The sequence below is a fragment of the Euleptes europaea genome, chromosome 1 (genome assembly GCF_029931775.1).
Source record: "Euleptes europaea isolate rEulEur1 chromosome 1, rEulEur1.hap1, whole genome shotgun sequence".
NCBI classification, from domain to species: Eukaryota; Metazoa; Chordata; class Lepidosauria; order Squamata; family Sphaerodactylidae; genus Euleptes; species Euleptes europaea.
In genome coordinates this window covers 88099177-88235840 of record NC_079312.1, presented here as the reverse complement: position 1 = coordinate 88235840, position 136664 = coordinate 88099177, and the positions used below count along the sequence as shown (strand labels likewise).

General features: G+C 43.8%; 2 protein-coding genes across 3 annotated transcripts; one reads left to right on the top strand and one right to left on the bottom strand.

The window, feature by feature from the left end:
- The first annotated feature begins 1819 nt into the window (after window positions 1-1819).
- On the top strand, window positions 1820-12793 carry LTC4S (leukotriene C4 synthase). The gene is made up of 5 exons (XM_056865488.1): window positions 1820-1877; window positions 5283-5382; window positions 9214-9284; window positions 10623-10704; window positions 12675-12793. The coding sequence occupies exons 1-5, from the start codon at window positions 1820-1822 to the stop codon at window positions 12778-12780; spliced, it is 417 nt and encodes a 138-aa protein (XP_056721466.1). The 3' UTR covers window positions 12781-12793.
- A 2288-nt stretch (window positions 12794-15081) lies between these two features.
- On the bottom strand, window positions 15082-131876 carry MGAT4B (alpha-1,3-mannosyl-glycoprotein 4-beta-N-acetylglucosaminyltransferase B). 2 transcript variants are annotated; one of them, XM_056865402.1, is made up of 15 exons: window positions 131515-131876; window positions 65912-66091; window positions 64603-64743; window positions 63423-63556; window positions 56923-56969; window positions 52948-53061; window positions 51252-51327; window positions 50354-50468; window positions 42050-42180; window positions 35995-36102; window positions 29541-29734; window positions 25758-25836; window positions 24981-25068; window positions 16144-16256; window positions 15082-15194 (listed from the first exon to the last, which is right to left on the bottom strand). In XM_056865402.1, the coding sequence occupies exons 1-15, from the start codon at window positions 131609-131611 to the stop codon at window positions 15171-15173; spliced, it is 1641 nt and encodes a 546-aa protein (XP_056721380.1). In that variant the 5' UTR covers window positions 131612-131876; the 3' UTR covers window positions 15082-15170. The 2 variants fall into 2 exon arrangements, with proteins under 2 accessions (XP_056721380.1, XP_056721388.1); XM_056865410.1 differs by having other exon boundaries at window positions 16165-16256.
- Between the last annotated feature and the right edge of the window lie 4788 nt (window positions 131877-136664).

Sequence of the window (136664 nt, the reverse complement as noted above, 5' to 3'; positions counted from 1 at the left end):
CAATAAGCTATTTCAGATTTTTATCTTTAGCTAAATATAAATCTTCAGTGTCACGTGACATCATGGCTGCAGTTTTAGCACAGATAAATTTCATTTTCCAGAAATGCGTTTTTTTGGTTTCAAAAATCCTGTTCTAGTCTGAATCCTTACAGACTGTGATATCAAATAGACAAAAACCTTGTGAGTTTTGGTTCAGCTTCCTAGAATGCATTTTGTAGTTCCCCTGTGAAGCCTCCTGTAGAGGATTAAAGAGTACAGTACCCCTTATAGTGTGATATATTATTCTCTCTTGCATCAGTCTTTCATTTGGGATCTAGCTATAAATAATTCAGTGAATCTTGCCACAAATTGGCAGAGCCGATAAGTACCTGATTGGACTGCCTGGTCACCATTGGCTTTCATCATGGCAATCATAGAATTATAGAGTTGGAAGGGACCACCAGGGTCATCTAGTCCAACCCCCTGCATAATTGAGGCAACAAGCAGGGAAAGCCCTCTCTGCCACAAATAAAGAGGTCTTGACACACTTACCAAATTCTCCAATGTAGGTTTCTCTAGAACTCATGGCTGTGGAGTTGGCTGAGCAGCCCTAGGATGTTGTGAGGCCCGGCTGCAGCCTAGCCTAGCCGACTGCATAGCAAAACATCTGTACTTAATGTGTAGTATGTATTTGAAGGGTAGTAAAGCAAAGTTCAAAAGATTTTCAAAAGCACTATGGAACCGTGAAAACACTTTCTTACATTATTGGGAGCATTGTATCAACCTGGCATCACGATCCTGGATTGGTCAGGGTTGAGAAGACAAGACAAAATATTTTCTCAACCCTCACTGCTCATTGCACACAACTCTGACTGCAATTCTATCATACTAATTTGGAAGAAAGTCCTATTAAAATCTGGAAGAATCCTGAGTAAATGTGTCTAGGGTAAGTTTGCACAACTGATTTGATTAAAAAATTGTTTTATTTTTTTACGCAATGGTTATGTTCTAATAACTCATCGGGGTGGGTGGGTTCTGGTGATCCTTTGTTAACACTGAGTATTTTCTCACATCCCTCACCTATAAAGTGTTCTTCAGGAACCTTTCAGGACAATGGTAAAACACCCCCCCTAGGATTTTTCCAAAGGTTTTATGGAGATAGGTTTGGTTCAGAAGAATGTACAAATATTTCATGAGGTTTGATTATTACAGCTGGAAATAAAAGGAAATGAGTGGCGGCTGTGGAAGCTTCCACTTTACAGCAATCCCCGCCCCCTGCCCCCCATCTAAGCCTTCTTCCATTGTATTGGGAAAACACCTTTTCCATAACCAAACGTCACTTCCCTATGATGTTTAGTGGTATTGCATGGGTTTTTAAAACACAAATACCATATTCTTACATGGATATGAGTACATTAAAAGCTCTTTAAGCTCTTAAGATACCTTCTGCTATTGGGGAGCCTCTTCTCCATTAGCAGAATTAAATCTTGGGATCCAGTGTCTGACATTATTATTGTAAAAGAATCCGATGGAAAGCTCTAGATTTTTAGACAGCTCTTGGTTTATAGAAAGCTTTTGATTTTTAAAGAGTCTGCAATTTAACAATAGATGCAGGAAGTTCACAACATTGGGTTAGCAGCACTTCGATAGCTATGATTAGTCACAGCCGTCCAGCAAGCAGGGAGTTAACCAGCCAACCTTTTGGAAGAGGAAACAAAGGCTTGTGTGGTCTGATGTACTGTGACAGCAGATTTGGGTATGTATATTAGGGGGAGAAAATTTACAGTCAAAAGTCCACTGAACGCTGCTTCCTTTTGTTCTTCAGCTTCAGAGAACCAACATGTTGCATCAGATAGTCTGGCTGGCCACTGTTACCATTTTGGGAGTGTTGGAACAAGGTAAGGACCATGTTGCCACCTTTATGGAGGGAAAAAATACTGTCTATGATAGCCACAGTAAACGAAGTAGAATCTCTTAGGTCAGTTAAATAGGAAATAAAAAGTTGCCTGAGATGTAGGAAGTAAAAAGACACAGAATGCTTTGTGATGTCCTGGCAATCCATTTACATGGCTAAAGTTTGAAATTGGATCGACTTCTTGTAGCCATAATAGAAGCTGAAAATGTAATTTAATTTTACCACTGGGCTTGCATGGGTACAGATGGTGGTGGTATTAAATGTGCTTGCTTAATGGCAACCGTTGGATAAAGAAATGGCATTAGAATTGGGTCAGGGTAAGGCTACCCCCCAAAAGCATTTCGTCGTATAACTCTAACCTCCAACTGAAAACCATTAGTAATTATGTGTCTCATTGGATTTTTTAAATGGGGGTGTGGAGGAATGAAGGTCTATGTCCATCAGCTGAAGCAAGTTATTTTGCCAACTTTAGTGACACTAAAACAATGTACAATATAACAAATTGCACAGAGCAACCTTATTGCCTCCTGACAGTGCTATATGCAACAGATTTAAGGCATGTGCGCATGCGCACACAACATTCAAGGCACCTTTCCCTCATTATATGATGAGTGGACAGTATTAGCAAAAAATCTGAGACTGCAAATGTGAGACTTTACAGAGGTTTCTGTCCTATTCCGAATCTGTTGTGCTAACAATACACAGGGAACCAAACAGCTGTATTCAGAACATGTCTTGACTGTGAGGAAGAATAAAATATAGAATCCTAGTTGACAACTGTACCGATTAATTAAAACAGCATTTATTTATTCTTTACTAATATCTCATCTCTGAGTGAGTTCTATATGCTGTGTACTGTGGCTTGTGCTTGACATGAGCATGGTAACAGGAGGTCAGCAGACTCCAATGTACTTACAGTTTAGGGTTGCCAACCTCCAGGTACTAGCTGGAGATCTGCTATTACAACTAATCTCCAGCCGATAGAGATCAGTTCATCTGGAGAAAATGGCCACTTTAGCAATTGGCCTCTATGGCATTGACGTCCCTCCCCTCCCCAACCCCCCCTCCTCAGGCTCTGCCCCCAAAACCTCCCGCCAGTGGCAAAGAGGGATCTGGCAACCCTATTACAGTTCCCTGTCATGAAAGGAAGGGGTCTCAAGTTGCGTTTCTTCTTTCCAAGACAATGCAACAGGGCTGCCATCTTGCATGGGTTCATTGCTCCCACCTTACACTGCTTGCATAAAAAGATCACATGTTGTTTTTCCTTGAATGAGGACTCGTATACCTCTGGAACAGTGTTAAAATTAGAGTTCTAGAAAATGTCAACAAAATAAAACTGTCAGAAAAGCTATTTGTGTGTACTTGCTGCACCATTTTATAATCCATGCAACAGTTCTGGGATGTGGTGGAGTGGGAAAAGGCGTTAGCATATGCTCCAAAAGCAAGATTTTAAAAACAGGATGCTCCAATTGTATTGCTTATCTCTACTGTGTAAAACACTGAGTGACAACATTTCTGGTGAATGTGCTTATCACTGCATCATTGTAGGGTTAATGTTAACCCACAACATAGCTGGTCTCTGCGCTCAATGTCAGCTAAGAGTATGGGAGGCCTTGTGGAAAACTTCTAAGTACAAATTGGAGTCTTCATCAAAAGCACTTCAGATTGGTAAAAACATTACATCCAGAAGTATTGTTGCAGAACTTGGTCGATTTTGCAAAAGGACGAGGAGCTGCTGAAGGAGACAGAAGGAGGAGAGAGACCAAGACCAGTGAAGAAAGCAGAGCAAAAAGCAGTGAGACCAGGTGTTGAAGGAAATGGAGAAGTCATGCTGAGGAGGAAACAGAAGCACAAGAAGGGAGGGAAAGGAGCCTGAATAAGATTGCACGGCAGAGAAGAGGGGGAAATAAGCAGAAGTTACCTTGTACCATACATGTCATGAATATAATACATGATATGGCAGGCTTTGCACTGCCAACCCCTTCACTGCATAGGAACTAAGCAGAGGGGGCAGAAGAAAAGACTGCTGCAAGCAGAAGGAAGGCAGGATAAAATGGTTGAGGGGAGTGAAGAGACATTTTTTATTTCATTTCATGTATAGTTCACCTTTTTTGCTGAGGCTCAAGGTTGATTACATAGTTAGAAAGAATGCAACAGATATGGCACCATACAACAAACAATGCAGTGAGGCAGCTGCAATCTCAAGAGATGGGTAGGGCGGAGCTGCCCCATGAGGAGGTGGGTAAAGATTCCCAGATCAAATTCAAGGTCCTTTGTGGTGTTAGACTGTTGAACTTCAGTAGTAAATGCTTAATTCATGTGCGACATGATGTTGCATTCTTTGTAAGGCTGACCAGTAGAAGAGAACCGTGAACAGAGCTGGGAACCACCCTGAGCTCCTTGGAAGAAGGGGAGGATAAAACTTTGTTTGATAGTTTGTTTCCCCAGGCAGGTAATGTCCTGCAATCCTGGCTTTCTCTTGAATGCACCCCACTGCCTGAATTGGATTTTTATATTGTTTATTTCTGCTTCCACCTCCTCCTTAGGTTTGAAATGATGTCTGGTCTCCCTTCTCCTCCAAGTAACCTGTCATTCAAGACAAATTTCAGAAGAGCAACCATGTAAATCTGTTTTAGAAAAAGTCACCACTTTTCAGAACACACACAGTATACCCAGTCTGTAAGATACTTAAATACATTTAAGATGATGCATCTTGAGAACGGTGGTGAGGTAATTTGTGGCATTCAGACCAGCATTTATTTTCAAGGCCAGGACATAATCCTGGAGCGCATTAAGAGCAGAAGAGTGTGTCCTTGAGCAAGTATGGAGTGTATATGTACCTCTGTGTACAGTGTCCCCATTATATCAAGAAAAAGGGATCTCTGGTCAGAATACAATGTTTTTTCCAGACAGACCTGTATTTCTGGCATGCTCTTTTCTGGAATGTGTGGGGTTGTATATGTTAACTTTTAAAGACTTTCCCTCCTGAGTGCATCCAGCCATTTTCCCATCCAGTTTCCCAACCCTCCTGGCAGCTCACTGTAGAGCTGCATTGGCAGCCCTCCATCATACTCAACTGGTAAGTCCTTGCCTATCCTCTTTGGATTTTCTGCTATCGTTCGACAATCAACCCAATGCTTGGAGCAATTGAGTACAGGGACTGAAACTATCTCCAACAAGGTGAGAACAAAGGTCAACCAGTCTGCAAAAGTGTGAAATAAACAGACTTTCCATTGGCTGCTTTTGCATATTAAACCTGAATAGTATTTGCTGATATGGGATGGGGGTGGGTGGGGAATAAGCATGTTGGCTATTTTCCATTGTCTGCATGCTACCAGAATAAAATAGTTGGCTTCTGTTTGCTCTCCCCCCTCTCCTTTCCACGCAGCCTATTTTGCCATGCAGGTGATCTATGTTCGGCGCAAGTGCAAAGTGCCTCCTCCTGGTGTAGCAGGTCCACCAGAATTTGAAAGAATCTTCAGAGCCCAGTAAGTTACATTTCTGTGGGTTTTTTTGATGGTTTACATCCTAAACTACACTGACTTAAAAAAAGTTTATGTTAAGTTCACTAGCCTCAACTCTTAAGAGCATTTATTTAATAGGGTCAGGGTGAACTAGCTATGTTATGGTAAGACATAGGACCTTTTCTCCCATCCTTGATCTCTACTATGGTGTCCACAGACTACAAAATTTATCTGAAATTGTGCATTAGAGAAATTCAAGAAATATGAAGTTCTATTAAAAGTTAGGTTGATGTGGATGAAGGCACAGTTAGGTACACTCTGCCTTGGGCTTGATCATGTGACCCATTCTTGGACAGTGCTTACAATTGTCAATCTTTCTGACTTCCCCCTGACTCTGGGAAAATGGAATAGCAGACGTATGGGATGGGAAGGCTGCAGTGGGGAGGGGGAAGAGGATGAAATTGCTGCCACATCTTCCATGAGCCAAATGCTGCTTTATGGAAGAAGAGGGCAACTTTGCTCCTTGCTTGCAGCCACCTGGCTCCTGTGGCTTATTACTCCATATGGGTGCCACAACCCTGAGAATAAACTTTCCTGGAAATCAGAAAAGCACTGCTGGGGAAGGGGAAAGCCGGGAAGGTCCGTGGTCCTTCCTCTGGATCCCTACCCCCGTGTCTCAACTCTATTGTAGCAAATGTTATATTGTGTTGATTTCCTGTGTGTAAGTGCAAGATTCCAGTGTTTGGGGGGAAATGGTGCGCTAGAGATTGCTACTTTGTCATAGAGCACTCCCATTCTCTAATGTGAATTGTCCTTCCTCGCTGAGTTTTATGAGGAAGAAAGGACCAAGGGTTTGTGCGATGTTGCTAAATTAGAATTCATCAAGGTGCTTGATACCGCTTCCCATGGACTTAACAAGGACCTAGTATTCTTTCAGTTAACTAATTTACCAAAACTAGGGAGATTGTATTATCATGGTTATCATGGCCTCTGTACTTCTCCTCCTCCTCAAAACAATCATTAACATTTATTGGGAGAGAGTCGGAGGATAAATACAACAGGAAAATACAGCAAGACAACCAAAAGTAAAAAAGTACTTTAAAAAATAAACACATTGCTTTTAAAAAGGAGAGCTAAAGCGTTCATGGCAAGTCAAGGCCCTGGAGGGGAATTTTCATAAATTCCCAGATATGCCAAGGAGGCATTCCTGCTCAGGGGCTCTGGCAACTGGCAGAACAACGCTCCCGGAAGCCAAAAGAAACATGTGTTGCAGTCCCCTTGAGCTCTTCCAGCAAAGGTTGTGGAATGCAGAGGAGGTTTTATATGACAACTCCTGTCCTTCAGTTGTATCCAGGATCTCCTCATGGGTCTATATGGTCTCTGTACTTTCATTGATCACACTTGAATTATATATAAAATTATATTTATAATCAAGGGTGAGAAAGGACAATGTTCTGGGATGACAGTCTAGCTATTTTATAGAGGACTAAACCATGTATTTGGTGTGGTAGTATGAATGAAGGTATAAAAATTCGGTTACTTTTTTTTTTTAAGTTTACATATATATATTGTATTTTAAATTATGAAGGTTGCTGTATGGTTTTTTGTTTTATTTTGCTGTTGTCTATTTTATTGAATAAATAATAATATTTAATTGAATTATATATTGTATATTTTATATAATTACTTTCCTGCACTGATCTTTTTTTTTAACCTTCCTGATAATAACTTTTCCCTCTTCCTAACCTTGTACATATATGTCTGCCTCATAAGGAGCCACTTCATGTTTCTGAAGTGGGCTCTAGTCTTTGAGATCTTGTGCTAGAGTAAAGAGTATTTAATGTGCCCCAAGACTTCTGTTTAGTTTTGCTGCAGTGGACGATCATGGTTATCCTTTAGACATGTTACATGTCGTTTCTCTTAGTTTGAGAGGCAGTATGAAGATGTGACCACCTTAATCAAGCATAATGAGAACTCTCCTGGATCAGATCAGTGGTCTATCTTGTCCAGCATCCTATTTCCTACACTTGCCAGCTAGATGTCCTTGGAAAGCTCACAGACTGGGAACAGAGGCCAAAGCTTTCCCCTGTGGCTGCTGCCTCCAAGCCAATTGGCATTCAGATAAATTCTGCCTGTGTTGGGGTCCCATACAGCCATTATGGTCAATGGCCAAGATGTAGTGATCCTCAATAGTTAGTCTAATCCTCTTTTAAAGATATTGAATCTAGTGGCTATTACCACATCTCATGAAAAGAGACTTCTGCAGTCATACATTATGTGAAATACTTTTGTATATCCTGAATCTACTACCCATCAATTTAATTACTATTTCCCATCAGTTTAATCCAAGTTCCTTATACTGGGAGAGAAAGAAAAGTTTTCTCTATGAATAGACCAGTGATCTGACTCAGAAAAGGACAGTTTCATCATGTATTCACTGTCTCCAGAATATGCACAGTTTATATACCTCTATCATGTGTGTGTGTGTCTCTCTCTCTCTTTCTCCCCACCAACCTTTAGCCCTTCTTCATAGGAATGGTGTTCCAACCCCTTATTGGTTTTGGTTGCCCTCTCCTGCATCTTTTCCAGCTCCTAGGATATTCTTTCTGAGATCCAGCAGCCACGACTGTACACAGTATTCTGTATATTACACACCACAGAAATATACAGTCCTTTCCCTAATAATCCTGCAGTTAAGACTTTACTTTTCTCATCAAAGTATCCACTACAGCCCCTAGATGTATTTCCTGGTCAGTCAGCACCAGGTCAGACCCCATCAACATACACTTAGAATTTTTTTTATTCCACTGTGCATTACTTTCCATTTAAATATAACCTCGGATGTCACTACTCATCCAGTCTGAAGAGATCCTTTAGGAGTTCCTCACAAGCCCCTTTGGTTTTCACTATTCTGAGTAATTTGGTGATATTTGCAAATTTGGCACTTCATTGGCCAGTCATCAATTCCAGATAGGGTTATTTAAAAGTCAAAATACAGAGAGTCCTGGAAGACTCCATAGCCTACTTTTCTATATTGTGCTAACTGTCCAAGACACTTGGAGATAGGAAAATGGTGCCTAATCAGGATTGCATCCCATTGCTTCATGTTAAAGCTGGATCTGAAATGAAGTAGTCATGTGGATTTTAAAGAATATTCTCCAGAGCTTAGGTAGATGTTGGTATCACTTTACTCTGCGCTGGTTAGACCTCACCTAGAGTACTATGTTCAGTTTTGGGCACCGCAATTTAAGAAAGATGTAGACAAGCTGGAACATGTCCAGAGGAGGGCAACAAAGATGGTGAAGGGTCTGGAAACCAAGTCCTATGAGGAAACGTTGAAGGAGCTGGGTATGTTTAGTCTGAAGAGAAGACTGAGAGGGGATATGATAACCATCTTCAAGTACTTTAAGAGCTGTCATATAGAGGATGGTGCCGAGTTGTTTTCTGTTGCCCCAGAAGGTTGGACCAGAAACAACGGGTTGAAATTAAATCAAAAGAGTTTCCATCTAGACATTAGGAAGAATTTTCTAACAGTTCGAGCGGTTCCTCAGGCTTCGAACAGGCTTCCTTGGGATGTGGTAAACTCTCCTTCCCTGGAGGTTTTTAAGAAGAGGTTAGATGGCCATTGGTCAGCAATGCTGATTCTATAACCTTAAGCAGATGATGAGAGGGAGGGCATCTTGGCCATTTTCTGGGCATGGAGTAGGGGGCACTGGGGGTGGGTGGGGGAGATAGTTGTGAATATCCTGCATTGTGCAGGGGGTTGGCCTAGATGACCCTGGTGGTCCCTTCCAACTCTATGATTCTATGTTCATGTGATAAGTTTTTGTGTTTACTGTTCCTTATTTTGTTTAGAGTGAATTGCTCAGAATACTTCCCAATATTTCTTTCTCTGTTGTGGGTGGCTGGAGTCTTTTTCCATCAAGGTAAAATCCATACTCTAATTCATAAACTTAATGTGAAAAAGGGTCGACTTTTAGCCCACTTGATGTTAACACTGTACATAACTAAAACCTTTCCACTTAATTCAGGGCATTTATTCTTGGGTACAGTTATGCAAGACATTTCCCCCCCTTTTGACACCATCTTATTGCATCTGTTGAAAACGGTTACTATCATGATGTTTTCCAGCTATTGAAATTCTGGTGTCTGGTGAATCATTAACAATTATTATTGACACTTGTTGTGACAGGCATGATTGCTGCTGCAACAAAGCCCTAGTGTGGATGACATACCCATATCTTTAAATGCCCATGTACAGAAGCTGCAGAGTCCAGCCCTGGGCACAGTTACTGGGCACACAGGCATTTAAGGCTGAGGGTACGTGGTTGACAATCTGTGCTTCAAGGAACACTCGACTCTCTAGCAGTTGCCACTCTAATATTCTGTACCCCCAGTTTTGTGACAGTTAAGAGCGAGAGAGCTATGGTGGTTTAGTGGTTAGATTACTGGAGTAGAAACCAGGGTTCAAATCCTCACTGCTGTGAAGCTCACTGGGTGACCTTGGAGCAGTAACTCTTACAGCTTAGCCTACCTCACACAACTGTTGTGAGGATAAAATGGGGAAGGATATAAAAATATACTAGATGCACCAAAAACATGACCTTGAGAGTTACATTGAAAAAGGTTTCCTGTGATGGCTTTTTTTGCTGGTAGAATCCGGTCATCTGTAGATTGCATTAGTGTGGCTAGTCAGCCATTATTCTGCTGCCACTGCCTCCAAATTCCCTTTGGTTGTGGCAGCAGGGGGCACTGAGACAAAGGACTGGCTCATATTGCCTGAGTTTTGTCACCCAGGATGCTTTCAAGCAAGTGTTTGTGCAAAACCTGGATGTCTGTGTTCATCACAGAAGTGGGGCTACAGAAAGAACTGCTGTCACCCCTCAGGTAAAAAGGTGCTCCTGTGTTGCCTTGGCTGCTACTTCTGCGTAGTTGGTTGGACAGTTGTGCACGGTTTTCTTTCAGTGAGAGAAAGGCACACAGTCTCTGTGTAGTAAGCATTGTTTACTTGCTCAGCAGTCACTTTGCCTCTCTTGTGAGCGCAAGTAATGAAGCTGTTACAAACATGAGCTATTACTTGTGGTCCCTAGCTAAAATGGCAGCAAAACAAATTTACCCATTTACTTTACACAGTCGCTCATTCTCTTCCCCCCCCCCCCGATGCGTACGTGTGAGTGTGTATGTGAGGGTTGCTTATCACTTCAAAGTAGGATATTTCACAAGCCTTCCATGGTAACTCATTTGGCTACTGTCTTCTCTTGTAGTATCAGCTGCGTTATGTGGGTTAATTTACCTGTATGCTCGGTATCAGTACTTTAATGGATATGCTTGCGCTGCACAAGGAAGGTGAGTAGTACGAAGTGTAACATTTTGTTATGTGTACCAATTAGCTTGTCTGCCTGTCTGCTTCTAGCAACTGTTGTTGCTGAAACCCAGGCTTTTGCAGTGTATTAAAAACAAAACTTAACAACCTAGAAATAGAAAACCTTGAAGGATTCCCACTGAAGATTCCGCAACACAGGCCAAGTTATCTCTGCAGTAAATACGCCTGTGGCTGGATTGGACTGTAGGCAACTCTGCTCCTCTATACAAAGACGTTCCTTGACGTTAAACAAAAGTATGTCAGGTGGAATGGTTCTACCCTAGATTTCTCTGTGACATGTTGGTTTTCCATGTGCAGGGATCTTCTTTCTGGCTGGAGTAGTATTCAGTCATGTGAACCTTCTACCTGCTGCCTGAGGTGGTACGATTTGGACACAAATTTACCCCTTTAGTGATAACCAGGCCAAAGAAAAGATAACACCTTGAAATTTTGATCTGAGAACCTCATCTGCACAACATTTCCTGACTACTTGTTCCCAAACACAAAAAGGCATTATCTTGTTATTTCATATGCAGGCCAGGAAGCACAGGTGTGAGTTGTGTGGGGTGGGGTATCCTCAGCCTTACATCAGAGCTGCCGCAAGGGCCTGAAGGGCTTTTACTCAAGCTTGATGCCAACCTGACAGGTTGTTACATTCTGGAAAGGAATAATAATGGAAGGAGGAGTGGGGCTACTACTACTATTTCTGTGGCAGTTCAGTTTGGTCATGATGTTCGAGGTGTGAGGCCTTGCCCCTGCCACCTGTCGCTTATGGCTAAATTTCTTAGCAGCGCTTCACATCCTATCTGATCTAAATTTGTTTTCTAGACCTCAGTGCCAGTAAGGGAACATACTGTCAAACTGAAACTGCTGTATCAAATTTCAAGACACTACCAAGTTGATTTGCAATTGTTACATTTCTGCTCACCTTTGTCATCAAAATGTTCAAAGCTGTTTAAATCTGCTGTATTACTTTCATGGTTTTAGGGTTTTGGTTTAATCCTTTGTAAACTGCCGAAAAAGGGGGGGGGGAGCTGGTTGTATTTCTCTGAGGTTCTTTCAGTTTGAAATAGTTTGCTCTCTTTTTTTTGCCAACAAGTCACAGCTGACTTATGGCAACCCTGTAGGGTTTTCAAGGTAACAGCCGTTCAGAGGTTTGCTTTTGCCTGCCTCTGTGTCACGACCCTGGTATTCCTTGGAGATCTCCCATCCAAATACTAACCATGGCTGACCCAACCCTACTTAGCGTTTGAGATCTGATGAGATTAGGTTAGCCTGGGGGTATTCAGGTCAGGGCAAAAGTTTGCTTGGAAAGGGACAATTAAAAGCAAGCTATTTAGAGAGCTTTCATTTTTAATTCCTTGTAACTCTTGTGTAATAGCAGAAGAAAGAAATGTGGAGTTCAAAAGAAACTAAGCACCCCCCCCCCAAAGATACCATTAGAGAGACTATAATTTATTATGATTCTTATTTGTGGGTGAATGCATGTTCTTGCATGCTCATTACGGTCTATAAATGTGTAAGTGTTCACTAAAGCAAGTTAGTTCTACTGTGTGAAAGACAGAATTGGATCAAGAACAATGAATCAACCAGTCCAATCTGCTCCCTTCCCCAATGTTAAAAAAAAAACCCTCTGTTACAACAAAAGAATCCTTGAGCCCCTGGTTAAAAGACTCCAGAGCAGTTGCTGGCACATCACTAGATTGCCCGGAATTATTTTGTTAATTAGGCTTAGATTGTGATTGCTGGGGACTTTGCTTCTTCCTACATGTTAAACTAATTGCCACATAACAGCAGACATCCTATGATAGCTGATTTGTGATTGAGACTGAGTGAGGGAGCCTGATTTTATCATGCTAGTCAAATAACCATCCATAAAGAGCAGCTTTAAATAAGTACCACAGTGAATCCCCATGAATTGACAACCACTTTCCCCTCTTCTTTTTTTGCACAGGCTGGGTCCCATGTACTTCAGCAGCGGTGTTCTTTGTGTTCTTATTGGATTATCTGTAGTGGGGCTCTTCATCCACTTTATGCCACTCACATTTTTGATTCCTTGAAGACAGTTTGTAAATCAACTGGAAATGCCCTTCTGCCTGCAGACTGCCTTAAATGTTGCACAGCAGTTTTCACTTATGTCTTCTCTGAATTAGTGTTTCTAAAGAGATATTTTTTTAAAGTAATTATGATAGTATTTAACCTATATTAATATTAGTCCTTTACAGCAAAAGCATCAGTAAAGTCGCTCTTGTGGTAAAAACTTCTGAGTTACTATTCTTTTTATGAGTCATTGGCCTAATTAGATATACATGGGGTTACCCTGCTGCAAGGTGAATTGTTGTATTGCTAAAGCTGTTTTACCTTAAAAAAAAAATCATCAGAAGTTGGATTTCTGAAGGTCACCTAAATGAACTAGGGGTTTCCTATCTTTGGCTGCATTCAGATGTCATACATAATCATGGTTAAGGAAAAATGTACATGAGTCTAGCTTGTTGCCAGGTTCATATATATTCTTTTTCTTTTTCATGTTCAGAATTACAATTAAATACGAACTCCAGTTACCCATGATGGATAAATGCAGGGCACATGGGTTAACTGGTGTTAGAGTTCTGGGTTAGTTGGAAGAAAACTAAGCCTGGATGAAACCCATTTTGGATCTCTCTTGGGTGGGTGGAGGGAGAGATTTCAGGTTAATCCACACCTCTGCATTCATATGTCAAAGGGGGTGTTTAACCATGATTCTCAGCATGAGAAGCATCTACTAGTAGACGCAGTCATGAATAATGTTACGGAGATGCAAACTAAGAGGCGATGCTGGCCCCTGTATTCTGACAAACCAAGCCTTGCCAATTTGGTCCTAATGATTTGTTTTTTTATTCCACTGAGGTTAGCATGCAAACCCCAACTGCCTTCTTCAAGACGCTGGGTTCTTGGTCCAGGCTAATGAAAAGTATGTAATGGTAGCATGGTGGTTTCTGTTGTCGTATATAAGAAAATGCAAGCGACGCATGGGGGGGTACGACCAAAGAAAATTGCTCTGACCACATCTGTACAGTTGCCAGACCAAAGCTAGCCTAGAGCTCCACTTTACTTTCACACCTTTACTTTTTTCCAGGTATATCTTTTCAAACTGAATGGGGAATGACTGAAGGTAATTATAAAGCCCATCTACCTTAGGGAACCACGTTTGTTTCAATTCTCAGTTATGGGAAGAGAGAATCACCATCCAGTTTCCCAGTGTAGTGGATAGGCTGTATCATGTAGAGGAAGAGTCTGTGGGTTTGGTTTTAATAGATAACTTCTCCAAGCATTCAAGTGGACAACAGTTCACATTTACAAGCTTTACCAAATATGCCTGTAAAAGGGTGTCTTTTAATTTTCCTGCTTAATAGAACAAGTTTAAAAAGCTAATTTAAATGGAATTAAAATTTTACAGTGCACATTTTAATATATATTTTATATAGATATACTTGAAAAAATCAAATGTATCCAATAATAAAAAATACAGCACATTAAAGTAGTATAATGCATTCCAGTGTATAGCTAGTGACATTGGGTGGGTTTTTTGTTTTTTAAATTACACTCTAATCCCTACCATTTGAGACCTGGCCTACATGTTTTTCCTCAAAATTCACACCAACCAACCAGCAAATAACGGAAATATGGATTGAAAAGGGTGGACTTTTGCACTCATTCTCAAGGCATGAAGACACTGGAGACTTCAACATGTATTGGATGAAGGGGCCATGTACAACCCTGGCAGGCACAGTGTGGTTTCATTATTTCCCTGCCATGCTGTCTGTCACCTCTGCACGTCACCTTCTTTCAGACCTATTACCCTTCATATTTAATCCTCAGGCATGGCCTGGAGCAACGTCTTTTATTGAACAAGGAGGTGGGAATCTGCTCCTCCCCACATATACCTCTCAGCTGCTCTGCAGCTTGTAAGAGCCTGACACAGTCGAGTTGCCTTCTCATTTCGCCTTAACACTCCTTAAACCCGTATTTCTAAATGCACACCTCAGTGATACATTCAGGAATCAACACCCAGGGGCAGGAAGAGTAGTGGGGACAGTGTGGTCCTTGCTCAGGGGAACAAAAAACAAAAATCTTTGACACGGAAATTTCATCTCCCTGTGTCTTTCTGTAGCTGCCGAGGCAGCTAGATACAAGATGTGCCGGCACTGGTGCATCTTCGTGTAATGCAGTCCAGCACCCGTGTGTGAAAAACGCTTCTCTTCTCCTAGTCTGTGGTCATGAAACACAAGGTCCTGCCAAGTTTCACCACATGTTTTCTTCCTGTTCTTGCAGCAGCCGTGGCCTTGAGCACGCACCTTTGCTTTACGGACAGGCTGCCTTTGTTCTGCAGTGTCTGCAGTTTCATAGAAGAGAGGAAGAAGGCGGGAAGAGCTAATGACCACTTAGTGCTCATCTCCTGTCTCTTAAGACTTCAGTCAGCTTTCTTCAGGAATATCTGAAAAGACAATTTTAAAAAGGAAAAAGCTATCAGAGATTAGTAAGTCACTTTGATATTAGTGCTACCAAACATTTTCCTATTGAAGAGGAAACCAAGAACTGATTTCTTGGGAACAAAGTCTCAGGCCAGTCAAATGTTCCCTGTAACCAGCAGGGGCAGAAGCTTTACTGCTGAACAGAAAAATAATGTTGACAATACCCCTCCCCAATTACTGAAAGGCAACTGCTGCCTAGAGAGCCTTGCTACTAAGTCCTGTTTGTGTAACCCCCTACAACAATAAGGAATTACCACTTCCATTCACCTGATAATCCTTACTATGTGTGTTACAGCCTACTGAGGTAAGCGGAGATATTCTGTGCCCACTGTCTCAAGAAGACTCCTTAGAGACAGTTATAAATATATTGCAAAGCACCAGCAGTAAACTTTTGATGTGGTTAGTAAACCATGAGGCACAGCTGTGGCTAAGGATACCTGTACATTCTTGGTAGTAAACCACTTTACCCAACTGTTAACCACTGCAGTTATACCACTATCATTATTAAATAAGCCCACACTGTTCCTGCTAAGGACTGGTTCAGCACTTTTTAAGTTCTCTGGAAGGTATGTCCCAGTTGCCCCTGGGGTTACATTAATATGGACAACATAACGGGTCCCAGGTCATTCCCATGATTAGCTGAGAAACAACAAGCTGAGAATACACGCCTCTGTGAATATGGTTGCTGGGAAGCTGTGACTGTACCCACTGCTGGCCGAGTGAAATGCAGTCCTGGGGACAGTCCAGGCATACTGCCTGCAGTGTGTCTATGGTGGTAACAGTACACCTAAAGTAGAGAAAAAATTCAGCTCAATGTTCCCTTTTGCTGTTGGGCTTTCCCTGCAGGAATCTAGCGTGGACCTGCTGCTGTCAACATTCCTAAAAAATAGTTCCTCCAGAAAAGAGTATTACTTCACTCAAGATGATCCATACAGGAGAGTCCGTCTGGATGGTCAGTCGTATTGCTTCCAGAGGCCCAAAGGAAGGGTCTACTTCTCCTTCAGCAATGCCTTTAGAAAAAGATCCTGAGGAAGGGGGGGAAAAACAGAGAGGACTTCAGGGTTGATTTCTGCTTTTCTCAGCAGCAACAAAACCGCTGTAGTCAAAAAGGTGTTTCTCTGGTGAGACGATCCATTCCTTTAGGCAAGTTCCAGCACCTGCAGTCAGACCAAGAAATGCTGCGCATTCAAACAGTGGCTGGGAGCTGAAGGTGCTGTCTCGTCAGGGCAATGGCAGCTCCTCCAATGGAACAGCTTTTATTTATTATTATTTGATTTTTACCCCACCTTTTCCCAATTGAAGTCAGCAGAGGAGGAAAGGGAGATTTTTTCCCCAGACACTCCCAGTGTTTCTTTATAGCCACTGACTAACATGCAGGGGCTCAATTTGGGGAGGAACACAGAAGGCTGCAATGAGAAGGTAGAGATAAGGAAGTCGCCTTCTAGTGCAACTCCATTTGTGCTGGTTAAGATTCAACCTACTGTTGATGACGCAGGGCTCAACTGATCATTCTCACAACTGATCATCCTCACAAGGCTAGCATTTCCTCCTTATTGTTTGGAGTGGACCATATCTTAGGTAAAGGTCCCCTGTGCAAGCAACGGGTCATTACTGACCCATGGGGTGACGTCACATCCCGACATTTACTAGGCAGACTATGTTTACGGGGTGGTTTGCCAGTGCCTTCTCCAGTCATCTACACTTTACCCCCAACAAGCTGGGTACTCATTTTACCGACCTCGGAAGGATGGGAGGCTGAGTCAACCTTGAGCTGGCTACCTGAAACTGACTCCAGTCGGGATCGAATCAGGTCGTGAGCAGAGCTTTTGACTGCAGTACTGCAGCTTACCACTCTGTGCCACAGGGCTCTTAGTTGGATCATATCTTAGTCCTTCTTTAATTTTTAACTTTTGCTGTTAGGCACATACATTCTTTTTCACTGAGATGCAGCACTCAACATCTTTTCACAAGTTCATAACCTTTTTTAAAAAAGTACACATTAGAGTGAAGCAGACCAAGGGATGAGCTTCCTTTCTGGCTCATCGTTGTCAAACTTGCGACAAATTACAGTGTGTTGCTCATCACAGAAGCTAGGTAATGGTGTCATTAATGCTCAACTGCAATGTGGCAAATCTGACTACAAGAAGCAGTTCCCTGTGGATGACTTGCCAAGTAAGGAACATGACTCAGTGGTTGTGCTGGCTCAGTGTTACTGCTTGTATGGAGACAGCCCAGACTGTTTGGGCTGCCCTCTCTCAGTTGCACACAATCAAACATGCCCGAAATCTGATATCTCCTTTTCAGATAGCTACCGAACACACAGCTGTAGAGTAGCTCAGTGAATGATACTTATGCCCAGTTCTTCACCAAGTCAGCTGAAACGGCCCATGTGGAAGGATGTTGCCTTTATTAACATCTGGGGAACCAGCACAATCCAGATGATCCTGGGAAACCTAAGAGTAACTCCCAACACAGGGAATACTGCCTTTGCTCTCAGTAACATGACACCAAACTGATGGGATTTCTAAAAACAGCCATAACACAAAACAAGTAAAAAACAAAACCCTCTGCTAGCAGTACTGTAGAGCCCCGTGGTGCAGAGTGGTAAGCTGCAGTACTGCAGTACAAGCTCTGCTCACGACCTGAGTTTGATCCCAATGGAAGTCGGTTTCAGGTAGCCGGATCAAGGTTGACTCAGCCTCCCATCCTTCCGAGGTCGGTAAAATTAGTACCCAGCTTGCTGGGGGTAAAGGGAAGATGACTGGGGAAGGCAATGGCAAACCACCCCGTAAACAAAGTCTGCCTAGGAAACGTCGAGATGTGATGTCACCCCATGGGTCAGGAATGACCTGGTGCTTGCACAGGGAACTACCTTTACCTTTAGCACTACTGTACAAAATAAATGACTTTAACAAGCTTTGGTATGATGTTTCATGCAACACTGACGCTGCAAACTTAACCCATGCACCCCAGTAAAGTTTTTTGTTTTTTTAAACTGGAAAGCCTCTGCTGTCCAGTAGGTGGCATCAATTCACAGGTTACTATTTCATATGTGTATCAAGCATCAGCTATGGAATGGGAAACAACTGAAGGAAATTCTTCCCTGAGCATTTTGAACACCAGAGGTGAATGTTATCTGATCACAAAATTGTGTGATCCTGTATTTTTGAACAGTTCAAGCAAGCCAACCCAGGCCAAAGATTTGGGGAGGGGCAATAATATACCATCAAGCATTTAAAATCACAACTAAAGAAACAAATATTTACTCCCTACCCTATAACCTACAGCATTTATAAATAGCCAATATCCCTCACTGATTTTTCTGTTGTCATGATACTTGTCACTTGAAGACTCCCAGCAAGAGATAGATAAATGAAGTATAACATTTGAGAGATTTAGCACAGTCTGTTTAGAGCCCCTTCAGCCTTATGGTTTAATTTTCTAACCAACAGTATCAGGCAAGTCTGCATACACACACATGAACCATGACAGGTCCCAGCTGCCTCTTTTCTCCAAAAAGGTGGCTGCAGGACTATAGACTGGGACTCTTTGGGGAATGTTAAAAGACCCGCTTCTTCTAACAGGGTTTCATCATGCAGTAATAACTGTTATCATTATTAGCATTAATATGGGGTTTCAAAACACTTTGTATGCATTATCTTGATGGAATCCTTACAACAACCCTCACAAATAGCTTTGTATTATCATCTCCTTGTTGCAGAAAGGGAAGAGAGCAAGAAAGAGGTTTCCTAAGGCACAAACAAAATTTTAACCTTATGTGCAGCTCAGTCTCCTAGCCACACCACTGTACCATTATGCCACCGTGTTATACCATAAGGTATCAGTTACTCAGTATTCATAGCATAAGAGAAGTGTTTTACTAAACAGTCTGCATTTTAGGACAGATACCAAAGTACAAAAATGCATATGAACCTAATATCTACTTCTCAAGTGTGGGCGGATCAGCAGATATTTACATCTGTGGATTGGGCTCACACTGAAAAAGAAAGAGAATTTTTCTCCAAACTTGGGGGACTCTGAGGTTTACAGAAAAATCTAAAAACTTACTGAAAACAGATGGGTTTTTAAAAATCCCCTCGACGGATGAAGCTGTCAGTGCCTGCTGCTTTCCCCAGCTGTGCTTCTCCTCACTAGCTTGTGGTAGAGCTGTTGGCAGAAGCACTGCTGTCAGGGGAAGAGGAACTGATGCTGCCGTGAGGCCTCTGCCACAGTTCTCTTTCCTCACCAGCCTCCAAGGGTGGGGGAGGGAGAAAGAGAGAAGCCAGGAGCTTCTGGGTTCAGTGCTGGCCACAGGCAGAGTCCAGGAGTCGCACTGGGCTTGGCCTCACCAGCGGTGGACCCCAGGAGCCATGCTGGGATCGGCAGCTGCAGACTCCATGAGATGCGCATGGCCTGGCCACACCAGCAGATTCAGGGAGCTGTACGAGGCCCACAAGTGGCAGCAGGGAGTCCTGGGAGATACACAGGGCCCAGAGGCGGCTGGGGTGGTGACTGGGAGCCACAACAGGCTCGGCCACGACGGACCCCGGGAGCAGGTGCAGTTCTGCTGCAGCATCTGCAGACTCAGCGAGGTCAGTGGGGCACAGCCACAGTGGCAGACTCTGGGAGCTGCATGGGGCCCAGCCGTGGTGGTGGCAGACTCCGGTGCAGTGTGGGGCCAGGAGGCGGCTGCCGAAGTGATGGGGAACTGTACGGAGCTCAGCAAACAAGTGGGAGGGAGAATGGGATTCCCCCACCGTGAGTCTCATGGGCTCCACCTGTCAATATATCTAATTTTCAGCATAACCAAATCTGTAGATACTTAAATCCAGAGACTGAAGCTATGAACAGAAAAGACAGATCTTTCTACAAACCTGAAAAATGCCCCAGGTTTGCAGAAAAATCCGAAGTCTTAAAAAATACATTGGGAAGGGGTTAAAAACATCAAAGTAATAGAAGCAGCACCTGTAGTTTTAAGAAATGAATGTCCTTAGTGGTTCTATGGCAGAGTGGGGATTCAAACCTGGTGAAACTGTAACCACTGTACCACACATGCTTTTGTGCGGTGGCTGTGGTAGAAGAGTAGTTAAAAGCCAGGCCTGGGTAACACATGGAAAATTTGCATGGTATCATGTTGCTTTAGTGGTTGCTACTGGCACTGACAAGATTACTGCCAGACCTTCAAGTGTCAGGGCTCTTTCTAGGGCTGTTTTGGCCTTTGAGGGGGGAATCATTGCAGCCGGGCCTGGCTGCATAAATGACCACATTTCCCTTGAAAATACCCAGCGGTGCTGTGATGTCTCTAAACAGTCTTATGACAGAGCCACTGCTTCCACACTTTTTAAGGAAAACGTAACTTTATATATGCATGTGGCCTTCCCAACTTACACATGGGTATTCTGTTCTTGTACCTGTGTGTGTGTGTATAAAGTGCCATCAAGTCACAGCCAACTTATGGTGACCCCATAGGGTTTTCAAGGTAAGTGAATAAGCAGAAGTGGTTTGCCATTGTCTTCCTCTGCAGAGTCTCCCTTAGTGGTCTCCCTTTCAAGTACCAACCCTGCTTAGCTTCTGAGATCTGACAAGATCGGACTATACTATACCATTCCATATCCTCTTGTACCTATACCAGAGTATAAGTGATAAGCTATCCTACATCACAGGGACTCAATCACCTCACCTTTTTCTCTCCTCTCACAACCAAGTGATTACTGCATGTTAATGTGTTCCTAGTAAACTGGAAGAATCCTGTCCTCAAAAGTCTAAAGCTTTCAGATTCAGGTGTACTCTTCTCTTGAAGTTAAATGGATTTCAGTCAATAAAAATTAAGTCTGGGTACATTCGTCCAAGAAGCTGACAGTGAACCAAAGAGTTCAGCAGAACCACTGCAGTACATTTTTGGAAGGGTTGCTAACTACAGAAATGACGATAAGGACTTGACAAAAATTCATGTAACTATCAAGGCACTAAGTTCTGAACATAGGATTGTTTTTACTTTTCTAGTGCATAAACATCTAGCTTCCATACACTGGCATATGGGTAGGTGCCCTGTAAGTGGACTTCTTTTGATAAGCCAACAGTGCCTTCCACTGGATCCTGAAACAGAGAGTTCGGTTTTACAGAATATAATTTTGGGATGAAGAAACATGACATTATTTGACATAAAAGAATACAACTTATTCAATTCTCAGATATGTTTAAATGATTTTTACAGCCGAAGAAGTCTGAAATTAAGAGGATGATATTTGGACTGAGACGTTAAAAACATCTAAGTGATTTTTATCAGTATAAAGTAATAATGTATGCAGATATTGTGAAATGATGAATAAAAAAAGCCAGTAAGGTTCTGTGAGCAACCTCGGGGAACTGCTACTTGTAACTGAATTGTACAGAACATGAGAAAAACCCTGTACCTACGGGGTTCAAAAGAAAGGTACCCTAAAGACACTGAAACAGGTATCAGAAATTTCCCAGAATCAACAGAGAGGCCTCAGCATGACAAAAAGGCATGAGAAAGCCTGAAGATCAAGCTGACACAATCAACCCTGAGAAGTGAGAAACTCAGATAGAGCAGAAGCACAACAACCTTGAGGAGCCAAGTCGAGCGATATCAGAAGAGACACAAGGCAATGTTTTGGGTACTACTAGGGATGTTGTGAGAACATGGATTTGTGTCTCCTTGAGAAAGAGATTGGTTGTTACAGTAAACAAAAATTTACTGTTCCTCAGTTCCCACTCTGGTCAAAATGAATTATTACTTGGATTGGGGTATTTGGGTTGGAGACCTTTAGAGGTTATCCTTAGCCTCCAATAGGTAATTATGTTTTAAAATTTAAACTCCCAGGAGGGTGCTTATGGAAGCTAAAACTAGAATACTGTAGGTTCAAATCCAGTGCATTACTCATGTAACCATTTGCTTTTATTCATTTGCTGCTTCTATTTTACTTTCCAGTTGCTTTGATTGCAATGCATTCAGTTCCTCTCTCCACTATGGCGATAATTTCTTTTATCTTTCTGGCTATTTTTACCCTCTATTTTATCATTGTATTTTCAATTAAACTGCCTAATTCATTTCAGTTAAGCCAAAGAGTATGTACGTTCATTAATAGTCCAGAGTTTGCCTCCTGGGACAATGTAGGAGACCTTTCTTCACCCTGCACTGCCTTTTTTCATCTTCAGCGCCTCCAAAAGTCATCCTTTCCTCTCTGCTAAAATTATCATCCAGAAGCAGTTCTTTTTTTCTGATAGATTACTACTGCTTTTTTCTTGGTCAATTCCCCTGCAGTTTTCCCCCACTACGTAGAAAGAACTTTGCTACCCCCACCTCCCAGATCACGGTCCCAGCTTCTCAGATCAACACTGGCAGCCACTTGCTTTCCATGTCAAATTTAAACTTCTAGTCCTTGCATGTAATGCTATTCCCTTCTGACTCTCTCTCTCTCTCTGTTTCTCTTTCTTCTCAAGCACATTCAGTATCACCCCTCCCTCCCTCCCACACACACAGTGGTTTCCTTCCTCTTGGAGCTTTTACAGTGATTCCTAGACCTGCAGTAACTTTTCCTTTTCTATCCAGACACGGCTACCTCCTTCTCCATTTCAAAACCCACTGCAAAGCCTCTTGGAACTAACAGCATCTCTTTTTCATGCTAGCGTTTAAACTGAAGAGAGAGGGCTCGATAGAGTAAGAAGGGTAAGAGAAGGAAGGGCCACTTCAACGGAGACTTGCGAGCAAGGGCCAGTTCCTTTCCTGATTGCTGTTCACTGGTGTTTTAAATGGATGCCTCAGAAATATTTTTTACTAAGTGGGGGTTATAAATATGTTACATAAATAAAATGGCACATTTCTGCAGTTGAATCGAGATTCACAGTGCGCATATTTGGTACTTGAGGATCATCATCACACCCAGGTGGGAAAGTCTCATTTGAGGTGAGCTTTGGTCAGCCCTGCTGGGGCTCTGTCCAGTGTCCAGTTCCAAACTGGTGATAAGTAAGTCTTAAGTTGCTGCTGACCTGAAGGGCTGGTTCATATATCATGGAGAACACAGGTTGGGTTTGGGGTCCTCCTCACCTTGTGTCCTGTGTAACACTCAGATGTGAGTTGTGGGTTCTCCTCCACTGCTGTGCACATGCTACCTGATTCAGATCACAGCTGTGGCTTATGCAGAGATTCAGCTGTCTGCCCTGTGCCATTTTTCTGATACTTGTTGAGTGCTATATGGTCTGCTAGGGAAATCCACAAAGGTGCATAAGGATTTTCCTAGTGGGCCAAAAGGCACACTCCTTGGATTACTGCAGGTTGAGAAATTGGGCAGGGGGAAGGCTTAAGCCCCTTCTCCTAAGTGCCGCTGCCATGATCTGAATCAGGTACCATAGACCCAGGAATCGAAGACAACTCGCAACTTATGGGTGACTGTGACACAAGGTGGGGACCCCAGACCCAATCTGTTTTCTCCACAATGTGTGAATTGTCCTGCAGAAGAAAGTGCAAGAGGATTATAAAGTGTTACTATAAAAACCCAAGAAGTGGTCATATCCGCACAACAGAATTGTCCAGGCTGAAAGGCAGTTATGATGTCACCGTCCCTTCCTTGTGTTCTGAAAAGCCAGGTGGGGAAGCCACCAAGGAATGGCTGCTGGAGGGCACTTGTCTTTGAACAGCTGAAAAGCCGGCATGGTGTAGTGGTTAAGAGAGGTGGTTTGGAGCGGTGCACTCTGATCTGGAGAACCGGGTTGGATTCCCCGCTCCTCCACATGAGCTGCAGAGGCTAATCTGGTGAACTGGATTTGTTTCCTCACTCCACATGAAGCCAGCTGGGTGGCCTTGGGCTAGTCACAGCTCTTCGAGCTCTCTCAGCCCCACCTACCCCACAGGGTGTCTGTTGTGGTGAGGGGAAGGGAAGGTGATTGTAAGCTGGTTTGATTCTTCTTTAAGTGGTAGAGAAAGTCAGCATATAAAAACCAACTCTTTTTCTTCTTCTCCATGCCCTGTACCCAACTATCCCTACTACCAAAAACATGCACCTGCAAGCAATTTACTGGCCAACTCTCAGAAGACATTTTCAGAATGCAATTAGGACACTGGAAGCATGCCAGAATGATCAAGAAGATCAGCAAACAAATCCCTATCATAGACTGGCACTGGTTTAATCCTATACACATCATACAGAAGCAAGCCCCGCTGATTTCAGTACTATGGGCTTTCCTATCAATATACTTAAGGTTGCAACCTAAAAGAAATAGGTTCTGGGTTAAATTTGAGATCTGAGTTAACTATGAGAGATAGCTCATCACTTTAACCACTAACCCAAGCTAAGAACTGGAAGCCAGGTTCAAATTTCCACTCAGTGGAGAGGCTTGCCGGGTGACCTTGGGGCAGTTACTCTCTCTCAGCCTAATCTACCTCACAGGGTTCTTCTGAGGGTAACATGGAGGAGACCAGTGAATCTCACCCTGAACTCCTTGGAGGAAGGGCAGAATAAAAATGTGCTAAATAAACAGCAACTGAGGGGTTGTTGTTTTTTTAGATTCTTTAAGCAGGTTTGTCCAATTCTTTGATCGCTAAACCAGCAACATTTCTGATTGCATGGCATTAATTGAGAAAGTCTACTTGTGTAGAATCTTTAAATGATTAAGACATTGGGGACTTTTATTTGTTATGGGGGGAAAACCCCAATGTGTACTAAAAGCAACATGCACAATGCATTATCCACAACCTGCAGGCTACCGTTTGCCTTGAACCAGCAATTTACCTATCTGTATGTAGCCGTCAGATGTCCTGTGATACTTGAATGCTGTCCCTCTTCCCTCCTGCAGGGCTTCCTTATCTGACTGGAGACTCTGTGCAGGGAAACGGACAATCTCAGGCAGGCTGCTGTGGGTACAGCTTAGACCACAATGACCATAAAGCACCAGGCAATGTTTATGTTTCCAGAGACAGAACATTACTCTTGCTAGAAGACCTTCTCTATGCCTTTCAAGGACCCATAAAAGCCGGTTGAATATCTAGTGGGGAACAGGCCCTGGAGTGCCTTTTCCTGCCACAGACTCTGTACTTTAAATAGGAAAATGACTAAGCGGACTTTCTTTGAGGTTTTGGTATACTGTCTCAAGGCTAAGTAAGCATCTGGTTTCAGCCTGTGTGTGGCAGCTTTCTCATGCGGTCTCACGGCCGATCCCGATCGCCAACAGATAGTCTTATGAAAAGATCCAACTGCAGAGTAATGAGAATTTGGATTACAATCTCCCAAGAACATGTCAGGCCTTCCAGTTTTCTAATGCAAACAAGAGCCATCTATTTTCAGGAGATTATCAGAGCCACAGAGTTACCTTACAGAAGGTTTATGCCAAGGTTATACTAATGGCTGAGGACTGAACTAGACCCGTACAACTAGCACAATCAGGAAAAAAGTTACGTACTGTCACCTGTTCTTAAAAAAGCGATTTCCTCCATATCTTGAAACAGCTCTACTTTCTATCTTCTACCTCCCCCTCCCCCCAAATCCTCTTTCATAAGCCCAACAACTCACATCGAAGGGCAAGACCTCCACCGTTGTGTTGAACAGTTTGTCTTCAGGGTGCTCGATGTTGCCACTGCGGAAGAAAAACCTGCAGGACAAGAACCCAAGATGACTGCACAGATTCACAGGGGACACATATCAGCACATAAGAGCTCCTCTCCCAGGAATGGGCTTCCCAAAACGTCCCACCCCAACAGGTGGTTTCCTTAGCACAGTGAAACCCACTTTTAGAGACAGCTCTAAGTGCAAAAACAACCAATTATGTGTTGATTGTTTGATTGCTCTCGTAAATTAAGCACTCTGCTGCATCTGAATGAATATGTAAGAAGTGCAATTATCCACTCCCATGGTGAGAGCAGTTTGCTGCTCTTCTCTTTTCCAGAGAAATTAGTGGTTGTGTGTACATCTTAAGCACAAAGAGCAGATTCTAGGAAGGATGAGGCCACACAGATGAGATGTTCCCACCTGAAAATTCACCCCTTAACAATAAAAAATGACACTCTATACTCAGTGAAATTTAGTACACAACAGATGGATTTCCAATGGTCACGTGCAAATTTTCCTCTCAGTTTCTAGGGTCTATTTGAATCTCTAGAAACTTCAGTAAGAGAAAGCTGCATTCCTAAGACCAAGAACAATCATAGAATCATCAGAGTCATCTAGTCCAATCCCCTGCACAATGCAGGAATTTCACAACTACCTCCCCCCCCACACCCCTAGTGACCCCTACTCCATGCCCAGAAGATGGCCAAGATGCCCTCCCTCTCATGAGAGAACTATAAATGTAAAATGAAGGGGAAAAACGATAACAGCATGTGCAACATATGTAACATTGCAGTCTGGTCTTTAGTAAAGTCAGTTGAGAAGGAATTAATTTAATCTTCAATAACACAAAGGAGGACCCTCCCTTTTTGGCTTGCTGCTTTCAAGCTACTGAAGTGCAGCGTTAGTAGAAATGTAGAAATACAAAGCGTGACAAGTATTCTTAATCTGTTGTGAGACAGAATTTAATGATGAGTAGAATTTGACTTGGGAAATGTTTTAGGATGGGGCAGAAGCCCAGAGAGAGCTTGTAAAATAATAATAATAATTAAAAAAAAAAAACGAGCAAAGCTTCACTAAGGGTTGTTAATTACACAAAAGGCAAGAAATTAGACACAGGGAAAAAATGCCTCCCTAGATGAGCTTCTTTCTCCAGTTCCTCTGAGAGTCCAAAGCCAACGCAGCACCTGCCCTTGTTTAACTGTGCTCACGGTGCCATGTTATCTGTTAGCATCACTTGTGAAAACAGGATATTGGCAGCCCTTGTTTCCGTAACCGTACTTCCATAACGGCACTACCGTTCTCAAGCAGGCATCAGCACTTTGCAAGGCTGAGTTCAAATCAGAAGGAAGGTAGTGAAGCCAGCAAAGAAGGAGGTCTGTATAAACACCAAAGATGAAACATAAGCGAGATGCACATCTCAAAACACAAGTCTGTGGCTGCAAAAGAATGAAGCTCCTGCCAAAGTATGGAATGGGGGGCAGCATAGGTTGAAGCTACTTCCCAAGAGCTGGGCTCATGCTTCATCCCCTACACCAGCTGCAGCAAAACCTGTTAGCTGGGCCTTCTTTGGGAGAGGAACTTTTGATCCCTTGATTTTTCAATACTGGCTGAGGAACAAGCTCCCTCTGTGAAGTCCTTACTTTCTTGTTGTTGTGGGTCTTATAAACGGGGAGTTAAATATTCTGTTTCAGTTGTTATGTCTGTACAGTTATCTGCATCAGTCTTTGTATGTATTGACTGTCATATTGGTGTGTTTATTGGCCTGATCAGCTTTTAATTAGATGCATTTTTATATGTTGTTAGCTGCCTTGGACTCTTAGGAGGAAAGGTTGGATACAGACATTATAGCATACATATAAAATATATCTCATTCTAAGCCATCCTCTCTCATTCCAAATTGTAGCTCAATTCTTCTCTAACATAGTGCCTTTCAAGTACAGTGGGGACTTTTCAGCAGCAGTGTCTTAGGCAAAATGCACTGGAGCCCATCAAAAAACCACTATGGGAAAGAAACACATGCAGCTGAACATCTGTAAAAACAATCAGGACTTAACCACAAACTATATCCAGATAGCCACAACACTTGCAAAAACAAAACAAAAACCCACCATACAGACAACTATAAGAAACAACAAGTAAAATAGGATCAAGGTAATGGGATACCAATTAGACCCAGATGGAATTCCCTTTGTTTTTAGAAAGCAATTATTATTCAGCTTGCAGTCTGGTACCAAAACTGAAAGACAAAGGCAAATTCTTCTTTTCTTGATGCTTTTCGGTCTGGCTCCTGACCTGATTATGGGACAGGGATAGCTTTGGTGGTGTTGGTGAATGACCCCTACCTGCAGGTGAACAAGGTTCCCAGTTGATACTATCAGATCTATAGGACACACTCGATAGAATGGATCCTACCATCTCACTGAATCACTTGGTTTTGGAATAATAGCATCTCTCTCTCTCCCCCCCGCCTCTACTGGTGGTTTTTCTTTATGTGACTGACGGCAGGAGTTTGTTTTGGGAAGTAGTTTCAGCAACCCAGTAACTGACGTGTGGCATTTCCCAGGATCCAACGCTTTCCCTTATGTTTTTCATTACTTATAGGAAACTTCTGAATGAGATCATCTAAAATGTTGGAGTTCACTGTCATCAATATACTAATGACACCCAGCTTTATATCCTTTTCAGAATCTCCAGATACAGCTGTCTTGCCTTAATGTATACAGGTTATGGTCAGGCAGATAAGAGAAAGCAGACTGAAATTAAATCTAGACAAAAGTGTCATTGAGTGGGAAAGTGGATGATCTACCCAGACTGGATGGGAATATGGCTGGCTTTGTCCAATTCAGTGAAGAGTATGCTTGTGTTTCTTGACCCAGCCTTGCTTTTTGAAAAAGAGATCGGTGCTGTTGCTGGGAGTGCTTTCTGTTGTTTACATCTAGTCCGAAACCTTTCTCCTCTTTCTGACTCTGTCACATTAATCCATACTTGTGTAAACTCGAGACTTGTCTACTGTAAGGTGCTCTACATGGCACAGCCCTTGAAAGTAATTTGAACTGAGGTGATGCAAAACATGGTGTCTCACCTCCTAATGGGTGTGGGATATCAGATGCGTATTACTCCAACTCTGAAGCAGTCATACTGGCTGCCCTACCTATTCCAGGGAACATATCAAAATGCTGTTTTTAACTTTTAAATCCTCTCACAATCTACATATTTGAAGACTGCCTCTCCCTAGAACTGTTGGTCACCTCAGATCTGCCCTACCTGTAGTTCTCTCCTTCTCAAAGTTTTGCCTTCCACAAGATCGACGGACTTTTTGGCTGCTGCACCCACCTTCACAACAGCCTTTCAGGAGAGATATGTGGATGTCCTTCTCTAGTTAGGTTTTGGAAATTATGTATGGCAGCCTTACTTCAACAGGCCTGTGGCAATTAGGACCGTTGTGCTGCTTTAAGTCTCAATGTTGATGTGTTGGCAGCTTTGTTAGATAGTCTGTTATAATGTTTTATGACTGTCTTGTTTTACTCTTTTGTTTTCCTTTTTTTATTGTTAGCTGCTTTGTGCAATGAAGGGGTGGAATGAAAAGGCATATGGACAGAAAGAGAATAAAATGCAACCTACACGCAGTTCATCTCAAATGAACTTTGTTCTAGTGCAGGAGAGAGGGAAGGAAGAAACAAGGAGTGACTTCCAGAAGTCAAGCAGATCGGTCCCATCCTGCACTCCCACAAAACCCCGCATACTCACCGTTCAATGCGTAGTGGCTTGAAGAAGCGAAAACGTATGAAGTCACCCATGGTCGGGGTAAATGCCCAAAAGAAATCTTCTCTCATATATGCTTTCTCCAAGGTGAAATGCTGGTAGGTTTTCAGGCTGGTGCTCACCTCTGCAGGAGGGTTGACGTGTTCTTTTCGAAGAGCTTGCTTTCCAAAATCTTTGTCCTCAATATACACAAAACATAAAAGCAAAACAATTTTTATTTAAAACATGCAACCCAACCTTCATGGAAATGTTCCAATTCTGATGCATTGGGAGAATGTTTACGTAAGAGGCTTATATATCTTTCCTCCCTAGTCCTCCTTTTATCATATACTCTCTCTCCTGTATCTACTGCCAATATCATAATCCACCCTTATTGATTACACACAAACCTTTATCTTTGATTCTTCCTCTCCTTTGCTCCCCATGTGCACTCTGCTGCTCCTCCCCATGCAACAGAAACTACCTGCTTTCCTTTGTACCATCATGATGATTAAAGACCCCTCCTGAAAGTGCCTCCTTGACAGACCTGTCTGTGCGCCAAGTACATACAGCAAGGACACTTAAAGAGGAACTCTTGGTAGCTAGCACACAGCAGAGAACCTTCTTTCTCCTATAAGTCAGTCAAAGCCAGATCTAACTACCGGGGTTAAGCAGGCATGGGTAATTTTAATTTAACAGGGCATTTCAGGGTGGTGGTGGATGTGTTTTATTTTTCACCTATATTTATTGCCTGCCTGGAGTCCTTGGAAACGGGGGGGGGGGTAGAAATCAATCTGAAATCATTATCCCTTGAGATGCTGGGTCTGTTCTGCTCAATTTTAGTTTGTTTAAAGAAGAGATAGCATTTTTCTAAGGTAACCCCCTCCCAGAAAAGCCTTCAAGAATCTTAACACAAGCCCTCTGCAGAACAATATTAGTAGAGCTTCCTCCAGCAGCACAAGGGTTAAATGGATTGCAATGACTCAGACTTCAAGTCAGGGATTCACATGGAGCCCCTGCCCTCCACTCAGTATCATTTTCTGAAGCACACTGTGACTCTCAGGCTTTAAAGGCTGCTGCAACACACAGCCAACGAATGCTTCCTAGCTGCTATTAATCAGAGTCTGTACCTGCCATGCTCCAGTTCCCTTGCCTCCTGACCCAGTGCCTCCCCTTTCCTTCCAAACCGTTTAAAATTTCTTCCAGACTCTGACAGTGAAGCATCCACTCCCTCTGTGCAGAACAGCACAGCTGACCTCCTTTCTCCAGGGAATACACCTGCATCGGAGGAACCTGCTTTCTCAACCTGAACTGCTGCACAAATTTGAAAACCCATTACATTTCCCATACAAATCCATTTGATATCCCAAGATGCAGCTTGTGTGGGCTTACACATAGCATCTGCCTACAGGTTCACTAATCAAGCACAGACTGTATCCGGCACACAATGTGGCATCCGCTGAATCCTGGGCTTAAAACAGAAGACAGCTTCTAGCCCTTATGGGAGGAAAGAGGTCTCTGAAAATATGTTGCCTCTGCCCGAAGAGAACTCAGAAAACAAAATACAGGACTTGAGACAAACAAACAACAACCAGAGAGTGAGCTACAGTACCTTTCATCTCTTACTGGTGCCTGACAAAACTAAATCTTTATTTTATTTATTATAGATCCTGTCTTCCTCCCAAAACTCAGGGTTCCAGGCAATCTCCCATCTAGTTACCAATCAGGGCAAAGTCTGCTTAGCTTTACATCTGGCACCTTCAGACCATGACTGCCCATCCCCTGCATCCAGAAAAAACATGTCCTTAGAAGCAGGGGGGGGTGGGAAATTAAACGAAGCAAATTTACACAGGCTAAAATAATGTTCCATACATTTAAATTTAAGCACACAACAAAAATGTTCCTCCCAAACATCAAGCCTGAGGAAAAATTCTGTGAAGGTTATACGACTGTATACTGTAAGGTGAACAATGGTGCGCCTAATAAATGTATTTGTTTACTAGTCTCTGAACTTCATTACAACTAGCAGGAGTTTGATTTACTTTAGGAGAATACCACATTTACCCAGTTTCTCCCACACCCAATGGGATTCTAAATCATGAGTTTCTCTTGTTCCATTATGGGTTGCTTCTTTGCCACTGCTTGCCCATCCCCCACCTTTGCAACTTCCTTTTGGAAGCTTTTTTTGGTGTTGTATTTTCTTCTGAGGGTCCCTGAAAAGTTGCCTGTATGCATAACTCATCATCTCAAAGTTCTTACCCTCACATAAAATGTGCCTTGTCTCTCACTTTTTGTAGAGGCGTGGAAAGCAGCAAGATGTCTCCTTGCCTTCTGAAAGAATATCTTGGGAATGAGCCTCCCCCCACCTCAAGCTCAGTTGGAGAGGAAGGATGCTGGGCCTTGAATGTACTTGAAGCATCTCCAAAACTCAGTCTGTCGCCAAGGGCAAGACCCTGTTTCTTCTACTCTGGGGTGGGCAGAGTCAGTGGAGAGCACAACGTTTGGCTGCCTACCAAGACTAGTCAAAACGTGTGGATCCCTGAATTCTAGTCATGTTTTTTTCTGTGCTCCCTCCCTCACAGTAAAGAAATATGATTAATCAATCACTGATCAACAGGTAGAGAGCACAGGTTTGCCCCCATTTTGTGAAAGCTCTTGTTAAAACTGTCACAATAACTTTTTAACAAAATGTGACCAGTGGTATCATTGTTTAGTCAGTGAGAATAATTCTCACAGTACCTTCACTGGTTTTGTTAACTTCCCTTTCTTATTGAAGTGAAAATGAAAACACATTCAGACGAAGCTTACTATCCTATGCACTGCGAGTATTCCTCACTTACACAAACTTTATGACTGTTTCCTTCATACGAGTGCTTAAGTTAAGATACCATGTTCTTGGCTAAAACCTTCAAACCTGGGGCTTTTATCAGGTTTGTTGAAAGATCTGTCTTGTCTGTTCATGGCACCAATCCCTGGATTTAAGTATCTACAGATGGGGGTCATATTGAGAATTAGATATATTGACAAGTAGAGGCCCTGCAAGAGGGCATCACATTTTCCTTTCCTCCACTATTTCCTCTTCCCTAAAAGCCCTCACATTCTTTTCCCTTTCCCTGGTTCCTTTTCTCCTTCCCACCCAATAGATAAAGGTATCTTATCTGCCTCTCCCCTCTACATTTTTCCCTCCTTCAGTCTCTCTGGCAGCCTCTCCTCAGGCAAAGTCTGGAGGAGTTGTGTATTGCCAGCGGCTGAGCCAGATCAGGTGCTGGCTGGGCTGAGCCCAGTTATATGGGTAGTGAGTTCCCAGTGGTTGCTGCAGAGTCTGTCTCCAGCAAGTCCTCCTCCATCAGGGGGCATGACAGGACAGGGGGCCAGGACTTTTGCAGGGCTATTTTGGCCTCCAAATGCTTCCTGGGCTTTGCTTTACAGCTCAGTAAGCATTCTTTTTTTAAAGCTACAGATGTTCCTATTATTTTGGAGAGCTGTAATTCCCAATGCATTTTAAAAAAAAGATTTTAATTTTTCTGCAAACTTAGGAGTTCCTTCAGGTGTGTACAGAAATCCCCGCTCTCTGTCCCTAGCTCTACTTTGTAGTTCTATTAATCATATCCTTTATGGTGCTATTTGGAGTTAGATATAACAATGTTCAAATCCATGAACTGCCATAATTTAGATATGGATAACTGGTAGAGTCAAGGCTCTGTGGCAGAGCATCTCCTTTGCATGCAGAAGGTCTGAGATTCAATCTGGCATCTCCAGTTAAAAGTATCAGGTGATGTGAAAGACCAATGCCGGATACCCTGGATCAAGGGGTCCCCAACCTTTTTGGGCCTGTGGGAATCTTTGGAAATCTGGCAGAGGGTGGTGGGCACAACTACAAAATGGCTGCTGCAGGAGGCAGGGCCACGTGCACTGAGGAAGCCCAAGTGCCGGGGAGAAGAGGGGTAATTAAAAACACACTGGGAAAGAGGGGCGAGAGAGAATAAAACAAATATTATGGTGGCAGCTGCCACTGAAACAAATTTTAATCTGCATAGCCAATCATAACTTCAGTGGCCAATCAGAAGCCCTGCTGGATAAGAGACCACCTGGGTCCCACCCACTTAAAAAAAAAAACTCTTGGTGGGCACCAAAAAAGGTGTCAGCTGGTGTCCCCCTGCCCTGGAGAGCTGCTACCAGCCCGAGTAGACAAAACTGACTTTGCCAAAGAGTCTGACCCAGTATAAAGCAGCTTCATGTTTTCACGTGATGTCAACTTACAAAGACAGCCCATTACACGGCAACAGCTGTGACCACCTACACACAATGAACCATCATTTTGTGCCTGCCTCTGGTTGGCTGACCATGGGGCTCTGGTATTAAAAAAAAGAAAGTAAATCACACGACCCTCAGTTTTGCCCAACTCTGTCTTGCTACTATTTATCAAAGGCAGCTCTTCTATTCATTCCCTACCCCAGCAAAGATTAAATTTGTGTATGGACAAAATGAAGATTTATGTCAACTGTAAACAAATAAACAGCCATACCAAATTATATTTTAAACCATTGCTATCCATCTTGATATACACTTCATGCTTTGTGCCCACATGATCTGTGCTCCGCAGAGCAAGCTGCGAGTATCTTGGCAACTTAGTAGTCTCAAAGGGGACACTTGCAACAAAGGACCAGGTAGCAAGAGATAAATACCACATAGTAAACAAATATGCTTCAGTAATCATGTCATTCTAGATTTATTCTGCGTGGCCCACTTTTTATCTGTTCATTATAGTGGATTATTTCTTTCAAAGGAACTTTTGAAAGCTAACAGGATAAACTGTAAAGACACCAAAGTACTAGAAACAATGGCATAATACACATTTCAGATCAGTGCAGGACAAAGCCAAGATTTATTGGTCTCTGCTTTCATCCCTTCTTCATGAGGACTAGGAACATTTTCTGACCATCGCTCATAGTTTACAATCCACTAATTCCCTACTCTCAATCAGGGCTCCTCAGGGGAGAGCAAAGCATGACTTACGCTCCTTTTAGCATCACCTAAATCTCCTATTTCCTGATGGAAGAGGTGCTGCTGGAATAAGGCAGAAGGGGTGCCTGGATGAAAGAGTTAGTAGTCTCTGTTCCCTCCTGCAGGCACCAAACCAATCTGATTTTGATTCACATAAATTGGGTTTAATTTACGTGAAATTGATTGAAGGTTCTTTTTCACAGACCTAACAAAAACTTGTTTATGGGTAGGATATTAATGCAACGGAGAAAGGGAAACACACACACACAGGGAGAGAGGAAGTTTAGGAAGGTGACATTTATCATGTATAAATTAATGGGTTTCAGAGCCAAAGCCACTGCCTTCCCACTCTGGAAAAGGAAATAAAGTATCTGTGCACAGATTATGCTGCATTCTCCCCTCCAAGGACCCTTGCAATTCCTTCCTAATTTTATGTGTGCACACGCATGAACACACACAAAGCTCACCATAATGACTGTACAAGTGCTTCAATTCTGTCACACATGCAGTCAACAAACATTATCCAAGGCAAGATTATGCAGATGATTAGTTCTTAGTGGCTGGTACTGAGTTTTATGGGATGAAGTATTTATCCACCTGAGGTGCTGCCTTCAGCAAAAGGATGGGAGACACTGGGAGTGATCATAAGCAGATCAACACAGAAGCAAGTCCCATCTTATTCAAAAGGACTTACTCCCAGGGAAGCATTCTGAGGAGTGCAACCATTGTGAGGGAGGGGAAAGGACTGAAATTCTTCACCCTGCCCCCCCCATTCCTGCAGGGAAAACTTTGCAGACTTTTTGACTAATAAACCCATCAAAGGCATACCGTATATACTCGAGTATAAGCCGAGTTTTTGAGCCATGATTTTTGGCTTTAAAAACTCACCTAGGCTTATACTCGGGTCAATACGGTCACTCGCCTGCCAGGCCCTCTCCCAGGGCGCTCCCGCCGGCCAGCTGATGGGCAGGCTGTCCCGCCTTCTCCACCCCACCCCACCCGATCGCGCCTTCTGCGCGGCGGCGGCTTCTTCCCACCCCACCCCACCCAATTGCGCCTTTTATACGATTGCACCTTTTGCGCGGTGGCGGTTTCTTCACCCCCACCCCACCCCACCCCGCCTTCTGCTGGGCGGCGGCAGTTTCTTCCTCCCCACCTCCCCCATCACCCCCACCTCACCCGGCCGGTCCTCCCGCTTGCCAGGTGACCCTGCGGGGCCTCCTGCACGCAGGGAGGGGGTCGCCGCTGCCACCGCCACCACCTGCCAGCCCGGTCAGGTAAGCCTGCGGGGGGGGAGGGGGTGCATTTCCCCCTCGGCTTATATGTGAAATTAGGCCCCTCGGCTTATACTCGGGTCGGCTTATACCCGAGTATATACGGTAATCAAGTTTTTCTTTCTGCCCTTGACTTTATACACATTTTGAGTTTCCAAGGCTGTGTGATATCACAGACTCACTTTTAGCTTCTGTATTTTGCCAGCCAGGGAGGAGTGGGTTCCCACATGTTGGAAGAGCGAGGGTTTGAAGCGGATCCTCAGATTTGCTTTCTGTCTATCACAATGTTTCTGAAACAGTAAAAAGCAGAAAAGTCACAATAGGACTATGGATATTAAGTTAAACTTTGTAACACTGAACTGTTAAACAGTATATTATCACACACATCATAGCGTTTTAATTGTAGACAAAATTATTTACATTTAAACAAGAATATCTGTGAAAATACTGTATGACTCTACAGTGTACACAGGAATTATTGTTTTTAAAGCTGTAGATTGAAAATCTGCATACCACATATTTTGAGTGAATAAAACCTTGTCTTAAAAAAGCATTTCACTCATTCAAAAAAATATAATACTTAGAAGAGGTTAACTTTGTATTAAAATACACTGGTTCCTGGGTTGAGGGCAGGCCTGTCTGGCATTACTTTCAGCAACTGTTATGTTCCTGGTTCTGTATGTGAAACCCCAAGAGGAATGTATCGCTGACTTCCGGCAATTGGTGGCTCAAGATGTGGGAAAGAAAAAGGACAGAGGGAGTGGAACTTTCTGGAGGGCGTAGAGGCAGTCAGGAATGCATCATTAGTACTAGATTAATAAAGCAGCTGTCAAAATAAATTGTGAGTTTCCACCTTTTTCATTCACATTTAAAACACTATTTTATTGACTTTCTTTAACACTGTTCTCATTTAGCCTCGCCACTTCATCTCCTCCCAACCGAAAGGGAAAGACAGTCTTCTATTTTCACACCCTTTATTTACTATAAGAAAATGTTTGATCATCGGCAATAAAACTCATTTGCTACACTGTTTGAGAATCTCTGCCACACAGCTGTGATTTGGAGAGTTAGAAAGGCACGTTCTCTGTAACCTCAATATGAATGTGTTCAAGTGCATGCTGAGCTGAGCACAGGATAGCTACAAAGAGCACACAAGCATTAAAATGCATTACTAACAATGCAGACTAAAGATGTCACTCAAAGGAAGGGGTATGCAAATTTTCATGTGATCTTTTTATGGCATCCTCATAGAAAAGAGTTCCAATCTGCACTTTCTTTCATAATATTTGTACTTCTTTTGGTTGTTTTAACCATCCAAAAGCACTGGCCATATGACTGACCTAGAAAGGTCTCACACTGCTCCTCTTCCTATCATTACTGAAGACATTTCCCACTTCTAAAAGTAATGTTTAAAAATGAAGCAGGGATAGGGTGGCTACTGAATCTTTCTGCCAATTAACCTTGTTAATTAATGCAGCTTTCTAAATTGCACACAGCAGAAGCTATACCTTTCGATTTAACATTATTAGTTACTTTCCTGTCCTATCTTAAGATGTCCCCCTTTCCCCACCTCCCTTGTACGAAGCAAAATGTAAATATATTGGGGTGAGTAAAAGCAGAATGTCAGCACTGATGAAGACAAAATCTAAACATCTATGAGCTTGTGCAGTCTTAGTAGCAGGGCGTCAAAGGGCAAACAAAACGTGCCAAGAAGACCACCCACTAAGTAGGTCACTCTTTTAAAAGCTTCTTTAAAAACCTCCCCCTTTGCTCCACATTTCTCTAACACTGCACTCTTCCTGCCCTATCCCCACTTCTCAAGGAATGGTACACTGGATGTATGTTTTTAGTGCCAAGGTTATGTTAAGTGAATCTTTCACTGAGCAGTTCTTTTCAGGTAGAAAAAGGTTCCTTCTGTAAATAAAAACTGAAAAAACAATAACAGAATTCAAGACTCCGTTTTAAACAGAGAAATCAGATATTTTATGAACACTAATTTTCTGCTGTTCCACCCCCAACCGAGGCAAAAGGCCATTGTGCACATATTAAAGAGATGCAACAGCCTGCCTCATGCCCAAAGGCCCCAGGTGCTGCACACAAACATTTGCACGGCCCGCAACATTTAGGATTGCCCACCTACTCCCTGCAGCCCAATTCCAAATTAATCCCCTAATCCAGCTCTCATCACTTTACAAAATTAAAAACCTGGATCCATTCATAGCATGCTGTTAGCAAACAGCTCACGTCAGTGTCCCACGTGAAACTAAGTGGGACATTGCAGTCAAATGCAACCCCACTTTCCCTCTTCTTCTTTTTTTAAACCATGCAGTTAGGAAAGCAACTACAGAGGTGAAATCCAAAATTCGTTTCCATATAAGGATGACTGCCAATTTCCAGAGCAGGCAAAGCTCAGGTTGAGCAAACTTTCAATCAAGGAGACATATCCTACAAGTTAAAGTCTAGTTTGTTGTGCAGAGTTAATCATGCAAACAGTGGGAAAGACAGCCAGAAATCCATGCTGGACTGAGATTATAGTTTAAAACAGGCAATGCTTTAGAAATCTTTCAGAATCCCCTAGAAAATATTACTGGGAGGGTGGACAGACAATAGGGCAAGACATACAAGTGACCCTGGATGCATGGTGATATTGAAACTATGCTCAACTTCCAAGCCTTTATACACAAGAAAAAGCATCAGCAGCACCTCATCATCTTGGCACAGAATAAGGTACAAGGCAAATCCTGACCTTGCCTAGATCAGGAGGAGAGTGTATGCCTTTTCTTCTGTAGGACAGACCAACTGCCACACCTGAGGCACAGGTGACCCACAGTTCCAGAAGAACTGAAAGACAGTATTTGGGACAGAGAGATAATACTGTGTGTACATGAAAACACATTTCATTGCTCAGTTCATGCTGGTCCTTCTGCACCAGAGACAGAGGTGGCGGCAGCACAGCCCACACTGCGGATGCAATCAGACAAGATCTCTGGCTTGGACCCACCAGCAATTTCCATGGACAGAAGGGATTTCTGCCTGCAGAGCATGATTGCTTTGCCTCCCCAGCCTGCTGCAGTCCAAAGCAACTTGAACACATCCCTGAAACGGACAGGAGACCCTCCAAGAACATAACAAGTGGAGAATTGCCCCCGCCAAAACCTCAAAAGCTTAGGACTGAATTTCACATTTTTCAAAGTTAATAGCTGCTGCGGGGGCAATTTAGATCAGGGAAGGAGGACTGAAACTCTTTCATATTTCAGATCCCTTGTTCTCTAGCTGCAGATTGTTCTGTGGGATGTCTTCCCCTGTGAGGCAAACTGCACCTCTGCAGGGATAATTTAAAATGGGAAAACTGCATGGAAGAAATCCAAGGGGTACTATTACCTTTTTCAACAGCCCACTGTCACATGTAGTTTGGCTCTTAGCGGGGGCTGATTCACACACTGCACCCCCTATGAAGGAAAAGTGTATTCAAGCCCCATTCTGCTTGCCTCCTTACTTCCAGTGGTCAACAGAGGGGGCTGCTTATGGCACAGCACTTCCAGCTCATGTTTATCTCTAGACTGAATCCCAAATATCCAGCCCAGGGTCACCTGCTGCCATTGCCCGTCCCCCAACACAGCACTAAACCCTCTTCAACTGCACCACAGAGCCCCAAAAATCTTGTTGATCTCTCAGGTGCTACTGGACTCTAATCTAGCTGTTCTTTTGCAGACCAACACAGCCACCCATATGAAACCATAGAACCATTTCCAGAAAAAAAATACCTTGCTTCCTGTGGCAACTGCAGCCCTCTCCCAAGAGGAAATAAATAAATAAATAAAATAATAATAAAAAAACATATGCTCAGGCTAAGCGAAGATGGCCTTTTTGATAAAAAGTGGTGGCGCTGCTGGTGGCTGAGAGCTGCACCACTGGGCAGCCCACAGCAACCTCTGTCCCTGAGCAGTAAATGCTATTTATTACAAATAAACAAATATTAAGTACAACAAAGACACAAAAGATTCAGCTGGACTGCTACCACCCTCTGTATCTCCTTGGAATTACTATTACATCTCCTTATGTTTTTTTTTGGCGGGTGGGGGGAACATTCTGAGTGCCTCAGTGCAATGCAAACCATCTGTCATCTCAACAGTGTTAGGACTTCTGTTGTAATGGATAGCATACCCACAAGCAAGCCAGAGTCCTATGACCACTAATGGCTTTCAGTCACCATGGAATTACATTCCCTCCAACTAAGCAGCATCCAGGAAGGGATGGTGGCCTTAACTGAAATGAGATTCACTGAAAGGAATTCACTGAAATGGGACCCCTCAAAACAACTCAAAGTGGGTATAAGTCCATTAGGGGCTATTAACCATGGTGACTAAAAGGAACTTGCATGTTCATAGGCAGTCACCCTCTGAATACCAGCGCTAAGGGCCAATAACAGGAAGAAACTTTGAGCTCCATGCCCTGTTTGTAAGCCTTCTGGAGCATCCACTTGGCCATTATTAGATATAAGAAATAGGACTCAGTGGCGTAGCGTGGGGGGTGCAGGGGGGGCCGGCCGCACCGGGCGCAACATCTGGGGGGGCGCACTCGCACTCGCAGCTCTCTGCCCCTGCCTGGCTCACTCACTCACTCTCTCTCACTGCAGTGAGGGCTGTGCGAATCCGATCCGAGCCGCCGGGTCGCCGCCCACTGTGGAGGGGGAGGTGCGTGCCAGGCGTGCGGTGCGGTGCGGAGAGAGCGAGGGAGGGACTATCTGGGGGAGGGACAGTGAAGCAGCCGCCCAGCGCAGCGCTGAGCGCGGGAGAGAACCAGCATGCAATTGGCTGAGCTGCCGAGCAGGAGGCGGGAGGACTCGAGGAGACGTGGGGAACTGAGTAGAAGCCGCCGCTGCAGGTAAGTTTGGTTGGTTCAACAGTGACTAACAGTAATAATGAAGATCTAGGGAGAGCGTCCCAGTCTTCACTTGCTCCTGACCGGTTTTTTGCTTTGCAAGACAGAATCTTCTCTTTGGCCCACTGGCTCCATCTTGTGGAGGGTCGCGGGCTGCACTGTGGGAAATGGGCCCATGCCCGTCCCCCTGATCCCACCTGGGTTTTTACTTTTCGGAGCAGAGTGGTCCGTCCCTTTGGCCTGGCTTTCCCCTCTCTCAGCCTCGAGGCCACATTTGCTTGAAGCTGGTAATGCCCTTCGGTCTCTCCCTTGCATGTAGACGGAGACGGGCAAATCTCTGTACGGTGTCCTGTGCTCTTGCAGTGGGGAAAGTGGAAGAGGAATTCCTGCTGGACAGCGTCCCATAAGGGGAGAGACCTGGCTGTCTCCCTCCCAGCCACCCTTAAAAGCTCCCAGAATGATTGCCCTCCTCAACTCCCCTTTTGGTACATTTCCGCCTCTGGCTGCGTATTTTCCCATGGTATAGCCTAGCCAGGATTTTCAGAATCTCAGTTTTAGGATCGGGGCCCTTGAGGAGGTGTAGACCCCTCTGCTAATCCTCCGCCTCAGACCCTTGCCAACACCAACCGGCCTTCCGCCTGCTTGGGTGGGTGAGTGATCGGAGGTAGCCAGTGGCCCCAGCTGCCTGGCTGCTAAGCTAGAAGGGGGAAAATCACATTGGAGGGGTCCCCGAAGCTGCAAGCTGGCTCCAGTGGCGCGCTGTTGCATTCAGGACCTTTGAATGGGAATGGTGGGGGAGAGGAATGCTGCCTGTGGCTGCCTCCTTCCCCCAGCGTGGTGTAGTGGCTGAGAACAGTGGACTCTAAATCTGGAGAAACGGGTTTGATCCCCTGCTCCTCCACATGAGCGGTGGACCCTACTCTGGTGAACTGGGTTGGTTTCCCCACTCCTCCACATGAAGCATTTTACTTTAATTACATCAGTATTTTCATAACAAACAATACATGTGCTTAGGGGGTAAGGGTTTCTTTAACTAATCTAGTGGAAGAGACTCGAGTGCTAAAATCCACGGGTTAGGGGGCGCAAATTACTTGCCTTGCCCCGGGTGCTGACAACCCACGCTACGCCACTGATAGGACTGAGTAGACCATTGGCCTGATCCAACATGGCTACTCTTTTATTCACTCTTCAATAATAAAAAAAACCCAGTTTAAATACTGTGGATATACCCAGTACAAAATTTTGGCCATTGCAAGTGCCCTTGCGGAACCTGGTGTGTTTTGGTAGCTGTTATGAAAATACACATATTCACTACAATGGAAGGAGACCATTTCCTGTAACAGGGAATTGACTTACTGCATCTTTCTCTGGATTGCAGACTTTCACCCAAAGAATGTGATCAAGCAGCCAATCAATGGGCTTGTCCTTATAGAACATGAGTATAAATTCCACAATCAGACTGAGATCCAGCGACTTAAACATCTTTCCTGAAACAATATTCAAATGAAGAGAAAAGGTAAGCAAAATCATACAATTCACTAAAGGAATTATATATTGGATAAACAGGAAAGGAAGACTTTCCTTACTTTCCTTTCCTTTATCCCTTAGAAGCTCCTTGATCCAGTTGATCTTGAGCAGCGTAATTTTAAATCTAGTGTTTGAGGGATATAAGGACTGCAATAAATCTTGCCACTGACAATGTAGCCTTGGGATCCCTGTCACTTAATTAAAAAAGGCATTATATTCGACCTTCCTTACTTTCATTTAATGCACCAAATGGCACACTGCTAGAACACCCATACACTGTTGCAGTCCTGACACCTGCTCCAGAACCAGCTGCACTCTCCGCAGCTTCACTGTACTCGACACAGCAGCCTCGGAGCCAGAAAAAAACCTTCGGTATCCCAGCCCAAACTCTCACAGGATGCTCAGGCTCTGTAATTAAGTCCCTGCTTTCCAGAGGAAAGTGCTTCACAGCTACGGAGCACATATGCTCAGGCACAAACTAATATGGAACTGATCCATCTTCCACAACCTTTGAAACAAACAAGTGAAAGGGTGGGCAAATGACCCTTGATCAAAAATTTTAGTAGGGCACAGAAGGTCAGAACCAAAATGGAATGCAGGCTGTGCAGCAGCCATTCTCGGCAGGCTGCTTGCATAGAATCATAGAGTTGGAAGGGGCCACCAGGGTCATCTAGTCCAACCCCCTGCACAACGCAGGAAATTCACAACTACCTCCCCACCCCACACCCCCAGTGTCCCCCTACTCCATGCCCAGAAGATGGCCAAGATGCCCTCATGATCTGCCTAAAGTCATAGAATCAGCCTTTTTAACAAGGAATGCACAATGCTGCTCATGAAACAGTTCTATGCGGATGTTTCCTGGTTCAGAGGCACTGGACTTCCCCCACATCCCATCTAACTGATCACTGGCCAAGGGAGTGGCAGAAAGGGTTACTTTTTTTCCGATTTAGCTGTAATCACTGAAGCATTACAGTAGTTTAGCAGCTATGTTTTCCATCTTCACAGACAAGTATATACAAGAACTACCAGCGATTCTCAAACGGTAATAAGAGTCACTTAAGACGCCTGACCTGTTCAACAAGCTATGTCAATAAATCATTTATGTCACATAAAAAGCCAAGATGGCTTGCACTGCTGTATGCTCTATGGGTTGGATCCTAACTTCCATTAGCAGAAATTGATCTTTCCTTACCTCCTTCTTCCTGCAGCTGCCTCCAGCATTGCCTCCAAAAGCCTCTGTTGAGAGTTGGGGACCTTCCTAAGAACACAGCATGTGGCACCAAAGGAGGGCAGCAATGAGATGGGGGAAATCAAGAAAAACCCTGCCTCCCGTGAGCACAGCGAAATAGAGCAGCCGTTGGAGCCAATCGTTCTCTGCTGACGTAATGATGGGGATGACTATATCACCCAATTTTTTCTTTCTGCAGTTCCCTCAACACATGCTATATTTTTCAGGAGGTTCATCCCAATCCACACCAGAAGCTGTTTGAGGCACCTAAGGAGCTACTGAGGAAAGATCTGTTTCTGGGTACCCCTTCTGTTTGCACTAATTAGGATCCAACCATGAATGTTCTGAATTGTTCCAAAATAATAAACATACCAACACAATCTTTTGTTTTTCTGTCAGAAGGTAAATTATTGAAAACTTTTCTGACATTTCTTGCCCTAGCAAGGTATGTTTGGCATGTTTTTTTACCACCGCGTATTTGATCAGACTGTTCCTCTAAAGGGAACCTTGGCTTACCTGTGAAGGTTCCTTCTACACTGAGGGAGGAGTACATCTTCATCAGCGGGTTTTGTCGTTCCTATGCTCAGAGAGGCAGGATCCAAAAAACCTTTGCTTCCTGTCACATGTGCTAGGACTGCCCTCTGATATCCAGTTCGAGGACTTCCATAGCAGAATTTTTAAAAACAGACAGATGTGCACCCAAAAGAACAAGGAGCAGCAACTGCAAAAAACACAGCTTAAAATCAAGAATTAGTAACAAGTAGAACATGAAAATACTTTATTCTAATTCCCTTATTTATTATTCTTATATATAAAACGTATTGTTTTCCCATTTTTCAATTTTTTTTTAATTCATCTTTATCTGGACACTTGACATTCTTCATCTTGATCCATTCTTCACCCTGGGCAGGCAAGATGTACTCCTCCCTCAGTGTAGAAGGAACCTTCACAGGTAAGCCAAGGTTTCGTTCTCCCACTGAGTTCGGAGTACATCTTCATCAGTGGGATCTTCAAAAGCTGACGTTCACTGGGAAGGAGTCTTCATTGATCATTTGATACAACCTTCTGGAGGACTCTCCTGCCAAATGCCGCGTCGGATGAAGAATAGGCATTTATCTTGTAGTGTCTTATGAACGTAGAAGGGCTCGACCAGGTCGCAGCCTTACAGATTTCTTCCACGGATGCATGGCCATCAAATGCTGCTGAAGTAGCGGCGCTGCTGACTGAGTGAGCGGTAATTCCTAACGGCACTGGTATGTTGCTAAGTTGATAGCACAGCTGGATACACTGTTTAATGAACTTGCTGATAGCTGCCTTTGACATTTTGCAACCTTTATTGGGTGATGAAATAGAAACGAATAAAGACTCCAAGTGCCAGAAAGGTTCCGTCCTTCTCAAAAAGATGCGTAAAACTCTTTTCACGTCCAGAGTGTGCCAGTTCTTCTCCTTTGGATGAGAAGGGTGAGGGCAAAGGATGGAAGATGGAGTTCCTGTTGTCTATGGAACTTAGAATTTACCTTTGGGATAAAGGCCGGATCTGGACGTAGTCTGCATGGAAGACGCAGAGGCTTTTTCTAGATGACAAAGCCGCCAGTTCCGACACCCTTCTAGCTGATGTAACAGCTGTGAGGAAGAGAACTTTTATCCTAAGGTGAACCAGGGAAGCCTCCCGTAAGGGTTCAAATGGGTGTCGAGTCACAGCCTGGAGTACCACGTGAAGTCTCCAAGTCGGAAATCTATGAATTGTCGGAGGAGAGATGGCCGAGGCTCCTTTCAAGAAAGTGACTATGTGGGGATGCCTTGACGTTGGGTAGCCATCCAGTTGGGGAACAACCATTGCGATCGCCGTCACCTGTCATTTGAGAGTAGATGCCTTCAGCCCTTGAGCTAATCCCTCCTGGAGAAAGTCAAGCAAGTTGCCAGTGGAAATGGACACTGGAGCAGTATGTTTTCTCCCTCACCATCTAGCGAAGGCCTTCCAGGAAAAATCATATATGCACCTGGTGGACTGTTTCCTGGCTTCCAACAAGTTGTCGACGACCTCTGAGGTATAGCCAGTCTCTAGCAACCTTGACCTTTCAAGAGCCAGGTGGTCAGCTTTAACCTGGCTGGATCTGGGTGTACTAAGGGGCCCTGTTGGAGAAGGTCCTGGACTGGAGGTAGGGACCATGGCTCCTGGATCGATAGCTCTCTCAGTGTCACAACCAAGGTTGTCGGGGCCATCGAGGAGTTATGGAAATGACCAGGGCCCTCTCTTGTCTTGATTTTTCATAGAGCTTTGGAGATCACTGGTAGAGATGGAAATGCATAAAGGAGACCCCATGGCCACAGGGACAACCGTGCGTCTATACCCTCTGCCCTTGGATGCATAAATCTTGACAGGAACCTTGGGAGCTGGTGATTTTCACATGTTGCGAAGAGGTCCATGATGGGTCTTCCGAATTTCTCCTTTATTTGAAGGAAGGTCTCTCTCTTCAAGGACCACTCCCCCTCATCCACTTGCTGTCGGCTGAGCCAATCTGCCTGCTCGTTTAGTACTCCTTTTATGTGCTCTGCCCTTATGGATGCCAAGTGAGCCTCTGCCCAATTCAGAATTGTTATGGCTTCTGCGTGGAGGAGGAACGAGACCCGCCTTGCTTGTTTCTGTAAGCTTTTGCTGAGACATTGTCCGTTCTCAGCAGGACGTGACTGTTCACGATTCTTGGCTGAAACTCTATCAAGGCTTTCCGGATTGCCCGTAACTCCAGCCAATTTATGTGGAGGTGACTCTCTTCCGGTGTCCAACGACCCTGTGCTACTTGTTGCTGCAGAATCGCCCCCCAGCCTTCCAAGCTGGCATCGGTGAAAATCTGGATCGTGGAGATCGGGAGATAGTTCTGGCCCTTGGCTAGGTTGTGGGACCTGGTCCACCACCTTAAGCTGTTCTTCACTTGTCTCGGGACGGTGAGGCGTGGGTTCCTCTTTTGAGTTTTCTGCAGTTGAAATGGCTTGAGAAACCATTGCAAGTCCCTCATGTGGAGGCGAGCCCATGGCACAATCCCTATGCATGCCACCATTTTCCCCTGCAGTCTGACTAAGGACAACAGGCCGGAGGATTTAGAAAGAATCACTGTCCTTGTCAACTTGACAATGGAGGAAATCTTGTCTGGCGGAAGGAAGACTGCATTCTGGCTTGTGTCTATGAACGCCCCCAGGTGATGGATGAACTGGGATGGAGAGAGGGTGCTCTTGATCTGGTTTACCAGGAAACCTTGGAGTTCTAGAGCCTGGAGGATGGTCTCCGTGTGCTGTAAAGACAGTTGTTCTGAAGGAGCGCTCACCAGGATATCATCTAAATATGGGAAGACGTGGATCCCTACCTCTCTCAGGTGAGCCGCCAACATCACCAGGACCTTGGTAAAGACCCTCGGGGCCGATGAGAGACCAAATGGGAGGGCCCAAAACTGATAGTGATCGAGGTTGTACGCAAAGCAGAGAAACTTTAGGTGCTCGGGGTAGATGGGGATGTGTAAATACGCTTCCGTCAGGTCTATCAACGTCAGAAACGCTTGGAGATGGAGTACCTCTATGATGGACCTGAGTGTCTCCATCCTGAAACGTTTGAGCCGGATAAATTTGTGGACGTGCTTTAGATTTAGGATTGCACTCCAATCTGTTTCTCTTCAGAATGGTAAAGAAAACGGAATATACCTCGGCGCACCATTCTGTCTGGGGGACTGGTTCGATTGCCCTGATTTGAAGCAGGTGGTCTATGGCTGCTTGATTGCGGGTGTCGCATCCCGGCCGGGGCCGCAGCGCCGTCAGGCGGGACTGTCCCTGCTGCTGCTCCACCTGAAGGAACCCAACTCTTTCCAGCTAGAGTTTCTTCGGCTTCAGACCACTCAGCGGAGGAGGACGAACCTTCCTCCCCTGAGCTGGCCAGCTTGTTCACTCTCTGGTATCCGAGCGTGTCCTTTGCCAGCCATCCTCATTGGCCTCCACCCATGCCGTTCTTGTACCCCACCACCACCTGTGCTTTTCTCTTCGCCTCCAGCCGAGGCTATATCTAACCCCTCCCTCTTCTCTGTGTTCCCCTGCCATGTGGGCCCCGCCTCTGCCCGGCCCAGGCTCTTCCGCCCGTCCTGAGCCGGTCAAGCTCGGGGCGGGTCTTTTCGTCGGCCTCCCAGCCTTCGCGCCTGCTGCCTTCCCCCTCCCCTCCGCGACCTTCCCGCGGTTGTCGGGGCGGGAGCCATGTCGGCTCGTCTGCGGGCCAGGCATCCCTGGCCTCTGCGGTCTCCCTCCCTCCTGCCAGCCATGGGGCTGGACCTCCAGCTTCCTCCCGGGGGCCCGGTTTGCCTCCCCGCCCGGGCGCCCCGCAACACTGCCGCGGATGCTGGGCCCCATTTGCCGGGCTTGGTATGGCCCTGCCCCTCTCCCCGCTCGCCAGCTGACGAGAGGGGCCGTTGGCGGCCACGGGGGCATCCGCCTCATTCGCCAGGGCGCATCTGAGAGGCTCGGACTTGCCTCTGCTGGTCGCCCCACCTGGCTCCTTCCCCGGTGAGTGGGGGTTCCGTGGGGTTTTCTCCCCCCCCCCTCGAGGGTTGTGGCTGGGGCTGGGGTTCTCGGGCCGTCCCGGGCGCCCGGGCGGGGGGGCGACCCGGGACAGCGGGGTATCTTGTCCGCTTTGGAAGAGGAGGGGGAGAGAAAGAAGTGGTTTGGGGGGGGGATTTGCGTAGTTCTAGGCTGTATCCCTCGTGAATAATCTTCTGCACCCAAGTGTCTGGGTGAAGGAAGTCCCAGTATTGGCAAAAAGCTGGAGTCTTCCCCCCACCGGACTGTCCCAACAGTCATTGTTTCCCGGGTTTCTCACTAAATCTGTTGGACTTGTCCAAGTGTTGTTGTGGCTGGAATTTCTTGTTAAACCTGGAACCTTTACGAAAGGATCCCCTTCCAGAATTCCAGTTGTTCCTTCTGTTGTCCACTCTGTCCCTTGCCAAGGTGTGAGAGATTCGGAAGGGATGAAAGGAAGAAGAGTAAGAGGACTTAGTTTCTTTCCTTATGTATTTTGGCAAGGCCTTTTTCTTGTCTTTCGTCTCGACTAGTATGTCCTCTAGTTTAGAGCCGAAGAGCCGATCACCCTCGAATGGGTATCCCAACAGGATGGTTTGGAACTGAAATCAGCTGACCAGGACCGGAGCCAAAGTTCCCTCCTAGAAATAGAGGAAACTGCCAGTGCCCTGGCCGACACAGTCATGGAATCAAGAGTGGCGTCCGCCATAAAATTTACTGCTTTCAGAACTCTGTTAAGACCACTCAGAACCCTTTTATTGTCTTATGGAGTCAGGTCAATTATTTTTCTGATCCATATGATGGATGCCCGAGCCACCAATGCTGCCGTAGCAGATGCTTGTATGGATACAGCCGAAGCCTCGTGGGCGTTTTTGATAGCATACTCAGCTTTTCTATCTAGAGGGTCCCTGATGTTGCCAGCCCCATCCTCAGAAAGTAAGCCGGTGGATTGCAGAGCGGCAACTGGTGCTTCAACTAAGGGAACCTGAAGGAGGTTAGAAGCTCGGGACTCTAGATTATACATTCTTCTAACAGCAGTGGGGAGCTGTCTGTTAGAGAGAGGCTTCTCCCATTCATTTTTGAGGTCCTCAAAGTATTCAGGAAAAGGCACAGCCCGGGTATGGGTCCTCAGTCTGGTGAAGAATTCCTTCATGCCCCTAAACTTAGCCTTTCTTTTGGAAGCCTCTGAGTCCTCATCCTCATGAAGATCTAAGGCTGCCAATACCTTGCTCAGGAACGCCTGATAATCTTCCCCAGCAAATAACCGGGATTGCTGTTCCTGATTTTGAGTCTCCTCCTCCTCGTCTTCTCCTGAGGAGAACTCGCCCTCTTCTCTATCGCTAGAAGAGGGAGAAGGGGACCTGTTCCTGCTAGAAGAGGACAATGGTACCTGCCTTGCTGCCTTAGTTGGCCAGGCATGGTGTGTGTCGCTGGAGCATTACCCACGCTCTGACTCAAGAGTAGATGGAAGCCCTGGAACCCGGGGATGAGGCTCTGAATTTTGTGACGTCCCCACACGAATGGTCGCTAATTTGGGCAAACTCCTCTCTCAATGCCTGCCGCATTAAATTTATCAGACTTAAGTTGCCCTCCCCCACTTCTGCAATTAAAAAATGAACATTTTCAACATTACCCGGGGTAGTCCCAGTCGCATGAACTCCAGAGGAGCCGGCATCACTGGGATCAAGTTCACCCTCATAACCTCTAGAGGCCGAATGGGGAGTTACGGCGGCCATCATGTCTGTGCGCGTCTTTTTTGCGCCGTTTAGAACGTCTCCCGGCTGGAGGCTCCGTTTTTGTGCCGCCGCCTGCAAATCAGGCCGATTCACCCGTTTTTCCCCTTTGCGGCTCTTGAACACCACTAGGGAAAGCTGTCGGGTGGGAAGGAGTCCTTCAACTTGCTCCTCGTCTCCTGACATTAATTCCTCTGAAGCCCTATCTCCACTCTCAGGCATATTGTAAATGGAGGAGGGGGGAGGGGAGGGGGAGACAGAGGCAAAGACGAGGGAAAACAGTAGATACAAGAGGAAAAGGCTGCTGGGTGCACACAGACCAAGATTAGGACTAAGAAAAAACAAAGAAATAAAGTTAGACAGGAATAATTATTGAAGTGCAAAGGCTAGGAAAGAAGGTTTGCTACAGAGCTAACCACAAATGCTGCTTCTCCCTCTAAGTCAGGAAGAGAACTGGATATCAGAGGGTGGTCCTAGCACATGTGACAGGAAGCAAAGGTTTTTTGGATCCTGCCTCCCTGAGCATAGGAACGACAAAACCCGCTGATGAAGATGTACTCCGAACTCAGTGGGAGAACAAGGTGTATCTAACTATGGGTATTCATGAGAACGGGTATCTTTTACCGATAAATCCAAGCTGAGAGAACTCCAGGATCATCCATTCTTCAGAAGGTTGCTGCAGAGCAAAGTTCTTCATTGTGCTGAGATAGTTTGGTTTGGCTACAATATCATCTTCCAGCTACAAAACAAAACGAAGGAGACATCCATGCTCAGAACAGAACATATACACTACTGAACAAAAACACTAACTTCAAACTTGCAATTAGTGAGGAAGAAGGAAGGTGCTTCTGAACAAAGAAAAATACTTTATTGTGGAAAGCAAAAGCCACCACTTTCAGCAGCTTCTTCATCTTCTTCAGCAAAGTAAAACAAGTGAGATCAAATTAGTCAAGGTAAATTAACTGCAGAATATATTTAGTCAAATAATCAAACAGGGCAGCTCTTTGTCTAGCCACTTTATACAGGCAAACATTGTAAATGGGTCCTGTTAATTATAGAATATGGCACAGACAACATGGCACCGGCAGGAATATGATTCCAGAGTTAGAGCCTCTCGTTCAAAACCACAAAGTATCAAAGTTGGTTTACTTGGTTTCTGGGTAAAATGTCAGTACAACTAACTTGCAACAGTCTCCGCAAGGTTAATATAATCCTTTCTTTTCCCCCATCTAAATCCAAGCAGTTTTTATGTGGCCAACAGAAGCAGGAGTCCCAAAGGAAATTTCAGGTCTAACCTCAGAAATATAGAGTCAAAATCATTGAGCCTTTCTACAATGGTGCCCATATGATCCCAATCTAACAAAGGGAACTTAGAGAATGGTCTAAAACAAATGCTGTCTTCCCCGCTTTTACATCATAGGTCTAAGCTGTTGTGTTTTATTTATAGATCCATTGACAATACTTCATGTTTGGAACTACAGTAGTAATATTAAATACATACTTTGGTCAATGTCAAACTTACCTGCACATAGTAAATGCCTTTGGATTGTGCATACATCATTAAAAAGCAGTAATCTAGGTTCTGTTTTGTCCTCCACCTATAAAACAAAGAAAAAAACTACAACTATACAAAAGGCTGAAAAGATGCTACATTGCAGTTAGGCAATGGTTGCTTTTTTTGGAGTAATGACACCAATTCCACAGAATATTCATAATCAAGAATATCTGGATTCTGAAACCACATATGTTACAGTGTAGGGTCATCCTCAGTCTATATATCAGGGTCCCTAACTTTGTTGAACCTGTGAACACTCATGTAATTTTCAGAACGGGTAGTAGGTAACACAACAAAACGACTGTTGGGGGAGCGGGCGGGAGGTGGTCACAAAGGTGATGCTTCCTGGGCTCTTCTGAAGTACCTCCAACTCCATGGAAGTGGAGAAAAGCCTGGATCACTTCTTTTCCTTTTGGGAAGAAATGCTGTGGGGAAGAAGCAAACGGGCTCCGAGAAACACATCGGCAGATGCCATGGCACCCATGGGAACCATACTGGGGTCACTGGTATACATGTTCATTATGCCAGCTAGGTGAGTTTAAAGCAGTGCTGCTTACTCTGCATTTCACAGAGATCCACACTCACAATTACCAGCAACCGTATGAACACTGTATGCCCTTTGCGCCACCCCACCAAGCACTCACATAGAAGATGTAACTATTAATATTGTATGTAACGAAATTTTTAAATTACTGGATTACTTCTGCACAGGCAGAGTAGTCTCTCCACACCACTTCTGGACCTTAGCAAGCCCTTGTGCATCCTGAGTAAAGAAAAGGGGTTCCCCCTCAGCTTTCCCACTCTTTCCTCAGTAAGAGGCATAGCAGGCTGGGTGAGAGAATGAGACTGACAAGGTGCTCACAGGAGGATGAGCTGGCTGTGGAGAATGGGAAGTAGACCCCCTCAAAAAATAATGGCCACCTTGCTCTTTTCTTGGGTGGCTGCTGTGGTGGTTCTGCTCTCTTTTCTCTGCAGTCAGCTTGCTCTCTGCCTTGGCAGTTTCCCCAGTGCAGAGATGAGACCGCAGATGCTGCGGGGGGGGGGGGGAGTGGTAGAGGACAGAACCTTTACTTCCAGCGCTGGAATGAGGTGCACAGCTCAAGCAGTCTCATAGCTTACCCATCCCTCCAGTCCCTCCAGCAGTGGATGTTTTAAGGTAGGAATCATCTGCCAACCACATGCCCTATTATGCAATGACCGTGCTCACTTTCCTGGATCGTGAGAAGGGTACCACACTGGGGAAGAGCCACGGGTAGCATGTCTATGAGCCACATGTGGCCCCTGAATCACTGAGTATCAATGGTTTAAGATGTACATTGCTCACAGCAGAAAAAAAACCTGGAAAGGATATCCTTAAGAATATTTTATTCTATGTTTATGCATGTTATTTGACACTGTCTCAATCATTTCAAGAGAAGCAGCAAATAAATACATTAAAGAAATAAATATTTTTTCAAACTGTGAATGGCTTCCTCAAGTAGAATGTGTATTTTTTTGAAGAGACAAAGAAACACAGGATGGTTACTTAAACTACAAAAAGCCAACAATAAGAATTCACTTTTCTCACATACTTTTGTTTCCTTCTAAGCAGGTTTAAAACTCACAAAAGGAAAAAAAAAACCTCAGAATGGTACAGAATACCAGTCATGACCTCAAGTATTACCTGACTCTCTCCTTGGGGTCACCGAAAGATTCTCGGAGACGTGAGAAGTCTGGATAAAAATGTGGAGAAGGGGAAATGACTTCTAGAAGACCAGAATGTATTTCGTTGGGGAACCTAAAAAAGAGAAAACATAAAAAGAGCCAATTGTCATAAAAAGGAAAATGCAATCTAACACAAGTGCTTAATAGTCTAAAAATCATGGTATTCCACAGGGCCAGGCAACACTAAAAGCTCTGGTCAAAGCCTCCATAGGAGCAAGTGCACTTTCAGATTTTGTTTTAAACAGAAGAACATCAGCAGGGGCATTTGTTGCCATTTTCAAAATGCCTCCTCCTTAATGTTCTCAAAGCACTTGAAGATAGCTTTTTCACCAGGACCTGTACTTCTTTCCTCATATTCACTGCTTGTGAAAGGTGCTCAAGGATGACTTTTTAAAATGTTCTTCTGTGTGGATTACATGCCAAATGTTCTAATTGCAAAATAGATCTGAACCTAAGATTAGCTCGGTTTTCTAGTTGATCCTATTCCATCATAACCTAACTTTTCAGGGCCAAACTAAAATGTATTATACGAGTCTCAGTCACATGTAACATTGGGGAACTATGACTCCCAAGTACTGCAGTGTCTGATTCAGCTTGGGAGCATGGCAAGGGAGGGGGGGGGGAAAGAACTTCATCCTTCCTTCTTGTCCAATTTTCCTGAGTTGAAATGGTTGCAGGAGGCCCTGTTTGCCCCACATGGGGCATCTACTGCAGCTGAATTGGGCCCTGGAATGCTTAGGATCCCAAACCCAATTCAAGTTGCATGTATCATCTAGTTTAGCCCTCAGCATCTGTGACACCCTACCTAAGCAGATGCAACACGGAAGCAGAGATTGCACTGGGCATCTTGTAGAGTTCATAAACCAAGGGCAAGCCCCCCCCCCCATTTAATCCTTTCTAAGGGCAATTAAAAACAAAAATTTCCTCATACTTTCTAGATCAGTAGTTTCTTGCTAGGCCCAAGGGGCAGTCAGATGAAATGGAGCAGATTCCTCGGAAGGCTGGGAAGCACGATTTTGAGAAGCTTCCATCCCAACTAAGTTTCTTTGAGAGGGCTCAATAAGTGGGTTCTGACCAATCACAATATTTCTGGTCAAAATATTTTTTCCCCTGTCACCACCACCACCAGTCAGATTGCCTGGATATGCTGGGCATTTTCTCCCCCTCTCTGCAGTGCATGTTGAGGCAAATTTTTAAAACAGTACCTGTTAGTTTTTGTCCTGTAGTGTACCTGCTCCCTCAAGGATGCCTATATTTAACTTGCCAAGAAGCATGGCAGCTAACCAATTTCACTTCCCTATTAAATTGTTTCCAGTTGTTTACACACACACACACACACACACACACACACACACACACGGAAAGAGGGAGAATTGGGTTGTTGTTGTTTTTTGCAGAGGCAGTGGTTCATTAATCCAATACTGTCTTACAGAGACTGTCACTGTCTTTAGTCTTACTACTCCTTAAACACGCAGCTTACTCTGCTTGTTTCTCCTGTCATGACAGGCCAACTTCAATACTTTATTTTCTCTGAGCTATTAAAGCAGGGTTTCCTATTCTTGCTGAGCCTGTGGGCATTTCTGAAATGTTGAGGATGAGTAGTGGGCACAGCCCAGACCTGGACAGCCCAGGTTAGCTCAATCTCGTTAGATCTTGGAAGCTAAGCAGGGTCGGCTCTGGTTAGTATTTGGATGGCAAACCACCAAGGAAGTCCAGGGTCGCGACCCATAGGCAGGCACCTCTGAACATCCCTTGCCTCGAAAACTGTATGGAGTTGCCATAAGTCAGCTGTGACTTGATGGCAAAAAAAAGTGGGCACCAAAACAAAATGGCTGTTATGAGGGCCAATCACAACATGGCTGCCAATGGGTGTTGGGGCCAATCACAAAATGTTGGAAATTGCAAACTAAGCATCTTCCTATGACAGGGTCACCTGTTACTGAATGGGTGCTCCAGACAGACACTAAGAACCTCCTGGATTTTTCTAAACCACTCCCTACTCCAAGGAGGTGGAGGAAAGCCAAGACTGGATCTTTGCTTTGACGAAGAGATGGCTTGACAAAGAAGTAAATCGACACCAAGATAGCCACTGGTGGATGCCATGTTGGGGGTTACTGTGTTAAAGGGCTATCCATTATCATCACAAGAATTTCATTTTGTTTAACTGTACTTTTCACTATGCCCATCAATATATCTCTCTTCCATCCCTATTTTTGCTTAATTCATAGCCCAACTGAAACACTTGCTCACTATTTTGTGCCACTTGAGTTGTTTCTAATGAAGGACTTCGGACCAATACAATTAACTTGTAATTTTTATCTTTCATGTGTATGTAAATATAATTACAGGGCGCTGGGTTTTTTAAAGAATCTGAACAGCACAAATTTTGACAGGGTTTGATTACAAACAACATCATCCTATGCCCTGTAGACAACCATACCCCTCTAGTTCAAGTGCTTACCAGAAAACAACAGACAGAGTGATTCAGGAACAAAAGCCTGTCTATGCTCAATCTAATTAACAAAAAAAAAAACATTATTTCCTATTGACAACCTTATCTGCCTTTAAATTAATCTTCTTTCTGCAATATTTTATGTGTGGCTTCTTACTGAGAATGCAGATTTGTTTTACACAGAAGCAATTGCTTTTTCCTCAAAGCCATCTCAGCTAAAGAGTGTACTTCTCTATCTCATATACTCTTCACACACATACACCCCTCCCTTACGCTTCTGCCTACTCAATTTAAGGGAGATAAAGAAAGCAGTTTTAGTGAGGAGAAATCAACTCACTAAATTGATTAAAGGGAAAGTTTGAGGCACTTGACAGGGGCACTTAGACAATGTCTGCTGATTTCATCAAGGTCTATTACACAATAACACCCATTATCTTCTGTTAACTGTGTGTTTTTGCCAAGGGCCAAAAGGCAACATCCAGAACTGCCTGACTTCACATGACAAAACACAAGCACTGAACTCCTTCTCTGCACTGAAAACACAATAGTTCCCACTTCAGCTATTAAGGGAGCCATCTCTCATCACCTGTACAGTGGGGGCAGCAGAACCTGAGCTATTAGGTCTTGATCTTAGCCGATGCTATTAATAGGCAACATGCAGAATGCAGAAGCAGTAATGAAGTTGGGCTGGGATATCTTACATTACCATTATCTTCTAAATCTTCTGTCCTCAGAGCTCTGATGCTGCTAATTCTTGCCTGCTGTCTCTTACAAGCTTGCAAATAATTAAAAACAATCCACCAGAGTCTCCTTTCCAAATCCGTAAGAGTAGGGGAGTCCAGAGCAATTGATTGATGAGAAAACCCTGACACTGCAAAGCTCCACAACAGAAATTAACTGTTAAGCCCACATGGAGCTCTGGAGAAATCAGAGCTTTGGAACTGGGGTGGGATGTGGGGGGAAGAAAATGACCTAACGTTGTAAAGTGCATCTGGGAAGGGATATTGATGTCAGCCAGAATGGGAGTAAACCCTGAAGCCAGTATTTGACCTTAATTTGGTCTGAGGTCAGCACTGCCGAATCACCATACCTCCCCCTTTCCATGCTGTGAACAGACGGCAGGACACTGTAAATCTAAGTCAGCAGTATTTGCAATGCAGCCCACCAGCAGCATAAATACAGACCACATGCCACGGTAGCACATTCTGCTGCTCTAAATAATCAGTCCCCTGACAACTCTAAGAAACAGAGGGGGAAATAAATGGATGCCGTGATTGGTTTAATGGTTGATGCAGCCTGACCGTCAGTTTTAACAGGCAAGGAAGAAACTGAGGTTAGCCTGCATGCATGTTTGATGCATACACATTAGTTTTTATTTTAAAAAGTGTAACATTAAAACAAAATATTATATTTTTTCCATTAACGGAAAGCCAAAGTATTTGTCCAGCAATTAATTTGACATTATAGAAGAAAACGGCTTACAGGTTTTTGATATTTTCTGCCACTCCTGTTGTGTACTGCGGATCTGTCTGAAAAGGAAAATTAAACCATGTGAACCAGGTTGAAAAACCCTGCATCTTAAAAAAAGTCATCTCTAGCAATATTACTATAACAGTCATCTGGATTATTACCACCTCTTGACAAAAACTAGTCAATATTCTGTATTTTTAAATCCTCAGTTTCAGAATGCTGTAGCTCTGTCATAGCCATGGAAGTATCCACAATACATTAAAACTGCTTCATAGGACAACCTTCTTTCAATCTTTCTACTCTAGAACAACCATTTTTCTATCACAAATATACATTCCTGCTTCCTAGGCTTTTCAACATCCCATCACCTTAGGCTATTTCAGTTCTTACACATCTTCCTTCTTTAGGCACTCCAGCACTCTGAACACCACGTCATATTTAATTACTGGTAAATACATTTTGTGACTGACCTACAGGAAACATCTGATCCTTGTGACTTCCCATAATATAGTACTGCTGATATACAAAAAGTACCTATGAATTCACATACACTGCAAATAGTGTTAGACAAGTGGGGACCTGAAAGAACTTGCGGGGGCATCTCATTTCCCCCTCCTCCAGTATTTTTTTCCCTTACCTGAAAGACCCTATACTTTCTCCCCTTTTCATACTTCCTTCTCTCCTTCCCATCCACCTTTATCTGCCCCCCTGTCTTCAGCTTTTTCTCCTTTCCTTCCTCTGGTAGCCTCTACCTGGGAAAACTATGACTCAGGTCCACAGTGCTGGCCACCTGACTCGGCCCTGTTGTACAGTGGGGAACCCACAAGGGCTTGCGGGAGGTACCTCATTTCCCCCAGTATCCCCTTCCCCACACTATTTCCTCTTTTCATCCACCTGGCAACCCTCATATCTTTATCTTTTCCTTTTTCTCTTTTTTCCATCCACCAACCAACCTTTCATTTGCCACCTATCTTGTGCGTGTGTAAAGTGTCGCCAAATCACAGTCGACTTATGGCAACCAAATAGGATTTTCAAGGCAAGAGACTAATACAGGTGGTTTGCCACTGCCTTCCTCTGCACAACGCCCCTGATGTTCCTGGGTGGTCTCCCATCCAAATACTAACCACGGCCGACTTCCTGTAGAGCGTTTGGTCCGAGCGCCATTGTTTCTTGGGGACTCCCAGGAGACACCAAGAGTCGTCTAGATTTGGAGTGCAGAAGCACCCCAACTCGGTCCTAAACAGTGGATCGAGAAGCAGGAAATTCCCCTGCAGCCTTCAAGAGCGGTTGGACTCCCATATTCTCTGAGAGAGCCTTTATTAAGCCTCTTGGAGTTTTGGAAGTTGTCCCCGCCGGCACATAGGGGCTACCATTGCCACGGACGACTCTTTGGATTTAGGCTTTGACCTCCTCTATTAACATCAAAGAATCTATGAAAAGAACAAGAAGCCTCACCTTTGGAAGTTAGTGTGAGTAAAAAGACACTTTTTGCCTTTATCTTGATTGAGAAGACCTGAATGACGATAAAAACACCTACGAAAACTGGCGACTCCCTGCCCAGCGTAACGAGACTTTTTAAATAAACAAATGCCATTAAATGAACCGACTAAGACCTTATCAACTTGATCAGTGAGTAGACGCAATAAAAGGGACTTTTGAATGACTTTACAACTACCAATTAAATGTTTTGAGGGGAGGGAGGGAGACGAAAACCTTCCCCCCCCCACTTCCGGTTCTCTTTGATTCAATCAATCCAGCCACGTCGCCTCTTAAGACCGGAAGATAACAAGAAGGGCTTTGTTACCATCGAAAAGACAGGGCAGATTGGAAGACTTGAAGTGAATCTCCCCGGTGTAACCATCAGATCGTTCCTACCACTTAACCAGCGAGAGGAGACGATGCAGGGTCTATGATACTGCAGTTTCCTGTCTACTTCCTTTTTTTTATCTGTGCCGCTTTGAAGCGTAATTGAGGATATCTTGAAAATTACAAAGCCTGCTTCTATATAAGAATACAAGCAGATATGTGAAACAAGAGGATGGAAGAGATATTACTCAAACAAATGGACATGTTTGCAGTACAACAAGATTTAGTCTTTGAAAAACAACAAGCGCTCTCACATCAAGTATTTCAACTAGCTGAGATGATGAATATCCTATTTAAATAAATTAATGGAATTAATGGAATTAATGGAATTAATGGAAAACTGGATACAATTATTGAGGAGATCCATGATATGAAGACCCAAGATACGACAACAATTATGTCAATGGAAATAAAAGGTTCTACTAAGGAGATGACGATTGAATGCTATGTGGAAATGGTGATAAAATCTGGAAATAATGACGATGAATTAGAACAATTTATTCTTAAAGAGGTAGCTGCAAATGACCAGCTGGCAATGAGAGAGAGCAACATGAGAGAATTCAATACCTCTACAATCTACTTGTCTGAGTTACTGCTGACAGGAGGAACATTATTATCCCAAGAAAACACTTCCTGGCAGCCAGCGATGGAGGGAGACATGACGAAGGATCTTACCAAGAAGCTGCTGGAAATTTTAACAAGAAGCCAATGGATACAATCACTGGGATCTTCTTTTACATTTTCAGAGGCCAGAATTGCAGCTACTATACTGAAAAATGGGGGTTGGAGATTGGGAAATAAAGAAGGACTGGTAGATCCCCTCCCAAAACAAGATAATGGCTAAGATGATGCTTATTTTTGGGGTGTAAGGGAGGCACGGTGGATTTACTTTGATGAATTTTTAAATGGAAAAAATTGTTTATGTATTGATCTAATCCCTTCATTATAGAATAATAGAATTTTATATAGAGACAATGATGATAATATTATAACTATGTAGGACTTGAAATTGCTTATAGACGTAGTATAGATAGCTTAAAGCAAGTCTGTATGAGAGAAAATAAGGATTAGAAATCAATTTGAAATGCAAAAGTGTTAACCAGTAGAATTAGTGACTGAAGAAGATGCGGGGAAGTCATATATAGCAGATAGCATTGAATACTATAGATAACATATTCTCAGTAATAGCAATGAGTTTTTTTGTTACAAGTACCGGTAGTTACAACTGAATATATTGTTGAGATATGTTTATTTTTGTTGAATTGTAGAAAATAATAATAATAATAATAAAAAAAATACTAACCACGGCCGACCCTGCTTAACTTCTGAGATCTGACGAGATCAGGCTAGCCTGAGCCATCCAGGTCAAGGCCCACCCACCAGGGTGTGCAAATTTGTTTTGGTAAGATTCGGGACTAATGGACCTGAATTTTAACCTCCATGTTGGGAATATCTAGATTCTCGAAAAAAATTAGGTCTACTAGACCCAAATCTGAATTTTACCGCCCCCATTTCCCCTTCCCCTTCCCTCCAGGGCTGCAGCTAAGGCAGTGGCGGGTGCAGAGCTGCCTCCAAGCCTCACATGGAGTCCAGAGGCAGCAGCCTGGAAGCAGTGTTGAAATGAATGTCCCAATGCAGGCCACCCCAGCTGCCTCTGCCTCTGGGCTCTACTTGGGGCTCAGAGGCAACTCTGTGCAAGCCGCTGCTGCCTCTAAGCTCCACATGGGGTTCGGAGGAGGGGGTGGCTTGCCTGCACAGATCTTCCATTTTTCCCCACCCCATCCAAGCTCCATGCGGAATCTGGCGACGAATGGAAAGGCTGTGCTTGCTCGGAGGGAGCCTGGCCAGCAGGTCAGTGGGGAGGGTGTGCGTGTGTGTGAAAAAAAGGTGGCAGGGCCACAGTGCCTCTGAATAATGCTGAATAAATTCGGCAGTATTTGGGGCCTGCTTTTTCGGCTCCCATATATTACCGTCATTTTTTTGGCTGTTAAATGCCCCCCGCCCCCAATTATCTAAAAGGTATTTTTCTGGTTTTAAAAAAATTCGGCATATCAATAGGCACACCCCTACCACCCATCTTAAGCTATTTTTATTATTTCTTTTCTTCATTTATGCCCCTCCTTTCTTTCCAATGGGGGCCCGAAGCAGCTTATATTCTTCTTCTCTCCTACATTTAATCTTCACAACAAACCTGTGAGGTGAGTTAGGCTTACACTATGTGACTGGCCCAAGGTCACCCTGTGAGTTTCCATGGCAGAGTGGGGATTCAGACCTCAGTGTCCCACATCCTACTCTGAAACTCTAACCACTACAGCACACTGGCTTTTGAAGAGCGGTTGATGTTGAACAGTAGCAAGCAGCCTGTCTTGGGTAAGTCATGCAAGCTGTGTACTAGTTGTTCCCAGGCCTGGACCCATTTAGTCCTCCCATAAAAGCCAAAACAACCCTGGGAAGGCCCCTGGCTCCTCCCCCTGCTTTTTACTAACCGAAACCAAGTGTGAAATACTGGCAAAACTGGTCTGGTCGCCTAGCAATGGCCACTGAGGGCATTCATTTCTCCAAACTACAGGTGTTCCTTTTATCATCTTGGGGAATTTTTAACCTCCCCAATGTTTTGTTTCTGTTTAGATTTTTCTGCAAACCTGGGGAGTTTTTTAGGTTTGTAGAAAGATCTATCGTGTCCATTCATGGCTGGATATCTGGATTTAGGTATCTTCAGATTTGGTAGGGTTGAAAATTAGATATATTGATGATGACAATGATGATGTTATAGTGAGGGACACGGAGTCACCAAGGGATAATGTGAGCTAGAGTGGTGTAGTAGTTGACTGAACCTCAGAAAGACCTCAATCCTTGATTGTAATAACATTCACTATGTGGCCCTGGGCAAGTCATTCAGCTGAACCTACTTCACAGGATTATACTGAGGATATAATAGATGAGGAGAAATCTACATATATCATCTTGCAGGAACAGAGGGATTAAAATGTACTAAAATAAATACACAATAATGTCTCATCATGCGGCTCAGGTAATGTGTAGGCCAGACTTAAAAGAGGGGTCTGAATTAAGAATAGTATCACATTAATAGTATTTTATTTCTACGGATAGTAAATTATTCTATATATTGTTAAAAGTTCCTGAGATATTTTACCACAGATTGATGCAGCTTGAACTATTTCCCCTCATATCTAAGTCTTCATCAATATGTTTTGAAAAAAATATTTTTTATTGATCTACTTCTCATTTAAAGGGAAGGTGGAACAGTAGTGTTCCCCCTCCCCCCAAAAAGAAACAAGAGAACTGGCTAAGAAAACTCAGCTACCCATATAATACCTGAAAAATATACACATATTTTACTGTTTGCAGCAGACCATCTCTTTATAATTCTCATAAAAGATTCACTAATCGGTTACAATGGAAAATGGAGAAATTAAATGCCTTCCCGGTATTCAGGCACACCAATTAGGCCCCCTAAGGACTGCTTGACATGTCCCCTTTTCAACAGAGTCTGACCTTCACATCATAACAAGCATGTCGGCATTAATGCAAAGGGCAGTGAGAGTGTTTTCTCTACAGTAAGAGGCCGGTGCATGCAGCAGCTTCCCAACCTATGCATTAAATGCCAGAGCACGACTTATTATGCCTTTCATACTTTATTGCAAACATCCTTTTCTTTGGCAAAAAATAAAGCCCAAATGTGAAGCAGCCTTGAGTTTTGCTTCTGCTAAGCAAAACACTGTTGCTTCGTGAATAGCAGATATCAGGCTTTAAAAGTGTTGTCTTTCTTCTGATTAACTGCAAGGGCCCCCAAAAAATGCAAAATCAAAAATCACATCTAGAAAAAAAATACAGATAAAGGGAAACAGCAAGATGACATTAAAAGCTGAGATTCTCTCAGCAATAACATGTCACTGAAGGCTCTTTTGCTCCTCAAAGGGTTTTTGGAAAGAAAGACCATTTCAGGCCCACAATAAATAAACCCAATAAGGGATGCCATGGAGAGGGGGAAAGCCATATAAACCCCAAGATAAAATGCAACTGCCACAGATTAATGTGCGGTGGTCATTTTAATCCAGAATTCAAGAGCTAGTGCTGATGAGGGGTATTAGAGTAGCAAAATGCACAGCCCTTAGTTTAAGCCAAGCCATTCTTGGGATGCTGAGCAGGTGGTGGCAGCAAATGCATATAAGCCTGTGAGAACACAGCAATTTCTGCCAGCCTTCTTTTTAAAACCATCCAGTCAACAGCTGCCTAACATTCTGTAAGAGCAAAGGTCAACAAGCTGAATGCAATTTAAATTAAAGAGATGTACACAATTGCCATCTTGGCAACAGCCACTCAGCCTTCTGCTAGAGTATTGACCCTCCACAGTTGAGCGCATCCAAACATTGTTTCACTTTGGATACAGCCTGCTGGGCCCCACAGGGGGGGATGTGCCCGATGGTCCTTGTCGGACAGCAGCCCAAGGTTAGACTTATCTCTCTGTGCCAAAGGAGAAGTTGGCCCATCGCCATGTAGAGACACATCCTGCTGCTTTACGACTACACACAGCCTCCTGGATCCATACCAAGTCCCTCTCAGACAGGCAACAAAGGGATGCAGAGCTATCAAAGCTGGATGTAGAGGTGAAAAGATCGTTTTACCTCAGCAATCATAACAACGATGACAGAATCTTCTTTCTCCTGCTGGTTGAGCTCTGAGATCAGGGAGTTTAGGGTATCTGTAAGGTAGGAATGGACCTCCCGTTTGACACTGGGGATTCCCATCACTACGGATACTGTATAGGAGCAAAGCACAGCATAGCTTAAGTGATCTTGTTGACAACCAAACACTCTTTCCTAAGAACTCTATTCTTTCTGTTTTCAGTAAAGTTCTCCACGTGTGGAGGAAAATGAACCAATACTCCTAGATTCACCATGGACAGCTATATACTATTGATCACTATAGTGATCACAGAACTGATGTTGGCACGGGGAGGTTCAACACTACATTGCTCCTGACTGAGGAAGAATCTGTCCTACATCTTTCATTCTAGGTTATGACTTCAGAGAATCAGGAGCAGATGCCTTCAATATACCTTCAGGAGGATGAAGTTTATTCTGAGTGACAAACAATGAGGCAGACTCTCAAAAGAGTGTAGTCGTGCACTCTCTCCTTTTCAGTCAGGTAGCTTTGGCAGTGCCTCCCTGAGAAAGGGTCTCTCTGGGGACATTTTTAGTGCCTGTAACCACCATAGATACACATCACACATGCTCAACCTGTGCAGATCCTCTGCAGCACATAGCACCTGTGAGCTGAGCCCCGACAACAAAACACACACAAGCAAAAAGAGCAAAGCTTGTCCTTCAGGTGAAACAGCAAGTCGTTTTCTAGGGCCAGTCAAAGTATAAGAGCCTGGATGTCATGGAAAACCTTCAGAGCCAATGTACACATTATGGCTATCAGATGGAGGGTCACTTTTAAGTTGCTCCTGATGGGTGACTGCCATCAAGAATCTCTCCCCTGCAGTAAGACTGATTTTCGCCATACCAGTGCAAAACATTTGTACTGATATGGCCCCCAGCCACATGAGTAGCTGCTCCCACAATTGGTTAACTCCATGATAAGGGCTCTCCAAGGGGCAACTGAAAGTGACCTCCACCTGGCAGAAGTTACATGTAAACCCAACTCAATTCACTGATCCTAAGATCACAATGCAGCAAACAACCTGAATGAAATTAACACCCTTGCCTGCCTTCATAACCCAGTCAGGACTATGAGAGAGTAAACATGGATCAGCCAGGAGGAGAAATGACCTCAAGAGGGGCAAGCCATGCCACTTACCTCCAGTGCGCCCCTGTCCCACATGCACAGCAGGCTGCAGGCTGTTCTCCTTTGACAGCAAATGTGGCAAATGATGAAAGATGGTAGGGAGATGCAGCACATTCTTATTAGTGATATTCCAGAGTTTTAATTTTGTTTCATCTGAAAAAAAGGAGCGTGAAACCTTTTTTACAAGAACATAATGGAGAGAGACTGTAAAGTTATAAAGATGTACTCATTTCACAGAACCATCTGGCCAGTCCAGATTATCACTTAACTTAGGTTAATCAGTCCAGTCTTCTTCACTTGCACCCACTAATCCCATTAAGTCTAGCAGGAATTACTTAAAGCTCAAGATGGATGAGCGGGCCCTCCCTCAAAGAGGAAATCAAACCCTGGGCTAAGTGATCTGAATTTGCACCCAGCATTTCTGCACTTGGCCCTAACCTGGCACTTGGTTCTCATGGCCCTAGGTTCTCATGGCCCTAATTTTGTAAAGTTACTAAATCTGTGCCATTCTGGGAGACTGCTTTGCAAACTTCCATTGAGTGCATTTAAACACAGAGAGCATGCAAAATCTAGCAGTCTGATGTGGCAAATTGTTATAATTCATTTAAAAACATGAAATATTCATCTCTCATTTCAAAATGGGATTCTTCATGCCTAAATCGGGGATCTTTATAAGTTAAAAATGTACAGGGAAAACCCTAAGCATGTTCCAGATGCCACCTCTCTGAGGTGGTATGCTGCCACCATCATAGGGGGCACTGAGGCAGCAATGGCAACACATTGCTTTCAGCTTCCAACCCAGCCTAGCCTGTGTGGGGGAAGGGCTTTTAGTGCAGGAGGGAGCACCATTACCCACACATGTTTTGCTGTGAAGATTTGGGGATGATTGCATTAAAGCCTGAATGGTCATTGTGTGGGTAGGAAATCCAGATTTTCCCACCCATATGACAGCCATTTCTCCCTGATACTGCCCCTGGGGCAGCCATTTCTCCCCATGCCCCTGGTATTTTTTCTGAAGTGTCACATACTTCTGACAGCAGCTGGGAAGTTCAGATTACTCTATGTTTCAGTGGATTACAAACATTTTTCACCCTACTCACATAAAATACAAAGCTAGTGTACCTTGAGGAAAAGGTTTATTTCCCACACACTACAAATAAAAATTCCCAGAGACTTTTACATGCTCAGCACCACATCCCTACAGTAAATCTCCCCTAGGACGCACAGAATGCTTGTCCTGTCTGAGGTACAACAATGGATGTGCTCACTTCTCCACCGCTTCCACGTATCATGAGCTCATCCTTGTTACAGCCTGATTTACCAGATAAGCTGCTCCACGTCCGGTTTATGTCCCGCAGGGCCTGCTTCTCGGAGATGGCTCGCTTTATTTCATCTAGGACTAGGTTCAGCTCCTTGGACCGCTTAAGGCTCTCCTGTTCTGCAGCATGCAAGCGGTCTCTTAGTGCTAGGAACTCTCGCTGATAGATATCCACAACATCACCTGCAGAGAAGAGAATATGCTGTACCCTTTTTCTGCTTAAGAGGAAGAGGATTTTATACTAAATTCCAGCATTCTCTCAAGGGGGATGGAGAAAGGAAGGGGTAAGATGAGAACAGCCTGCTATAGTAGCTAATTTGGAAGAGGAAAAAGCCCTTGGATTTAACTAGATGGATATTACTCAAAGCAATATGTTTTTTTCAGCAAGCAGATCTTGCACCTCTTTTAAATAATTAAATGTTCACACCTGTATCATGATTTATGCCTTTGGGCAGGAGTTCTGAAAACACAGATAATTTTAGAAGTAGCCAGAAGCAAAGTCACAGTTAAATGGTTTACATATAAATTGGGTTCCTTTGAAAGTCACCTTGAGATGGAAGCTTGCTAGATAATACATGGAATTGCTCATTTTGTCAAAACAATTCCTGTTAAGAAAAGCAGAGGAAAGCAGTGGTTGAGCGTATCTTGCTTCATGGCAACTATACAGTCAGCATGATATTAGTGTAGAACTAAGGTGAGACCCAGGTTCAAATCACCATTCTTCCACAAAGCTCACTGGGGTGTCCTTGGACCAGTCATTGATTTCAACTGTACTGACAGACGTATTGAGACCAGTGTTAATGAATTTGCACCCAGCCCAGAAAAGTCTCAGGATTTTCATAAAAATGTTTAGAAACACACAGTAACCAACGTGACATTTCCAGTTCTCAACGAAATAGGAAGGTACACAGGAGAAAAGGGGACACCCACTTTACCTATCATAAAGAAATGCATCCCATGATAAACAATCCTGCATCAGGGAACTTCTCATAAGCTACTGTTTGCCCTAATTCATTCTGCCTTGCCCCTACAGATTTGGCAATTGGAAGAAACTGCAAAACTGAAGACTTGGGAGGGGAAATAGAGCAGAGGTATATTTGAAGTAAGGACTGACCCCCACCCTCCCTGCCACTACTAGAAAGTTTCACTAAATCCCAAACATTCAAATGAAGATTTTGCTATGTAAAGCAATGTTATTGTTATATTACTATGGCAACTGGGACTCCTTACACCAGCCATCAGAAAAGACACAAAAACAGCCTGCCTGAACCACCAAAGGAGCCCCCTCCAAATATCCCTCTTATTTTCCACAGTCCTGATACACTGTGTACAAAATAGAGTCCAAAATTCCAGTGAGCAATCTAGCCAGAAGAAAGAATAATCAAATTAAAACGCCCGCCCTAAGGCTCTGTAATAGAACACTCTGTCTGAAGACTAAAGAACCAGGACTCCTACCACCATTGCCATCCACTACCACCCATGGCAGGCTAGAGGAATCATGAAAGTCAGATCAGCAAGACACCTCCCAGCTGTGTCCAAAGTACCAGCTGCTTCAAAAACAGACCTGCATGAATAATTAAGGAAAGAATACAAGACCTCAGATTGTCCCCTTAGACAGATGGCACAAGGCAGCACTTGGGAAAACAAAATCAATGGATGGAGCAAGTATTTAATTAGCAGGCTGTTAGGCATTTCCCTGAGTGTCCTATCTGTAAGCCTCGCCTCTGATTAGCTCGAAATACACTGCAGGCAAAGTCAACCTCATATTATTTTCAGCAGGACGTACCCAGAAGGCAGTGACGGACAAGCAGCTGCTCCCACAGCCCTGACTTTTTAGCTCCCTCAGGCCTTGGTTCTAGCTTAGTTCCTCCCTTTCTGTCTTAACTCCGCCATGAGTGAAGGCAACCAGTGACCTTGCTTATACACTGCTGGCACAGAAATCAGAGAAGAAGCCCCTTCGTGGTAGTATTTACAAGCCTTGGTCAATCAAGTGATGGAGCTCAACAAGGCACTTGGCAGAAACAAAACTGCAGCAGAAACCAATAGGTGAGGATGATGGGAAAAGAGGAAATATTTTCAGTAATTGACCAATTTCCATCAAGAGCACCTACCCAGACTGTCAAAAAAGGTGTCATTTCACAGTATCTACCGAGAAACAAAATATCCCTTACATTTCCTCTCCCACTAAAAAGTCACAGTTTTCATGGCAGATATATGCCTGACCTACATGCTCACCCCCCATCATCACATTTTCAAGGCATTGTCTGCAGTGAATGTTAAAGAGCAGATACAGAATGGTCACACAGCACTCTAGATCCCATCACAAAAAAACTTGCTCTCTCTCAAAGGGAAGATTTCCTATGAATCCACACTGTGCAAATCTATCAGTAAAGCCCAGCCGTTTCCTTTTTTGAGTCCTACTAGCTGCAGCAGCCAAGAATGATTCAGAAGTGCAAAAAAAACAAGGCTCAGATTGCCATAAGAACAGGCCTGTGCAGGCGCACAATATTTAGACATGAAACTCCCACTACCACCCTTGCCTCACTATGTGTCAAAGTGAACATATATTTACTCTGTCCAGAATCACAAGATTATTCTGGCATAAATTTCTAACAACTGCCAAACAAATGTAGGTGGGGAAACAGGAACCAAAACATTATATTCCCTAACAGAGTTTTCAACAAGGAACGACCCTGCAATGCTTCAGACCCTAATCTTCAGGCCTCTTTCCTGCATCCTGCATGGAATGCTAGATAGATTTGAACAGATAAAAAATGCTGTGTAGATCAGGTGTCAAATTGCACCTTTGGCCTTCTGGGAAAAAGGGAAACTCATCACACAAGGATGTTTTCAGCACAGAAAGGCTTTTTCTCCCCTTTTTAGAAGAAACAGAGTACACTCACAGTCCCACCACGGCTTTCAGAGTTAGCATCTGTAGGCTACACTGTTGTTTTAGAAGTAATTTGACATTTCTTATTCACATTAATAAATGGGAACATTTCATAATTAGGTATGGTATGTACACAAATATTTAGAAGTCTAATTAATCTAATCCAGAAAACAGCGAACAAGCATCTCTGACAGCAAAGCTTTTCTGTAATATGACTCACTTTCAGACAGGCTCTTTGAACTGTTTTGGCTTCCGATGCTGAATCCCCCCCCCCCCCGTTTCAGACACTTTAAAGGGCAAGCAAAGTTGTCCCGTTTTTTATGTAGGGGTGATCCCTTGTTTAAAGAAAAAACCCAGAAAAATATGACATCATCTGAAATATATAAACCAACCCACAAGCACTTTCCGTACAACTTAATTTGCTGTCTAAAAACAACAACCCCAACTCACAAAACTATCAGGGCAGAACCAGATTTAAACTGAGATAACATCACAGTATGAAACTGATCTAGGACAGTCTCTCCATTTTAAATCAACTTCAAGTGCTCTGAAGCCATCACACTTCCTTCTAGAACGTACCTACTCTTCCTTTACCCTACACACCATTTAATTTGTCAATGCTAAGGACCATTTTTCATATCACTGCAGTACTGCTACAAGCAATCCCTTGTCTAAAAACGTAACACGGGACAAACCACCCACATCAGCTATGCTTAGCCATTCTCTACACATATGTATCTTTCTTGCGAACAAAGGATATGCCTGCAGGAGATGATTTATGCACGATTTGTTCCCTGAGTACCCCAGGCGCCTTGAAAATTCTACACCTAATCTAGGTTAGCATTCCACATTCCAGGTATATTGTTATAAGGACAGTTCCTTATAAACAGGTGCTAACCTTGCTACCATTACTTTAAATATTATAAATCATCATTTGGACAAACACTTCAGAGAGCTCTTTAAAGCAACCATAGCCTTCTTTCTCCATATTTATTGGGCCTTCCCCCCTTTTGAATGTGCCTTTCCATATTCAGGTGTAACTTTACTCAGCCCCAACAGGACAATAGTCTCATTTCCCTCTCTTCCCTCCTTTTAAAGTTTTTCTCAGTTCATCAGTATTACTGCTGCACAGTCCACAATTGCCTATGCACACATTTAACATTATTCAGCAAACACACATGAAGAAACCAAAGTTCACAGTCAATGTTCAAGCAAAGTTCACTCATCCCAAGAGAAGAAATTGTGAACTGTTAACATACAAAGAGAGGATGAAAAGGGAGAATGGAAAAACAAATAAACACACCTGGTGTTCCTATAGTTTTTCTATACTGCACTTACTTATGAGGGAACTAATATAAAATGCATACATATGTGCATTATTTGCAGAGTAAGCAAGGTGTTCAAGCGGAATTTTATTCACAAGCACTGTCTTCACTCCTAAAATGAGTTCAGGGGATATTTGTTCTATGTGGCTGTAGCAAAAATTGACATGCAGTGCTGGTTGGCTGGTGTCCGTATGATGTCATTACCTCTCCTTTCTTTCCTCCCTGGAACAGTTTTCCAACTTTTTCAAAATATTTTGCTTTGTTTTTTTCTTCTTTAAAACAAAAAAAAAGGGGACAAGTTGTTATACTGAATGAAAAGCAGACAGTCTACTTGAAGCATGTGGTGAAGTGTATTGAGTCATAGAATGGTGACACGCATGCTTGTACCTTTTACAGTGGACTCAGGTGGAAAGATGGACTCAATGAGAAAGGCAGTCATGGTGAGTTCTGTTTTCGGAGTACATGTATACACACTCCTGTAGAATACACACCCCTTGGGAAGGGGCCATAGCTGAACTGTAAAGCATATATTATGCTTGCAGTGTGTCTCAGGCTTAATCCCCAGCAGCTACAATTAAATTATCATGGGTAGCAGGTTTACCTACCCAAGAGCTTGAAGAACCAATGGTAGTCAAAGGCAGGCAATACTGATCAGACCAGTGGTCTGACTTGGTATGAGGTAGCTTCATATGTACTTCTGCAGCAGCCCGGTCTAAACAGTCAAGCAAGATGAATCTTAACTTTTGTTTCCAAATATGTTACGCACACCCCAAGAGAGAGTAAAAGCCAAGCCATAACTCAGTGGTTTAAAAATAAAAGCCCCTATCCCCTTTTCCACCCTCTCACTGTAGAGTCAAAAGGGAAACGTCACTGATTATCAGTCATGAATGATCTGGCTGGTTCAGCACAGAACTGCAGTTTTTCATTAAACCGAAAGCTGGGGCACCATCGGAGGGCTTTCCTTTCATTAGCTGGAAATGCAGAAAATGTGAAATTATTAATGTTCCTCCCTCCAATTTTCACTCCACCTTCATCTAAATCTAATCCAGCTTTCCTAATTATATGTTCTGCATATAGATTGAAGAGATAGGGAGATAAAATACATCCTTGTCTGACACCTTTGCCAATTGGAAACCATTCCTTTTCTCCATATTCTGTTCTAACTGTGGCCTCTTGTCCAGAGTACAGGTTGCGCATCAAAACGATCAGATGTAGAGGCCCACCCATTTCCTTTAAAACCAGCCATAGCTTGTCATGATCCACACAGTCAAACAAGGTGCTGTACAGAAACTGAATTAAAAATCACAAACCCTCACCTCAGGCCTACAATCGTTTTAAAATCTTCAAATGGAGGGTGGGGGGAGTATCCGTGCATTTTCCTGGGACTCAAGCTCATCTGCTTTTATTGTCCCCTTCTAAATATAGTGCAAGTTTTTTACAACTGCATAAACCCACATGGACGAGTACGACTGCTCTGTAATTTACACTACTACAAACTGCTTGTGCAGAACAGAGCTACATTCAGAACACTCCATAAGGAAGTGCCATCACACCTCCTTTACAGATGAAGAAGCAGACAGACAACAGACACTTTAAGAAGCAAACCCAACTCCCATATGGGAAGAGGTGTGTGTGTGTGTGTGTGTGTTTGTATGTGTCAATGTTTTTACTATACCATTTTGTAATGGTGAATGCCAGTGATAGGCACATGAGAGACATTTCCTTGTGTCTAACCAGGCACTTCACATGCTGATACGTGCCTAGGATGCTTAAAGTCTAGCAAACTCATCTCATTAATTGTATTTTTATTAACACCTTTTTCTTTAAGAGAACTAGAGACAATTATTGACAACTACCAAATATAAAGGAAAACACACCATGCGAAATAAAAGGAATGCTATTAATATCACAGATATGTGAACAAGCAAAACCATCACCAGCATTTATCCACCCTACCCTTTCTAACTTTCATTCACTATTGTCTAATACAGTGGTACTCATTTCACTGCCCACAGACAGCCCCCATTTGCAGTTACCATCAACCAAAAGAGCCACACTTACTTCCATCCCTGGCATGATGTTTGCACCTCTGGCGGCAGCCATTTTATGGCAGGAACCAACTGCCAACCACAATCTCCACTGGCCAAGAGCCTTGCCCACTTTCCTGAAACATGGAGCAGGTGTCATATTAGGGAACAATTTTCAGAACAGCCACATATGTACGTAAGTGCTGTCAGCCAACTTTTGGTGACCCCAGCGAGGGGTTTTCATGGCAAGTGAGAAGCAGAGGTGGTTTGCCATTGCCTTCCTCTGCAGCGTCTTCCATGGTGGTCTCCCATCCAAGTACTGACCTTCTTAACTACCAAGATCTGACAACACTGGGCTACACCAAGCGGGTCTAATATGTCCACAGGTTTTTGTGCAATATTGGATGCCACAACAAACAGCAACAAAATGGGAATAAAGAAGGAAGCAGGGAGGGGGAGATAAGTTTGATTCCTAATATGTATGTGGATAACAGAAAATCAGCCACAGATTGATTCAGAATAAATTTGTTCTGGAGCCAAACCTGGCAATATGAAAAACTGAGAACATCTGTTGCTGAATAGAATATCAGGAGTGGGCTCAAATTTATTATTAAAATCATGTAAGATATTACTACAAGAAAGAGGTCCTACTGAGGAGGGCCTATAACAGTGCTGGAATACATCAGACAAAATTTTTTGCCAGTTAGTAAACAAACCACTCTGAGCCTAAAATCTACTCTTCTGGGTGAGCATGCCAAGTTTCACAACCTAGCACATTTTGTATTCAGCTTTTAGTGCCTTGAATTTTAAAGCAAAAACTACCCAAAATATCTACAACCCTGGCAATGCTTGGCTAATGTACTACAGCTCTGAACTGTTTACAAGGTACTTGGCATCGTCTAAGCAGCCAGTGTTTCAATGGTAGGGCCATGGTAAACCTACTCAAGATGACAAGAGAAATGCCCTTGAAGCAAGTGCTATATGGATTGGAATGAGATAGAATCCTCTTCTGTGCACTGGAACATCTGAAGAGATTCAAGGACCATTCTTCAGGCAAGGGCACATTATTGGCTGCTTCTGAGTCCTATTGGACTCCTGAGAATATCAGCACTCATTCAGTTTTACTCCCCATGTCTGTTTAAAAAACTTGAAGTAAAACTGGAATAGGTTGGAAAAATAATCAGGCAAAAACAGTAACTTACAGGATATAAGTATATACCTACATGATTTTTAATGCATTTGAGAGCTGGTGCATAAGTAATGTGGCATGTTTGTTAAGCATGGTTGGTAGACTGGGAGCTTGCCATGAGTGCAGGAAGCATAATATAGCCAATCTGGGGCTGCATTTTCATGATATCCAGAATCTAAGCAGCACTTTACACATAGCAGGATTGCTGCTCAAATCTATACCAGAAGCTCCCAGTTAGAGTTTAGCACCTAAAGAGAAGCTTTCAAGAGCAGAGAACCTAAAATCCATCCCATTGGTTATATAATGAAAAATAATCATGAGTAAGATGTATTCTTTTGTGTCCCAAAACTAACCTTCTTCTATGACAGGTGTAGTAGTAACCACAGGATAATTACACATTCATATTAAAATGAACAGAATCCCTGGCAAACAGTTCTGAAGAATGATCTACTTGAAGTTACTAACAAGAGCCTTATTTTAGAACCATTTTGCTTCAGGTTGTATAGTCTGCCATTCCTACTGAAGAAGTACTTGCATTCTGAGATTGGCTTAAGTTGAAATTCTGTTCTCCTGAAAGCTGACGGGTCTTGACGTTACTGAAAGCTAAGGAGAATAAGATGTACACACATAGCTAGCACTCCTGAATTCCCTTTCCTGAACTGACACAAAAGGATATAAAGGTTTTGCTGTTTCATAGCTATTAGCAAGTCTATCAAGCTGCTCTCAGAAATTAACAAGTCAGGTGGCATTTTGTCAATGCTACCTTTTTAACTCCTCTATGGAACACATAGAGAAGACAAGAGTCACTGGAAAAGACAGTCATGCTAGGAAAAGTTGAGGGCAGCAGGAAAAGAGGAAGACCCAACAAGAGATGGACGGACTCAATAAAGGAAGCCACAGCCCTCAATTTGCAAGATCTGAGCAAGGGCTATCAAAGATAGGACATTTTGGAGGACTTTCATTCATGGGGTCGCCATGCGTCGGAAGCGACTTGATGGCACTTCACACACACACACATGGAACACATGCAGGTTTTTCTTCTTCATCTGCTCAAGGTGCCCGTGTAGCATGCTATTGATACTGTTAGTGCAGCGGTGTCCCATCCACTTTGTTCTTCCTACCTCAGTGTTGACACCAGCTGCCAGAAGTTGACAACATTCAGTATGATACTTACATGCTGTCTGATGAGCCAGCCTTCACAGTCAGCCTAACAGAGAAAGTCAGAGAAGTACAGCAAAGTACAGTAGAGACTCTTGCAGCAAAACAATAATTCATATGGGGGCAGATTAATCAATGGAGAGTAATTCTGGACAAATTTCAAGTAGCACGTTCAAAATCCTCCTTGCTTTCAAGAGGTTGTCAGAAAAAAAGCAGGGATGTACGCAATCAACAACAGTTCAACGTGTGGATACAACTGGCTGTGGAAAGTGAACTTCGTGGTATTATAACTGCTCTGAAAGTTTGCAAAAATTTAGTGGTGCACATGGCTCATTACAAATCAGGCCTGTCTACAGATCAGAGTCCCACCTGTAGCTCTCCCTCCACTCTTTCTGGCATATTCACAATGTATCAGTAGAAAATGCAAAGCCAGGTAAAACGTAAAATGTAAGCATTGCCCCAAGGGAACAGCAGCATTGTACACCCTGGTCGTTTCTGCATGGAGCTTTTGCTCCAGCTTGGCTTCTTAATCACACTGGGTTTCCCCTAACCTTACATGCATTATTGTTTAACAATTGTTGCTCTGCTGATTTCCTCCCAACTTTCCCCCATGCTTTTTCAGAATACTGATGTTTTTGGAAGAAACATACCTGAAACATTTTTTGTGGAGTTTGTACAGTTTAGTGCTCTTTTAAAAATCCTGCTCACATTCAACTGCTTCCACACCCCACTTCCCAGACACCTTTTTAAAAAATTGAGTTGCTGCCATTTTCTTTGGCAGCCGCCGCCATTAAAAAACAAACAAACCTTGCAACATATAGATATACTACTGTAGCAGAAGACCATAAAATGAGTTTTTTGGGGAACCAGCCAGGAAGCAACTTTTGGGAGCGCTTCAGCTGGAAGCGGGTTGGCAGCAGAGAAAATACAGAATGAGCATTTAGTGTGGAAGTAGTCATTGTAGTTTATCAACAAATTCCAAAAGGTGCAAGACGAGGGGCTAAACTAGGTGATCCTGTATCCCCGAGTCCGCCACTGGGATGCAGCATCATTTTAGAGCCTATTTTTTTTACTTTTAAAATGGTCACAGGGGCCTGATCCAGCTGGGGACTATGGCACAGGGGGGTGAGGGTCTCCTGTCTCCCCTGCACTCCATTTTCAAGAGCTGAAACAACAGCGCTGTGACACAGGAGTCAGGGACACAGTATTGTGGTTTGACCATAACAGAGTAATTCTAAACAAGTCTATTCAAAATCTGGCTTGAACTGTCCTTAGTTATTGCTTAGAACAGCCTCTCTTCTGTATCCTGAGACAATTTGTGATTGAGCCTGCACTTTCTATATTTATTCATGCTATGTACAAGGCATTCTCAATTATATAAATGGCTGCAACTTTCATCCTCGCACACACCATCAAAACACCACTGAAATGATACATCTCTCTTGCCCCATGCTCCATTCAGACACGGGGCTGGATCCAGCCAGCTTTTTCAATCAATTGCAATTAATTCTCATCCTTTTTACAGCCCCCACATCACATGGCTTTTGCCTATGCATGTCCCATAAGCCCTATCATAGCCTTTTTGATGGTCAGAGGGCATCACCTCCTCACTTTTGCAGCAGTGGAAAAGCTGGTTAGATCCAACTCACTATGTTTTCCCAAAGCTCATAATTAAAAGGAACTGCTAGTATTAAAAGATCATGGGATTTTAGAACATAATTCTTTAGAGAATAGGTGATTCCCATAATGCAATCAGCTGATATAAACATGAGACAAACACTCAAACTCCATAACATATGGAAAGGGAGGAACAAGAGTCTTCATGCAGTCAGATACTCTGCATCCAGAACCCAAGGCAATTGCTGGGAGGAAAAGGCTTTTTGGAGTACACAGCTGACAGATGCAACATTGTGATGGATAATAATCTATGCAGTCTTTGACATGCTGTTTAAAAAGATGAGAGGGCCCTCTTATCATAAGTGCCTAATGGTTTCAGAAAAGAAAAAAAACAGTGTAAGATGAATGTGTAAGATGAAAGTGTAAGATGAACGCAATTCCTCTGAGAATATGCAAAGCTTTGCTTCAGCAAATAGCTCTGCAGCAGATAGTCCCCTTGCCCCTATAAAAGCAAAATGACTTTTGTGCAATTTTGGATGGTGTTTTGCATTCATGTTAGGGTGATTTAAAAGCCAGAGGTTCTGTTTTACTTTAATCAAATAGGGACACATATCAGTCCATGAGAAAAGACTATCATATTTTGTCATCAGTATTTAAGCCCAGGAATACTCACCTTCAAAATGGCATGGTATAGACCTAACTAAAGCTTCTTCATTGCCTAACAATCATTATGGGGAGATGAGCACAGTGTAATTTTGCACATTCACCCTCCCTAATTTTCAGATTTGGAGTCAATTATGGTTAGCATTACCTGCACTGGTGTTTCTATTAATCACAGCTGGCACCAAACTAGTTTTGCAAATCTTCTTCTCGCTCTAGGTAAGAAGGGCGTCTTCTGGGTTATTTTCCTTTATTTGCTAGGGAAGGCAGGAATCAACAAAATTTGTAGGCCTTCCAGTTCTCTAAGGGAAATGACCCCCTCCCTTCGGAACGCCTCAGTTTTATTTCTTGCCTTTGTCAGGGAAGCAGGTTGCAGGCGGTTCTCCGCCGTTTTTTCTAAATTTGGGGTGAAAATTTATTTTCCCTAGCTCTACCTTTCCCACTCCTTTTCCTTCCCCCTTACCTCTGTGTCTTTTTCCCCCGTTGTTTTTTGTCTGCGGGCCCCGGGGAGGGGGAATTCTAATTAATTTTTTCCTGCCCAAAAAAAAAAAAATGGGGGATACCCACCAGGACGAATTCATTTCGTCTGTGGATTTGGACCCGGGCCTCCTGGTCGTGGCAGATCAGAACCGCGGGGACTCATCTAAGTCCCATACAGGCCCCGATCAGAAAAGGAAAAGGAAACTGAACTCTAAGGAGAAAGGGGACAAGAAGTTTCCCTCCTTAGGAAAACGTAAGAAAACCGGCGAGGCTGCTAGCCAACCGCCGCACATGCCCACCGCCACATTGGTGGTGGAGAGGGTTAAATTAGGCGTGGCTGCTAGCCGGACGCCTGCCGAGGCTGATAGCCTGGAGCCAAGGACCCCGCGGGCGGCCGAGTGCTGTGCGGACCCATCAGACAAGGAGAGACCCCTGCCTGCCGCCGCGGCTGCTAGCCATGTTTCCCCAAGCGGCGATGGAGCTCCAGGCCCCTCATCGGCTGCACAACCAACTTCTACCGGTAACGTACAGACGCTCGTGGGGGTTTTGGAGTTGGGGGGATGGCTGCCTTAAGAGCAGAGCTCACGGAGCTCCTAAGAAGCGTTTTTGTAGACGGCCTACAAGCGGCTCAGCGGACCCCCACTCCCTCAATCAGAGACCCAGAGGACTATCAGGATCCTCTAGAGGGATCTAGCACACAGCACATGCAGGCTGTGCCTAGGGATGAGAAGGCTACCTCCAGCAAATCCTCTCACCATCCCAGGGGGTCGGTAGTAATGCAGGTCCAATCCTCTCCAGACTCTTCTGATGATGAGAACGGAGAAGAGGAAGATTCCTCCACTGAGGAGGACCTACCTAAGCCAGAGGAGAAACAGCTTAGGCTTTTCCCTCAGGAGGATTTCCCCTCACTCTTGATTAAGACCTTAGAGGCCTTGGATTTATCAGAACCGCAGGACCCACAAGCTCCAGACAAGCTTAAGGGTTCCAAGGAATTTTTTCACAGGCATGCCAACCCCGCTCGGGTCATACCAGTCCCAGACTATTTTACCTCTCTCATTACTGCTGAATGGGAAAAACCTTTAGCAGGCAGGCAGACCCCTGCCATTGCAAAGAAATTTTATGACTTAGCCCCTGCCATGGCCCAATTACTTCAACCCCTGATAGTGGAAGCACCTGTGTGTGCGTTACACTCCAATGATGTTGTGGCCAGAGACGGTAAGGGGTCTATTAGAGATCCTCTAGACAGGAAAGCTGAGATCTCTCTCTAGAGAACACACGAAGCCTCTGCTCTAGCTGTCAGCACCTCGGTCACTTCAGCGTTAGTGTCCAGAGCAGCCATTGTATGGACACGCAACTTCAACAGATCATTCCTAAAGGAAATAAGAAAGCCCAGGAGGGAGTGTCCAGAATCCTAAAAGCGGTCACCTTCTTGGCCGATTCTTCGTTAGACACCCTCTCCTTTTCTGCCAGAGCCATTGCCACCCAGTTAGCAACTAGGAGAGCCCTTTGGCTTCGACCTTGGCAGGTGGACCACCATTCCAAGGCTGACCTGATGGGATTCCCGTATCAGGGAAACAGACTCTTTGGCGATCAACTAGACCCTATCTTAGTTGAAACAAGGTACAAGAAAAAGGCTCTCCCCAAGAGCTACAAGCGGGATCAAAGACCCTACTCGCGTTCCTTTCGTTCCTCCCACACACTCCAGAGATTTAGGGGCGATCAACGAAAGGGTTCCTGGAACTCCTTCAGGGGTTCTTTTCGGAGGGGAGGTCGTTTTTCCAGATCCCCACATTCTACCCAGCCCCCCGACAGGTCTGGGTACGGACCTCAACAACCCAAACAATGACTCCATGATCGACCCAGTGGGGGGCCGCCTCTCCCACTTTGCGGAGACTTGGCAGGCATCTCATGTGGATCACTGGGTATCCTCCATCATCGCTCAAGGCTACCTACTCGAGTTTCGCAGAACCCCACCTGCAAGATTCATCTCCAAAATACATCTAGGCAAAGAAAAATTGCTCCGCATAAGGGAAGCTATCCAACATCTGTTAGACATCCGGGCCATAGAACCCGTAGAGTTCTCCGAGCGCTCCTTGGGGGTTTATTCCGTGTTTTTCACGGTTCCAAAGAAAAATGGGGACTGGAGAGCCATCCTGAATCTCAAGTGGGTGAACAAATTTGTCATCTACAGGAACAGACAACATAGCCGCAAAGGCTTATATAAACAAGCAGGGGGGATCCAGGTCGTCGTCACTCCACAAGCAAGCCTCCAAGATACTGGAGTGGGCCGAGATCCATCTAGCCTCAATATCAGCGGAGCACATCAGAGGGGTGCAGAACATCCAAGCCGATTGGCTCAGCAGGCAACGCCTCGATGAAGCCGAGTGGGCCTTACACCCAGAGGAATTCAATCAGATGGTCAACAGGTTTGGCGTCCCACAAGTAGACCTTTTCGCGACTCCAGCCAACTCCCAGCTCAAAAGGTTCTATTCCAGATACCACCAGGCTGGAGCAGAAGGGACGGATGCTCTCCTATCCCCGTGGCCGAGCGGACTGCTCTACGCATTCCCACCTCTTCCTCTCATTCCCAGGGTGCTCCGGCGCATTCGGAGCCTTCGGACCACAGTACTGTTGATAGCTCCGGACTGGCCAAGGAGACCTTGGTATCCGGTATTACAACAGCTATCCATTCAGCCTCCCTGGCGACTTCCAGTCAGACAGGACCTTCTGCTCCAAGGGCCAATTTGTCACCCGGATCCCGGGTGGTATCGACTAACCGTTTGGCACTTGAGAGGCGAGGCCTCATAGATCAGGGGTACAGTGCCAACATCGTAGATACCATCTTAGCCAGCAGAAGACCGGCCACACAAAGGATATACGGAGCTACCTGGAAGGTGTTCGCCACTTGGTGTCACCGCAACTCCAAGAATCCACTAAAACCGAGAGTGCCTGACGTCTTATCCTTCCTCAAAGACGGACAAAAACTCGGTCTTAAAGTCTCCACACTACGACGACAATTGGCCACGATAGCCACGCTGGTACCTCGTATAGGTTGGTACTCCCTAACAAAGCATCCTCACATCTGTGCCTTCCTTAGAGGGGTTAAATTGACATCCCCTGCGGTGGTTCATAGATTCCCTTCTTGGAATCTGCGTTCGGTTCTGCTAGCCTTGACCAAACCACCGTTTGAACCTCTTAGAAAAGTTGACCTTAAGTGGCTCCGCATGAAAACTTTGTTTCTTACCGCAGTCACTTCAGCCAGAAGGGTTTCGGAACTTGGAGCACTCTCCGTCAGACCAGATCTTTGCATATTTCGCAAGAATAGAGTGATTCTCCGTACTGATCCTTCTTTCATTCCAAAGATTCAGACTCGCTTTCACCTTGAACAGGAGGTGGTCCTTCCTACCTTCTTCCCGAATCCTTCTAATCAGAAGGAGAGAGAATGGCACTCTCTAGATGTAAAAAGGGCCTTGCGCATTTACATCAGAAAAACCCAACATATTAGAAAGTCAGAGCGTCTCTTCATTACCTTGACGGCACCCAATAAGGGAGGCGCCATGTCTCGGGCAGCTATTAGTAGCACCATAAAGGCCTGTATTGCTCAGGCCTATAAGACTTCCGGAGTGAGAACTCCACCTGGCATCACCGCACACTCGGTCAGGAGTGCGGCCACCACGGTGGCATTTAGACACAAGGTTTCTTTGGAACAAATATGTAATGCTGCTACTTGGTCTTCCTTGTCAACGTTTACCAGACATTACAAAGTGGACTCTTTTTCCAGAGAGGCATGCGCCTTTGGTCTGGGAGTTCTTCAGACTGTACAGGAGACCTAATTCCCACCCAAGTTCACAAATAGCTCTGGTAAGTCCCAGACTGAAGACGCCCTTCTTACCTAGAGCGAGAAAGAGCCTTGGTTTCACTTACCGTGAAGGCTTCTTCTGCTCGTAGGTAAGAAGGGCGTCTTCCCCTCCCTAGTTATACGTTTAAAAAAAAAAAAAGGAAGGAGGTAGCGACTGCTACGGGAGGGTGTCTTATGTAAGACGTGTTTTTTCCATGTTAACGTTGAATGATTGTTTCTCGTTACCAGTTGTTTTTTCCGTCCCTCTGTTCCTCGTCTATTAGGGGCAAGAATCGTTTGTTAAATTATAGGGATTATTACTTATTGGCATTTTTAAGCTTTTCAACTACTGAGGCGTTCCGAAGGGAGGGGGTCATTTCCCCTAGAGAACCGGAAGACCTACAAATTTTCTTGATTCCTGCCTTCCCTAGCAAATAAAGGAAAATAACCCAGACTGAAGATGCCCTTCTTACCTATGAACAGAAGAAGCCTTCACGGTAAGTGAAACCAAGGCTCTTTCTAGCCATAGTTGCAAATGGTGATTGGTGCCAAATAAGCAAACATAATGAGCTTGTGGGATGCTCCCAGATATCTAACCATGGTTAGGTGAATAGGTAACATTACATTTATACTAGGCCAATATTTCTACTTCTTTCCTATTACAGATATTTACTTTAAGCCCATACTTCTCCACAAGCAGAGTTACTTCATTAGCAATCTAATTATTAAAGTGGTGCAGCAGAAATAAAGCTTCCTAAGCATTTTCTCTGTTCCACACAAAAGGGCTTTGTTTTTGTTTTTATGTTCTCACTTGGCTGGGGAATAAAACACGCTTGGAATGAACAACATATCATAGAAAACTCTTGATCATCAAAACTAAAAATAACTTTTAAAACCTACAGCAGACCAAGATGTCACTAACTACGAAGTGTCCCTCATATCTGGGGAAGAGTTTCCTAGGAGAGACTGTGAGAACACCAGAAGGAGAGCACAAACCATTGTGCATGTTGTGGTGATAACCATTTTATTTTTAAGAAGTCATTGCTCTGTAAACCACTGAGATTGTTGGGTGTTGTTTTTTTTTTTTAAATCTGACAAATACAGATTCAGTGTTACCTCAGGGCAAAAGTGAAATAGATGCTAGTCATGGAAATTAACAGTACAGGGATGTTTGGGGGTGGTTATATAAGAGGTGTCAAAATGAAATCCCTGGATTGGGTTGTAAGAGATATTGCATTTAATTTGTTAAGAGTAATGGATTATACAGTGTAAATCAGGGGTGGGGAACCTTTTTCCTGCCAAGGGCCATTTGAACATTTATAACATATTTCAGGGGCCATACCAGGTGTAGATCTCCCAGTGGGGGGGGGAGAGGCTAGGGTTGCCAGGTCTCCAGCCACCACCTGGAGGTTAGCAACTTCAGGGGAGGCCACACAGAGAAGGCCTGCAGGGCACCCCCGCTCCCCCCTCCCAGGCGGGAGGGCAGCCAGCGGTGGGCCCCAGCAAACGAGGAGCCTGGGGGGCGCAGCCCGCAGTCGATCGGTAAGGGAGGAAGGGAAACAGAGAAAGAGGAAAAGGGAGGGAGGGAGAAAGAGAGAGAAAGGGAGATAGGAATGGAGAGAGGGGGAGAAAGAAAGAAAAGGACGGAGGGAAAGAAAAAAAAGTACGGAGGGAGACAAAGAAAGAAAAAAAGTACGGAGGGAGACAGAAAGAGACAGAAAAAGAGGGAGAAAGATAGGGAGACAAAGAAGAGTGACAGAAAAAGAGGAAGAAAAGAGTGAAAAGCCTCCCCACACACACACACATACGGCGGCGCACGGAGCCCCAAGCAACCGGGCCCCATCTCCATGCCCTCCCCCCCAGATTCCATAAAAAAAACCCGAAGCCCAATCGGCTCCCGCATGCATGCTCTGCCGCAAGAGCCGCCAGCCTCCCCCCCCCCGCTGCTCAACAGTCGACAGGCAGTGAGAGGGGCTTACAATGTGCCGCAGCGTTCCTGCACGCGCGGCTGTATGGGGCAGCCTTGGGGGAAGCGTCCCTCCCCCTCCCCTCTCACCGACCAACAACCGACAGTCGATGAGAGGAGGTTCAAAGGGTGCTACAGCGCCCCTGTAAGCCGTGACCCCAGGAACACCCTCAGGGAGGGCCGCCCTGCGCCCCGCCTCCATGGCAGGGTTCCCGGAGCTCCCGAGGGCCACAAAAAATGTCCTCGGGTGCCGCATACAGCCCCTGGGCCTGAGGTTCCCCATCCCTGGTATAAATCAATGCAATCAACAGGTACATGGGACTAAGAACAGGACTGCAGTAATCTAAAACCAAGCAGAAATCTGAAACAAAGCTGAAACAAAGTAGGGCAGCCCATTCCTGAGGGGAAGGGCTGAGCCGGTGGCTGGAGGTGGCAGTGCTGCCCCGCCTCCAAAGGAGGATTCAGCCCCACACACATCGAAGCCACAATGCTGCCCTCACCCTTGAGCCCCATGGAACCGCTCCATAGGGTTCCATAGGGATATTACCCCCGTGGAACCCTATGGAGTGGTTCCATAGGGCTCGAGGGTGGGGGCCACATTTTGGCATTAAAAGGTGGCATACATCAAGGCGAGAACAAAGGGGGCGGTCCTGGCCTGAAAGGTCTTAGGAGGCTGCCTGAAGGCAGCTCCTCCCCTGGAACACCCCCTGGGAAGACGGCACACAGAAGTGTGCCATCAAGACACCAGTGGGAGGCTGAGCCGGCATCCCAGGACTGCACTGCCATGGCAGCACGGGGAGAGCAGCATGAGAGGCCCGACACTGGCATCCATGTCAGTCTTGCAGGCACAAGGAGCATGGGTGCGGGCGCAAGAGGCATGGATGCCAGTGCGGGCCCCTGCGCTCCTCCTAAGGACTTTCAGCCTTCAAGGTCAAGAATGGGCTGTAAATATTAACATGACATGTTAAAAATGCAGTAATTACACAGTAGGATAACACATTCAGCAAAAAATAGCAGGTACTATACATAACAGTATCATCAACAGCCCCTTTCCCTTTATTAAAGCATCTTTCCAAACCATACTATTATAACATAGCCCTATTACCTATGTAAAAATGTCATCCTGAATAATTCAGTTTTGCCTAGATTGCACACAGAAGAATTTTTTTCCAAGTTAGAAAACTAGACTGAAGAATAAAGCATTAAGATTTGGAATAAGCATTCCTGTTGATGCAAATGAACTCCAACAAGGACTACAATTTGCAAGTTAAATTTTCTTTTATTATTGTAGCCATTCCAATCTTTATGGGCAGTTAACCTGACTTGGATGGCCCAGGATAGCATATAATCATCAGATCTCAGAAGATTAGCCAGGTCAGCTTTGGTTAGCACTTGGATAGGAGACCACCAGGGAAATCCAGAGTCACAGTACACAGAGACAGCCAATGGCAAACCACCTCTATTTATCTCTTGACTTGAAACCCCTACGGGGTCGCTGTTAGTCGACTGCAGCTTGAAAGCATTTCCTACAGCCGACCTAGTCTGATGCTGAGAAAACTTGCAAGGCAAAGCCAGAAGAAAGTGGAACACTAAACACTAAGGTTCCCAATTGCCCGGTTCTGGTGGGCAATTGCCCGCCAATCAACCAGGCTGCCCATTGACCAGCTGATGGTCAGCAGGCAGAAGCAGAAAGGGGGGAGTGACACACCCCCCCACACACACTCTCTGGAACACTCCAGCCTCCGTTTCCTGATCTGGCTTGCAGCTTGGAGACGGAGGCAAGAGCTTTCCCTCCTAGCCCTGCTGTGAGCGTGCTCTGACTCCACAGAGTGTGCATACAGGGGAGCTGGAAACCGGAAGTGGCACTGGGAGTGCGCACCCAGCCCCAACCATAAGAAGCTCCTACCCAAGGTAACCCTACTAAATACAAACCTTTCTGCAGCAGAACATTCAGCCTGATGGAAGAGTCCTGGAGAACTCAAAAGCTTGAACACTATTTTGTCATTTTGTTGGTTCTAATAAAAATTAGTATATGGCTTTTTGTTTTTGCAGCAAACCCCCCCACCTTTTTTCTGATGAGATTGGTCACAGTAACGATATTATATGCTGTTAACGAAGCACCCTCAAAACTACTTAGAGTGCTACAGCTGGTGAATAACCAAGAAAGGTTTAACAGGGATACTGGGAGACACCAGTGTTCCAGACTGCAACTGGCTCTCTACTGAATTCACTGTGCTTGGAAAACAAGATGCTAGCCTGAGATCTATGTACCTCTGAGTACACCAGACTCCCTGCGCCCCACTGACATTTGGAGGATTAACGGTTGCTTCTTTTCCAGCTTCAGAACTGGAATACATGTGAAAGAACATTTCCTGGAAAGTAGCATTCTGTGTGTTTTTCCAAGTAAGGATATTATAGTGACAGGGAAGATTTCTGAATTTCTGTTGGTCATGGAGGACACAGCATCCTTTTCCCACCACAAAATAAAACCCCAAAGTGGTAGCCCTTTTAAGACGCTGGGGGAAAAGACTCTTTCCCACTTCTGCTTACATAATGAGTAGTCATTAAGTGTCCAGCTAGAGTGGAACTGCTAACTTTGTTTTTCCAACCAACACACAACTTCATTGTTTCCTTTGTTTATCTTTATATTTCTGGTTCCCTAAATTTAAGACAACCTTACTTACATTCAACTTTATTCACCCTATGACTCTAGCTTTCTTTACCGGCTGTTCCTCCATGATAATAATATAACAGGGCTGATTTGATATGGGTTTCAGGCATGTGATTTAAATAGCTGATCAGGAAAACCCGATTTACAGAGCAATCCTAAGTGGAGTTACACCCTTCTACGTCCTTTTACTTTGACTGACTTAGAAGTGTGTAGGGCTGCACTGTAAATTACTGTTTCCAAAAAAATCATTCTTGTTATTTGATATAATCTTAATACATATTCTTCAAAACTCAGAGATTGATGCTGACTTCATCTTCAAAGAAGCTTCCTTTTGAGAAGGAGCACTTCTCAAGAGATACTTTCATTTGAGAAACCAAGCCTTGTATTTCTTATTGCAACTGTTTTCATTTTACACAAGAGCCTTCCTTACCCACAGGTGCAGGAATTTCATTAAAATATTTCCAAATGGCATCTCTTTTACAGACTGCTGCCATGATAGGTTTTTCTTTGTAAAATAATTGGAGGCCACAGTCAGAAACATACATCTCAAGACTTCTGGAATACTTTGTTCAACCAGTTCCATTTCTACCGGCTGCTCCTCCAGCCCCCACTCCCCCCTTCTCTTTTTTTGCCCAGATCTAATCTACACTCAACAATTCATGGATCTTTGTGAGAGAAATGATCCACCAACATCTTAATCCCCTAGATAGGTCCCCTTTTCCCCCAAGGCATCTGTATGAGAGTGAAGGAGGGTGGAAGGCACCCTCAATCCATCTCTCCTCCCATAAGCTCAGTGCAACCTCCGCAGCCTGCTTCCATCTAGATTAAAATACACCACCACAGAATGTATATTAGGTCACCAACCTCCAAATAGAGCCTGGAGATCTCCTGGGGAGTGGCCATGGCTCAGTGGTAGAGCGTCTGCTTGGCATGCAGAAGGTCCCAGGTTCAATCCCCAGCATCTCCAGTTAAAGGGACTAGGCAAGTAGGTGATGTGAAAGACCCCTGCCTGACAACCTGGAGAGCTGCTGCCAGTCTGAGTAGACAAGACTGATTTTGATGGACCAAGGGTCTGATTCAGTATAAGGCAGCTTCATGTGTTCATAAACCTATCTCCAGATGACAGAGATCAGTTCCCCTGGAGAAAATGGCAGCTTTGAAGACTGGCCCCTGATATAGTCCTAAATATAGTCAATGCCCTGTTGCAAACTATTGATAAAACTTCTCTAAAAACATTACATGGATAAATTATCTCACACTATTTCATTAAGTACACTGGAGCCTTAATAAGATTGAAATTAAAACCATCCTCATATAGGATTTTTTCAAAACAGAAGGTATTTATAACATCTGGTTTAATTTGTAAAAAAATAAATAATAATACTGATTTTTATCAACCCTGTCATAAATAAAAGTATTGGGTATGACATAAGAGGATTAAAATCAAAAGGAGTTTGTCTCAGTTAGAGAAGAAATGTTTATGTATTGGTGTTAGTAAAGAATATAATGTGAGTTCAGGCTAATAAGGAGGGCAGTAATCGATATAGAATGTACTAGCTCCACTCTGTTTGTTATTGGGGAGGAATCTTGTCATTGATATGGAGCTTAAGGGATGTGTGTATTGTGTATGAATTGTATGTGTTCTACAAAAAACAATAAAATTTAATTTAAAAAGTAGTTTGTCTCAAGACACTGGACTACTACTAGACTACTATGTGAACCTCTGCTTCTACACTTTGAACTCTAGTGAATTTGCCACATTTCCTGCATGGATACCAGTTCTTGAAGGCAGAATAAAAGCAAGGCTACCTTCATTCAAAGTATTTATTCCTTGAAGCATTTATTGGAAATTTGTGTGGAGTAATATCATGTTTCCCTCACGATCAATGACAAATACATGCTACAGCACAGAAATCATAAGCCTGGATCTGAATGGTTTAGTGTTTATTCAGGTGGATATTCAGAAAGTTGAAGACAGAAATGTACACGATTGTCAGAAACTACTGTTTGGAAAGATTAATTCAGTAAAACTGGGAGTGATAGTTAAAGGGAAAATAAGGTGAATTAGCATCAGTTCAGTACTGGAGAGAGGAGCATTAAATGCTCAGGAACTAATCTTAGTGAAAGGAACCAAGAGAATATGGAGGAGTGAAAGAACAAATACAAAGGGCAGAAACAGGTTAGGGTGAAACCCAGATGATCAGCTACCGGAGACAATTAAAGAGGGAGGGAGGGGAAGGAAAATGAACATTGTGGCCTATTCTGTAATCTTGATTCATATTAAAAAAGGAAGCCACCTGCACTCTTTCTGTGAAGGAAGCACAACAAACATCAGTTCCTATAGATTTCATTCATGCTTGAAGCCATTGTGAATAATGGTTTGCCCCAACAACCCAGGGACTGCATTCAAAGGAAGCAAGTCTTTCAAGCTTTAGCTACAGTTTCAAATCCACCTCTGCTCTGAATATAAAATTAATACAATAAAGGGGAAAAGGAACCAAACATGTATATACCTGGGAATTGCAAAAATAGACCTTGCCTATTCAATTACCCAACCCAGCATAGTCTTCTCACAAGTTATCGCAACTTTTATTTAATTAATATGCAAGGGACTTATGTAATGATTTCTTGCACTCAGCTACTAACTCAACCATAATGCTGTTTGAATGCACTGCACAACGTTGGTGTACACAGTTTTAAACATTTAGCACAGGATCTTAAGCCCTGCATGTAAATGCAGTTCTTATTGTTGGTTGTGGGAGGGAAAGATCTGCCAGCATACAGGGTCTTTTCTTTCCTCTAAACTATAACCCCTCTGCATGCTGTGTAAGGCTGAATACCACCGTATTCCTCTTCATATTGTCAAGTCTGGCCACTTTGGACAATTCTGAGTTCTTTAAAACTTACCTTGCAAAGAGTAACATGGAAACAACAGCTTTAGTGAACTATAACTGCCTAATAAATGCATGCATTTCTGCTTCAAGACAAGCCTTTATGGGCAGAACAAAAGCTAAAGCAGGAGGAAAGCCCTCAAGAGGAACAGAGATGAAATATGAGCTCTCCAGCCACTTTTTGTTCCGGACCCGGCAGAAAAGAACTGTGTGATTTCAGACAAGGCTGCCCAGTTCCCAATGAGCAGAGGATGAACTACTATCATATAATATAAACTGGTTTAAAAAGCAAGGTTAATGGTCAAATTGTTGCCTCTTGTTCCTCACACAGGGAGGAACAACGTTATGTTAAATTTCATTGCATGGTTTTTTAAACTTCTTTTTCTCTTCCAATGCAACCACTCAAGCTGTTTTCCCAGGGAAAAGAATGGCATCTTCTCATATTCTGTTACATTCCTGTTGAAAAAGGCTACCCCTGGCTTGCTTTTATGGATATGCAGTGGGCTTTTTTCAGTAGGAAAACAGCAAGGGAAGGAAGACTTAAAAGCACATCTCTCCTGCCATAATATTATTCTCAAAAAAATTGCCCAATAGCAACATCTGGTAACTCTATCCTGTAAAATAATTAATTTGTCATGCCCACACTTCTTCCAAGGTAATCAGGTGGCCTTTTTAAAATCCTAACAACAACCTTGCAACTAAGCCAAAAGTTAATTCCTCATGGCAACCAATGTTCTTAATGGTAGAGATGTCAATTCATGTGCAATCGTGTTTTCCCATTTACACATATGAAGGGGAAACATGTAAAAGCATGTACCAGGGAGCAAGACTGGTGCACAGGTAGTAAACACAATAGCCACGTAAAATGTGAATCTACTTTGAGAGAGGATTGGGTCTTGCATTCATACCAAACACACATGCTAGCTATTGAACCAACCTACTGTTTATGGGTTTGACTAAAACTGTTGCATACAACTGCATTACATTAATAACAGCACACGCTAGCAGATAATCCCAAAGATTGTTTGACAATGTGTAGGATGTAAAATGTTTAGCTTGTTTACATTATACAACAATGTGGAGATGAAGTACAAACATATAAATACTATTTTCCAGCATATATATCTCCTCTATTCTTTTTGGTCACATTTTTTTCCACTGACAGTATCAGTAAATAGTAGAATCAACATAAAATAATTCTTTCTGAAAATCTGAATGGACTAGAGGGGAACTACTCCCTTACAGAAAATCCCTTTAGCCTAGTTTCTTGTACAATTACAGTTTAATTTTGTAGTTCATGTGGATTTTTCAACAAAGCTCAATAAACAGCAGTCAGCAGAAATGTTGTATCCTACCCACAAATCTTTCCTGCAGGGGAAACATTTTTCTTTTGTGTTTCTTCATGGGAAATCAGCATTAAAGCACTTATGTGGAGGCAAACTTTACATTAAGAGAGACTTTGGTTATCTCTCCTGATGACATTTTCTATGACTTATTTAATACTACAGCCGTATAAAACAGATAATTGTATTACCAACATACTTCACAAGAAACAGAAACCATTAACTTCCAAATTATTTCAGTCTTATTTCCAATGTATCATTCTTCCAGAGGCAAAAGAAAAATCATCCCCCTTAATACATTGGAGGCTAAGACGTTTTAGCTATAATTCACTAGCTCAAGGAGATGCAAATAATTGCCCACTCAGGATCTCAGGGTTATTTCTCACAAGATTAAGTTCCTGAAAGGCTATCACTGTGGTTGAAGAAGTTGCGTGTATACTATTGCATGGCATTAGCACACTCAGGGCTTCATTGCCTCTGCACAAGTAGAGAAAGAGACATGTAATTGAACATGACTGTCTATTCAATTTCTTATATGAAAGTATTATCAATCTTGAGCAAAGCAATGAAAGAGCACTTCAAATTAATTAGAGTAAGAGGGCTGCAGCCAGCAAGGCCTTTCAAAGATTTACTATAAAAACAATGTTTTCAAATTATAGAACCAAAATCCTAAATCAAAGCAGTTTTTTCATATGTGGGTGTAGAATTAAGTCAACATTTTCCCAGTCATTAAAATATTGGTGCTACCCTAAGCTGTTCTACCTTTTGAAGCCCACTGACTTAAGAGGACTTATAAAAGTGTAACTCTGTTTAAGATTGCACTGTTATCCCCCTCCCCCCCCCAATTCCACTGAAACTTTGAACATTCCTTGCAGGAAGTGATTTTTTTTGACCTTGGGTTTCTGGAGAAAAGTTTGGAAATATTTCTCAAATGGCTCACAACAAGACAGCAAATATCTAAATGAATATTTTGAAGGAAAAACTTAAGGGGGTGGCAGGTAATGGTGGCAATACTGTCACAACTGCAAATGTTACCGTAAATCTGTTCCTCATTGTCCTGCCTTTCAGTTGTATTAGGAAAAAAGAATAACAAATAGTGTAGCAGATTTTATGGTATAAAGATGAGCCATGAGCAGTCAAATTTGTAGATGACGCCACCTCTTCAACCAATAAATTTGTCCTGAATATTTTGCGAAACCACTTTTATTTTAAAAGGATTTTTTGGGGGTGCACAATCCAGAGAGTTAGCTCTTTTAAAGAATGTTTGTTTCTTAAAAAGCAGCCCCCGCCCCACATAGCAAACCAACTTTTGGAAGACAATTTGTGACCCAGCTCTAGGGTCTGTTGTTCAAAGAAAACAAAATCCAAATTCCTACTAGATGCACACAAAGAGCGAAAACGCATGGTCGCTTTAGCCTCTTTTATTCCCTGTTTCAGCCAGGATTCAGCCAGGATCGAACGCACATTTGGTGAAAACACATGCGTTCGATCCTGGCTGAATCCTGGCTGAAACAGGGAATAAAAGGAGGCTAAAGCGACCTTTACACACACACAAAGTGACCATGTGTTTTCGCCCAAAGATGCACCTGAAAGTAGCTCTTTGGAATGTGGCCAGAGTAATTAATATGCTAGCAATCTGGGGGGTATTACAGCCCATTCCAAAGTGGGAGTGGATAGGCTGCGGCTAGAGGCAGCGCAGCCACGCCACCTCCAAAGCAGATCCACACACACACCCTGCCGCAGCCAGAAAGATGCCATTACCTAAAAAGGTGGGTAAACTTGCAGTAAGGGCAAAGGGGTTAGGAAGCTGTCTAAAGGCAGCTCCACCCTGGGGAATGCCCCAGGAACAATGCCCAGGATGCTGGCACAGGGGCATACACCAGGAGAATGCCAGAGGGAGGTTGCACTAGCACCCAAGCCCCACACAGCAGTGTGGCATCCCAGGGCTAGCGGGAATGCCCCCCCCATGCCAGTGCAAGTGCCCTTTATCCCACGATAAATGGGCGCTTATGCCAGTGCAGGGTCATGTCGGCTCCTAAGGAGATTTGCCCTCCCCTTCAGGATTGCAGCCGGCATGTTTCTGCACCAGGAGGTCTAGGGACATAGCATCTTTGCAGTGGTCTGATGCTGCAAATTCCCCTCTCTCTCTCTCTTTCTTTCACTCATAGCTATTAAGTCACAGATGAATTATTGTGACCCTATAGGGCTTTCAAGGCAAGAGCCATTTGGAGGTGGTTTGCTATTGCCTGCCTCCATGTCCTGACCCTAGTATTCCTTGGAGGTCTCCCAACCAAATACTAGCCAGGGTCAGGGCTGAGAGTGTGTGACTGGCCCAAGATCACTCAGCAAGCTTCCATGGTGCGAGTGAGGATTTGAACCTGGTTGAACCTTAACCACTACACCATGCTAGCTCTCAAAAATTGCTAAATAAGCCCTATTAATACTTCTCTTTGATATGGGTATTTTATTTGCTACAGTAAGAAATGTATTAAGTTGCATTAACTCTGAATATAAATGTACATCAAGTGAGCAAGCATGGATGCAGCAGTTGTGGGCTCTAAGAGTGCCTATTGAGATACATATATATTAGGGAACTGCATGTAATGCTGCCTTTTCCTCTGATGAAGAAGAAGAGTTGGTTTTTATATGCTGACTTTCTCTACCACTTAAGGAAGACCCAAACCGGCTTACAATCACCTTACTTTCCCCACCCCCACCCCACAACAGTGAGATAGGTGGAGCTGAGAGAGTGTGACTAGCCCAAGGTCACCAAGCCTGCTTCGTGTGTAGGAGTGGGGAAACAAATCCAGTTCACCAGATTAGCCTCTGCAGCTCATGTGGAGGAGTGGGGAATCAAACCCGGTTGCATTCATATAGATGTCTTTAAGTCTAACAGCTTCTCATCCACAACACCTCCCCACTCCTTACCCTGTGGGAGAGGATGGAGCTACACATTTGGGGGAGGGGATACTTCTAAGAATGGACAGGCAGGCAGTGTGTGCTTAACTTTCACTACTTGCCAAGTTTCCCCTGCCAATGCACCCAGGCCAGAATGAATTCAACCTAATTTTGTGGGGAGGATAGAGTTTACAGGGGAGAACAAACAGACATGGGGATGTGCCAAGGATATCTAAAAATGCCCCCAGGAAGTGCTGAATGAACTGAGCTGACTCTGGAAAGAGCTGCATCAGCAAGGTGATTCTAAGTCCCCTCCAACAGCATGACTAAGCTGGATGAGGGCAGGGAAGGAGAAGGAAGGCAAATGCCAACAGCTGTAAGAATCTGCTGATGGGCCCTTCAGGGGAAGCAAAATCAGAACTGGCTACAGGACTGCATCTCAATTCAGAGGCTTAGCAAGCTTGAGGCCTGCCTTCAATATGGAGGGGGCGGGCAACCAATTCCAGGATGCTCTCTCCTTCACTGAGAATATATAGGAGGGGAAATGAACACATGAAGCTGTCTTATGCTGAGTCAAACCACTAATCTGTAAACCTACCCTGGCTGGCAGAAGTTCTCATATCACCTGCTATGTGATCCTTTTAAAATGGCGATACCAGGGACTGAACCAGGGATCTTCTGCATGCAAACCAGATGCTTGACCTTTAACAATCAATTGGAAAATACCCAGAGTACACCACATGCGAAACTCCAGCAAAGCTATTCTTTCCGTTTCAGCAATGCCTCCCCAGCTTTTGCTGTGCTCTGTTCCTTGGTCACTGTTTTAAATCAAGTGACAAACAATCACACCCCACAGGAACAACCACATCCCACTTACCATCAATTACTATGGACATGTAGCTATGGTACTGTTGGAGAATCAGAAATGGGAAGAGATTGGCACAAATTATATACAATTTGGGCCCAACATAATGATCAATGATCACATAGATAAGGTCCAAATCAATTCTGCATCAGGTACGTCATTAATTCAAATTTAGTATCATTTTGATTACCGTACTGCAATTAAGGTTAACACAAAACCACACACCAAGAGTCAAAGAAGTTCAGACAAACATCTTTAAAAAGAAGAAAACCACTAATAATCTTTCCACACACATGCACACTCTTGCATCCAATTTTTGGTCTGAGTCCATTTCAGTCCTCCCATGAATTGTAATAATCAAGACCAGACAAAACTAATTCCTTGTGTCTCCATTTTATTTACCCTGCAAATTTGACACATCTTCCTGAATAAATGATTCTGTTTGCTCCTTTGAATTATTTGTATTGATTTATGTAGAGCATTTATATACTTGCTATCTTTACTGGCACTCAATCATTAGTTTGTTTAGGACCTCTGCATTTGAAGAGGCAATCTCATGAATACCTGTGGGGGGATGGTTCAGAAAATGGCTATTAAGATTACAGTAAAGAAAAGATCCTTTATTGAACATTAAGCTAATTTCATTGTTTGCATAGGCAACTCATAAGATTTGAAGCAGATAAGAGTCCTTTTTGAACCATCAAGACTAATCAGTAAAGACCTTTGGTACTAGTTCATTATTTGACCCCTACTAAGTACAAGCAGTTTGAAACCATAGTAAACACAGTCATACACGCAAGGCCATGCTTTTAAACTGAAGCCTACAAAACATTCAAATTCATTCTGATCTTCTGCCAACAAAAGGTGTTTCTGCAGCTTGTAACAACCTTCGTTAGACCCCCTACTTTACAAAAAAAATTAAAAATAAGTGTACTTTATCATAATCTTGGACTAAAGTAACAGTTAACCAAGGCATTCAAGTAAATCTGTTGAACAGGGCCTGTGGTTGTCAAAGTAGATGCACCTAAAACTTGATGCCCCTGTTGCAGAAAACCAAGCTGCATATAAAGATGTCTTGCTGCCAGTGCTTCTCTCCAACACCTTGCCCATGAAACACTAATGCTTCCCCTTAGAGATCTACAAGCTTTCATCACTTCTCTAAAGATATTCCCCTTCATGCTTTTCTCAGCTTCCTTGAGGCTTTGCATTGTTGGCTGTGCTGGGCAGAAGGTTCAGCTTCTCATACAGTAAATGTCATATCTTCTTCATACAAAGAATCTTAAGCAAACAGGCCAAGGCTTGCTCCTATATGGCATATATAGGGCACATATATGGCTTCTGCAACTATCCGAATAGGGCAATATTGTGAGAAAGGTCCTGTAACTATGTGTGATTCTTGTATTAAGAGACCACAAGTAAATCAGACCACAAGCTTTCAAACTACGTAAGGCAGTGGTTCCCAAACTTTTTTTGACCAGAGACCACTAGGACTTTTTTGTTCGGTGCAGGGACCCCAAGGTTCAAAATGAAAATTCTGAGAATTTGAAAATAAACTTTAATCATAACTGTTAGTTAAACATTAAACTTAGAATAATATTTGAATATATATTTTTATAATAGAGAACTTTTAATTAAAAATATTAATTTATTATGGGTTTATAACTTTGTTTTGTGGGCCTTAATTTAGTTCTCGCGGACCCCTGGGGGTCCACGGACCCCTGGTTGGGAACCAGTGACGTAAGGCAATGAAAATACTAAAATAACTGGCGGGAACATTTTTATTAAATCGCCTACATCAAGACCAAAAAGAGTCCAGTTCTCAAAATACATTATTACTTTATCACAGCTTTTCAGTCATCATTCTTTTATAGGAGTCGCATCAATTTAGAAAAGATATGTGAAAGGCTCCAGGCTTCATAGATAAAGTTTCTTGACCAAGATAACTCCAAACTGTCAGGGTAAGGCCAAGTAGACGAAATATTCATTTTGTTGCCTTAGATTAGGAAACTATATTGTGGACTTACTCTGAAGATCCATTCTGCTGAGGTAATCTTAAGATGGTCATGACCTTGAGGATTGTAAAGCAAGGAAAGAAGTTCTTAGTATCTACATAGGAACCTTCTGACTTCGTTAGAAAATCTCTTTCACTTGTGCCTATCTGTTAATTTTCTCAACTGTTAGATCCCTTTTCATTTGATAAAGTGAGAAAACAGTAATAATGGATAAAGAAACTTTATCAAATGAAAAAGGGATTAAACAGGAAGAAAAATTAACAGATAGGACAAAGTGAAGAGCTTTTCAAAGAGTCAGAGGTACCAGTCATTAAAGAACTCTTTCTCCTTTAAATTAAGGATGTATTCTATTCCTCCAGCAGAATGGACTGTTGGTAAGTCCAAAGTATAGTTTGAAGAAAGAAATATATCCTCATAGATGGGATTTCAAAAGCTGTGCTTTAAATCTTGGGAAGGTGTTGCTGCCAGCCCAATGTTAATTAAATAACTTGTTTTAAGATCTGACTCACAAAAGCTGCATCAGCTCAATTATTTGCTAGACATTATAATAGATGATACAGTAGTTGATATAAGCCAAAGTATTAATACTCAAGATTTACATGGTCAACTTTGTATGAGGGGAGACATAACACTATAGAATGTAGTACCTCTGCTCACAGGGAGGTACATGAAGATCTTGTTTTAGTATGGAGCAACGTCAATGAATATGGAGTGTATGATATTATGTGTGTGTTGTTGTCATGTTATGATGTTTGGAATGATAAACTTTAATTTTAAAAAAGCTGTGCTTTCAAACTTGGGCGGGTGTGACTGTCAGCCCATTGTTAATTAAATTACTTGTTTTAAAATCTGACTCACAAAAGCTGTATCAGCTGAGGCAATGGGATCAGTCCTGTAGCGTTCGATGAAAACCAACACTAATATCCATGTGAAGGCCTTGCATATGCCTGTCAATAGAGTATTAGCGTCAAACACCACTGTGGTGGCTGCACTGATAAGAGTGTGCAACAATACTTTCTCAAACTCTAACTTTTTGTTGCTGCCAACAAACTGTACACGACCCATAAGCCATTTGCTCAAACAAGCCCTAGAAGCCTTCTTACCACTTATGGCTGCACAGAGAGCCTCAAATAGCCTGAAAAGGTATGAAGTTCTACAAATGTAGATCCATAGAGCTCTATGCAAATCCAAAGAGCACCAGGATTTTTCCTTTGGGTGAGATGAGTAAGAACAGAAGGAAAAGAGACTGATTCCAAGAGACCTGTGGAAGGTCAGGCTGATTTTTGGCATAAATTCTGCATGGGTGATCAATACCACCTTGAAGTAGCACAAACTAGACCTGACTGGCAGTTCAGAGACCCTCTATATGAAAAGTGACAGCAACCAGGAATTAACACTTGTAGTTATCTTTATTGTGGTTCAAATGTTTTAGTTGTCACCTGCAGAACCATTGTGGAGTCTCCAAGAAGGAAACTGGTGTTGAACTGGTGATTTCAGGAGGACATCTGCCCTTCTGGCAATTGACATATATAGTATACTATATAGTATATAGTATGAAAATGCAGGAGCAGGAAAAAATGTCTCAGGCCAGATGAATGGCATGTAACTCCAGCCAACTAAGGCTCTTATGGCCACCAGCCCTAGACATGTTGGTCTAGTAGATGCAACTTTAGCCTTGGAGACTGGCATCTATCATAACTTGTTTTTTTTTTTGTTGGCCAGTCACAGTCATCTTATGGCAATCCCAAAGGATTTTCAAGGCAAGAGACATTCAGAGGTGGTTTGCCATTGCCTGCCTCTGTGACGTGACCGTGGTATTCCTTGTTGGTGTCCCATCCAAGTACTGATCAGGGCTAACCTTGCTTAACTTCCAACATCTGACAAGACCGAGGTAGTCTGGGCTACCCAGGTCAGGGCCTATCATAATAGAAGAAAGAAAAAGGCAAAAAACCCACCCCAGATGAAAAACTACAGTTGCAAATAGTAGAGGAATGGCACTTTCTCAAAGGTCTACTCTCCCTAGCAATGGAGAGCAAAACTGCAGTTCTAGTTTGTGGCCAACAACATGCAGTAAGGGTCAAACCCACCTGTAAGTATATAGTCCATCGTCCAAGCTAGAATGATTTTGCTTACAGTAAAACCAGCATATGACTTCACCAAATTTTGCATCTAAGAAATTAGGCACATCTAGAGTCCTCAGTTTGCAAGACCTGAGCAAGGCTGCTAATGATAGGACTGGGTTTCTTTCAATTATTAGTTCTTATATTCTACAGACTACAAATACTGTACATTACTAAGTTCAGGAATATACCAGAGTCTAATAAAACTAGGTCTAAAATTTGAGTTTAGGTGGTTATGTCAAATGATTTCTAGTTTATTTATTTGCTTAATTGATACCCTACCCTTCTCCCCAGTGGTGACATCATTCTCTTCACCTTCATTTCATCCTCACACCAACTCTGTGAAGGTAGGTTAGGCTGAGAGTGTGTGACTAATTCAAGGTCAAACAGTGAGTTTCCATGGCAGAGGAGGGATTCCAACCTTGATCTCCCAGATCCTAGTTGGAAGCTCTAACCACACTACGCTGGCTCTTCAGTTAAAAGTCACCTCTGTTATGGAAGAACAGTTTTCATGTACATCCCACTAATATAAAATTCCAGGCATCCATGCCTTTCTCTTCTGAAATGTGAATACTAAGATACAAATATGAATTCAGTTCTCTGCTAGGTACTTTCCTGTAAGAATGAATTATCTTCATTTCACATACTTCAAGTTCACGATCATAATGTTGCTATAATTTTTTTACTCATCCCATCTGATTGTATTTTATAGCATGTTCTCTGGTTTTGAACAAGAGCTCGTTTATATTAATAGTAGACCAAAATGGAGATAAATTTGGTAAGTTTGTCTGTGCATGCACACCATGATTTCAATTTTAGGATGAACTGCTTTTGAAGGGTCCCCTCCCCCCCAACTCATTGCTCATACAACAAGAACCCAAATGCCAACCTCATCACCAAACTCATGCTTTGGTTTCAGCACAAGATAAACAAGAGAGAAAAAATAACTGTAAATCTCAAGGAGGAAAGAGAAAGGCTCCTGATCTCTCAGATTCTTGAAAGAGACACATTTCCATATTTCAGAAAAGAAACAACCAGGTATTTCTAACTAAGCAGATTTAGCATTCCATGCACACTGAAAACAGTCACAAAGCAAGAATAACCTACTGCACAGAGAAGAGTTAATGCAGCTGAGATAATTATCTGGATCCCTCTTTATTCCATTAGTGGGTTCCATCCGTGTCTGAGCATACTATAAACAGATTGTTCAAGCATTATTTGCCCTTGTAGTTTCAATCCAAGCTGGAATTATCTCTATACTGTTGTATCAAGAAAAGATTACATACTTTCCAGGGCTAGCAGCAATGCCTTCTTTTCAAAAGCTTTGTTACCACGACAGAAAGAAGTGCAGAGGCTATTATCAATTTAGGTATACTTGGACCTTCCTTCCTTTGAAACCTAAGTAAACAAGACAGTCTTCTACTGTAACTAACTCCGTTAGTGAAGTTTGGAAAAGGCAGATAAAATGGTAGACTATCTGGCCTTCAGGAGAACTGCCATGCTTCTGAAAAATGCTTCCCTAACAAGCAACATACTATGAAATGTGTGTGTGTGTGTAAAGTGCCATCAAGTTACAGCCGACTTATGGCGACCCCTTTTGGGGGGGGGGTTCATGGCAAGAGACTAACAAAGGTGGTTTGCCAGTGCCTTCCTCTGCACAGCAACCCTGGTATTCCTTGGTGGTCTCCCATCCAAATACTAACCAGGGCTGACCCTGCTTAGCTTCTGAGATCTGACGAGATCAGGCTAGCCTGGGCCATCTATGATATAGGGATAAGAAAAAACATTACATTTAAAAACTAGCACACTAAAAGCTTTGTTATCAGGCACTCAGGGGGTTGCAGGAAAATCAAATGTGCCAGTTAATAATGCTCAGTATTATAAATAGTTGACCACCCAGAGCCAAACTCCATCCGTTTTCTCCTCTTTCAAGGAGCCTGTGTTCAATTTCTGGGTTTATCCCCCCCCCCCGCACTCTTATATCCCACTCTCCCCAGCAAAGAAGGGCTCAGAGTGGCTTACAATAAAACAGAAAAACATTGAACAATTTAAATGCATTAAAACATCATATAACAATGAAATCTAGCCCCAGAATGAATACGTTACTAAAATCAGAATAAAAATGCATAAGTGCATAAGATAGCGCTCCTCCGTGGTACACGCCTTGCAGCCTACAAGCAGTAAATCCCCCCTTCTAATAATTAGACTGAATAAAAATATTAAAGGGGGGGGGATAGGGAGGCCAGCACTGACGGAAAACCGTAGCTGTCCTCAACCATAAACATAATAATAATGGTTATTGTCAATGCAACACATTTTCTTTTCTGTCCTTTGCTTACTGAAGTGTAGTGCTAGCCATATTGTGTGAGGCTGCACTCCTCTTCCTCTTTCCCGCTTAATATGTCAGGGGAGGGTGGGGCTATCTTGTCCGGCAAGCCACACTCTCTGTTCATCTCTGGCAGCCGTGTTGCTGATCCTGGCGTGCTCTGTGGTGGCTTAAAGGGTTCTAGGCTTGCAGCCACCTTCGCAGCAAGCTGCAGTGCCTGCAAAAGGCCTGCCTCCGCACACACCCTCGCTAGGAGCTTCAGTGCTGAGCAAAAGAGCAGTGAGGGGTGGGCCTTTCTTTCCTTTAGGGTGCAGTCACTGGGAGACAGTTCTGTCTTGCCCTGTGAGCCATGCTTGGCTGCAGCCTTGCTGGTCCTGCCATTCTCTGCCAGTGTCAGATTTACAGTGACCCTCAAAGCTTGAAACTCACATAAGAACATAAGAAAGGCCATGCTGGATCAGACCAAAGCCCATCAAGTCCAGCCGTCTGTTCACACAGTGGCCAACCAGGTGCCTCTAGTAAGCCCATAAACCAGACGACTGCAGCAGCATTATTTTGCCTGTGTTACACAGCACCTAATATAATAGGCATGCTCCTCCGATATAGGAGAGAACAGCTATGCATCATGACTAGAATCCATTTTTACTAGTTTGGTGGGAGTTTCAACACCAAGCAAGAGAGATAATTGGCAGCTGTGAGCTGCTCAGGCAGCAGGTCTTCCTGCCCCTCCTCACAGTGACTGGTAAGTGCAGGAATGGGCCTTGCATCCCCAGACATATCGCTAGCCATGACAGCTGCAGGTTATCCAAGTTATCTGGATAACAAAGGCCATTTATACATGGGAGGTTTTGCCTTGGATATGCTGCTCTGTAGATGCACATTTTCCCCATCCGAATTCTCAGAACTCAAAAATAAACCCCCATGCAGAGTTTTGAGAATTCAGATGGGGAAAATGTGCATATTAGAAAATGACAAATCCAAGGCAAAACCTCCCATGCATAAATGGCCAAAGTGTCTTATATAACACAGCTTTTTACCATAGTCGATGTTAGGAATGGGGGTGGCTCTGATGCTCAAGACCTGAGTTCAATCCCAACTGAACTTGGTTTCAGGTAGCTGGCTCAAGGTTGACCCAGCCTTCCATCCTTCCAAGGTTGGTAAAATGAGTACCCAGCTTACTGGGGGTAAAGGGAAGATGACTGGGGAAGGCACTGGCAAACCACCCCGTACACAAAGTCTGCCTAGCAAACGTTGGGGTGTGACATCACCCCATGGGTCAGGAATGACCCAGTGTTTGCACAGGGGACCTTTACCTTTACTGATGTGAAAATAATACAAGTTTATTTGCTGGAATGAGTAACCAGAGCCTCAGCTGCATTATAGGGGTAAAGTAGCAGTTTTGGGGTGATGCATGACTTGGGAAAAGTCCATAGCATGCAGCAAAGCAGCTACTAAGCTGTCACCTTTCCTCTGATGGAAGATTAGGCTTTTGCCTCAAACAGATCAAGAAGCAAATTGCCCAATACCAAAATTTTGGAAAAAGGGGTCATAAAACCTCTGCTTTATAACTGAGAATATTATTGGTGAATTAGCCTGTGGCACGAACTAGAGAATAAGCCCCAAACTGTCAGTGGTCTGAACCAAGGGATACTCCCCAGTTCACAATCCTAGAAATAAGCACAACTATGTACCCCTTTGTCTAGTCTTTGTCTGCTCCTGGAACCTAGGGGGAATGAGCCTCAGTAAGCTTATTCACTGGCAGGGCAGAGACTGACCCATCCCTTAACAAAAGGAAGACTAGGGGCGTTCAGAGGAGTGTATGCTAATTCTAGTGAGCCTTTCAATGCTTGTATTCTCCAGCTAACCCTGCTGTATTTTTCCTTTGCTGCAGAATAGTTGGACATATGAACACATGAAGCTGTCATAAGGAATCAGACCACTGGTCCATCATAGTCAGTATTGTCTACTCAGATTGGCAGCAGCTCTCCAGGGTGTTAGGTCGAGGTCTTTCTCATCACTTACAATCAGATCCTTTTAACTGAAGATACTGGGGATTGAACCAACGACCTTCTGAATGCCAAGCAGATGCTCTATCATGCAAGCCATGGCCCCTCTCCCTCCCTAACTATTGGGGCTTCCTCCTTGAAATTATTAGAATAAAGCTCTTTTAGAAACCAAAGCATTTGATCCTTATGCAAGAGGGACTGCCTTGAGTAAACAACTCCAGCTCATGTAAGCACATAGACTGCTAAACTATGCATGGACAACTCCATCTCTAGATGAGAGAGAGACCCAGAAGCAAGGTGAAAAGTGACAGACAGGAAGGGGGGGCTCAACCTCTCTCACACAACACGTACATCTAGCTTAGATGGACCAGAGACCATCTCTTCCAGTATCATACGACGAAAATTCCAATACCCAATGTTGTGTTGCAGGCAAAGAGGGAGGGCTGGAAGCTAGTCTGGGAAGCAGTCCAAGGTCATTCACAGTTCAGGCAGAGTCCAAGATATCAATACAGGCAAGGGCAGTCCAAGGCATTAGTCAGGGTTAGTCCAAGAAGTCAGGATACCAGGAATCTAAAGTATAGCAGGGAGACAAGGCCGATACACAAGGACAAGTTGCTTGCACAACAGCCCAGCCTAACTGATGGCTTAAATCCTTTCTCCTGCTTCTGTAGCAGAGCCAGCTGTTGCCAGTTAGGCTGATCTCACGGGTGGTGCTTCAGCCCTGCTCTTCCTCGTCACTGCTTCCAAGGGAGCAGTGGGCCTTCAATCTTGCACTTTGCCGTTGCTGCTGCATTGTCAGATGAACCCGTCTCCTTCTCTGATCTGGTGGCCTTGGAGAGGCCTCTGGAGACACTGCATGTTGCGAAGTGTCAGGTCCAGCTGGAGTCCTTGTGCCAGCAGGCTGCAGGCAAAGTCATCTCCTGACTTTGGCTGTTCCTCTGTTCTGGCAGGCTATAGACACTGTGGTTATTCCTGTGTGACCTCTGCCTTCGGATGTCCCTCTGTTCTGGCTTCTATTTCCTCTTCATCAGAGGAGATCTCCACAGGCTGACTCATGACACCCAGAATCTCTCTAGTGATGGCTGCTACTCTGTTTCTGATCCTGGGTGGGAAGAGTCAAACTGGATAGTTTTACCCGTAAATCCTGGCTCCTTACTGATTTAGCTCAGGACCCAAGCTAAGGGGCAGGCAGAAGAGAATAAGCTAGTTGCCAGGGAGAGTGAGATTGTGAAAGTACAATCTTCTGAACACTGAAGAGGCCACCCACTTTTCCCAGAGACTGAGATGGATCCAGCAAAGTTTGAAGCCTTCCTCCAATGGCATTTTGCTGTGCTTTCTGACCTCCTTACGTGTGTCTTAGATTTGACACTAATGTTGATGAGATCCAGCAATAAGATGTTCATGTTTTTGGAGCTCATGTACTTAGGCACTTTCAAGGCATTACAATCAAAACGTACTCACTGATGTCAAACTGAAATGTAGAACGACCCATCTTTACCAGTTATGAAAATAATTTTATTTTATACCACATCTTGATTAAAATTTGATAAAAGCCATAGGATGCTAGATAAAATTGCTTTATGGGCCATATACTGCCCACATGCTGTTTGTTGGCTCTCTCTACTAAAGATGCAGAGCAGAATATTTCCCTTTTTAAAATATCCAACAGCGGATGGAAGGATTCTTACCTTTTCTCCAACAGCCATGTTTCTGCTCCAAACTGTCTCTCTCCCAAACTGCTTCCCACCTCTCCAGCACTCACCCCAAGGGATTTTCTTCTCCCCACTTAAAAAAAAAAAAATCCACAACACACCCTTACTTACTGGTGGTCCATTAATATCCAAATGTGCAAAAGTTACAATTCACCTTTAGGAGAGCATAAAAAATAGTCTTAATATTTAAAACACCTGCATTACTCTAATTAATGTTTTCACAGCACCAAATATCTGGAATTCTAAGAGAGTTGAATTCTCTGGGAAAAGGGCAGTGATTCACAGAACAAAGGAGGAGATCCAATTAAGTCAATAGGTTTACATCACTGTAAGTGATCCATAGCCCTGTCCTGCTTCACACACAACATTTTGCATACACTAAGATTTGTGTAAGTTTACACATGCGCACACAATTTCTGAAATGGGGCAAAATGGATTCCAGAAGCATATTTGAAATTATAAACATGATTTTAGAATCACATAAGAGACAAATCAGCTGAGGGGGGATAACAGTGAGTGAGAAAATACCTCACAGGAAAGAACATTTCCCCTGCTATTGCTCCACTCAAAACCAACACCCAAGAGGTTTCATATTAATATGTGCAAGTCTTTGGTAACAAGTTTCTGTTACAGCTCTGTAACTGTATCTGTGGGAGAGCTGTGTTACAGAGCTGGATTTACACTAGCTTATAAAGAAGGGAGGGGGAGAGAAAATGATAACAGGTGCCAATTACCCTTAATCCTCAAATAGGAGTTCCTTTCCCCAGCGCTAGCAGTTTAGCTTTCGGTTATAGGGACTGCATATTCCTGATCAGCCTTATTTTAAACATCAAAAAAAGTGTTTGAGTTGCAGGTCACTGGAGCACTATACCATCTTCATTTTCATAGCTCAATACGTCTTAATGTTTTTGTTAAAATTGCCCTTGCAACTGCTCTTTATCCCATCAAGCAATCTGAATTCAGAATAGACAAATAAATTGTGCCATTGCTACCTGATAACAGGGTTGGCATAGTACTGAAACAGAGTGGACTTTAACAAAAATTGGTTATTTTTCTTGGACGGTAAAGCCATTAATGTCTTCTACTATAATAATCATTTCATAATATAGAAGAATTATTTATGTTATTAACTTCATTTATAATCTGCCTTTCTGGATGATGCTAAAGTGGATTACAACTAAACCACTGCAGGAAGAAAGAGTACAATACACAGAACCAACAAAATAAGAGAATGCACTAATGCAGACAATAAAGCAGCATCTCAAGAAAAATGCATAAAAGCATACAACAGTAATAAAATGTATTACAAAATCAGAGGGCAATGTTTTTTAAAAAGCATAATACAAATGGGAGACATGGGAGACTCACCAAGGGGGGAGGACTCCCACCCTTTTTGTCTCTGCCCTCACTCCAGGGCTGGGCCATCAGCTTCCTAGCCAGCTATGAAAGAACGCCTCTTGTTTTAATTATTTTGTTATCACACACACCAACCATCACTGCCTCTGTTAAGACTTATAACTTGTTATGACACCACTGCCACTTATTATGACAGATCCCTTATTTTCTATAAAAGGTCAAAAATATACAGCTGTTTGAAGTAAAAAATGGTTTTATTTGTCTCTTTGGGGGGGCTTTAAAAGTCAGGTGAGCAAAGCTTCATTACTGGAATGTGGTTTGTAACAGAATAACAGAATTGAGAAACTTGAGATGGTTATGTTCAAGTGATATTTTGTAATTCCAAATGTATCAAGGTGGCTCACATATAAGTTTTTAAACTTTTACTTTCTACTGAGAGTGATTTCTCTTGGCAGACACTGGTTTGTTTCTTAAACTTCTTTTACACAGTGGGTAGCCGTGTTAGTCTGTTTGCAGTAGTCAAAAAGGGCAAGAGTCCAGTAGCACCTTAAAGACTAACAAAAATATTTTCTGGTAGGGTATGAGCTTTCGTGAGCCACAGCTCACTTCTTCAGATCTGAAGAAGTGAGCTGTGGCTCACGAAAGTTCATACCCTACCAGAAAATATTTTTGTTAGTCTTTAAGGTGCTACTGGACTCTTGCCCTTTTTGACTTCTTTTACACAGTTGTTCTTTACTTGGAGCAGTTAGGAACATTAATACATTTCCCCAGTTTCTCCTTTAAACTGGCCTGGAATCACTCCTTTGAACAGAGTTATTTCCTGTAAAACTCTTAGGGATTATTCTATCAGCCTTAGAGCTATGTCCCTAGATAACTGGATCCTTTCTGTTCCAAACCCCAAATGCAGGGGTGGGGAACCTTTTTTCTGCCCCCTTTAACTCCTCCATTGTCGCCACTTCCGCCTCCAGCCCTCTTGTAGTACAGAGGAAATACGTTTCTCCACAGCCCAGGTGGGAAAGGGTTAACATAGTTTCTTAGGGGCTCCTAGTAGCTTCATAGCTAATGACTCTTCTGCAAGGGGGAAAGTAAAACAAACTCACATCCGCCTTGAATAGAGGCTATTCCTGTCTGTGGGAGGGGGCGAATCACCAGTCTTAGATCCTTCTGAGCTAGAGATCTGCCAGGACCCACAAAGGGCCAGACCAAATGATTTCGCGGGCCTTATACAGCCCCCGGGCCTGACGTTCCCCACCCCTGCCATATCCCAGCGATAAATGGATGGGAGCCAGCATAGAACATAGATTGTAGCAGGAAGTCCTAGAATGTATAGGCAAACTGCAAACTAACAAGTCACAGGGACCAGACGGTATGCACCCTAGAGTTCTTCAAGAACTCAAATAGGAAATTGCTGAACTTTTAACAATGATATGTGACATGTCCCTTAGATCAACCTCTGTGCCAGAGGTGGGGTAGCAAATACAGTAGAAGACAGAACCAGGATACAGGATGATCTTCACAGGCTGGAGAATTGGGCTAAAACTAATAAAATGCATTTCAACAGAGATAAATGTAAAATTCTGCATTTAGGTAGGAAAAATCAAAAGCATAATTATAGGATGGGGAGACTTGTCTTAGCACTAGTGTGTGTGAAAAGGATCTTGGGGCAGACCAACACTGAACATGAGTCAGCAGTGTGTTGCAGTAACTAAAAAGGCAAATGCGATCTTGGGCTGTACCAACAGAAGTATAGTGTCCAGGTCATGCGAAGTGATGGTATCACTTTGCTCTGATTAGACCTCACCTAAAGTATTGTGTTCAGTTTTGGGCACCACAATTTAAAAAGGATGTAGACAAGCTGGAACATGTCCAGAGGAGGGCAACAAAGACGGTGAGGGGTCTGGAGACCATGCCCTATGAGGAGAGGTTGAAGGAGCTGGGTATGTTTAGCCTTAAGAGGAGAAGACTGAGAGGTGATATGATAACCATCTTCAAATGCTTGAAGGGCTGTCAGAGGATGGTGCGGAGTTGTTTTCTGTTGCCCCAGAAGGTCAGACCAGAATCAACGGGTTGTAATTAAATCAAAAGAGTTTCCGTCTAAACATTAGGAAGAACTTTCTAACAGTTAGAGCGGTTCCTCAGTGGAACATGCTTCTTTGGGAGGTGGTGAGATCTAATTCCCTGGATATTTTTAAGCGGAGGCTAGATGGCCATCTGTCAGCAATGCTGATTCTATGACCTTAGGCAGATCATGAGAGGGAAGGCATCTTGGCCATCTTCTGGGCATGAAGTAGGGGTCACTGGGGGTGTGAGCAGGAGGTAGTTGTGAATTTCCTGCACTGTGCAGAGGGTTGGACTAGATGACTCTGGTGATCCCTTCCAACTCTATGTTTCTATGATTCTAGGACTAGAGAATGGCCAATGTAACACCCATTTATAAAAAAGGTTCTGCCCCCCACCCCCCGGGAAATTACAGGCCAGTTAGCTTAATGTCTAATCCAGGTAAATTGATGGAAAGCATTATAAAAGATAGAATTGTCAAGCATATAGAAGGGCAAGGCCTGCTGAGCAAAACCCAACATGGCTTCTGTAACCTTTTAAGAGTTTTTTGAAAGTGTCAATATGCATGTGGACAGGAATGAGCCTGTGGACATTGTGTATTTGGATTTCCATTGTGTATTTGGATTTCCATTGTGTATTTCAACCTGGTGCTTTTCAACCTGTTCATCAATGACCTGGAGTTGGGATTAAACAGTGAAGTAGCCAAGTTTGCAAATGACACCAAATTATTTAGGGTGGTTAAAACAAAATGGGACTCTGAAGAGCTCCAGAAGGATCTCTACATACTGGAAGAATGGGCATTAAAATGGCAAATGAGATTCAATGTGAGCAAGTGTAAAGTGATGCATATTGGGGCAAAAAAATCCCAACTTCACATATACGCTGATGGGATCTGTGCTGGCAGCGACAGATCAAGAAAGGGATCTTGGGGTGGTAGTGGATAGCTCAATGAAGATTTCAACCCAGTGTGCGGCTGCTGTAAAAAAGGCAAATTAGACGAGGACTAGAGAATAAAACTGCTGCTATCATACTGCCCTTGTACAAATCTATGGTGAGACCACATTTGGAATACCGTGTACATTTCTGGTCACCGCACTGAAAAAAGAATATTGTAGAGCTTGAGAAGCTGCAGAAAAGAGCAACCAAAATAATCAGGGGATTAGAGCAACTGCCCTATGAGGAGCGGTTAAAACGCTTAGGGCTGTTTAGCTTGGAAAGAAGGCAATTAAGGGGAGACATGATAGAGGTCTATAAAATTATGCATGGTATGGAGACAGTGGACAGGGGGAAGCTTTTCTCTCTCATAATACTAGAACGGGGGTCATCTGCTGAAGCTGGAGGGTGAGAGATTCAAAACTGATAAAAGGAAATATTTATTTACACAATGCATAGCTAAATTGTGGAACTCCCTGCCCCAGGATGTGGTGATGGCTGCCAACTTTGAAGGCTCTAAGAGGGGAGTGGACATGTTCATGGAGGAGAGGGCTATTCATAGCTACTAGTAAAAATGAATACTAGTCATGATGCATACCTATTCTCTCCAGGATCAAAGGAGCATGCTTATTATATTAGGTGCTTATGAAACACAGGCAGGATGCTGCTGCTGCAGTTGTCTCGTTTGTGGGCTTCCTAGAGGCACCTGGTTGGCCACTGTGTGAACAGACTGGTGGACTTGATGGACCTTGGTCTGATCCAGTATGGTTTTTTCTTATGTATTTATATACATGTAATAGGATTTAAAACATCTGGTCAAAAATAATGCTTGGCATTTCATACTAACATAAATAAACAAAGAAAAGTTTAACAAAGAGGAAAAATTCAAACCATGCATCAGATGAAACAAAAGCTGTTTTATGAGGAAGTGAGAGATAATAGAAGAACAAAAGGTAGAGAGGGCAAGGCAGAACAATAGAGAATGAGGCAAGAGAGGAAATATACAGGAAGACAACTCCTGAGAAAGAAATAGAAAATGAAGCAAAGAGTATGAAGGTTAAACTAAGAAAGAAAGAAAGAAAAATTATAGCCTAGAATTACTAGAGTCAGGCAAAGAGGGACCAGCAAAAGTGTCCCTTTGATTGCACTCTTTAATAATCTATGGCAAATATTTCTTTATAGTATACGAGTATTAAGAGACTGAAATTCCATTCATCAAATTAAATATGGAAAGAATGTAGTCTGATCTTAACATTTAGCTGCTATTGAACCTAAGTTCAGTTTTTTCATACAAAATAGGAGAAGGGAACAGCAGAGGAAAAGAACAGGTGTGACGATGATGAAATGCATCTGCAAGAACACTTTGCTTAGCTTAATTAGTGCATCAGGGACCACATTCCAGAAGAAAGCAAGGGAAGTCTTTCAGAAACATACCTCTTTTGCAAAAGCGAAAATCTAAAACATACTCCGACAGAACTGGGGGGGGAGAGTTCGCCTTTTCTAATCATCATCATAATTAGCCTTCAAAGGAAATCATTAATATTCTGAACAAATGAAGCTGCCTTAACCTGAGTCAGACCATTGGTCTATCAAGGTCTGCATTATCTAGGCTGACTGGTGATAATGGCTCTCCAGGGTCTCAGGCAGAGGCACTGCCAATTAAAAGGATTAGATATCAGGTGATATGAAAGAAGGGGAGGGCCAATGACTCAGTGGCAAAGCATCTACTTCACAAGCAGAAGGTCCCAGATTCATTCCCAGGCATCTCCCCTGTTGCCATTTTCATAACAACATAAGAAAAGCCCTGCTGGATCAGACCAAGGTCCAGCAGTCTGTTCACACAGTGGCCAACCAGGTGCCTCTAGGAAGCCCACAAACAAGACGGCTGCAGCAGCATTTTCTTGCCTGTGTTCTGCAGCACCTAATATAATAGGCATGCTCCTCTGATCCTGGTGAGAATTTTCCATACAAGGAATATCAAATGACTCTGCTGGATCAGACAAAAGATCCATCTAGTGCCCTTGTGCCAAAGTCAGCCAGCTCACCAGCAAAATATGAAGGCAAGAGCCCTTCCCCGTTTGCTGTCTCCTAGCAACGGCTACTCAGAATTATGCTGCCACTCAACACAGCAGTTCCATTTCACGACCAGGGCTTTGATAAATTCATCCTCTATGCATTTGGTCTAATGCAAGTAATGTTTAAAAGGATGTCTGCAAAACACAATGAAAATCAGGAAAATTAAGGCCTTCTTCAGGGCAAACAGCAATCAATGTCCAAATCAACTCCCTTTTCACTCTAGATGCAACTTAACTGGTCACAGGAGAGGGGGGGGGCGAGGGAAACAGCACTGCTAGGTAGTAGGCAGGCTTTGCTGAGCTCTTGCACATGCTCAGTGTCATTGGGATGTTAATTAGTCTACACAATACTAATCAAGGCCTAATCTTTTCTTGATGGACAAACATCTAATTGACAAGAACCATGCCTAAACCTAGCAAAGTCTTCCTCTATTTTCCATCTCCTCTGTTCCCACACATTCATAGCAGCCTCCATTTACAGCAGCTGTAAAAAATGTAATGTTCTACAATGATAAAATATCAGGGTGCAATAAAACAAACATTAGGAATTTCTGCTTTAGTTGACCCTGCACTTTTTATTCTATGAATCCCTTTTATGGCAACCCACCATAGTTACCCAATTCTATCATTCCATCATCACACAAATGATGCAGGTGATTTCTGAATAAACTCATAATGAATGTTTGGCAGAGAAGGGTTTGCTCTTGACCAACAAGGTTACACACGTAGGCACCACAGTAGAATCCAGTGCTCCTCTGTGCCTCCCCAGTACAGATAACAACTTGGCGTTCTCTGCCAAACATGAACCCAGAGTACATGCAAGTCTGATCCAGGTCGTGAACCATCCCAGAGAGCTATTTATTTTATACATTACACAGAAGCAAACCAGACTTGTCAGAAGCTCCAGCCAGTGATAGTATACCTCTACAATATACACATTTGCAAAAACATGTTTGTGGCATTTCCTTTTTCCATTTTTGGGGATACATTTAAAACGTCTCATATATAAACTCAGCCAAGAACCCATGAAGCAAATCTTTGTAAGTGAGCAGTTATTGCATCTGCCCCAGTAAGTTAGTACAACAAATGAAATGAAAAATAATTACATTCCCTGCATCTATTTCTCAAAGAGTGTTGAGATAATAAACATGTACAGTGATTAATTTCTGCAATCTCAGGCTTAGATCCAAGCTTTTTTATAAGAGTTCAGTGAAATGGAAAGCTTACAGCTTTTTCCTCTGGAAGATGTTTGACTACTGCATTACCTCTGAGCCGTTTAGAAAAAGTTTCTAGTTTATTTTCCATGGATAGCTTCTGAGCAGCTCATCACATGAACACTGAGCTGTAAAGCTCTTTGTTTATTTTAAATTGCATAATCTTTTAATTTTGTCAGTAGCTTTGCATAATGGCAATCCCAACTGATGAAAAAGTACTCTGGAAGAGTACTCTCCTAAACAGAGCTGCATCCTTCTAAATCCACTGAAGTCTTCTTAGGATTGCATTGCTATTTTATCTTCTACATGCTTCAAGAAAATGCATTTAAAAGCTCTTTTTAATTACTTTCCTTCGGCATACTAAATTATCACTGAAGAAGACCATCAATAGCAGCCACAACTAACAACAAATGGAACTAAAAATGCTAACCAGTTGATTTTGGTGTTTTGTATCTATATATCACACAAAAAGCAGCTTTCATTAACTTGCACAGATGGCTCTTTCATTTCTCGTCCTACCCTCTATTATTGTTGTTGCTCATTTCTGCATCCCTACTCCCACCCTCATATTAAAACCAGGCATTCCACAAGAAGTTTATTTGCCCTAGAATTTGCAAGGCTTGCTAGCAATCTTGCCTTTCATTTCACCTTCCCAGTATTAACATCCTTAGTGAATAAATATTTGGACAGTTAGAAAATTTGAGTTATATCTTAACATTAGGTTAAAAGAATGCTCAAACACTTTTGCTGCGCAATTGTTCACATGGTTACTTAGGGCTCGCTTTGTAAGCCACAGGGCAGAAAGGGGAGGTACGGAGAAAAACAATTTCTGTCCTCCACAGAACTGGTCTGACAAATCTGTGCTCGATTTAATGAAAGAACAACTATTTCAGCTCTAATCCAAAAGAATCTTGCTACCATAGCCTTTTGAGTCCCCCTGTCATCTCTTTGAAGGACACTCTTTCAAGGGTGCAAGAACTTGACTGAAGGCCAAAATTATATTTTATGCTACCGCTCCATGACTGGGACTGCAGATGTGTCGTCATGCCTAAGAAGCGGTTGTGGGACTCCCAAACTGGATCAGGGTGGCAGCACACAGGAAGGGTGTTGTTGTTGTTTTAAATCCCACCTCCTGAATATTTTCCCAATTGAAAAATCTCCCAAAGGGGAAAAAGGCCCACACAACAAAGGGACCTGCTTTTTCCTCCTACCAGGGGCTAAAAGAGACAGGATAAGTATATGGGGGTCAGTGTCACCGTTTTACTGAATTTTGTCTTTTTTACTTTTTGTTGCTAGCCACCTTAATGGGTCTCTGGGAATGAGGTATACAAATCTTCCAAACAAAGAAGCCCTCTGAAGTGTTTGAGAGTTTCTGACTTAATTTACCTACTTAATTTACCTGCTTCATAGTTTTGCACTTAGATACATTTTTGCTGTAGTTATTGCTATCACTGGCACTTTGTGCATGCGTTAAGTGCCGTCAAGTCGCTTCCGACTCATGATGAACCTATGAATCAATGTCATCTAAAACGTCTTATCCTTAACAGCCTTGTTCAGGTCTTGCAGAATGAGAGCCGTGGCTTCCTTTATTCAGTCAATCCATCTCATGTTGGTCTTCCTCGTTTCCTGTTGCCTTCAACTTTTCTTAGCATTATTGTCCTTTCCAGTGAGTCTTGTCTTCTCATAATGTGACCAAAGTATGACAGCCTCACTTTGGCCATTTTAGTTTCTAGGGAGAGTTCAGGCTTGATTTGGTCTGCAACCCAGTCATTTGTCTTTTTGGTGGTCCATGGTATCCATAAAACTCTCCTTAAGTAATTTTTTAAAAAAGATCCCTGATCAAAGGCCCTTCAACCTCTTTTCAGTCATGAGTCTTTGGATGCCAGTTCGCATACTTTTCCCATTAGGGAAAAATAAGCATGGCAAGAACCTAACGTCTGGTTTATTCATTTTGCACTGCATTGCAACATTGCTCATGGGGATTACTCCACAGGTTTCTTTCTTTCTTTTTTTCCCTTCACAGATTTCTTTGTTTGGGGGAAACATTAAAGAATTGGCCATATGTCCCAATGGGTAGGAAAAAATCATTTGTCTGTTTATATTACATTCCCTTTCAATGAGAAGAAAATAACTTTCCTTCAGTTTCCAGAGAAACAGGGCTGGGGGCATTAATTTTTAAATGAGACTGTGGATTGTACTAAATGCTTCTGTACTAAATGCTTCATTGTCAGACTATGGAGGAGGGCAAGGACATTTAGAGGTTTATACCCACAATGCATCTTGTCCCAACAGCCAGCTGTGGAGTAGAATGCAGTCAAGTGTTTTCCATCATCTAGATTCATTCAGAGATTTACTCTATAGGGAAAAAGCATCTGTGGAAGGAGAAGGTATCTGCCTGTCACATCTGGATAGTAAAAAGGAGAGCTTGGTCAAGGAAAATGAAGGCGAATGAAAAAAGAAACAGAAGGGCTAAGAGAGAAATGAAAAACACATAAGAGGTTAAGAGAGGGGAGACTAAGAAAAAATAATTCCAAACTCAATATTCCCATGGTATGTTTGTAAACACAGTAGAAAAAGAGAATCGTTTAAGTGAGTTGTAAGTGATTAGAAATAGTCAAAGGGGAATGATTCTAGAGCGGATTATAAGAACAGATTATTTTTCTGCTTCAACTGCTCTACTGAGAACTCAGCCAAGCAGGTCTGTAAAAGACTCTTGCCAGGGCCTGGCTGCTATTCAAAGTACACAATTATCAGCCTAGACGGACCCATGGTTTGACTTTGTATAAAGAAACCTCAACTGTTAAGGTATTATTTGTCATTGTTTCCACTGATTTCATCCATATTTACTTCACAAATTCATCACACACTTTGGGGCATAAACTGTATGTTCTTTAGAGTTCCTTCCAGAGATGTTGTAGGTCTTTCAGGAACCTCAATTTGTTTTAATATAATACCTCCAATAGGAATTACTAAAGTCTACCACAAGAGCCCTGGCCCTGGCTAGCCCGATCTCATCAGATATCAAAACTAATCAGGGTTGGCCCTAGTTAGTATTTGAATGGAAGATCACCAAGAAAATCCAGGGTTGCTGTGCAGAGGCAGGCAATAGCAAACCACCTCTGATAGTCTCTTGTCTTGAAAACCCTATGAGGTCACTATAAATCAGCTGCAACTTGACAGTATTTTCTACCACCACCACCACACCAGCAAAGTGTTTAACTGGAGAATTTTGCAAATGAAACAGTGGGTAGACATGTAATGCATTACTGCAGCAGATTCAAAGCAATTTGGTGTGGTCACCCCACAGTTTCTTTTTAAAAATAACGTGAATAATGCAATAGCATGCTAAGTTTGCTTTCCATGAGAATTGGGAGGGGGGGAAATCTGTCTAAACCTACCCAATGTGCACTGACCTTTGCAGTTGCTATGCATGAGGAATACAGTGAAACTACCACAAATATATGATGTGTCATTGCTCATTGGGCAATTTTGCCATTTGTCCAAGGAGCTACAGCAGCAAATTTACTTCTGTGTTGTATCCCTTCAGATAAACTAATTCCTCTCGATGCCCAATGCTTAGCAGCTAAAAGAGTCGGTGTTCTTTGAAACAGAGAGGGAGTTTTTGTCTAGTCAAATAGAGAGGGAGTTTAGCTCTAGTCCATAGCCATACAAATTTCAAACCTTGAAGTCATCAATCTGGTTTATGAAATACTCATAGCTGCTTCCCAGGTAAGCTAGCCTCTGGTGGTTTCTTTTTCGCACGTACATCTTAATGCTAATACACTACACCTCCCCTGGGCATACTACTTAGACAAGAGCTGGTTGGGAATTTAAAATGGGCCAGGAGCAAGCCAGGCTGTGGGGGCCCTGCGATGCTACAAGCAAAGGGTGGCAAGAGCTGCTCAGCTCACACCTGGCCAGCAGAACCAATAATTAAGAGCTGCCAAGTGGCCCACCAGGAAGTTATCCGGCAAATTAAATGGCCAGTCCACATCTGTACTCACATGCTTTCAGTTTCCACAAATACAAAATCAAATCTGCAGTATAAATGGGCCTGTATAAATATCAGTCCTCTTCTTGACAGACATAGAAACTAACAGTGTCTTCCAGAACACTAATCATTTTATTCTCAAAGTGATGCAGTTATTCCACATATACACCAGGCAGATAACTCAATACACACTTAAAATTATTTTCTCTCCAAGCCAATTTAGTTTTTCCTCCCACTGAAGACAAGTACAGGGGGAGGGGCTGTGGCTCAGTAGTAGAGCATCTGCTCGACATGCAGAAGGTCCCAGGTTCAATCCTCGGCACCTCCAGTTAAAAGATCAGGTAGTAGGTAATGTGAAAGACCTCTACCTAACACCCTGGAGAGCCACTGCCAGTCTGAGTAGACAAAACTGACTTTGATGGACCCCAGTGGTCTGATTCAGTATAATGCAGCTTTATGTGCCAGGCATACTTGGCTATTACTTTCCTACACACTGGAAGCTGGTATTTAAAAAGTTTTTTAAAAAGTTAAAAAAGAAAACCTACACAGAATCCAAATACCAAAGTACAATTGCCAAACAGGCCAAAACTAATAACACCCATTGCTCCCCCTGCCTTTGCCCTTCTCCCCAAAGTGATTGGTCCCTTTTAGGAAAAATAAAATTAGTTATGAAAACATTTGTTTTAAGACAGAGCTGATGAAACTTAAATCCCAAGAGTCTGGAACATTTGCGAATACTGGCTTGTGAATACAGGTTTTGGTAAGTAACACTATGATTTTGCTATAAGCAGAGCTAAGCAAACACAAAATAAATAATTCTGTCACTGGAAGCACTTCAGACTGCAGTTGGGAGGTTGTAATTTTGAATGATACCCAGGTTAAACACAGACACACCTCCAACATGAAAAAAAAACCAACACATCAGAGAGAGTCTGCCGAGAACATTATGTGCTAGTTTTCTATGTGCAGAGATTTTTTTTTAACATGAAAGTCATGAGGCCCAATCTGCTGTACTAGGTATTAGGATCAAATCCCCACTCTGCCATGGAAGCTTCCTAGGTGACCTTGGGCCAGCCACGCACTCTCAGCTGAACAGTTTTATTGTGAGGATAAAATGGGGGAGAGGAGAATGAGGTAGTAGCCATTTTGGGTGCCCACTGAGAAGAAAAGCAGGGAACAAGTGAAGTAAGTAAGTAAATAAACAAACAAATAAATAGCATTCAAAATCTGATCCCTGCCTTCTAGTGCAGGCGTGGGCAGAAGGTCACCAGGAGTCATTTGCCGAGCACTTAAACCTAGCTCTCTCTCACACACCTTTCAGCTCTTCTGTAATCACTATTTCATCCTTCTCTTTAAGGCTACCTCATTGGCTTCTCTTCTCTTTCTCTTTCATGGGAAGGAGGAGGCAGCGCATGCACCCATCCCTGGATAGGAAAACAGTCACAGAACCCTTTCCTATCTGCCTCTCCTCCTCCTTCATGCATGCACCCGCTCTTGCTTTGGACAGGAAAGAAATGTACTGTTGATTCTTCCCCTCTGCATCCGAGCTGCTATTTGCTTCTTCCAGGGAAAATATAGAGATAACGGCACATATTTCCATTGCAGGGGCAAGTTATAATTTGGGGTGGTCATGGTTTGCACTGGCAAAATAGCAGGGGGGGGGGAATGTTACCCCACCGCAGACCTGCTTTGAAATGCTGTAATATTTGTACAAGTTGTAATTTTGTGACTGGCTCCGCCCACAGAGCTGACATTTTGTGACTGGTAGTGCCCAAAGCTCTTGAAAAAAAATTAAGAAGCTCCCTGAAACATGAAGTCTGTCTTCCCCTGCTCTAGCTTTTCAAATAAGTATCAGCTATTGGGATAACGCAGCAAGCAGAGAATAAATGACTTATTTTCTATATACGCTATAATTTATTTTTATTTAATTATTTGTTTGTTTGAATTTATAACCTGCCCTCCCCGGCGGAGTCCAGGCTCAGGGCAGGTAACAACATTAAACCCACAATATAACAATAAAATACAATTAAAACCACAAAAATAATTCCTAAAATTAATTAACTAAAACCACTGTATAATATGGTGCCCACTGTAGCAAGAGTGCCGACATCAAGGCAAAGTTCTTCAAGCCAAGTCAGCAGATACCTCCCCCCCGCGGTGTCAGTCATCAATACAGTTGTCAATGGGGGGGGGGAAGGAGTAGGGAGGCCAGCACTGATATAACCTGCGGCTGTCCTCAATCATAGGCCCAATGGAACAGCTCTGTCTTACAGGCCCTGCGGAACTTTTTCAGGTCCTGCAGGGCCCTGATGTTACTAGGCAGGCATTCCACCAGGCCAAAGCCAGGGCCAAGAAAGCTCTGACTCTAGTCAAGGACAGCCGCTGGGGTTGCCAACCTCCAGGTATTAGCTGGATATCTCCTGCTATTACAACTGGTCTCCAGCCGATAGAGATCAGCTCCTCTGGAGAAAATGGCCGCTTTGGCAATTGGACTCTATGGCATTGATGCCCCTCCCCTTCCCAAACCTCCCCTCCTCAGGCTCCGCCCCCAAAAATCTCCCACCAGTGGCAAAGAGGGACCTGGCAACCCTTACAGCCACACACTCTTAGAGGCGGGGACCACCAACAGATTTTGATCTGCAGAGCGCAACGCTCTTAGGGGAGGGGTGTACCAGGAGAGGTGGTCCTGCAGATATGAGGGTCCCAGACCATGCTAGGCTTTAAAGGTCAAAACCAGCACATTAAAACTGATCTGATACTCCAGCTGGAGCCAGTTCAGTTGTCAGAGCACTGGCTGTATTTTCAGAATTAAAATTAATCAGTGCTTGATCCTTATTCAAATCAACTCACAGCCAATTAAGAACAGCAAAGAAGCTCTGAGAGTGTACTGAAATGCATGCTTTATTTATTTTTATTTTTATCCCACCCTCAATCCCCGGCCAAGGCCAGGCTTACGGTGACTTTGGCTAAAGCACAATGTCTTCTTCCCCCCACCCCCCTTTGTTGCTTTCCCCAATGTTGAAATGTAGGTTATATGCTCCATGGAGCAGAATCTGTCTTTATTTTTTTACGCAAGTCGTATGCACATTTAAGATGCTAAATAGTAAATAAATGAATGAATAGATCTGTGCTTTAGTTGTCCATGTTCAATATGGAGAAAAAAGCACTCGCAAAGAATCACAGAAATGCACAGAGTTCAAATACTCTGAAAAACAGTGAAGCTCTGACAGAATACAAAGAGCATGGCTGGGTAGGAACAAATGCCTAACACTGCTAAGATGCCCTACACCTTTCTATATCATTCTTATATTTGACCATCCTTAACTGAATGGCTGCAATCAGATAAGACCTTTATTAGAATGTTAGATGGCTTTTGTATAGATGACTTACATAAATACAAATCAGCAGAATTAATTGAGAAGGGCTGTGTAGCAGAATATTTTTTTCAAAACATCACAACCTCCTGATACAGCAGAATTGTATACCAATACTGTATTATGCTTTTGAAGCAATGCCAAACCTGCACATTCAGACAAATGACTGCAACAAAATCTGGCTTATTTCCTTTAGGGCTTCATGACACACACAGCAAGTCTTTTTTCTTTTTTTAACACTGAACAAGTCAGTCACTTGCTAAATTGGCACTGCGAATGACACAGTGAGGTTTGCAGATCTCAAGCCTAGTTGACAAAACTCTCCTTAGAAAGTTACAATTAGACTTGTTGCAATGTTTGCAGTACTTGGGGCACACTGAGCCAAGGTGTAACAAATATCCAAAGGTATCCAGTTAACTGCTAGCCTTAGGAGGGCTACTTCCATTTAAATTCTCAAAACCAGGCTTCACAGCAGCTCAAAAACAACCCTTCCCTACTCTTACTATTGGTTTGTATTAAGAGTGTGATTCCTCCACATGTATATGGAAGGTCTCATCAGGATGATCTTCCTTTTTAAAAATATTATAACAACACGTATAATGTATCCACCACTGCAAGGGTCAGGGTTGCCAGCTTACATACCGTGGTGGGTGATCTGCTGCTGCCTTCTCCTGGCAGTAGGGGGAAATGGGGGGAGGAAATATCAATGTCACTTCTGGCTAAAACCTGTCACTGACTGGAGAAATCGTAGAAAGTCAGTGACATCTCTTCTGGGTTAAAGCTAGAAGTGATATCGATGCATCAACAACCTCGTTCCCCCCCCCCACGTCTTGTTCTCAAACAGCCCATTCCTGAGGTTGGGGGCCAAATAGACTTAGGAGGCAGCGTGACCCCTATACCGGCATCTGTGCCACTTGCGCTGTCTAAACTGTGGAGGAAGCGTATCCCTTGGATGCCAGCTCAGCCTCCCGCTGGCGTCCTCCCGGTGCAAGTCCTTGCTCCGGCATCCTGGAATTCAGCGTAAGTAGCATATCTGTTGACATTAAAGCACTTATTGTTCTAATAAAATATACAACCAACATCTGACTAGTCAACTGATCAAATCTTCTTTGGTCAGCCAAACAGCCAACACTATCAAAAGCCAAATAAGTCCATTACTCTGGTTGGCCAACTTGAAGCGGGAAGAAAAAAAGGAACAGACTCTTATTCTTAACAAAAATAAACTGTTAATGCAGTATGGGAACAGTAAGAAGTTTTTAAATTCATTCAACAGGTATTCCCTGTCATGATGATGGGCTACAGAAAACCTCATTACAAATAAGACATTGATTGGAAAAGTTAAATGCAGTTAAACAAGCCTATGCACGCAGTAAATCTAATTTTACTGCAGAAGAGTAGACAGTATCTCTGTAACCCAATCTGTCACTATACAAGCACAAGGAGCCGTAACCAGCAGAAAAAGCCCGTGTACGAGCACTAAATTGGAATGTTAAAACAAGACAAGGTGAGAAATGGAAATGTGAGGCAGATGTTGCAATCATTACAACTCATTTCCCATTGATTTCAGTGGTTCCTTATTTCCCAGAAAGTGGTGTTAGGAATACGACCTCACCCATTTCAACAAAGTAGAGAATGAGCATGTCTACCTAAAGAATGAAATAGTTTGGTAAGGATATATAATTGCCCTGATCTTCTTTTACTAGAAATAATGTGGTAAACTTATCTAATCCTGTAGACATTTTGTAGACACTGACATCTCTAGCAAATTACTGCCAGCTTTTGAGAACAGTAAGCCTGTACTGAGTAAACAGAACCCATTCGGTCTCAACTTGGTGGTAAGGCAGATAAATTATTTGCTGAATATTTTTCAGAAGTGGAGGCCGGGAGTTAAACAATGGAAGACAGTGGCTCAAAAGTGTAATTACTAACTGGCCACCTCAGTGTTTTCCTACCTCTAGATCATCCTTCATACCTGTCACTGTGGACAGCAGGCAGAATTCAGAGCTGTCTGGTAGTTTATTAAATAAATGACTTCAGTCCACTTCCTAATGAAAAGGGTTCTGCTACAGAAACCACCACTATGCTTCTTTCTTACATTCTGTAAACAAAACATCCAATAGTTTGTTTTTCTTCGTTTCTTGTAAGTCAAGACTGACTATCCAATGGTGAGATAAAAGACCGACAAAACAGACTTTAACGATCACTGTACTCATTACTTTAACGATTACTGTACTGTAATACTCATATTGGAAGGTATTTAATAAATTCATTTACATCCCACCTTTCTCCCCAATGGGACCCAAGGAGGTCTATACCATTCTCCTCTCCTCAATTTTATCCTCACAACAACCCTGTGAGGTAGCTTAGGCTGAGAGACAGTGACTAGCCCAAGGCCACCCAACAAGCTTCCATGGCAGAGTTGGGAACCTGGATCTACCAGATCCTAGTCTAACACTCTAACCACTATTCAAAGCTGTCTCTCAGGTAGCTGGTTTCCATTTTAACCACTGTAGCCCCATTTTGCCTACACGCTTCAAGGAAAATTCTACAAAGCTCCCTTTCCCACATCCCGACCCTTAAGTTCTTTGCTTTGCTTTATAGTTTTACAATTGTTTACCATAAACCACTATGTATATTGCAATGCACAAGGGATTTTGTCACAATAGAAGCATCTGACAGCAATTGGTTGAGTAGCCCTAAGGTCACTGGGAGGTGGAACAGGCAGGAGGGCATCCGCCTGACATTGGCTAAGCAAAGCTCCCTGACTGCTTAGCTTCTCAGGTTCTAGAAATATGGAGTGCAGGCAGAAAGGAAGGAAATGTGGGGAAATCCCATCTCTAAGAAATCAGGAGCCAAGGAAAGTAACACAAGTAAGTGTTGGGACATGGGAAGGAGAGCTGGTTTGAAGAACTAGGGGAAAAGAAGAGCAGAGGAAGTTTTAGGAGAGAAGGAAAATGGGGTGAGAGGTCACATGACTGGGAGGCAAGTGATGATATAATGATTTGGAATAACCAAACACATCTTTCACTGCAGGCATCTTGTAATGGTTGTAATGGTTTATGACTGGTCTCTTTATAACTACTTCATTGCTTTTAGTTTATTTAGATGGATAGTTGGTTTATAGATACTTTATGATGTTTTATTCTTTATAGTGTAGTAAAAAGTTAAAGGTAGTCCCCTGTGCAAACACTGGGTCATTACCGACCCACGGGGTGACATCCCATCATGATGTTTACTATGTTTACGGGGTTGTTTGCCATGGCCTTCCCCAGCCATCTACTCTTTACCCCCAGCAAGCTGGGTACTCATTTTACCGACCTCGGAAGGATGGAAGGCTGAGTCAACCTTTAGCCAGCTAACTGAAACCAATTTCCGTCAGGATCGAACTCAAGTTGGGAGCAGAGCTTGGACTGCAGTACTACAGCTTACCACTGTGCCACATGGTGAGCTGCCCCAAATGAGGTGAAGCCACAGGACATATATTTTAAAAACAGACTTGGTTGTGACATGGGCCAGAATTATTTTCAGATCGGAAGAGAAATCCTGGAACACCCTTGCGAATGGGAGATACCCTCTCCCTGGAACATCTTAGGAAACTACTCTTGTAGAGACTTCTGTGGATGAAGACCCCAGGGGACTGTACTTCCTCTGTGCCCTGCTCCTGAGAATATTTTTCTGCCAACATAGAAACAGATGACAGCTTCCTGGAAACTCTTTCAGCTCCAGTTATCCTGCCTCTGGCAGCAGGCCAAGGGGTAGAAAATATACCAGCCTCACTGGAATGCACCCCACAGAAACTAAGTGCCTCTTTAATGGAGGGACCGATCTTCTTCAAGGAGCCAGGGTGTAGGACACACTCCTCTCTCAAGGAGCACAGTAGCTCTTAGAGGGTTTAAGATCAATGCTGGAATGACATTCTGAGTTAGCGACGTAGCCTTGAAGCTAAAGAACTACACCCTTTTATAGCTCAGTGATTTAAAACAAAGTCTCAAAAACAGTTACTGGAGCTGAAAGTAAAAGGGGGGGAGGGGGGCTATAATCCTTCTTGTACCATTTCTCCACCAAAAACTGCAATACCCAGCCTTCTTTTACTTGCATTGAGGAAAAAAACCCTATATGAATATACATAAAATCTTCTGAGCAGGGGTAAATAAAGCAAGGGAGCAGCAATTTTTGTCGAGAAAATAACATGAGAAAATTTGTTTAGCCCTGTTCTCTCTATGATGATTTTCTACTTTAAACCTAGAACATGCTTTCTTTAAAAAAAAAAAAATGGCGAGGAAAAACTATGATGTTTCTCCCTTAAATTTGCCTCTGGCTTCTGTTATGTTATCTCTCAGGGACTAATACTGGACTACTGCTGTGTGCACAACAATTCCTCCTGGCAAGATTTGGCTGTGGATACTCCTTAGCTCCACCCCTTCACCCCCTCTGGGCAATGGCTCATCTGTGAGCTTCAGTCACAACAGAAGAGATGGCATATTTTGAACTGTCCACCTTTCCAAGACAGCCCAATTAATGGAGAAACCAAGAATACTTCTTTATGCTTTGCTCAAGGTGGCTCAAAAAAATCAAGAGTGTCAGATGAAATCATACACGTTTACATTTTTGCAACAGACAAGCAGACATTAATCAGAACAGAAGCCCAATTAACCAGTAATCACCCACACCAAAAGCCCACGAAAAAAAGCCTCATCTTGCACCTTCTCCTGAAGACCCATATTAAGTTTCTCTCTCAAATTTCTCCCATTCTTGTCAGCATAGGCAACACACAAGTTTTACAACAAACAGTCTGATTTGTGATAAAATAAGGCTAATTTATTGTTGTGGTCCAAGGGGTGAGGAATAGGGCTGTGCATTCGGAAAAGCCAAACTGAAAAAAAAAAAACCCTGAAAAATACCTTATTGGGGGGGGTCCTCCTGAAAAAAATGGTGGCAATTTAAAGGGAAGAGCAAAAACTGGGAAATACTTCCAATCAGAGGCGGATCTACTGTGAAGCTAATGAAGCTTAAGCTTCAGGGCCCCTAATCCCAGAGGGGCCCCCTGAAGCAACTTTTTTTAATGAGTGAATTTCTCAACAAAATTGATGGAGTTTTTTAGCGATAGAATCATAAGCCAATGGGTTGAAGTACTTAATACTGACTTTAGAATATGCTCTAATATCCATTTTCAAGGACTCCATCCCACCACTCTGTTCTCCACCATTTGGGCCTCAAGGTCCTTGCAAGGGCAGCAAGGCCCTTTGGACCTTGCTGGATGTTGCCCTGTTGTTGCTGGTTACGAAGGGGCCCCCATAACAGTTCAAGCTTCAGGGCTCCAAAAATGTAGGTCCGCCACTGCTTCCAATGCTGCTTAGTTGTAGGAAAACAGTCTGGAGGGGGGAAGGCATGAGCCCTTCCTCCGCCCACAGAAGTATTCCAAGCCTATTTGGGCTCTCCTTTATTTTTTAAAAGCCATTCCCTGCAGCTGCAGTGTGGTTGTGGGGAACCCGAGCTGCATCTGGGCAACTCAGACCCAAACTTGTTAAAAAAAACCAAATGTGTTGTTTGGCCCTCATTTCACCCCTCTCTGTTCTCCTGCAGAGATCATAAGTTTAGGACCCTGACTACTTGTGGAGGGACTCATTCTAGTCAATTCCCTTTACAAAAAGGGAGAAAAACTGACACCCGTACAAGTTCAGCAATAGGCTGGGTACGTGCATGTTTTTACTTAAGTGAAGTTAAGAAAGACATGTGAATGCAGCCCTCTGTATCAAAACAATTTTAAAAGGCAAAGTTAACTTATTTATTTTTCGCGATTATTTGTTACTGAATAGTGCAGAATAAAAGCAATTGGTGTGCCAGTTTTTGTTTGGCATCTACCATATATGGTAAGATGTTATAAAATTGTTTAATTATATACAACTAAAATATGCCAATTATGATTTTTTGCATTTGTGGTCCCCAATGTAGGACCACACATGTGAATTCTCTCCTTTCCCCAGTACACTAAATATAACACAGAGTGTACTCAAGATGAGAACAGTGCTCTGAAATATTTTTTAAAAGAAAAATGAGAAAGATTTACAACATACGAGAATAAAGCATCTTTCTACTTACCATAAAGTAAAAGTAGAAAGATATGACAACTAAAAGAACCTCCAGAAAAATATTTTTTCCTTAATCTGGATCTTTTTGCAATACATGTGTTTCATTCTGGTTTGTGTTTTTTTTAAACAGAAAATTTTTCATTGCCTCTTTCAGATTCTATATGTATGCATCCACTAGACAAAAGTAGTGGCAATGAAGGTCATACATAATGTTTTAAGGAATGGGATCTAAACTGCAATATCTACGATTAGAAATTTCTGCACCAATATAAATTCCCAAATCTCTTTATCTGAAGCTCTGAAGGGATATGGTTTTAATGGGATTTAAACCTCAGTTGAAAGAACCTTTTAGTTGATGAGTAATGCAGGGAAATCAAGTAACCACCACAAAGCCAAAACCCATTATACAGCAGTAACAAAGACATGTTGTTTAAATGGGAAGGGCGAAGTAAAGTAGCCTCCAGACAGATGGATGATGTGGCCCTAATGACTTTTAATGTGCAGAAACTAGCAGCAAAAGTAGAGACACTAAGTTAATAAAGAGGCTATGCAGTGTGCAAAGAACAATATCCATTAACTTTCACACTAGTATCAACAGGCAGAAAGGACTGTTTCTTTAAGCAGCAGTGTTCCAGGACCATTTGACAAAGTCTAGCAAAACTGCCCCAACCTCAGCCTTCAAAGCAGCATTCCCATCACAGACCTGAAACTATCCATGAATGCTATGGCTCTGTTATTAAGGAACACTGTGACTGCATAATGCTCCACCAAAGAGGCAAAACCAGGGGCCAAAATCACTGTACACCTGGCTCTGTCACAAAGCTAATATGCTGTGGGCTGAAGGATGGATTCATTTTCTCTTCAGTCAATATCTCTGGTTAACACTGATGTAATCTTCCAACTGTCCCTTCCCCCTTTGAAAGTATATACATGAGAAATTAAGAAATTAAATAACAGATAATTTTCACCAGCATTGTGTATATGAATTCCCAGTTGAAAAGTGGAGCAACAGGTTTCGCCAGGTTAAAAAGGAGTGTGCATACATCAACCTTCAGTCATATTTTAAACTCACAAAATCCAAACCTGCTCATTAGTGTAGCTGAAGCCTCTCCATTAAGCAGGGAAACATTTTGCAGAAGTGAGTGAAAATCCTAACCCTGTAAGAGGCCATTATCCTGTGGCTTTATAATCTACCCATCATTCTGCTGGGGACCTACACTTGAAGATCATAACATTCAGCTGTATAATAATTTCCCCTTGTCCCACATAATTCCCCCCCCCCCCCCGGTGCATGTTGATTCTATAGTTAGGTCAGTAATTGTGAAAAGGATGTCTTGTATTGGTAAAAATGTCATGAACGGCCAGAAGTTTGTCCCCATTAGTGTAAGGATCCCTGAGACAGCTGGAATTCAGAATGGTGAGCCCAAATAACAAAACATGGTACAGATCTTTTTTAAAAAAATTGTAGCAGCTAAATGGGACTTTAGGATGATATGTAAATGACAGAGATCTAACCAGGGATTACTTGTGCTAAATACCATCATCTGACTCAGCCGGTGGGTGCCCTCTTACCATATCCCCTCTGTCTTTTTTCCATTCTGTGGGGTGGGCCCTGCACACCACTGCTCCTGATGGTCATTGCTAGTGGTGGCTGCACGCAATCCGTCCTGCCTTCCCAGCAAATTAGAGCTTGAGATTCAGATCCATCAACCTCCCGATTCAGACCCATTGCCATGGCCTGGGATAGCACAACTGGGCAGCAGTCCCTGCCCCCTCTACTTTGCTGGCACAGCAGCTCAAAGGACTGGGCAGAACCTCTGAAAACAAAAGGAAGCAATTCTCTTAAGAGAAGCATTTGCCTGCTGACAAGACTGAAGCCTTAACAATTCAAGAGCACTGGCCTCCAGATCCCATTGTATCAGCCAGCCGTGCTATTATAATGATGTCTAGTTCAGTATCACAAAGTACAGGCTTATTCTAGGCCCCTGTACGAAGGAACAGTTAGTTTGGGGATTAAACATACTATATGTAGTCACCAAATGTCAAAAAGCCCTGGGGTTATTGCACTTATGGCTATGAGCGTCAGTTTTCTTTTGCGATTGAATGGTTACAATTTTGCAACACAGGGGTTTCTTCAACAAAGAGGGTTACCGCACTTTGTATTCCCAGCAACGTATTAAGAGTTTTAAAATGTTATAAAAAAAACATCGCTTTAAAAGAGTTTTTGGATACCACAGCTTATAAATGGTTGGAAGACGTCTTCACAGCTAAAGGGGCCAAACAAAGTGCCAACAGTATTTTTTATAACATTTTCAAACTCTTAATACATCGCTGGGAATACAAGTGCAGTAACCCCCAAAGAGAAACTTAAGCGCAGAGTAAGCTGAATCAGCTTTGCTATCAAATTAAATATAGAGGGGAATACCTTTCCAGTTGTATAATTCAATCCTTTAGTGAGTTCAGTTAAAAACCCCAGTATAATATCTGCAGTTATCTCCCATTTGTTAGGTTGAAGAGCAGCAAAACCTTCTCCATGGTTGCAGGATACGTTTGTCTTAAGAAAGCACTCATGCTTTTTGCACCCTCAAGGCTAGAACAATTCTCTCAACTCCAGAGAGAAGGAGACATTTGCCAACTTCCTTCATTAAATAACTGTTGAGGGTAATAGCGTGTACAGGAATTTAAAAAGTGGAAAGTAAAAGCGTTTATCTGCATTTATTAGGAAGTGTTTGGATGCTAGACAACTAGACTATTCAGTCTGCTTACAGACAAACAGCTGAGAATTCACCTAACACAGGGGTCGGCAAACCGCAGCTCGCGAGCTGCATGTGGCTCTTTGGCCCGTTGAGTGCGGCTCTCCGAACTTGGTTCGGAGCCCCTGCTCTCGTGCCTGCTCGCGCTGGCAGCCAGGCTGCGGAGCCGGCGCGCCTGAGAGAGAGCGAGAGCGAGCAGGCGAGCGGGAGCACTATCTCTCCGTCTCTCCCCCCCCCCCGCCGTGGGGCTGGGGGAAATGTGCATCTAGAGAGTGGCCCATCCAAAGCAAAACCTCCCCGGCATAAAGGGCCCCAACGGCAAAGGGGAACTTTCAACAGGCGCCTGGGAGAGTGGGAGGGTGGCCGCCGCCCCTTTCCCTTCGCCAGGCCTTCCCCGGGCCATGACCCTCCCTCTGGCCGCCACCCCTTCCCGGCCGCTCGCCACCCCTCCCTCCCCGAGCCTGCTCTCTCCCAGGCAGCCTCCCTTCCGACGGCGCGGCCGCTCCCCTCCGCGCTCCTCCAATGGCGCGCCCTGGACGGGGAGCACCAAAAGGGCCGGCTGGCGCGCAGCGCTCCAGAACTGTGCCCTGCCCGCCACCCGGGGGCTGGCCGGGTCCCCAGAGCCCCGGAGGGGGCCACGATTGGCTCACATGGGGCAGCCAGATGGCGCCGCCGCCACCAGCGAGGCTGTTTTCCCTCCCTGCAGCCAGGCTCGCGTCTCTCGCGGAGAGGAAGCCGTCTGAGCAGACAATACTGACTTGGATGGACAAAAGGTCTGATTCAGTATGAGGCCGCTTGATGTGTTCATGGGAAACTTTTAGGGAGGGGCTGGGGCTCAGTGGTAGAGCCCCTGCTTGGCATGCAGAAGGTCCCAGGTTCAACCCCCGGCGTCTCCAGTTCAAGGGACTGAATGGCTGGGTCCCCCTTTCCCTTGCCCTCAATGGTTGGGAGGCTAAAGCCTCCCCTCCCCTCTAGCCGTGCGACTGCTGGGCGGGCGGCTCGGCGGTTCCTGGCCCGCCCCAGCCGCCTATCAGTTGTTGGGCGGGGCGGGCTTCCTTTGGCGGCGCGTCCCTGGCAGCGGCGCTGGGCCGCGGCGCCCCATCTTCTGCGGCGCCGACTCCGTTCCCCCGTTGTCTTCTGGGCCTACGGGTCCTACAGGTCCCTGTAGGGAAGAGGCACACTTTGGAGCCAGCAGGGGCTTGTCTGGTAAGTGGAGGGTGGCGGGAAAGCCCCGGGGCGCGGGGATACCTTACTTACTTTTTTCCCTCCTCAGAGGCCATGTCTACCCACTGGCTTTCTTGGCGGTAGACCTGGACTCCGAGGAGGGGGGGAAATCCCCCTTCAGAGGCCAGGTCTACCAATTGGCTTCTATGGGCCTCTGGAAACCAGGTCTACTGCCAAGAAAGCCAATGGGTAGACCTGGCCTCCCAATGGGACTCAGCCGGAGGCCAGGTCTACCAATAGGCTTTTATGGCCTCCAGACGAGGACTCCGGACGGGGAGGGGGAAATGGCAGGGACTTACAATTTAATTTTTATCGATAAATAAGATCACTATTAAGTATGATATCAAGTTTTATTCAGTGTACCTATAGTTTAATTAAGACTTAAAACTTTAAAGTTTATTAAGTTAATAAACAGTGTACCTACCTATATAGTTTAAGTTTAAGAAATGTGGCTCTCAGAAGAAATCTCAATTGTTGTACTGTTGATATTTGGCTCTTTTGACTAATGAGTTTGCCGACCCCTGACCTACAGAAGAAAAAGAAGAAAGCCCAGGAAAGAGGCACTGTAAAATGGCAAAAAGAAGCCCCAATGCCTGATCAAGACTGTACAGGATGGTGGACAGGTCTATAGGCAGATCACCACTATTCCCTTTTCAGTGTTTCCAAGCTACACACATTTGCTTTCAGTGCAATTAAGCAACAGCTAAAAGAAACCCTTTCCTGCTCCAAGTACTGATCCATTTATATCCTGACCTAGGCTTCCCTTCAACAGAGTTGCTGTGTGCGCTAATGAATTATGAACAGTTATTAGGTACTGACTGACAGCCCTAGTATCCAATGGCAATCTATTATTTTAATGGGTTTCTTTAAAAAATCCTCATGTTTCTGTGCTTTAACACTGGTTTATAGGTTACAAGAATTAATCAGAGGGCTAATTGTAAGTTCTCCTACAAAATGATTTTTTTTTTTTAAAAAAAAGCTTGCATTTTGCAATATATTAATGGTGACTGATTGGATTTTCCAGTGAGTACACTGACTGGAAAGGCACAGCCCTTTATGTCTCACAAAACACATTTCCCCCCTAAATGGAGATTAATTTCAGTGTGGCAAAAGCAAGGCATGAAGTGGTCCTGAAAGCAGAAAAATACAATGGGTGAACTGTAATGCAAATGTTTTCACATTCACAAATATGCACAACAGAAATTTAGCTGCCAGGTGTATCACCCTGTGTGTGTGGAATAAAAAGGACACCTGAACCATTAACCAAACAGTAACTTTTGTAGTTGTTTTTTTTTAAACTCCATCTGCATGTCTAGAGAACTAATGTGAGAAGCAGCCCTCAGGCACCTCCTCTTTCCTGCATGCCTTTGTATGTCATTGCTTTACTATAGCAGCATATTGATAGGTGTGAACAATCTTTTAAAAACTGCTACATGAAGGCTAATAGCTAGATTTCCAAGTATTTAAAACACACATAATCAGCAGAGAAGAGATGTTGAGTAAACATTATAGTAAGACCTCAGGTGTCTGTAAAATGAGAAAAATTCTTTAAGCACATGGCCACCAAATAAATTTAGGACAAAACAATAGCCATTTCTAGCAGTAATACCTTGTCCAGCTATACAAAGAAGTGAGCTGTGTGACTCATGAAAGCTCATACCATGCCAGAAATTTTGTTAGTGTTTAAGGTGATACTAGACTCCTCAGCTAATCCAATGTCCAGCTAATCCAAAAGCACATTACCTACGTGCACAAGAGCGCAGAGCAAGGCTAGAGAACTCTATTCCTCTTTTGCTCTCTTTGAGCAATGTAAAGTTCAGTGACATCCTGAACACGAGGGCTCCATGCCCGCCTGGCCGCTTTGGCTAAAGCCCAGAGCCAGAGTTAACAGGGCCGCACACCAGAGAAGCACCCAGCACAAATGGGTAACATTAGGATTTAGAGTGCTCCCCACTGGGGAAAGATGAACACTAACCTAACTAGATGAACTCTACCTAGCAGAGAAACATAAGAAAGGCAACTACCCGTTCTATGGGAGAGAACCATAGGCCACCTATGTAGTACTGCCGGTAATACTTCCATACATTTGGGAGAGGGAGAAGAAAATGGTGTGTATGGCGGGAGAGTCCACGGTCACCACTTTGTACAGTAACGGAACACAACAGATCTCAAAAATAAGCAGCTGTGTGCCCTCCCCGCTCCAATGGATAAACACATTTTGCCTCGGAAGCGGCCGTCTGGGAGAAGAGAAAGACTGGAACAGGAGTCAGCTCTCCGTGTCAAGGGATTTTGGGGTAGGGTTTTACGGCGGCGGAGGCAAAAGGAACGAGGGGGCGGGGGTGAGCCCGCGCAGCGCAACCTTGAAGTTGGGCTGCAGGCTCTCCTCCTCGTCCAAGAAGCCGATCAGGCCGTGCTGGGGTCGAGGCTCTCGATGCCCCTCCGGAGGCTGGCTGCCTGCCTACCCCTAACTCGGGCCAGGCGCAGTGCGCCAGGCGAGCGCGCCCCCCCTCTCCCTCTCCGGGCTCCCAGCGAGCCCCGTCCTTACCTTTGTGCCCGCCGAAGGCCCCGTACCAGGACAGCGAGAAGAGCGCGCAGAGGCAACCGAGCAGCAGCGTGAGGAAGGTGCCATTGCGGAGCCTCATGTCCTTCGTCTCCTCGGCGATGGCTGCGGCTGGGGAGGCCGCATGTCCCGGGCGCTGCGCGGCGGCCTCAGCCTCCCGGGCCCCGGCGAAGAGCGGCGGCGGGGGCTGCCAGTGCCCGGGCGGGCGGGAGGGAGGGAGTCACCGCCGCCTCCGCCTTCCCCTGCGCCTCCGCCCGCTGGCCTCATGCACTGGCCGCGCCCCGCCGGGCCGCCGGCTCCAGCGGGCAGCAAGGGCTGCTCCGCCCGCCGCGCGCCTTTCCCCGGGCCTCGAGCGCAGAGGGGGGCTGCCCGGGGAGGGGAGGGGAGGGCGGGGGCGGAGATGGGCACCGCGGGGTTAAAGGAGCCGCGCGCGCGCCGCCAGCCCCTCGCCTTGGCCCGCCTGGGCGCCGCCGCCGAGCAAAGCCGGCGTGCAAGGAGGACGCGCATCGCCACGGACGCTCGCCGGCAGCCGCGTGCAAGCCGACGCGGGCACGCAGCGGGCGGGGGCGAGAGGGGGCGAGGCGGGGGGGGGCAGCCGCTCGCTGGGAACGAGTGCCAGGAAAATCGCGCGCCAAAGGAGCCGGGGCGGGTGTGGCGCCGAAGGGGAGACCCGAATTCCAGGGCGTAGTGCCGGCAGGGGAGGGGCCGTGGCTCAGTGGTAGAGCGTCTGCTTGGCATGCAGAAGGTCCCAGGTTCAATCCCTGGCATCGCCATTTAAAGGGACCAGGCGACAAGGTGATGTGAAAGACCTCTGCCTGAGACCCTGGAGAGCCGCTGCTGGTCTGAGTAGACCATACTGACTTTGATGGACCAAGGGTCTGATCCAGTAGAAGGCAGCTTCGCCTGTTCAAGAGTTGGCTTTTAGGGGAGGGGCCGTGGCTCAGTGGTAGAGCATCTGCTTGGCATGCAGAAGTTCCCAGGTTCAATCCCTGGCATCTCTAGTTAAAGGGACTAGGCAAGTAGGTGATGGGAACAACCCCTGCCTGAGACCCTGGAGAGCCATGGAGAGGGGCTGTGGCTCAGTGGTAGAGCATCTGCTTGGCGTGCAGGAGGTCCCAGGTTCAATCTCCGGCATCTCCAGTTAAAGGGACCAGGCAAAGTAGGTGATGTGAAAGACCTCTGCCTGAGACCCTGGAGAGCTGCGGTCTGAGCACACAATACCGACTTGGATGGACCAAGGGTCTGATTCAGTACAAGGCGGCTTCATGTGTTCATGTGGCAGGACCTCCTCAAAAGGTGGGCGATAACAGAGAGGGGAACGCATCGCCTCGCAGCCTGAGTCGTCCTTCGCTCGATCTTCAGACACCTGCTTAGGGTTGCCAACTCCGGGATTGGAAATTCCTGGAGATTTGGGGGTGGATCCAGGGGGAGAGGAGGGACCTCAGCAGGGTACAATGCCATAGAGTGCATCCTCTAAAAAACAACCACTTTCTCCAGGGGAACTGACCTCTGTATTCTGGAGATAAGTTGTAAGTCCAGAAGCTCTCCATGCCCACCTGGCGGTTGGCAATCCTGAGACCCTCCCCAAAAAAGCACTCTTAAAATATCCATCCACCACTGTAAGCACAGTTTTACTCTCAGCCCTGGTTCATGCATACAAATTCTTCACTTCATGACTGTAACACTGTGTCTGTGTGAATGAAATATCCCATATATACAATACTACAGAGAGAAGTTTGGTATGATCTTAAATGCAATACTTTTGTAAAGACTCACTTTACACCCTCAATTTTCAGTTGTCAGTGGTAGACGAATTATGTAATATAGATGCATGGGTGGCAGGGGGCTTCTATGGGTCTACACACCATACGATAGGGTGGTCACCATACGATAGGGTGGTCACCTAAAGCTTTCATTTTATAGGGTTAATTCAGTCCAAGACAGTTCTGTGGTCTCTTAAAGATAATTTATTGTGGCATAAGATTCTTGAGCAAGATTTTTTGTCAGATATGTGAAATATTACATTAAGTTGACAGAGATGCATGTACAGAAGGCTATAAACAACAAAAGAACAAGAGCAGTATTACAAAGATAGCCCCAGTTATAATTATGGAGCATGTTAGTCTGTTGCAGCAAAATTAAATATAGGAGTCCAGTGGCACCATAAAGATTAACAGAAATCTAGTGAAAGCATTTGTGAGTAAGAGTTCAGCTAATCAGGTGAATTCTGTGTACATTCAAAAGATACATTTGTAATCCAAGTTGTAAATGAAGGAAATGAGAGATGGTATAAAAATGAGAGGCTACACGCCCTAGTTTTCCATGGTATAGATGTGTGGCATTACATCGTAGGGTGCAGATAAAAGAAGCAGTCCAAAGTGTAATCAATCCACTCCCAACCTCTGATGAATTGCCAAGGTAGGATGAACATGTCATAAAGTAAAATACCTGAGCATTTTAACAGTGAAGTAAACTGCATAACTGGGAATAGCTCTAACCTGTTTCCTCAAGGAACTTTGTTGTACCTTAGAATTATGGAATATGATATAGCCTAGTAGGCTACCGTTCCCAGAGTAGTGTATGAAGCCACAGGATATAGCAATTTTGCTGAAGCTAAACAAGCCTATATCTGGTCAGTGCTTGGAGAGGCCACCTTCTGGGAACCTACGGAAGTAGGATAGGGATATAAATGTAATAAATTGTTTAAAAATAAGTAAAATAAGAATGGAGCCTGAGAAGTACGCAAAAAAAACGGCCCATTACAATTGGTGGAAATAAGCATGATTCCTTCTGATACTGATCACAGTTTGCGTAAGTGAAGGAAATGTACACAATTATTTTTCTGGTGGTTTGTTATGTTATTTGTGTCAATATTATGGATAGTGTTTGTGTGTAAGTGGTAGAAACTGGGTGGTTCTCAATTCATACGTACTCTGTCTCACTCTGTTGGAATTGTATGGTGAGATTATGTTTTCTTGATTCTTGTCATACTTCTAAATTCAAAGCAGGTTCAGCTTCTAGCCTCTTTTCCCTCCCCTCTTAATTAACATGTTTTGGCCAGGGCACGCTAATTCCTGTTTGTTATTTGAAATCAGTGTTGTGCATGCTGTTCCCTTCCTTCTGCCATAAGCCCTAGTCAGCAGATATCCTGGGAATCAAAGAGGTTTGGGAAGCCTTAGTGAAGGGTGTGTAGGGCAACATAAAACTGCTTGTACACAGAACTGCACATCTTGTACACATGTTTAAATGCTTGTTTTGCAAAGGATAAGGCCATTGGAGGGGGAAAGAGCCTAATCAAAAACGAGGATGGAGTTATGCAAGATAGCCCAGAACGAAAACACACTTAGGATACTTACAGGAAACATCCCATAACAGCAGTAAAGTTCCAGCAAAATATGAGTACACGTTATTATTATGTTTTTAAAGTGTGGATACAGCCTGTGATGCCACAGCAGGAATTCTCATCTCATTTGAGTTCTCAAACAGGAAACAATTGCAGAGGAGTTTTAGTATTTTTTAAAAAAAAGCTTATTCCAAAACTGAAAGTTCAGCACTTAAACTTGTCTCCGGTGCCAGTGTGCTGGGAAAGCTTGGAGGGTATGGTTTTCCTTTCCTTTGAGAAAGTAAACATTAGAGGCAGCAATGGTTCTGCAACTCAGGTGGAACAACACTTTGCATAATAATCTAATATATACGTCACCCAAATCCACAGAGCTATCCATTTATACATGTACAGGGCTGTTTGTTGAAGGTTTTCCCCCTGGTTTGATGCCGCTGAGAGATGCCCAACCCCACCCACTCCATGGCCTCTGCTTGACTTTAACAGGTAATTAACATCTGCAGTGCATTTGAAAGGGAAGCTCTCACCAGAGGTGGGAGTGTCTTGGCGCAAGCTGAAGGGTTAGAGTACAAGGGCTCTTGGCCTGTGGCTCCTCACCCGGGCCGCACAGCCAGGGCCCAGGCACTATTAATCAATGAGTAGAGGAAGATTCCCCACCTCAGGAGAGAGAAGTACACCAGTTACTTAGAATCATAGAATCATAGAGTTGGAAGGGACCACCAGGGTCATCTAGTCCAACGCCTAGCCCAATGCAGGAAATTAACAACTACCTCCGCCCTACATCCCCAGTGACCCCAACCCTCCCCCCTGCATGCAGGATCCCACAATCAAAGCACTCCCAACAGATGGTCATCGAGCCTCTGCTTAAAGACCTCCAAAGATGGGGACTCCACCACCCTCTGAGGCAGTGCATTCCATCATCGAACAGCCCTCACCGTCAGGAAGTTCTTCCTAATGTTTAGGTGGAATCGCTTTTCTATTAGTTTAAATCCATTACTCCGTGTCCTAGTCTCTGGAGCAACAGAGAACAAGCTAGGTCCCTCATCAACATGACATCCCTTCAAATATTTAAACATGGCTATCATGTCTCCCCTCAACCTTCTTTTCTCCAAACTAAACAAACCCAACTCCCTGGGGCATTTTTCACGGTAGATTTTGCTTCTGTTTTGCCACGGACTAAAAAAACCACGATTTAAACGTTTTTTTCATGGCCGCGATTTATCCCTGTCAATCTCGATGTAGTTTTGGTTTTTCATGGGAACAACGCACGCTGTATTTGACAACGGTTTGGTCTGTCCCTTTTGCAGGAGGCCTCCCCTTCCAACAGGCTCATTGTTTATGCCTGCCCCTGCTCCTCCCCAACTCCGCCCAGCAGATTACCTCGTGCGGTTCACCAGCCCCAGCGCAAAAAAACAAGCACCAGCCACTCTGGTCTCCTCCATTTTCCTTCCACCCTCGCTCTGTTCTGCTTTTGGAACAGTCAGATTCCAAATTGGGGGGGGGGGCAAGGCAGCACTTTCCTCAAAGCTTCCCTCTATTTTCTATAGGTGTGGAACCCATTGCCCTTTAATGATAGACAGGATTGGGGGGGGGGAGGAATTGCATCCATGTGCCCAGAGAAGTGTTTAGCTGAAAGTGGGAATGGCGGGGGGGGGGGAGAAAGGAAGGCCCCTGGCTTGCGCGCCGGCCATGATCCGGCCACAGTGCATCGAGAGAGAGGAGGGAGACCCAGAGCAGGCTGGCTGCCCCTCTTCAGAAGAGTGATGGGAGGGAGTTTTGCCTTGGGTTTTCTGCT

Excerpts from the sequence above, each read along its gene's own strand:
- LTC4S (XM_056865488.1), top strand. The coding sequence starts at position 1,820 with ATGTTGCATCAGATAGTCTGGCTGGCCACTGTTACCATTTTGGGAGTG. Across the intron at positions 1,878-5,282 it reads TTTGGGAGTGTTGGAACAAG|CCTATTTTGCCATGCAGGTG; the intron begins GTAAGGACCATG and ends CTTTCCACGCAG. Across the intron at positions 10,705-12,674 it reads GCTTGCGCTGCACAAGGAAG|GCTGGGTCCCATGTACTTCA; the intron begins GTGAGTAGTACG and ends TTTTTTGCACAG.
- MGAT4B (XM_056865402.1), bottom strand. The coding sequence starts at position 131,611 with ATGAGGCTCCGCAATGGCACCTTCCTCACGCTGCTGCTCGGTTGCCTC. Across the intron at positions 29,735-35,994 it reads GCAAAATACAGAAGCTAAAA|GACAAAGATTTTGGAAAGCA; the intron begins GTGAGTCTGTGA and ends GTGTATATTGAG. Across the intron at positions 25,837-29,540 it reads AAGCCACTACGCATTGAACG|GTTTTTCTTCCGCAGTGGCA; the intron begins GTGAGTATGCGG and ends CTTGTCCTGCAG.